The sequence below is a fragment of the Blennius ocellaris genome (genome assembly GCF_963422515.1).
Source record: "Blennius ocellaris genome assembly, chromosome: 24".
NCBI lineage: Eukaryota > Metazoa > Chordata > Actinopteri > Blenniiformes > Blenniidae > Blennius > Blennius ocellaris.
In genome coordinates, this window is record NC_137673.1 from 9,869,450 (window position 1) to 9,991,092 (window position 121,643).

A 121,643-nucleotide genomic window follows, 5' to 3' on the forward strand; every position below is an offset into this window, starting at 1 on the left:
GACGACTGCTATAAAATACTGAAAGGATCATGTTGCAATATCATTAAAGCAGTTGTAGTCTTGTCTTTCATTTGATTGATAACTAGGAAGAAAAAAAGAGCAGCACAAGTTACAATGACAGGTTTACATTTCTAGATTTTTCAGGAAAAACTGAAGAAAACTCAACAATTTCAGACATTAAAAACGCCATATAGGTTAAGAATCTCATAGTTTGTGAGGCTTTGAAGAGCTCAATGTTGTGGAAAAGCTCACAGGTATGAAAAAAGAAGGAGGGAGGGGGTGAGGAAAGAAAGAAAGAAAGAAAGAAAGAAAGAAAGAAAGAAAGAAAGAAAGTGATCTTGAGGTAGAACAACGCTGGAGAACAATCCTGTGAAACCTGGAGGCTGAGAGACTGGAGGGGGGGATTTAGAGCTTATCAGATGACCTTATTGGCAGGCCTAAGGAGGAAGAGGAGGAGGAGGAGGAGGAGGAAGAAGAGGAGGAACACTCGGAAGAAGAGTAGGAGGGACTCACAATGCTCTGCACTAATTGTCAACCTATCACATCCAGACGTTTCCATGTGCTGCTCAGCTTTCCTCTGCGATCTTTCTCCTGCCAGCAGCAACGGTTAAAGGAGCCATCAGCTGTTATTCTCACGTATCCAGTCTCACTTAAACTGTCGTCAAATCAACTCTTAACATTTAGTAGGAAAAAGAAAAACAATCAAACAAGGAGCTCGTTCTGACACCTTTTCATACCACTATTTCTTCAAACTCCAGATTTTCCCTTTCAACTGATGCCCAACACCAAGATACATGTTATAACAAGGGAACGTGGGATTTCCACGTCATGACTCCTTTAATGAAAAGAATATAAGAAATCTCAAACTTGCGAGAGAATTAAAACAGCAAAAAATGACATATGTAGCCCAACTCCTACTTTTAGAATGATATTTTTTTCAGACTTCTATAAAACTGAAGATGGTAAACTGTAAGCCTGTTTGTTCCAGAGATATTAGAGTAAGACAAATACTACAAACCACCTAAATAAAACAGCATCATTAAATAGTTACAAATATGTCAAAAACAAGCATACATACTTATATACATACATACATGTGAGAAAATGGCACAGAAAGCTGTGAAAATAGAGATAAACTAGTTAAACTGTAACCTTTAACAAATATTGTATAGCCTATATTATGGAGAATGCTGAGCTGACAGAAAATGAAGACTAAAAAAATCCTTCAAGTATATAATTGATAATATTAAGCCAACATGAGCATTAAACTATTAAAACTATTTCAGAAAATAAAATAATAATAAGCAAAGTAAACTGTTAAAGCAGGTATATTAGAGAATAATAAGCTAAAGCAGAAACAGTAGTTATCAGGTGCCGTAAATGTACCTGTAAAGTGTGGAGCTTCGCTCATAAATGTGTCTAAATATATATACATATATATATATATATTAAAAAAGCACTGATGTCTTTACTGAAGCCGAATTAAAGCCCACATGTTGAAGTTGAGGCTCTACCTCGGGGATGAATGTGTGTGTCTCCAGAGCGGAGCAGAGTGTGTGTGAATCTTAAATCGTGGGAAAAGTGAACCGACCTCCGGGCTGTGAGCCGACAGGAGCTGATGGAGACCCCCGCTGCACTTCTTCTTCTTCTCCTCTTGCTCCTCCGTTTAGCCCCCGTCATCTGACTGCCAGTCCGGGAGGGAGAAGAAGAAACAAACGTACAGAAAGACGAGAAAAGAAAAGAAAAAAAAAAAGCGCGTTACATTCGACAAGTTTTTTTTCTTAATGGTCAGAGCCGAGGCGACACGGGTGCTCCTCAGTCTCCGCTCGGGTCTGACTGAGGAGGAGGAGCACGAGGAGGAGGAGGAGGAACGTGACGACACGAAGGGGCGTGGCCAAACACACGTTCCAATCCCTTCATGCAATTTATTATTTAACCTTTAATCACCGGGTTCACACACAGAACGTGGACAAATTGGATAAATAAACGAACCGAATAGTCTATCAAAAGGGGAAATAATGACAAAAAAACATAAAGGTTGAAAAAGTAAAAATATCCTAAACAACATTGTAAAAAAATATTTTTGTGAATGATTGTAAAAACATTGCTAAAAAATGTCCAATTATTGTAAAAATAATTGTAAAATTATCTAAAAATCTTCAGTAGAAACATTGAAAAGGTAATATAAAATTATCATGACATTTACATAAAATTATCATAAAAACATCGTACAATTATAGTAATTATTTAGTATTCAGTGCTGTAAAAATGAATGCATTCATTTTGGCAATTAATTTAAAATATTTAACGCGTTAAAAATAATGTATGCCATTTTGTTTACTTTTAGTTTCTTTAGTCCCTTGCCTTTGGCAAAAATGAATTAATCACAATTAATTACAGAAAATTGTGTGATTAATTACTTAAATTTTTCTTGATTGACAGCATCTGTTATCTGGATGTTACTAGATAAATCAATGTTTAATTTTGATTAATAAAATATACATCTTTTACACAAAAGACACATTTAATTCATGAAACTTTATTTGTTTCATAATTAATACTTTTTATTTTTTTGGTCCCAAAACCTTAGTCACAAACATTAAATGCTTTTTGAGACCATAATAGGAGAAGGGAGATGCTCTATAATCTGGATGTTGATAGAGGAAGATGCTCTATAATTTGGATGTTGATGGAGGAACATGCTCTATAATATTGATGGAGGAAGATGCGCTATAATCTGAATGTCACAGGAGGAAAATGCTCTATAATTTGGATGTCAGAGCAGGAAGATGCTCTTTCTTCTGGATGTTGATGGAGGAACATGCTCTATAATGTTGATGGAGGAAGGTGCTCTATGATCTGGATGTTAATGGAGGAAGATGCTCCATAATATGATGTTAATGGAGGAAGACACTCTATAATCTAGATTTTAGATGTAGTTACGTCAGTTAGTGGAGGAAGATGCTCTATAATCTGGATGTTAATGGAGGAAGATTCTCTATAATCTAGATTTTAGATATAGTTACGTCAGTTAGTAGAGGAAGACGCTCTATAATATGGATGGTAATGGAGGAAGATGCTCTATAATCTAGATTTTAGATGTGGCTACGTCAGTTAGTGAAGGAAGATGCTCTATAATCTAGATTTTAGATGTAGTTACGTCAGTTAGTAGAGGAAGACGCTCTGTAATATGGATGGTAGTGGAGGAAGATGCTCTATAATCTAGATTTTAGATGTAGCTACGTCAGTTAGTGAAGGAAGATGCTCTATAATCTAGATTTTAGATGTAGTTACGTACGTTAGTAGAGGAAGACGCTCTATAATATGGATGGTAATGGAGGAAGATGCTCTATAATCTAGATTTTAGATGTAGCTACGTCAGTTAGTGAAGGAAGATGCTCTATAATCTAGATTTTAGATGTAGTTACGTCAGTTAGTAGAGGAAGACGCTCTGTAATATGGATGGTAGTGGAGGAAGATGCTCTATAATCTAGATTTTAGATGTAGTTACGTCAGTTAGTGGAGGAAGATGCTCTATATTCTAGATTTTAGATGTAGTTACGTCAGTTAGTAGAGGAAGACGCTCTGTAATATGGATGGTAATGGAGGAAGATGCTCTATAATCTAGATTTTAGATGTAGCTACGTCAGTTAGTAGAGGAAGACGCTCTATAATCTGGATTTTACAAGTTTGTCTCCTCGTGGGAACGTTGCCACTGACAGTTGCTGGTTGTAGAACGCAGTGAAAGCGGTGAGCGTCCGTTGCTGCCCAGAGTTCAGCCCTCATTAGAGGCTCAGACTGAATCCGACGCGTCCATTCATGTGCGTCTGAATGGGAGTGCCGCTTTAGAAAAAGAAGCCCCCCCCCCTCCGCCATTCAGCGCCTCATCAAGGAGCCTCGCTATCAACGCCGGACGCTTTGCATCAGAATGAGCCGGCGTCCGCGTGTCGACCAGGTTGGTTCTGGAGAAGGAACACTAGGAATTTGCTTTCATTTCAGATGCAGAGTGCAGACGCAGGAATACAGGAGAGAAATAAAGAAAAGGGCAGAGGAATTCTGCTGTTCATTAGTTTAAAGGAGTCGTGACGTGGAAGTACCATGTATCTTGGCGTTGGACCTCAATTGAACCTTTTCGTCTAAAAGCCCAAGAAAGAGTCCATTCAATTTTTGTAAGTGTTCAAGGTCAACTTTTGGGCGACGTCAGAAATCTCTCAGTGCTTTTTTATTCCTCGTGTTTCTTTCTTCTTGATGCGTCAATGATCCCAATTTTGACCCCCTTAACATGTTCAAAAATCCACTAAATGTGGAATGCTCGTCAAGACTGGCAAAATATTTAAGATAATGTAAAAATGAACCCTGAGAAATCAAAGTGTGCTCTCTAGCGCCACCTTGAAACACGTAAACAGCCACCATGGCCCGAAGGAATGTCACAAAGAGATCAAACCAAAACTCACTTGTTTGTCTCACCAAGACCTAAAAATCACGTGCCAAGATCCCTGCCCTAAATCCAACAGGAAGTCTGCAATTGGCCTTTCAAAATAAGATTCCTGCCCCAAATTGGCGCGACGTAGTCATCTGCATCTTGGTACAAGTGTTGGGTAATTCACACCAGTTTTGCAACACAATGTCAATCTAAATGTGACCAGTTAACCTGCATGTCCTGACTTTCAAAATAAAAGCCCCAAACACCTTCAAAATAAAGGTCCTTGTTTACCAAAAAAAATACAATATAAACCTTCAAAATGAATATTAAGTGGTAACTAAGGCTAAGGCTTAGCTGGCATTCAAAATAAAAGCCTCATAATCCTTCAGAAAAAAAGTCCTTGTTTATGAAAACCTTCAAAATGTATATTTTATCAATATTCAAATGGGCCAGAGTGCGAGGTCCCGACCCAGGATGCTTTGAGCTTTAATTTACTTTATTTTCCATGTGAGCAAAGGACTGCTATATGCTATCGCCATGCTATTGCTATGACCAGTCAAAGCCTCATGTTCTCTCAGAGAGGAAGTTGTTGTATGAAAAATATATTTTATTTTATTTTATTAAAAAAAAAAAAAAATGTAAGAATTGATTTAAAGAAAATCCAAGGGAAACTGGATACATGAAAACACCATGACAAGTCCTTTAAAGACGTTGCAGACGTGGCCAAAAACACAAATCTGGGTGTTTTTGCAGAGAGGACTTACCTCATGTTCCTCTCTCTCTCTCTCTCTCTCTCTCTCTCTCTCTCTCTCTCTCTCTCTCTCTCTCTCTCTCTCTCTCTCTCTCTCTCTCTCTGTCCTCGTCTCCATCTGTCTGTTTACTAGGACTCCACACTGGAGGGTGCTCAACCTGTTCAAGGGAAAAATGACTTATTCATCACTTCCTGCGTGGGTGTGTGTGTGTGTGTGTGTGGGGGGGGGGGGAGGGGGGGGGATTAGAGCACCGTATCTCCACAAAACACTCACCTGCACATTACGGCCACTCTCATCCTTAGGCAGCATTTTTTTTTTTTTTTTTAGGATTTAGTGCTAATTCCTGAAGTTGAATTTTGCATTAAAGGAAACCATAAATCATTTTAAGCCACGGCGCTCGGAGGTCTGGATATTGGCCAGAGAGCCAAACACTTTCGTTCCATAATTTCCATTTGACTCTTAACATGAAACAACGCTCTGTTATGAAAGATTACGAGACGATCACCATTTAACAGGGGTGGAGATCACTAGAGCTCATCTCCTGAAACCACCCCTAAAAAACTGAAGCAATTTAACTCTTTTCATTCCGATCCCTTTTTGTGAAGAATGCTGAAAAAGTTATAGTTTCCGTGCCAGGCCACTCGCTTCTTTCAACAGGTTCCACCTTGGGAGCCGTTTTCAAAAGTTGCATTTTCCTCATTTCCACAAAGACAGTTTTCAAAAGTTGCATTTCAACCCATGTTTCCATGGAGACAGAGTATTTTCTAAAAGTTCAGTTTTCCTCGTTTCCACAGAGACAACGTGTTTTGAAGTTGAATTTTCCCATTTACACGGGACACAGAGTGTTTTCGAAAGGTTGCGTTTTAATCCACAGAGATGGAGTGTTTCCCAAAAATCCCACCTTGGGAGCCATTTTCAAAAAGTTGCATTTTCAGTGACTCCGACCACCGTTGCCATGGAACGTGCAGAAGAACTGTTTTAATACGACTGTGTGCAGTTGCAGCATTTCTGCCATCCACCTGGAGACGGAGCCTGGGCGCTTTCAAAAATGTTGCGTTTTCCCACGTTGCCACGGAGATGGAGCTTTTTCAAAGAGTTCCACCTTGGCAGCCATTTTCAAAAATGTGGGTTTTCAGTTGCTCCGGGCATCATATTCGTGTAAGCGGACGACAAAAACATAATGAAAGTTTTACGTTTTCAGTTGAACACACACACACACACACACACACACACACACACACACACACACACACACACACACACACACACACACACACACACACACACACACACACACACACACACACACCCTTGAGCATCTGCTCGCCTCCCCTGTAAAATCATTATCTCTGAAACTCGCGGGCGCCCACTTCAGTTCAACACCAATTACCCACAACCCTCCCAGTGCCTGCTGCACGGTTGCCATGACAACATGAGCCGTCTGCCCGGATCGCCCGTCAGGAATTTAAAAAGGTCGAGGAGAGGTGGAAATAAATGAGTTTCTGACTGAGTCATTATTGCAATCTATAATCCACATTCATTACTGCGGAGTCGTTAAAGCGAGTTGCTGCGGCCGCGCAGGAAGTCACAACTGGGAACGCCACCGCTTTTTAAGTGACTTACAGTTTGCGACTTTTCCGGTTTGTAGCGCCCACAAAGACAAGCTTTTTTTAAAGGAGCCGTCAGCTGGCACTCTCACGTATCCAGTCTCCTTTAAATTGTCTTTTAAAACACACGATGTTTAACACAGTCACGTTAGCAGATAGCAGCTAACAGCTAGTTAGCAGGCTGAAGAAATGCTTTCCTTTGATAACCAGTGACGCTGTGGTCGTCCTTCATCGCAGCTCAGATCAATTCTTCCCATCGGATTGGGGTCGTGACCTTAAAACAAGGCGAACCGCTAAATTAACCAGAGTTTATGATATTTAATATCTTTAATAACTTTAATTATATTTAACTTAAAGTTAAAGGGCTGATTCACCTCGACAAGATGGAGGTGGTCTGGGAGGACTGAGTTAAACGTATTTAAAAAGTTGAAGAGACTGCTGGGTGGGGATCCTGCTCAGTGTTCATCCCTCAAATCTCACAAAAAGTTTAGGATTTTTGGTCATTCGGGGCTATGCGCCACCTGGTGTCACCAGGAAGTACTGCAGGCAAAGAGTTTTTATTAATTCTTTTAAGATTATCCGCAGTGTTTAGTCTGAGGATTTTACTTCCTGGTTGCTGCTTTTACCCGATCCACACTGGTGGTTGCCTGGACGGGCAATCGTCCAGATCTCTGCAACTTTTATGACCGGATGAGCGGTTCTCACCATTTTACCCCAAACAACATTTGTCTGGAGCCACAAAACATGTAAATTATCTGAAATTAAGCAAAAAAACATCTTTAGAGAATTGCTGTACACACAGATAAGAGTCACATTAACGAAGTGTCACATGGATTCTATTACATTTTCAGCTGTTGTGGACATTTTTGAAGGATTTTTTTTCTTAATTTCTTCTTTAATCAGTTATTTTGCATTCTCCTCCTAACCCTAACCCTTGTTCCGGCCTGAGACATTCTTTTCTCGCCCTTCCTTAAACAGGCTGTTTCCTCCTATATTAAAACACGCCATGTTTGTCGGCTGACGAAACCAAGTTTCGAAGCCGGTCCCGTTCAGTGCAGTTGCGATTGCTTTACGTCCTGTTGCAACGTGTGCGGTAAACACTGTGACCGATGGCTTCAGCACCACGGACAGCGCCGCGCTGACCCGTTAACTGATGTAACACATTTCCTGTTTTGTTTTCAGAGAATTTGACGCCGATGCGGGAGACGCAACACCAACCCAAATTGTTTTTACAGAGTTGACTTTGAAAAGTGCAAAATATTTCTCACGTGGCCTTTCGGGGGGGGGGGGGGGGGGGGGTAAGATGGCCACCCTTCAGTTTGCCGTTCCCAAGGGATGAAATGTGGCAGTGAGTGTTGAGGAGGGACCGAGACGTCACCCGGGTTTGAAGCCGCGGTGTTATGACCCGACGGCAGCTTAGCGCCCGCCATATGTTGTTGTGCTTGTCAGGAAGTGTTTTATCTTCTTCCTGTAGTGTGTGTGTGTGTGTGTGTGGGAAGAGGATGAGGTTTCAGTTGGGGGGGAGATTAGCTCTATGTGGTCACTGTCATGCTGTGCAGATCTTCACCGCCGCAGCAGAAATGACCAGAGTATCACCAGGCGGATTCACGCGTCGCCGCCACGCCGTGATGGACGTTTACATTTTGGATTTGGAGTCATTAAAGTGACTGCAGAGGGTCGTGTTTACATTACATACGCCATTAATCTTTTAAAGACGCGCCATGAGGTGTTTTATGTCTAGAGTTTCAGTTTTACACATAAAACTTTCATTTTAATTTTGGCTTTGGCCAAAGTTCTATTCAATATATTAAAATCTGGAAGAATTGCATAATATTTTTAATGTAATTAATTTCATTTAAATAACATTCCATTTGAATAATAATAATAATAATAACAAAATAAGAGAAAATGAAATAAAATAGAAGTAATAAGACAGATTCTATTTACTATTTAATTACATGATAAAAATTTTATGTGGAGAATTCCCATTGGGATTAATTCTGTGTTTTCTATTCAATTCTATTCTACTCTATCCATTCCGACACATCTCATTCTGATTTTCAGCAGTGTGATCCACAAACTCTTGTGTGACTGGTCAGATAAAACGAAAGTGGAACCTGACCTGGAGCTTTTCAGCCACACTTCTCCTTTCAAATGGAAAATTAGAAGAAATGTAACAGCGTATATAATCAGGGAGTCACTGGTCTTTATCTCTGTCTCGTAGAAACACGTGAGAACAAACCAGAACAGACTTTTAGAAGTGCTCGGACGTGAAATGAGGCTGATTGGTCAGTCACTTAAATGGCTGATCAGTTATTGGTGCAACCACAAATAAGTCCCGCCTCCGGTGGGCGACTTCTGCAGCGCCTTGGCAGCTTCACACTAAAGAGAAATCAAGAAATTCTCTTTTCATTGTAGATTTTTTTTCTTGAAATTATAAAATGAAGCACACATTTTTATTTTATATATATATAAAAGAAAATACAATTCAGATTCTTGGGCGGGGCGAGGGGGGGGGTTTGGCTCCTTGGCACCCTCTATTGGCCAGCTGCCACTGGCGACTCGTATAAACATTTACCGCCATTGTTCTTCAGTTTTATTTTTCATGTGAGCAAAGAAATGCTATGCTATCGCAATTGACCATTCCTGCAGCTAATCGACAAGCTGAGCAGACATACCGGTCAAAATTTCACTGATGTTCATCGCTGTGAGTTTGCAAGATGGTTTCAATGCAGAACTTGCATCTTCCTTTCCACGTCATCCTAAAATATATTGAAAAAAAACACAAAAAAAACATATTTAATATATTATTGATGATGCCGAAATGGACCTGAGGAAACCTGCTCCACCTACAATTTATTAAAGAGTCAATTCTACGTTAAAGCGATGGGTCGGTGGTTGAGAACGTCTCCACATGATTCCACACAAATGAAGCGGCACGAGTTTTCTAGTCTTCTAAGGAGAAGCATCTGAGTGGAGATTAACGTCCTGGTGTGTTGTCCTCTCTTGAAACGGCGTCCGGGCCGGCGACAGCTTAACGCGGCTCAGAGCGACGCTGTCTGCTGGCAGGGCGGGAGCTTCCCTCCAGACGGCGGCTCCACTTCCACCGCCAGACTGACCCGAGTCACTTGGTTGACCGGCTGACCGCCGACACGTCTTCGTCCCAAAGACAAACAGGAAGGAAGCAAGCAGCTTCTAGTGTCGGAGAATCACGGAGAAACACTATCAGTCACAAAACTAGGCAAAGGAAGAATCACACAATTTGAAAAAAAAACAAAACAAAACAAAACGAAGACTATGTTTGGAAAAATGACAGCCGAGAAATAATGAGATTGAGGCAAAATGGGATGAGAAGACGAGGTGAGATGAGACAATACAGGATGAGATCAAATAAGATGAGACGACAAGACTAAATAAAATGAGAAGACATGATGAGATGATGCGAGATAAGATGAGAAGACGAGACAAGATGAGACAACTCGACGAAATAAAATGAGAAGATGAGATGATGCGAGATAAGATGAGAAGACGAGACAAGATGAGACAACTCGACGAAATAAAATGAGAAGATGAGATGATACGAGATGAGATAAGATGAGAAGACGAGACAACTCGATGAAATAAAATGAGAAGATGAGATGATACGAGATGAGATAAGATGAGAAGACGAGACAAGATGAGAAGACGAGACAAGATGAGACAACTCGACGAAATAAAATGAGAAGATGAGATGCTGCGAGATGAGATGAGAAGACAAGACAAGATGAGACAACTCGACAAAATAAAATGAGAAGATGAGATGATGCGAGATGAGATGAGATGAGAAGACGAGACAAGATGAGACAACTCGACAAAATAAAATGAGAAGATGAGATGATACGAGATGAGATAAGATGAGAAGACGAGACAAGATGAGACAACTCGACGAAATAAAATGAGAAGATGGGATGCTGCGAGATGAGATGACGAGACAAGATGAGACAAATCGACAGAATAAAATAAGATGAGATGATGTGAGATGAGATGAGATGAGATGAGATGAGAAGACTAGACAAGATGAGGCAACTCGACAAAATAAAATGAGAAGATGAGACGATACGAGATGAGATAAGATGAGAAGACCAGACAAGATGAGACAACTCGACGAAATAAAATGAGAAGATGAGATGATGCGAGATGAGATGAGATGACGAGACAAGATGAGACAACTTGACAGAATAAAATGAGAAGATGAGATGATGTGAGATGAGATGAGATGAGAAGACGAGACAAGATGAGAAGACGAGACAAGATGAGACAACTCGACGAAATAAAATGAGAAGATGAGATGCTGCGAGATGAGATGAGATGAGAAGACAAGACAAGATGAGACAACTCGACAAAATAAAATGAGAAGATGAGATGATGCGAGATGAGATGAGATGAGAAGACGAGACAAGATGAGACAACTCGACAAAATAAAATGAGAAGATGAGATGATACGAGATGAGATAAGATGAGAAGACGAGACAAGATGAGACAACTCGACGAAATAAAATGAGAAGATGGGATGCTGCGAGATGAGATGACGAGACAAGATGAGACAACTCGACAGAATAAAATAAGATGAGATGATGTGAGATGAGATGAGATGAGATGAGAAGACTAGACAAGATGAGGCAACTCGACAAAATAAAATGAGAAGATGAGACGATACGAGATGAGATAAGATGAGAAGACCAGACAAGATGAGACAACTCGACGAAATAAAATGAGAAGATGAGATGATGCGAGATGAGATGAGATGACGAGACAAGATGAGACAACTTGACAGAATAAAATGAGAAGATGAGATGATGTGAGATGAGATGAGATGCGATGAGATGAGATGAGATGAGATGAGATGAGATGAGAAGACGAGATGAGATTAAATGAGACGATAAGACAAGATGAGATGATACGGGATGAGACAAGATGAGAAGACAAGATGAGATTAAATAAGAAGATAAGACAAGATGAGATGAGAAGACGAGATGAGATTAAATGAGACGATAAGACAAGATGAGATGATACGGGATGAGACAAGATGAGAAGACAAGATGAGATTAAATGAGAAGATAAGACAAGATGAGATGATATGGGATGAGCTAAGATGAGAAGATGAGATGAGACTAAATAGAATGAGAAGATAAGAGAAGATGAGATGATACGAGATGACGAGAAGATATTAAATGAGAAGATAAGACAAGATGAGATTATACGAGATGAGATAAGATGATAAGATGAGATGAGATGACTCGACTAAATAAAATGAGAAGATAAGAGAAGATGATATGAGATGAGACGAGATGAGATGAGATGAGAAGAAGAGACAACTTGACTCAACAAAATGAGAAGAGAAGATGAGATAAGATGAGAAGACGAGATCAGACAACTCGACTAAATAAAATGAGAAGAGAAGAGAAGATGAGATGATACGAGATGAGACAAGACAACAAGACGAGATTAAATTGAGAAGATAAGACAAGATGAGATGATACAAGATGAGATGACATGAGAAGACATGAGATCAGATAAGATGAGATGATGAGACAAGATTACTCCCCCTTGAACTGCAACCTTATCGTGGTGGGGGAGTTTGAGCACCCGAATGACCCTCGGAGCTATGTTGTCGGGGGGCTTGCCCCCCCAGTAGGGTCTCCCAAGGCAAACAGGTCCGAGGCGACGGGTCAGACTAAAAGCAGTTCACAAAACCCCCATGGATACACGCAAGAGGAGCAAGGTGACGTCGCCCGGTTTGGCGCAGCCGGGGCCACACCCTGGAGCCAGGCCCGGGGTGGAGGCTCGCACGCGAGCGCCTGGTGGCCGCGTTCTTGCCCGCGGGACTCGGCCGGGCTCAGCCCGAAGGGACGACGCGGGCCCCTCTTCCTCATCCTCCTGTGGACCCACCACCCACAGAGGCTGCCGTAGGGGTCGGGTGCAGTGTGGATTGGGTGGCAGTCGACGGCAGGTGCCTCGACGACCCGATCCCCGGACACGGACTCTGGCTTTTGGGACATGGAATGTGACCTCGCTGGGGGGGAAAGAGCCCGAGCTTGTGAGGGAGGTTGAGAGATACCGGCTAGATATAGTCGGGCTCACCTCCACTCACAGCTTGGACTCTGGAACCCAGCTCCTCGACAGGGGCTGGATACTCCACTTCTCTGGAGTTGCCCGCGGTGTAAGGCGGCGGGCTGGAGTGGGCTTGCTTATTGCCCCACAGCTCAGCCGCCACGTGTTGGAGTTCACCCCGGTGAACGAGAGGGTTGCGTCCCTACGCCTACAAGTAGGGGACAGGTCTCTGACTGTTGTCTCGGCCTATGCACCGAACAGCAGCTCAGAGTACCCAACCTTCTTGGAGTCCCTGGGAGGGGTGCTGGATAGTGCCCCAACTGGGGACTCCATTGTTCTCCTGGGGGACTTCAACGCCCACGTGGGTAATGACAGCGAGACTTGGAAGGGGGTGATTGGGAGGAACGGCCTCCCCGATCTGAACCCGAGCGGTGTTCTGTTATTGGACTTCTGTGCCAGTCACAGCTTGTCCATAACGAACACCATGTTCGAGCACAGGGGTGTCCATAAGTGCACATGGCACCAGGACACCCTAGGCCGGAGGTCAATGATAGACTTTGTGGTTGTGTCATCTGATCTCTGGCCGCGTGTCTTGGACACTCGGGTAAAGAGAGGGGCAGAGCTGTCAACTGATCACCACCTGGTGGTGAGTTGGATGCGCTGGACTGGGAGGAGGCCGGATAGACTCGGCAGGCCCAAACGTGTTGTGAGGGTCTGCTGGGAACATCTGGCCGAGCCCTCCGTCCGCGCAGCCTTCAACTCCCACCTCCGGGAGAGCTTCTCACAGATTCCGAGGGAGGTTGGAGACATTGAGTCCGAGTGGACCATGTTCTCCACTTCCATTGTCGAAGCTGCTGCTCGGAGCTGTGGCCGCAGGGTCTCTGGCGCCTGTCGTGGCGGCAATCCCCGAACCCGGTGGTGGACACCGGAAGTAAGGGATGCCGTCAAGCTGAAGAAGGAGTCCTACCGGGCACTGTTAGCTCATAGGACTCCCGAGGCAATCGACAGGTACCGGCAGGCCAAGCGAGCCGCAGCCCGGGCTGTGGTGGAGGCAAAAACTCGGGTCTGGGAGGAGTTCGGAGAGGCCATGGAGGAGGACTTTCGGTCGGCCTCGAGGAAATTCTGGCAAACCGTCCGGCGCCTCAGGCGGGGGAAGCAGTTCTCCACCAACACTGTTTACAGTGGAAGTGGGGAGCTGTTGACCTCAACTGGGGACATTGTTGGGCGGTGGAAGGAATACTTCGAGGACCTCCTCAATCCCACCACCACGTCTTCCATTGAGGAAGCAGAGACTGGGTTCTCAGAGGTGGACTCGTCCATCTCCCAAGCTGAAGTCACCGAGGTTGTTGTGAAGCTCCTCGGTGGCAAGGCACCGGGAGTGGATGAGATTCGCCCAGAGTTCCTTAAATCTCTGGATGTGCAGGGACTGTCGTGGCTGACTCGTCTCTGCAACATCGCGTGGCGGGCGGGGACAGTACCTCTGGACTGGCAGACCGGGGTGGTGGTCCCTCTCTTTAAGAAGGGGGATCGGAGGGTGTGTTCCAACTACAGAGGGATCACACTCCACAGCCTCCCCGGGAAAGTCTATTCCAGGGTACTGGAGAGGAGGGTCCGGCCGTTAGTCGAACCTCGGATCCAAGAGGAACAATGCGGTTTTCGTCCTGGTCGTGGAACACTGGACCAGCTCTATACCCTCCGCCAGGTGCTTGAGGGTTCGTGGGAGTTCGCCCAACCAGTCCACATGTGTTTTGTGGATCTGGAGAAGGCGTTCGACCGCGTCCCCCGAGATGTCCTGTGGGGGGTGCTCCGGGAGTACGGAGTCCGGGGTCCCTTGTTGAGGGCTGTTCGGTCCTTGTATTCCCGGAGCAGGAGTCTGGTTCGCATTGCCGGCAGTAAGTCGGACCTGTTCCCTGTGCACGTTGGCCTCCGGCAGGGGTGTCCTTTGTCACCGGTTCTGTTCATCATATATATGGACAGAATTTCTAGGCACAGCCGGGGGCCGGAGGGGGTCCGGCTTGGGGACCACAGAATCTCATCTCTGCTATTTGCGGATGATGTGGTTCTGTTGGCCCCATCAAGCCTGGATCTCCAGCGTGCACTGACACGGTTCGCAGCCGAGTGTGAAGCAGCTGGGATGAGGATCAGCACCTCTAAATCCGAGGCCATGGTTCTCGACCGGAAAAAGGTGGCTTGCCCCCTCCAGGTCGGTGGAGTGCCCTTGTCCCAAGTGGAGGAGTTTAAGTATCTTGGGGTCTTGTTCACGAGTGGGGGAAAGATGGAGCGTGAGATCGACAGGCGGATCGGTGCAGCGTCTGCAGTTATGCGGACGTTGTATCGGTCCGTCGTGGTGAAGAAGGAGCTGAGCCAAAAAGCGAAGCTCTCGATTTACCGGTCGATCTTCGTTCCTACCCTCACCTATGGTCATGAACTATGGGTCATGGCCGAAAGAACGAGATCCCGGATACAAGCGGCTGAAATGAGCTTCCTCCGTAGGGTGGCTGGGCGTACCCTTAGAGATAGGGTGAGGAGCTCAGTCACCAGGGAGGAGCTCGGAGTAGAGCCGCTGCTCCTCCACATCGAGAGGAGCCAGCTGAGGTGGCTCGGGCATCTATTTCGGATGCCCCCCGGACGCCTCCCGAGGGAGGTGTTTCGGGCATGTCCCTCCGGTAGGAGGCCTCGGGGCAGACCCAGGACACGCTGGAGGGACTATGTCTCTCGGCTGGCCTGGGAACGCCTTGGGGTGCCACCGGAGGAGCTGGAGGAAGTGTCTGGGGCGAGGGAAGTCTGGGCTACTCTGCTCAGACTGCTGCCTCCGCGACCCGGCCCCGGATAAAGCGGTAGCCAATGGATGGATGGATGGATGGATGGAGATATGAGATAGGATGAGAAGAGAAGAGGAGACAAGATGACGAGACGAGATTAAATGAGAAGAGAAGACGAGGCAGACAAGATGAGAAGTAGAGACGGGATGCTACGATACGAGATAATATAAGACAAGAAGACAAAGGCAATATGAGATGAAATATTAAAAGACGTGACGATACGAGACACGATATGACGACATGAGACGATATGAGAAGATGAGACACAAGACAAGGCAAGATATTCCTTAATTTGTCCAACAATGGACAATACATAAATAAAAAATGAGAATCAAAAACAATAACAACAGAAACAAAAATATGAAATCAGGACATAATTTTCCACCACCAGTAATGTTGGCAGTGATTGGTAATAAACCTGAGATTATGTTTCTCAGAATAAATGAATAATAGATTAATTTCACACCAGAGACATTAAAATCATCAGTTGAATAATTTCTTGTCATTTGTCGATTTTTTTCCCTTTTTTAAAATCAAAGGATGTCGCTTCAGAAAACATAATTAGACGAGTGTGTGCTTCAGTCAGATTGAGTGAAATGAGATCTGAAGGATCCGTGTGACAGTAACCAGCTTACACTGATTCATCTCTACAGTCTGTTCTCTTCTCCTGCTGATTGTTCTGATGGTGTGTGTGTGTGTGTGTGTGTGTGTGTGTGTGTGTGTGTGTGTGTGTGTGTGTGTGTGTGTGTGTGTGTGTGTGTGTGTGGCTGTTGGGCTGCAGAGTGGCCATCTCATGTCGCATCTCCTCCTTCATAATCCCATAATCCTCTGTTGCCTCTACTCTCACCCCCCCTCCGATCGGATTAGAGCTGCTGGATAGGATCAGAATGCACACACACACACACACACACACACACACACACACACACACACACACACACACACACACACACACACACACACACACACACACACACACACACACACACACACACACACACACACAGTCACTATGGAGACAGTGAGGCCCTGAGTTTGAAAACACAACCATAAAATACACAACAACAAAGATCAAAACATGACCAACAACAACAATTATACAAGTCAGAATTTCACAAAAATATTAAAATATTTACAAAACCACATAAAAATGCAAAAAATGCAACAGAATTGAAAAGATAAAACAAAATAATGCACCAAAACAATTCTAAAATAGACTTCATGTAGAAACTGATTGAAATAAACAAGATCACCACACACACACACACACACACACACACACACACACACACACACACACACACACACACACACACACACACACACACACACACACACACACACACACACACACACACACACAGAAAAAAACTGAAAGACAAAAACAGTCTAAAATAGAAAAAGAAATCCAAATATATCAATAACTCATATACTGTACTTATCAAACCCAAAAACGAAATGAACGGAAAACGCAAATTAGATTAAAGTGGTGACATTAATTAAAAAAAACCCCAAATAAAAACATCTAACACATTTGTGGGGGATCTCTGCAGCCACAGAGGTTCAACTTCATTATAACCTCATAAATGAGATTTTTTTTTAAAGAAACTGAAAAACATATAAAAGTGTTTCCTTTAATGTTTCTTTTCCTCTTTCAACTCGATAACCTATATATTTTTTTACTTTACCTTTCAAATTTTTTTGTTTTGTTTTGTTTTTTAGCATTTTGAGATTGTTTAAATGTAAAGTGTGGTTACAAATTTACAAATCATTAAAGGAGGTAAGAATTGGCAGAAAAAGATGCAAAGGAACAAAAAAAATAAAACAAAATATGCAACATGATCAGAAAAACAACAAAACTTGTTATGCAAAATTCACTTTCTAATAGTTGTCCAACTGTAAAAATCATCCCTATACCTGGAATGACGCCCCAGAAGTGAAGAAAGTCTGTCCTCGCTCTCCAGGAAGTACTTCCTCCTCTTCCCATAGATGGGCATGTGTGGGCGGAGCCAGTCCAGGTCACACAGACACAGCAGATTCTGAATGCAGCTCCTAGGATCCAATATTCAAATGTAGGTAAATCAAGGAAAAGCTGGATTTGAGAGCAATTAACTTTGAGTACAGTGTGTTTTGACCAACGAGACCATGTGGGAGTGTGAAAAGCTGGATCATATGACCCCTTTAAAATGATTAATTAGCAACTGAGCTACAAAGGTTTTAAAAGGAAGAAAAAAGGGTTTAAGAGAGGCCAAAAGCGAACAAACATGGCAGACAAAGATGGAAAGTGACACAAAATAATGCACAATGAGCACTTAGAAACAATAGGCGCCACGAAAAGAAGTTAAAATGATAAATTAAAGTGGCAATCTATGTCAAATGATCATACACTGCTGCCCTCTGCTGGTGAATCAGTAGAATGACATCTGTACGACTTGCGTGGTTCTTCGGTACAGTTCAAGGTCAAAGGTCACTGGAAGTCAAGGGAAACAGTTTGAGAGTGTAAGTGGAAACACCGGGGACCAAGAGGTGGTGTGATGATGCGGTTTGAGTTAATCCTCTGGCGTCGGCCTGCCAGGCGCTGACTCAGCGGCCCCGGGATCATTCTCTAGCCCCCGGCGACGGGTGGCCATTGGGTTGCCATGGAGACGGCTCAGCTCGGGCAGCGCCGAGGATGCCAAGGGGCTGTTTGAGGACGCCCGTCTCCCGGGAGGAGAGAAGACTGAAAGAGAGGCACGACACAAGGGGAGAGAGAGAGAAAGAGAGAAAGAGAGAGAGACTGTAATAACAATAATATCTCAGCATTTTATTAAATCTAGGTTCAATTATATCAAAAGTTCTAAAATAGATCCACATACTTTAGAACAGAATGAATGTGAAGTGAAAGGTTCTGTCAATGTTTTGGACGATTTTTTTTTTTCTTGGACGGCCTGAGACAAGCAGAAGTCACACAGACGGAGAAATGAAGAGGCTCGAACAGAGTTTCAGTGTTTGAGGAGAACAACGACGCGGTGGTGTGTGGACGGCCGCGTGAGCTCCGGATTTATCTCCGCACAAAGATACACTTTATCAGAGCCACAGTCGATTCTGTTGTCCAACACTCTCGGCGGGAGGGGCAGGAGGAGGGGGGGGGGGGGGGGGGGGGGGGGTCAGAGATCACAGAGGAGGAGGTGAACTATGATCTGACATATTGTATTTTTTTTAATTTTTTTATTGCTTAGTAAAAAATAACCTGTGACTGGTGTATGTTTCCCCCCCAAGGTGTTTGTTTGCCGGGTGGGGAATGGGGTGGGGGGGGTGATGTGGCATTGGCGATCTCTGTTTATGCCATGGTGGGCTCACGTCTAACCGGCTAGATCCATGAAAAGAGCGTCTTCATTAACATGCATGGCCACACGCTTCCTCCCAAACGGGCCTTTGTGAGGCAGCAGATACCCCAGGGGAGGGGGGCAGAGGAGAGATGGTAGGCTCCGGGCTATGGGTGATAAAACTACCAATATGAACTATAAAACTACCAATCTGAACTATTAAACTACCAATATGAATGATAAAACTACCAATCTGAACTATTAAACTACCAATATGGATGATAAAACTACCAATATGAACTATAAAACTACCAATATGGATGATAAAACTACCAATACGAACTATAAAACTACCAATAAAGATGATAGAACTACCAATATTGATGATAAAACTACCAATACGAACTATAAAACTACCAATAAAGATGATAAAACTACCAATATGGATGATAAAACTACCAATGTGAACTATAAAACTACCAATCTGAACTGTAAAACTACCAATCTGAACTATAAAACTACCAATCTGAACTATAAAACTACCAATATGGATGATAAAACTACCAATAAAGATGATAGAACTACCAATACGAACTATAAAACTACCAATATGGACAATAGAACTAGCAATATGGATTATAAAACTCTGAATATGGACAATAAAAATATAAATATGGACGATACAATTATCAATATGAACTATAAAACTACCAATATGGATGATAAAACTACAAATATGGACAATAAAACTATGGATGTGGATGATAAAACTACCAATACGGACAATAAAACTATGAAAACCAATATGGACCATAAAACTACCAATAGGGATGATAAAACTACCAATATAGACTGTAAAACTAAGAATATGGACAATAAAACTCCAAAAATGGACAATAAACCTATAAAAATTGACAACGGATAGTTTCGGGTTCACTGTCTTGCTCAAGGACACTTCAAACATGTGGAGATGGGGATCAAACCTGCAACCTTCTGATTGGGAGACGACCCTTCTGATGTGACTTGAACAATTATGTGTATTTATCAATTATGATCACTTTTTCTCATCAAAAATAATTAACAGGAAAATAATTGGTGAGAATTACAACTATAGTGGCCCCAGAATAGATGCTTGCAGAACACCACATCCTAAATCAATACGATTCCTTCTTATTGTATAATGTGAATTTTCATTAAAATTTGTTATTAAAATCTTATATCATTTTGACGATATTAAATGACATTTTGCAAAATGCAATGAAATATCTTTAGTTGTTACATTAAAACTCAACAAATCCTCTTAGATTTACAAATCATGTTTGCTTTTCTTCTTAAAAATGTGAACATGTTTTATCTATTGTGTGTCAAAAAAGGTTCTTCCAGCCTTCCCTGGAGGTTGATAGACAGTTCTATTGACCCAAAGTTTAAGATCGCGTTCATTCTGGTTCCCGATGAGGTTCACACCGATTTCTAACTGGTTTCTAGACGTTTTATATGTTTTTCCAGTGTTTTTCCAACCTGAATTTTAACCTCTCAGTGATCAAAAGACTGGCTTCTGATTTTTGTTATCATTCTTGGTTAAAATGTAGTTTTTGATTGTTGGGGTTTTGCGATGGCGTCGACAATTCGTGATGTTTTTCTGAGGGTCTGACCTCCTGACCGACTTCCACAGCGTCTAATCTCTAAAAACACAAATTGAAGACTTTCACAAAAAAAATCCCCCCCCCCAAAAAACACTTTCCTTTGAGACGTCTTGTTCAAATCCAGCAGAGATCTTTGAAGAGGTGATCCCCCCCCCTTCCCTTCAGTGGAGTGAGGGGAGGTGGACAGACCCGATTGGTCAGCAGTGAGTGTGACGGACCGGCTGACCTCCCTCACCCCGAGGCAGTATAAAGCCTCCGGTCCATCGCCTGCCTCCACTTTCTGGAAACACAACGTCCGGCTGCACTCACCCCCCCGGTAAGAGCTCTCCCACTTGATTTGTCGATATAATTAACAAAAAAACCCAAAAAACTTCTTTTAACTTTTTATGTCCACTCACCGAAGCTCGATAAGAATGACCGACCTGGAGACCTCGATGGCCGCCATCATCGCCGTGTTCCAGAAGTACGCGGAGCGAGATGGAGACAAGCACAAGCTGAAGAAGAGTGAGCTGAAGGACCTGCTCCACGACGAGCTCCCCGACCTGATGGCGGTGAGCCTGAGAAACTTGTGCTGCTCCACTTTATCGTCGGGTGTCCCGATCTGACCCCATCCCTCCCTCCCCCCCTCCCTCCCTCCCTCCCTCCCTCCGTCCCCTGCAGCACGTGAAGGACCAGGCCTCGCTGGACAGCCTGATGGAGAGCCTGGACACCGACGGCGACTCCGAGTGCGACTTCCAAGAGTTCATGACGTTTGTCTCCGTGGTTACCGTCTGCTGCCACGAATTCTTCGAGCACGAGGACGAGTGAGGCGTCCGGACAGGAGGACAAAAAGGACGGGGGGAAAAAAAAAAGAAAGAAAAAGCTGCGGTGACTTACGAGAACGCGAGAAAACTTAGCAACGCACAAACCGTGGACGCCTCCGAGGCAACAACAACTCCGGCCAACTCTGGTAACACAACCGCAGGCGTCTCGAATGTCAAAGAAAAGGGTCGCACCAACTTAATTGTTTCAATTGGAAACATCTAAAGTTCATGAATTCAATTAAGTTGGAAGAACTTGATTCATTTATTCCAGGTCTCTGTGAACCTTCATGACCAAAAGAGTCGGTTTCAGAATCCCCCCCCCCCAAAATTGAATTTGTCTGAAAACAATTAATTCTCTCAAATGAAGAAAAACAAAAATGCTACACAAACAAAAAAATCAGGTTGCATTCATAAAGTGTCCATTTAGATGGATTTTCTTATATTTTTAGCCGTTTTAGGCATTTTTCAAGCTTTTTCCTCTATTTTTCATGAATTGTCTCGCTTTTTTGTGCATTTTCCCGCTTTGTTGTGTGTACTTGGTTATTTTAGCCACTTGAGCTATTTCATTATTTATAGCCACTGTTTGAGCTCTAGCATCTTTTCTCCTTTTGCATTCAATTTTTTTTCTTTAACTATTTCATTTTTTTCTTTACCCGAAAAAACCCCCCCTCTGTACCACCAATTTTAACCAGTTGAGTTTCACCATTTTTACTGTATTTTTTAATATGATCATTTCAGTAGTTTTAGCTATGTTATACATTATGGGGGCAATTCCAGCTATTTCTGTATTTTTGCCGTTTTGAGCGTAGTTTAAGACAATTTTAGAAAATGTAAAGAGCTGCAGGTTGCCGAACTCTGATTTAGACATTACCAACTGAAGCAATCGGTCCAATTATTTTCTTTTTCTGGCTTAAGTGGTCATAATTTTCGCCGTTGAAATAGTCACCGACTCCTGAAAGTCGAACAAACGTGTGAATAGCTTCATTGCACATTTGTTTAGAGAAACTAGAACCTTTTTCTGCACTTCTCCTAATGTCACTTTCAATATCCTAATTATTATTATTATTATTATTATTATTTTTATATGGCGACAGACTTGCAGCTGGAAATGAAGTAATTTGTAAGGTTTTGTTCAAAATAACTGGATTTCATGTACGGCAATGAAAGAGCGAGAAAGAGAACGTTTCTGGTACGTCGGAAAGCTTTGGAATAATCAAAAGATTAAAAAAAAAACTTTTGACTACGAAACAAAATAAAAAAAAATGTGACTAATATAACCAACATCATTATCTGTGTTATTAACCCTTTCGATAAACGTCATCAAAATGATTTATACACTATGAAAATCTATGCGTCTGCCTCTCGCTTGGTCTCAGCATCTCCATGGCAACAGACGCTAACCTCCTCCATGATGTCCCCCTCACATCCGCTTTGTATGGGACATTTTTTTTGTGATTTCTTTTAGATTATATATTTGGAGTGCCAAAATAAAAAGCAGATAAATCATAAAATTACAGGCTAGTAATGGGGAAAATAAATAGTTGGAATCAAATTCTTCCAACTTAATATCATTTGTTAAGTTAATAGAACTTCCCTCATTTAGATGTTACTGAAACAATTACGTTACTCCAACTATTTTCTTTTTTCAGTGTTGGCGCTGATAAGAATAAGGAATCAGAAATTAATCTTTTTTTCCCCCCAAAAGACTTGGAAATAAGGAGTCACAATATTTGCATAGCGAGTAAAAACTCCCTGTATCTGTTAGGATTGTGTATAAAAATCAAGTTCAGTGGTTCATAATTAATATGTACAGTGTGTCGTTTGTTTTTCTCGCTGCCTGGCTCTGGACAAATCATTCCGACTGTAGCTAGAGAGAAATCAACCAACTGATTAAGGTTGAAAGTCTGATTTTTATTTCTAACTTGTCAGATTTAACTTTGGAATTTAAAGAAGAAAGATGATAAATGCTTCATGTTGCTGTGTGATCTTTTACGTTAAATGGGGAAAATGGCCCAAACAAACTACAGACTCTGATTAAATGTATAAGCACTTACACTGTAACCGAGTTTAAATCAATCCTTTCAACATTAAGACTCAAGGCGAGGATAAAAATAAAACAATCGAATTATGTAAAGATGTTGACCAAGGAGGTGTTTGATGATGTGTATTCTGAAACGTGTACTGCTGGCCTTGTTTGGATGTGACTGAAGAGAATTAAATTGTTCATTTATGACTCCGGGTGTGAGTTGAAATGTCCTTTTTTCACCGTCGCCAACAACAGTTGTTTATTTATCCCGCTGTTAGTGTGTCTGTACTTTAACAGCTTTTCACAAATCAACTATTGACTTGAATTGCAGGGAAGATTTGTCTTTATCCAATTTAGAGAGCGATAAGGTCAAAAGGTCACGGCCCCAAAAATGTCAAATACATTTTTTTCTTCATAACTCGGTCGGTTTTAATCCAATCGATGTCAAACCAACGCAAAAATGTTCAGTTTTCAATTCCCCATCCTCTGATATGTCACGTGACGCAGTGATGTCATTATCCTGGTCGGCAGTTGGGGATCAAATGTCAAAGTAGTGATGTTGTGGATCAAATAACCTTGTAATCCATTGGTTTCCATGGTGACAAGCGTGGCGTTGGCAACGTTGCAGTCGCTTATTGAAAACAGCAGGTGATGCAGGCGGCTGGTTTGCAGATTCTTTCGGTGAAAAAACCTCCAAGAAAGAAATTTAAAAAATGCATAAACAATTAGTAATCATGGCTTTTGCAAAAGTATGTTCTTAAAGATAAACTGGAAATGACTAATATTTTCACTTTAAACCGCATGGAGTCTTTAGGATGGATGAATACAGGAGAGAAACTGAAGCTAAGCATCGATCTCATGGCATCTGTATCGTTCCAAATCGATCCAAATGCCGATAATTGGATCGATCCGCCACGTGACAGTTTGACAGAACAGTGAGAAGAGAAACAGTTGAATGTAGGACTTTTGAAAACGTGTGACAATGATGCCCCCTAGTGGCTCAAACAGGTCACTTTACCATTCACTCCACTTATTTAACCTTTTTCTCTTCATCTGTTTGTGTAATCGGCAAATTACGAGCTTGTTTTTTCTTTTAACCGGAGGTAGAGTGTGTGTGTGTGTGTGTGTGTGTGTGTGTGTGTGTGTGTGTGTGTGTGTGTGTGTGTGTGTGTGTGTGCGTGTGTGTGTGTGCGCACGCGCAGCATACTCTTCTTGCTGAATACAGAGCTGCCTGCAGAACTGGTGAGTTTCTTGCCATTTGTTTTTTATATTTTCTATCATAAAGTGTCCATAAACACTGAGTTTCTCCTCTGTTGTGATAAATAATTACTAACCTCTTGAACAATCGTGTAATCTGTGCAGCTTGAAAACAATTAAACATCACAGAACATGAGGACGCCTGATGTTTACACTGAATTGCTTCTTTTTGAACCTTCATCGACTTCAGTTCAAAGAACTTCAAAGAAGTTCAAAGAACTTGATTCCTTCAGATGTTTCCATCTGAAGCCAGTCAATTCAGTCGACCCAACTGTTTTCTTTATTTTTTAAAAAGTGTCCCATCTTCATATTTGAGGCTGAGGTCTTTGTTGGGTGCAGGTTGGCCGTCAGCATGAACGCATACAGCTCGTCCAGCGCGGCGCCTGGCAGAGCAGGACACACGTCTCCTCCGTACTCCAACTCTGACCTGGTGACCAGGATCGGAGCGCCAGGTACTCACACTGGAAGCTTCTGCTTTGACACTGGGATCATCGCTGGTTGTTTGGACCAAACCTGGACATCCTGTGGCTCTTTAGCTCCTCTGTATCATGAAGCTTTCGCTAAATGATATCCTGGTTTCATTTGATTCGTGAACAAAAAGTCATGTTCAACAGGCTTTTCTTGGCTAAAAGGGGCTTTTAAAATGGGGAAAATAGCATAACAACAAGAAATGGGGGGGAGAACTGCAGCGGCAGCTGAAAAACCTAAAACGTTTGAAAAAAAACAAGAGTTTAAAAATGTTGAAATTTCTAAATTGTCTAGAAAACACTGAAAGAAAGTTGGAAACTTGAAATCAGGAAATAAAACAGCTAAAGTGTCAAAATTGTGTCAGAAAAAGCCGGAAAAGAAGGTTGAGACTTAAAATTGTGAACGAAAACAGTTAAAACAGTAGAAATATTCATAAAAATTGCACAATTCTGTGCTCAGGGGAGTGAAACTGTAGATTTACAACTAATTTGCATGTGTGGCGACTGTTTCTCTGAAGACGAGATGTGTAATGTTTTCATATCACTTCTCTTTAACAGTCAAGGTGTTGTCACATGAAACGTTGCCATGGAAACGGGGCCTTAATTGAATGTGTCTCTGCGTTTGCAGCGCCGCACTCCGACATCGCAGACCTGGCAGCTCTAATCGGAGGTGAGAGAAAAAGCTCCGTCCTCCCGCTGAGCGTCGCCGCCGCGCCGCTAACATTGTGGCGCCGTTGACTTGGTACAGGAATCATCAGCTTGGTGTTGCTGGTCCAGATCTGCGTCGTCGCCGTGCTGCTGTGGTGTCTGTCCAGACAGAAAGGCTCGTACGCCACCAACGAGACGGACGACGACGACGACGACGACGACGACGACGAGTGCGTCAGTTCCGACAGAGCTCTTCAGATGAAGGAGCCGCTGAAGCCCAAAGACGACGATTAGATGAGGTTTGACGGCCGTTTGTGTAAAAGAAAACAATACAGTTAACACTTTCTGATGCTTCTTGGTTCCTATTTTCTCTGTAAAAGTTGATTTTAGCATGCTTTGAATGCATTTGCACATCTTCAGGGCTATTATTAATTCAAAATGAGTTTGAAAGGTTGAACTTCAGAATATATTGTACTGGTTTAAGGCCGTCTCGTTTTGAGGTCGAAACACAAAGTAGAGCAGCGGTTTGCAACCTTTATGACCAAAAGAGCCATTTATCACTTTTCCACTGTTCTGTGTTTTCGCTATTTGTGGATAACGGTTCTCACTGCGGTTCTCTGGAGTCCCAAAGCTTAGAACATTTTCCACACTGATAGATTTGTTTTCTCTGTTTCTCTGTTTCTGTTTTCTATCTGCAGCTTTTCAGGATCTTTTGGTCGACTTTACTTTGAACTTGACTTCACTTTTTCTTCCTCGTCAATAAAACCCTTCAATTAAAAACTGCATTTTATGATTACTTGTGTTATCTTTGACTGATGTTTAACAAATTCTCTTTGTAAAGTGGGGGTCGCTGCTGTAAATGGCCTGAACGTGTGCTGTTCTGCCTGAAACTTTGCACGTTTTAGGGTTAGGGTTGGGGTGAGAGACTTTAATCAAGCATAGCTCGCTGAATACTGAACTGATCTTCACTTGGTTTTCTTTCCTGCAAACTTCATACATGCAGTTCTGATACTGGACACATGGTTTGGTGTATCTTGATATTCATAGTGGAATAAACAATAATAGAATGGTCTGATTTGCAATCATTAGGTGATTTATGAAACACAACTATATGAAGCAGATTGTGCACTACTCAGCCATTTTCATAAGAGTTCAACGCCCGTAAGTCGGTCAGCAGTCGTCTGCAGCGCCTGGTTTTTGAAAGCGGGTCACTGAGGCGGTTTTCTCCTCCTGCTGTCTCGTGCAGAGCTGCAGTCCAAAGGGGACAAGTCCCAGATCGACGGCCTGAAGTCTGAGATCAGCGGCCTGAAGGAGCAGGTCGTCCAGCAGCAGCAGGCGCTGGAGGCCAAGGCGGCTCGGGAGGAGCAGCAGCAGGCGCTGCACAAGGACCTGCTGAAGGAACTGGAACGCTTCAAGGCCGAAGAGATATCCCGCATGGACCGCAAGATCGACGAAAGCCGGGACGGCATGCGCAGGGAGAGGGAGTTCCTCTACAACCACAAAGTCCAGACTCTTACCGTACGGCCAGCAGCCTTTCCTCTGTACCTCTGTGACCTTGGCTTTTTGCCCCGCAGCTTCTAGCGACGTCACAAAACACATCAGGAACTTGGGACGGGGCAAATTAGAGTTGGTCCGAACCTGCTCAAACGTGTTAAAAACGGAAGAACAGCTTAGAAAACTGATAAAATGTCTCAAACTGCTAAAATATCTACATCTGAAATTACTTGAACTGCTAATAATGGCCAAATGTGGTAAAACCTGCTAAAACTGCCCAAATGGAGATATCGAGAGAAAAATAGGAAAAAGAAATCATGGAAATAGATTAAATGATCTGCACAATTAACTACAATGGCTAAAAAGGTTTAAAAAGATAATTCTGAAAAGAAAAACATCTAAAAAAGCATAAAAGACTTTGGTTCACGGTGTTGTTGCTTCGTCGAGAGGGAGTGAAGCAGAAACAGTTGGTGAGGCTGGAGAAGCTGACGTGTCCAGAGAGAGAAAATAATAAAATGCCACAGTTCAACCTGCTCTGATTGGAAGCGCACAGCGGTTGTAAACAGCAAAATGTTTACAACCGCTGTGCTAAGATGTTACTTATGAAGATGTTATCTTAGTAAGAAAAAAATTCTCAGAAAAGTCTTACATTTCGAGGAATTCTAAGCTTTTTCTTAAGAGCGACGTCACTACGAGGGGGGGAGGGGTCAGAGGGGTCTGAGGACAGATGGGAAGTAGCAGCTACGCTACCCAACTCATGACCCTGACTGTAATCACAGTGCATTTTTAATGTCACTGTCACTTTATATTTTATTTGGAGTTCTTATTCTTTTGCTATTTCTACTTGGTTAAGGTTAGTGAAGAGTCTACATAATATTGTACATAATTATTTATCTTATTTTATTTTATTTTTTTAGACTTACGGTATCCTATTTTATTTATTTTGTATTCTTTGCTCTGTGTGCTGTTCCTGTCCTGCGAAAGCTGCTGGAACTCGAATTTCCCTGAGGGAGTCATCCCAAGGGATTAATAAAGTGAATCTGAATCTGAATCTGAATCTGAATCTGAAAAAGTTGCTGTCAACTCCTTGCTATGAGTTACCTTGAGACACTTCCTGAGTCACTTTTATTGAGTCCAAAAATAAACATTACAATGAAGTACACATACCTTTTCATGTGGAGTTATATCACTTTGTGACAGCTAATTGTGAAACTGCCCGACTCGTCACTGGCGAGTTGTCTGTATTCTCAGCACTTGTATTAGAACGCGTAGACTTTTCAGATTCAGGTTCACGTTGACAAATTCTTTTACACATTGACAACTCTAACTTCGGACAACCAGATTTAGGTACAGATGGACAACTCTCCATACGCATAGTTTTGGATAAAGCCCAAGTTACATTCAGTTTAAAGATTGTTTGTCCACAGAAGTTCATGTTAATTGTAATTTAAAAAGAAGAAAGAGGTCTCTGTGCTCAGTTCAGGGCAGGAGTGCTGCCCCGAGAGGTTGATGTGGGTCATTACAGAGAACAGGCCACGTAATGTTTGTGACTTCTGTTTGGTGGAGGATGGATTTCATTTCATGTTCTATTGTCTACTGAATTTAAGAATTCCTTTTGTTGGAAAAAATGTTGGCATTTCTTGTTTGGCAAAATATGTGGAAAAAGTATGGACAATGAGACTGAAAGCTGTGCAGACAACAGACACCAGCAATACTTTGCAAAGGGAATTCACCTGAAGCCACAGTTTACCTCGACACTGAGCGTTACTAGTTTGTGTCAACTTTTGTACGTAACGTCACATTTTATATATCTGGAGCAGAGACTTTGTATAGGAAATATTTATACAAGCAATAAAAGACATTCAAATGTAATTCGGTCATTTGTTTGTTTGGTCATTCAGTCACATGCAGAGAAACAAGGAGATGGAAAATGTTTTGATGGAAACTTTATTTATAAAGCTATTAAATCAAACTTCTCAGCAGGTAACGTATATATGAGAAACATCGTTTTACTGGATGTTTGAAAAAAAGGGAGTCATGGAATTCTTGAAATGATTGTTTAAAAAAGCTGTTTTACATTGCAGGTGATTTGGATTTCACATGTTGAAAGTGTGTAAATGATAAAAGCGCAATATCTCGTGCAGCCTCCATTAACATTGAACCAAAATTTTATCGAGGTTAAAACATTTGTAAACGAATATTTACAAGTTATTTGGCTGGAAGAGCGCAATGCTGACTAGTTAGCTCTCGTTATCCAAACCAACAGATGTGTTAGAATCAAAGAGTACGAATTGAAAAAATTACAAAGGAAAATCTCTTCTGTTCTGGTAGTACCTTGGAGCCAGCATCATTTTTGAGTTGGACACTTCCCTCAGTACGTCAGACGAAACTGTCCCTGGGGAAGCTTTGCCCAGTTCTGGTTGTCGTTGCCGTTCTGGCTGTCGTTGCCGTTCTGGCTGTCGTTGCTGTTCTGGTCGCCCGGCTCCTCTTGCCTTCGTAGAACAGCGGCGGGACCAGGGTCACTCTGGAAGTCGTGGCCGGTCGCATGTAGGTCCGTCGGGTGCGGGCGGAGGCGTAAGTTGCTGGTCTGCGTGACTCATTGGAGGAACTGAAGGAGTTGGAACAGACGTTAGAGAGGTGAGAGTGTGCAGGAGCGTAGAGGAAGAAAGAGTCAGGTTGAAAGCCTTATTTGCGCCATGGTATCGTAAGGTATGGTAATGTATGACACGGTTTGATAAGGTAGAGTAACTACGGAATGATACAGGCACAGTAATGCAAGGTATGTTACAGATCAGTAAGGTGTCGTGAAGTACGACAGACAGTAGGGTGTGGTATGGTAAGGCAACGTACAGTACGGGTACATGTTGCCTTACCATACCATGCCATACTATGGTATGGCATGGTATGGTAAGGCAACATGTACCCAGGCCAAACTCTCAGCAGACGGCTGCTTTGTCGCTCCTCCTTATGGGACCGTACCGATGTTCTCAGTACCTCAACGTAGGGTGACCAAAAATGTTAAGGGTTGGGCATGGTACTTTCAGTACTATTGTGAGTAGAAACACATACTCCTGTATCATCCAGTACCGTACTGTGCCATATCTTACCTTACCTTGTATCATTGTATCTTGTATCTGTGCCATACTACGCAGCTTTAGTTTTACCTGGATGGGAGCCCTTCTTTTCCTGAGAAGTAGGTCAACACCGCCCCGCCACAGATGAGCAGAGTGGAGCCTCCCCAACCAACGAAAACCGCCGCTCCAATTTCAAACCTAAACAACAAAGAAGGTTCTCTTCAGTCATTTTGACTGTACTTGATCATCATTGTCATTGATTCCCACCTCATTACTTTGAAAGGACTCACTTCTGTGCCCTGAAATTTGGGTCCAAGAACTCTGTGATGACTTTGTTGGCCCACCAGGAGTACGTGATCAAAGCACAGAATCCTACCAGGAAGTTCCACACGGTCAACACCAACAGTCAAGTTTGAACAACATCAGAAGGTAGGAGGAGACTCACCTGAAGCCAGGTACGTCAAACCACCAGCAAACGTCACCCTGGCGTTGGCGATCTCTGAGCCGCCTATTTTGGTACATTTCATCCCGATCAGGGCGAGGACGCCTCCGAAGAAGCCTGTGATGACAGCACAGACCGCCAGCGCTCTGCAGGCATGCAAGAAAACTGCAAAGAGACAGGTACAGCAAAAGAAGCAAAACACTTCATTAGCAAAAGTACAACTCCAGGATATGGTTTGGTTCTTTAACTAACGGTCAAAGATGGAGGTTTTAGGATTTTGTTGGATCCCTTCACTTTTCACCATAACGTCATCTATTAAACCTCAATTTTAAACCGACACCCCCGTAAAACATTAGCACTGCTTTGCTATTCCTTTGTTGTGACTTTGTTACTCTTAACTCTGAGCTATAAGTGAATGTTTATTCATACAGGTGAATCAGAGATTTTCCCTTCATGACATCATGAGGGGAAATAACCAATCCCCATAGAAGTAGATACTCACTTTCAAACTTCTACACAGGTCTAACAGGAAGAATCGTAAGAGTGAGCAGGAGCTAGCATTAGCTACTTGCTAGTAACTGTAATAACGCATACAACCAAACTAAGTAACATATTAGACACGCAATATTTTTAACTCAACGCCTTCAGAAGCCTCTCCTTCTCGGTCACATTCTGGTCAAACTGGTTGAATGACAGCTTTTATAGCACTGAACCTATTGTAAACTTCAGCACATTGTACCGGTTTCCCTGTTAAATGGTGGCCAGCTTCCTTCAGTGTCCATCTTCAAGACAGCTGTGCATTTCCATCGGGTGTTTAACATCTGTTATTAGCAGCAATGTGGGACACTAAAGGGGCACCAGTTAACAGGGAAACCACTGAATTTGAAACACCGTGTAGCTCTTCTCCCCAAGACGAGCCCGGAGTAGACATGGACAGACACAGAAACAACCTGTTCTCTGTAGAGCTCACGAGACGGACTTTTAGACTGAAATTCAGCAGTAAGGCTGGTTTGTGAAAATACAATTTGAATACAATGGGGTTGGACTTCTGACACTGATGTCACATTGTTGAAAAACTGTATCATATGGGACTTTTTAACTACTTTATAAAACTCTTTTACCAACACCACCGTATCATTAAGAAACATTGCACTCTATCTTATTTATTCATTATATTTCTTGACTCTTTTTATTTATAGTCGTGGCATTTCTTTATTTATCTATCTATCTCGAAAGACTCAACGTCCTCCTCCACACTCAGATTCTAGATGCTCGAATCATCAAACCACTGACCTACTTCGTACGTGACAACAAACTCAGAGGGATGATCTCTTTAAACACTACCCGCTTCACAATCTCCAAACGTAATGGCTCAGAACCAGATCCAGCTTGTGGCAACAAAACAACAAGCACGACTCCCTTCAACCCAGACCCCAAAAGATGGGTTTATGTGTTTGTTTTGTGGGTTTCTTTCTGTTAAATCACCTACAAATGATGGTGTTGTATGTTGTTCTATATAAATATAGTTGAACCGACTCCTCACACCTTGCTGAACAACTTCATGACCCCTGAACCTAAACGTCTTGACAACCCCAAACAACTTCATGACCCCCTGAGTTACCTGCCCACTTCACAACGAGCAGACTTCACCTTCTGAATGAGCGTTTAGACGTGAACCAGCTGGAGGACCTTGTCCAGCGGCAGCAACAAGACAAATCGCCCTCCGGACGGCGTAATCGACAGTAAATTCTGTTCAAAATAGTCTTTAAAAGTTTTAAATTGAACTTGTGGGAACCCTGACTGTAGATCCTTCATTGTCTTACCGGGCAGCGCCAGCAGGGAGGGGTAGTCCTTACAGTCGGACACCCCTGTGGTGTCGGAGATGCAGTCCCTCCACAGGTTGGAGTAGTAGTTGGAGGTTGTGAGCACGATGCTGCCCACCTCGGAGAAGGTCCAGTACTCGGTGGGCAGCGTGGAGCACACCAGGATCCAGCCACAGAGGCAGGACACGAAGCAGCCGATCTCCACGTACATGACCACCGTGCGGTACTTCATGGTGAGCTCCGGTCCTCCGGTCCGCGAGCCGGGAGGGAAAACTGTGGGAATCAAGACTGAGCTGACAGTCAGAGCAGCGGTGTGGCGTTTCTTATCGGGGAGATGGTTTTGTCCAGTCAGCAGCCCTCATGTTGGTTTTCCTCACTGTTTTCATTCCCACAGACGAGAAACTCAATATGTTTACCCGAAACAAAAGTAATTTCTATTAAAGTGAAAAGAGTATTTGTGACTCGTGCTTTTTAATTACATTCTGAGCCTATTGAACACAGGGGTTTACTATTGTTATCCTCCCTACAAGACGAACACATTTTTTTAGGGCTTGAACAGTTTTGAAAAGTTACAGAACTTTGCACACACATCAGAGCTGGAGAAAAATTTGATTATCATGGAGAATCACACACGTGACTGGCAAAATGGCTCAACAGTGCCACCTGCAAAATGTAAAAAAATTCTGTGCATATCACATTTCGCCTACTCCAACACATATATTGAAAACGTATCAGGAAGTTGGCCATTTTGAAAAATATTGTAGATTTAGGCAAATATAAAAATGTAATAGTGTTTTGTTTTTTTCTTTGAACTTATTCCAAGCCATCATTCGTTCAAACATGAGCTCTGAATTTGCTTCAATCGAGATTACAGATTTGCGGATGGGGATTACATTTAAAAAGCTGAGTAGTTCCGTTTATGGCCAAAAAACAGAAAATGATCAAACATTTAGGCATTTATTAGGATTTGCCTTGAATTTATCACATCACTTCTTTCAAACTATGAAAATATAAATGTAATAATATATAACAACCTGGTCTGAAATTAATGATTGAACATATATATGTTGGGATCTCACAAGACCACAGAAAGTTTGTTCATTTCTAAGGAAAGACAATTTTCATTTGTCATGATACGCAGTCATGACATGAATTCTGACCCAGGAATGTGATTGACCATCACACCCAGTGTGGGGGACCTTTTACCTTTTGCAGGACCTTCCTCCCCCACTTTCTGCTCACAAGACGCTCCCCCATGCACTCAGCCAGTCACTGATTGGTTGAAGCTCTCAGGATTCGACACCTTCGAATCCACACGTGCAACAAAAGGCTGCGAAACCAGCAACTCTCTTGCAGCGAAGACTCCGAGTAGGTGGGTTGCTGGAGGTAACTCACTCAGTGTTAGCATACATCTAACACCAGAGGCCTGCAACCAGGGGCCTTCACTCCTCAACTCCTCTGCTGACCGACCATGAGGGTCAGACCTTCCCCGGACCCAGAAACCAGCACCCAGAGTCTGATCTCCCATCAACCAAGGAAAACCAACCAGTTTCTCCAGGACGGCACCAGGGAAACGACGCCTCACAGAACTTCTTTGTGTTTTCCTCAACCAGCAGGAAAACCATCACAGACCTGAGCGACCAGCTCCTCAGTCTGGACAAAAGGAACAACCAGGAGCTGCAAAGAAGGACTCCTGAAACATCAACTTCATCTTCTTCTCCTCAGCCTGCAGAACCAGCAAACCACAGTTAGCAGGAGGTGCTAACTACAGGAGAAGACACCAGCTTCCCTCCAGCAGGACAACAACTGAACTCCTTCAAGGAAGTGGGAACAACTGGGCTTTACCTGAGATTAGTTAAACCTGATGCTATGCATAGAACTGTTTAACTTTATGAAGATGTGTTGATTCTGTTACAGTGATTGCGTTCTTTTGATAATGATATTAGGCACCGTTATCAACTTGTAAACCACCGTTAGCTCTGCCACAGACACAGGGTCTGCATGCTAATCTTTGTTTTACTAACTTGTTAACTCACAATCCTACACATATCACATCAAAGACAACATCACACCGCAACCGAACACCATCAACAAGACAAATCGCATTCACATAAACTCATTTTCGAAATGGTTCTCTAGCAGAGACACACAGGATGTTCCATTGTTCCCCAGCACATGGTGGAGACCCAGGACAGACTTCCTGCTCTCTGATAACCTCCATTTGAATGTAGTTTCTTGTGATCCGCCATCTTGTTTTGTAGTTCCATCACACGTCTCACACATAGACTCCCTCCACCTCTCTCTCTCTCTTTTTCTCTTCACACACACACACACACACACACACACACACACACACACACACACACACACACACACACACACACACACACACACACACACACACACACACACACACACACACACACACACACACACACACACACACAGCTGTATATAAGTGGTTAGAATCTGTGTTTTACTTGTATTCACTGTAAATAAATATAATTTTTGGAACTCCAAAATACTTCAACCTTTACTGTTTATTCTGGTAATTGTAATTAATTTAACTATTAATTCAAATTCCTGATTAACTGTTTACTATATCTTATGAGACTGATATAACTGACTTGGCTATAATTTCCTGTTAAGACAGGTGGAGCTCCGAGGTATCTGATATAGATCAGATTAAATTTCAATAACATTATTAATAACTATCATTAATCATTATCGATAGCCAACAACAACACAAATAGTGATCCTTATGAGGTAAGAAATCCCTACATATATATACTGTATATATGGCGGATTCACCGAGAGTTTATAGAGACAGCTTTTGAAAAGGTGATATCATCCTCAGATTGCAGATATGCAGATTACACCCGCGTAACATTTTGCCATGCGGGTGTAATCTGATCTTGTTGACTGTTGCTTCCTTTAAGCGTTATGTCACTGCATGCATTTGTGGGATGAGCAGCAGAGCTCAGCATTTGTGTTGAGCGCAACAAAAACCAGCCAAAATGGCAAAGAAGTCATTTCTTTCATTTTTTATGTTGCATTTCAAGCAAACACTGAATTACACTGAAAGGAAACTACATTTAAACCTTTTATACTGAAATTATCATTGACTCTGTGGAAAAACTCTTAAACTCACCAAAGCGACAAATATATCATGATTTAAAGCTTAAAGAATTGGATGTATTTTAGCTACATTTCTTTTCGTTCGAAATTCAAAGAATTACACTATTCAACGATTATCTAAATGCGTTGTTAATTAAAATGGAATTAAATACACAGATTCTATATGACCGGGTGAGTCAAACAACCACAACTGAAGCCATCCTATACGCAGTGACTCTCCATCTGTTTGACTCGCCATCCACCTTCCTTGACTCTTCTTTGGTCGAGTCTCCTCTCCTGTAAGAACAACGTCCAGTCAGAAACACTTCAGCCTCGTTTCCACATCACAGTATTTGCTGGCACGGTACAGCACAGGATTGGGTAGTACAATATGGTACAGTACAGGACGGGGTAGTACAATACGTTACAGCACAGGACAGGGTAGTATAATACGGTAGAGCACAGGAGAGGAGATTCAGCAGGAGCCGAAAGCTACTGTTCAAAATGAGAGTTTTCCAAGCTGTGTGCCAGAGAACGGAGGCTCACAGCTTTACTCGGGTGCCTTACCTTACCGCACCGTACCGTACCTCACTGTACCTTATCATGCCTTATTGTACCGTACTGCGCAGTGGAAATAACTTTTTTTGTCCAGCCGACAGACTCTCGGCAGGGTTTTATTCAGAAACCTGTTTGGCTGCTTGACTCTGCAGGCAGTTGCACATTGAATTCCACATCCCAGTAAGACGAGGACGGCCCCCCCCAGGCCCACGTACAGGGGGGGTCCCAGCTGGTAGCTGAGGGGAGAACACATACAGAACCAAAGCTTCACTGGTTTAAAGAACGAGGGTTGCTTGGACTTGCGGGTTACCTCAGGTCAGTCGGATCTACTCTGCTGTGTAGAACAGCCGCGGCCACTGTATTTACGTACACAGAATAAGCCGCCACGGCCGAAACGCCTGCATGCGGGGAGATTGGACGACACGTGGGAGACGAGGCGTGAAGAGAGGAGCGGGGGTGTGGGGGGAAGGTGTAGAGAGAAACAGCCACGGTACACAGATCACACTCACAGCCGGTCGTCTGGAAAGCACACGCCGTTAATAACATCCTGTCCTTGGCTTTTACGTCCCCGCCGAGTCGCGTGCACTCCATACCGAAGAACGTCAGCGCGGTGCCCAGCGAGCCGAGGATGAGGCCGGCCAGTAGGAGACCCCGGACCGCCTGGACCGAGGCTGGCAACACGGAAACACACACAGTCACTATCGTAACTTGCATCATCAGGGATTATATCAGGGTCTCCCGCAAAGTCAGGTTACACCGGGGCAGTGTTGCCACAGTTGCCTTGAAAAAAAGTAAACTGATTACTGATGAGTTGCTTTACTGACCACTTGTTTTTAAAAGTACAAGTACAAGTTACTTTTTTAGGTCATGTCAGCAGCTTGCCGACAACTCTCCCCGCCGTCTCAACGTGAAAATGACAACCAGCTTTGATAAAACTCAGGAAGAGGGAGGGGATTCCCAGAGTCGACACGTCGCTGAGAGTGGAGAAGGGTGCGGGTCAGGTGCGAGAGCATGAGGAATGAGAAGACTGTGTATGTGTGTGTGTGTGTGTGTGTGTGGGGGGTTCCATCATAGCATGTGAGCTATTTGCTGAGACGCTGGTTTTAACAGTGGTCTCACCTTTCACCGTCCACAGAACCCCAAAATCCACACAGTTGACCACAGCAGTGGAGTCCTCGTAGCAGTCCTTCCACAGGTCGGACCAGTACCAGGCTGTTGCCACCACTGAGGAGCCCCCCCGACCTCCCACCTGGGCCACCCTAGGAGAAGAAGTGGTAGTCAGCACCCCCCACGACCACTATTCAGTCGTACCATATTGCCTACTTTTTTCCCCCTTAGACTGACGAAGCCACGACCCGTCCTATGCGGCCTCTGATTGGCGAGTACTCACTGCATTCACCGATTACGTTGGTCAAATTTCGGCATGAGGACTGATGGGCCAATCAGAGCAGAGTAGGGCGGGTCAGGCCGAGATATTGACTTGAGAGAGTATGTCACTTCTGATGGGTATTAAGTTCAGGTATTGTTTTTTATTGTTAACTAAACATTGTTTTGTTACATTGCTTTGTTGATTTATTTATAAACATGTTCAAAACAATACATTTATTCCAAAAAATTATTAGAATTTAATGATTAAAATTTGTTTTCCAGGAGTACGATTGCCTATCATGACTTCATGCTTCTCGTTACACTGCCCCCTACAGGCTTGGCATGCACATAGCAGCTCTGAACCCACCGGGTTGTTGATTGGTTTACTTGATCTTTAATCCTTGAAGGGTTAAAACTTCAAGTCTGTATAACTCCATGAGGGTTGATCTGGAATAATGAGCTTAATAATCATGGTCACACACACAATTACAGAAAGATTAATTTCTGGAACGCAGAACCACTCAATGCCGTCATGGCGATGAATTAATGTTCCTCCGCGTTTGTGATTGGTCAGACGCTGCAAACTCTGCTGGTTTCATGCGAACGCGCACTGATTCTGAAGGGTAAAACTCGCGAGTCGTCTTCTAAGTCACTGTTTCTAAAACAGGTCATTTAGTGTCATAGTAGGTACATTTCTGTGAAGAAGCGTTTTTTTCTTTTCAACTTCACTGCTTATTTCTCACTTCAGAAAAAACATTTCTCTGAACTATTTCAGTTAAAAAAGAACAAGTTTGTGGAAAAAATAAAACTACCAATAAGGACATTAAAACTATCAAACATACTCAGTCGTGCCACTATACGGGGGCCGCCATGTTTTTTACTGGCGCATGAACCAAAGGAACTCTTTCCCATGGCGGAGGTGTGCATGCACGGTAACAGCGCTCTGTAGCCTCTGACGGTCCCACCTTTTGAGAGCCAGTAAAATAAAACAAATTCAAAAACGGTCTTACCTCCAGCGGTCCATTGCGAGGGTGCAGCCCACCAGGACCCAGTACACTATGAAGAGCAGCAGAGCCACAATCTGAGCCCCCCTCCTCCACATCTTCTCCACCTGCACGATCCGCAGATGACAAGAAGGCTTCCACCGGTCATTCAAGACAACAGACGCCACAGTTTGGCTTCCAGGTTTCCTTCCTGCCGAGTTTGAGTTTGTGGCGAAACTCTGAAGAAGCACACAGACGCTTGTTTACAGTCAACAGGTGACTTTTATTTGCTGTGTTCAAAGCGACAGCATGCCGACACTTGGATCAGAAACTAGTTTGAACACATTGAATATGAGGAATTTTAAACCATAAAAAAAAAATCTTTCAAATCGACTTCCCATAAAAGGTCTCACTTCTGCACTGAGAATAAATCAAAACACCAAAACAAGACCATCACCACTCGTTTCCACTCATTTCCAACCCACATCGATCACATCAAAGTCAATGTGTTTGACAACAAACAGGGATTTGGAGCCATCAAACTGTGTTTATGTTTCGCCAACTGACGTCATCTTGGGAAACCTGCCACAAGGGTTTCTGGGATATCTAAGATGGCGTCGCGGCAACTGAAGCGAAAATGTAAACAACCGATTCAGCACCCCAAAAAGCCAGACTTTCTCAAAAAAAGAGTCTGAAAGGAGTCATGTCACACAACTTTTCAACACTTTCACATGGTTTTTATTTTTTCCAAAAACATTCTATACAAAGCTTTTTGCCACAAATCCAGCTTGTCCTTGATTTTCAGCCAGTTGAATATTTAAGCATTAGCTTCATTCAGAATCTGCTGATTTTCAAGGAGCTGGACTGGCTCTGCCCACATGCCCACCTTGGGAAGAGGAGGAAGTACTTCCTCTCCTTATGCCATGTGCCATTGTTTACATTATATCTGTCACAACATTATGGAGAAACTCAGTTCAACCAAATCAATGTAAACCAGAATGTGACCCAGAAGGAGAAGCACCTGAAGAAGGTGTGACTCTGCTGCTGCAGCAGGAAGCTTTAGAATGTTAGTGAAACATATTGTGTGTCTGAATATGTTCATCAGCTGCACTGAATAGTTTCTTTACAAAGAAATGTGCTGTTTTAACAGCAAATAAATGACTATTCAGACCAGCCTGAGTGACTCTGCACTTATCTATGTGCATGCCACACTGAGATCAGATAATTTAGTTATCCTCTACTAATGATCATAATTAGTAGCAGTCAGGAGAATATTCTGAACCTCCATTTAATCATATAAATAAATAAATTAAAAAAAATCAGCTCACAATTATCAAGCCCATATACAGACCTCAGACTCTGCAAAGCCAACCTCACAATTAACAAAAAAAAAAGTGGGATCAACTGTTGCATACTAACCAGCCTGGTGCTTCGAAAAGTAATATAATGGCATATAAATCAGTAGATTTTACTTACAGCTCCCACATTGGCTTTATTCAAGGTTTTGCAGCGAATCCAGCGTCATTTTGCTCGTATCTTCGCTGGTATCGTTCTACGCTGAAGGGAAACACCTGCAGCTATAGTAATGTGAAAAAAAGCAGCACTGACCATGCTGATTGTGGGCGGGCCAAATGGAGGGTCTATCTGGATTGGGTTTGGCTATTGACCTTATTCCGCCCCGCCCACTTTTACTTCTGTACCACACTTCTGTTTGAAACGCACTTCCTGTTCCAGCGAAATCGCGTTCGTTTCAACGGAGAACTACTGGGAAGACTTGCATCTAAAATATCACACAAGGTAGGTTATTTTGCGCCAAATGTGCTATGATCATGTACACCAACGAGTAAATGATGCATTGCTTGTGTTGATAGTTTGAAAACAACTTTGAGGTGTTTATAGAGCCCGTTTGCCGTCAGATGACCTCCCTTCTGTGTGCTCAGTACGGAGCTCCTCTTCACTGAGGAGAGCAAAGAGCAACAATCTGGAGGATTCTTCAGTGTGGAAACACAATATTCCATATAGAGCTGACTTTATTACAGACTACAGTCTAAATCACAGTGTGTCCAGTGCTAAATGATGTCATTATAGTGCCGCAGCGCGGAGTTGGCAGTGTTTACAAGACGACAGGCTAACGTTGCTAACTAGTTAGCTTCCAGCTGGTCTAGCGATTCTTAAGCCGCGTCTTGCTTAGGAAATTAAGGCATCTGTTAAACAAATCCAGCGACTAAAAACTACCCAAAACATGCTTTGTAAAGATATGCAGCGATTCCCATGTCGGGAAATATTTAGCTGCTGCAGGAACAGAAATAACCATAAAGCTATTTGCTATTAGCAGACACAACAAAATCAATATGAAATAGCAGATTAATACAAAAAGGCCAATGGAGTAGCAGGGTTAGATTTGAGTTAATGCTCACTACCATCACCTTAGGCCCAGACATTTGATGGTGATAATGTAGTCTAGTCTATTCTAAAACTGAGAACAGTAAAGCATGAATGTAAAAACTAAAGTACAGCTACTTTATCTCTTATTATACTTTCTCTTGCACCAATAGTCTGTTATATTATATTTCCATTTGTAAAACTTTGTTTTTCTGACTCTGCTAATGACTTGTCTTTCACTGCCTGTCACAGAAACATGGAGAGAACGACATGGGAAGAGACCACACATGCACTGAGGAGCTCAGGAGGAATTTTAATGTACAAATAAACAAATAAACAAAGCCTACATTGGCCTACTTCTCCTCCATGATGTCTTACCACAGCAATGTAATCTTGCTGACTTGTGACTGTGCTTTAAATTGGAAACAATTAAACAGACTCATATTGCAAATCAAGTAGTGCGGGGCTAAACCGGAAGTGTGATTACGCGCATGGCGCCGCCCACGCAAACTTCCGGAATAAGGTCAATAAACTTTGGTGATGACACCAATGGTTTGCTTTCTGATTCGCTCGTTGGAGCGCACACTTTAGAAACAATTAAACAAGCCAGAGAAAGAGATGGCAGACTTTCTTCACTTCTGGAGTGTCATTTCCTCATATGGGGACACAAATTACTGTCGGAAAACCATTAGAAAGTGAATTTTGCATATGGGACCTTTAAAGCTACGAGAATAGTCTGAAATGGGATGAAACTCATCGTTGATCGTTTCTCCAGTTGCAAATGGAGATCGAGGGTACAATGTGCATCTTGTGGTCACAATGCCTCTGGAACGTTCGGGAGTTTGAATGCTGGAAATGCATATTTGTATGAGTGTAAGGAGGAATTTCCTTCAGAAAGGTATTTACAACGTAGACAGGTCTATTGATGACCAGCCATTTTATTGGTGACTCATCATGAATGTGTCAAGGTCATCGTCACCACATCTGAACCTAATGTGGGCAACAGGCCAACAATAATACATCAATTTCTATTGGCTTTGGTCCTGTCATTGAGGTATTTTATAGCGAACCAGTTTGACAGGTTCCAGTCTGCAGGGAAGGAACTGATGTCAGCAAACACGTGCAATGCCAACACAGACTGAGAGGGAGTAAGCACAACAAGCCACGTGAGTCAGATGCGGGAAAAGCAATGACTTAACAAAACGTGAGTGCATGGTTTCAATGTGCTTGTTGATAACCTTGTGGCTAAGAATCTGAGGGGCCTTTCACATTTAAATAGTCCAGGACTCGATCCACTTACAATAACTGCGCATTTAGGGGGGGGCTGCCGCCCAAAAAAAAAAAAAAAAACAATCAGAGAGAAAGTAAAGAAGCACTGCTCAGTGATTGGTCCAGACCATATCAAAAACTTCACAAACGATCCAAGATGGCTGACTTCCTGTTGGGTTTGGAGGATGGGTGTCAGTCGCATTTTCATACAGCTCGACGTGCTGCATATTCCTATGAAAGGTCTCGAATGTACTTGAAATGTGTTAAATGGTTAGTTGATGTTATAAATGTAAAAAAACAACAAAAAAAACCCAACAATGTCGGGGGCGCTATGGAGGCATTTTGTCAGACACAGGCACAATTACCGTATTTTCCGCACTCTAAGGCACCTAAATACCTCAAATTTTCTCAAAAGCTGCCAGTGCGCCTTATAACCCGGTGCGCCTTATATATGGAAGAATTGCTCTACTCCTGACTGCTATTTGACAGCTGAACAACCAGAAGCTTTTATTTTGACAACTCTAACTTCTCAACCGGATCTTCAGAGCGGACGACACTCCACACAACACCTTCATCACTCATGGTTGCACACCAACATTCTAACAAACCAAAATAAACTAGATGAAATAATTACTCCCTAAACTGGGGAACAAAAACACATAAACACAATCAACACAACACCAAGCCCAACAACAACCCACAATAACCTCCAACAACACAAAACATGAATCCCCATCATGCCTTGCATCCTGAGCTCCTCAGTGCAGCCGATAGCTGCAATGAATTATGGGAGTTTCTGTTTGTGGTGTTTTAAATGCAATTATTGGGGGTTCTATTTGGTTTGTGGTGTCGGTAATAATTGTGTTGTGTTGTGTTTTTGTTGCTTAGTTCATGTAGTTTAGTTTATTACCGGTAGTTGTAAGTTGTCAACCAATAGTGAAGAAGGTTTTGTGTGTAGTGTCGTCCTGGCATAGGCTGCAGGTAGGACTATCAAAATAAAGCGTGTGCACCTCTCTGGGTGTTAGAATCAGTGGAAAATGTAACCTAGTAGCTTTGAGCTAAAATAGGTTGCTGACCTCTGGTCTATTCCGTGCGCCTTATAATGCGGTGCGCCTTATATATGAACAAAGTTGTAAATTATGTCAATCAATGTAGGTGCGCCTTATAATCCGGTGCACCTTATAGTGTGGAAAATACGGTAGCTTTCAATTTTTGATTATTGTTTAAGCCGTCAAAAATGCAGCAGCTTCAGCTTTGAAAGAAGTGAAAGTGAAACCATAATTCCCTTTATTCCACGGCCTTTTCAGAGCTCGGACCTTAATGAGGGCTGCTGACTGGACAAAGCCATCTTTACGATAAGAAGAGCTACGTCGTAGCTCCGTCTTATTTCCCCACAGTTTTCCCTCCCAGCCTGCAGACCGGACCGGAGCTCACCATGAAGCACCGCACCGTGGTCATGCACCTGGAGATCAGCTGCTTCGTGTCCTGTCTCTGTGGCTGGATCCTGGTGTGCTCCACGCTGCCCACCGAGTCCTGGACCGTGTCCACGATGAGCGAGACCGTGCAAACCACCGGCCTCTACTTCTCCAACCTGTGGAGGGACTGTGTCTCGGACAGCACCGGGGTGTCTGACTGTAAAGACTACCCTTCCCTGCTGGCGCTGCCCGGTAAGACAATGAAAGATACAAAGACTCGCATTCTGGCACATTTCCAACGGTCATGGAATGATGAAGGTCCTGGGGGGCGAGGTATTGGTGGGGCTATATTTCCAGGAAGTGGATAAGACAACTTATTTAGGGATGGGAGGTCAAGAAATCTTGTACTTGCAACTGATTGTTGTAGGTTGGTGGTTCTAGTGTTATGAATTTGTTGAGGTTGTCAAGATGTTCAGGTTCATGGGTCCTGACCCAGATTGGTGGTTCCGATGCAGTTCAGGGGGATGTAGTTTGGTGGTTCTGATGTGGTTCTGGTGAAGTAGTTTGGTGGTTCTGATGCAGTTGAAGTAACGTAGTTTGGTGGTTCTGATGCAGTTCAGGTGAAGTAGTTCAGTACTTCTGATGTGGTTCTATTGAAGTAGTTTGGTGGTTCTGATGCGATTCAGGTGAAATAGTTTGGTGGTTATGATGTGGTTCAGGTGAAGCAGTTGGTGGTTCTGATGTGGTTCTATTGAAGTAGTTTGGTGGTTCTGATGTGGTTCAGGTGAAGCAGTTGGTGGTTCGGATGCGGTTCATGTTGAAGGCTCATTAAGAAGGAGAAGTCTGGATATTGTGAAATGTGCAGGTCAATCCAGGGTCAGGAAAAGTTTGGGGTGGAGGAGCCTTTGATGTCATCAATGTTGGGTTGAAGAGGTTTGGAGATCATTACGTGGAAAATGTTGACGGGGTAAATGTGTCGCACGGTTATTGGGACGTGGGCGTGGTCTGAGGCATCAACCAGGGATCTGCATTGAGCGGAGTTGTTCTTGTTGCTGTTTTGTTGTCACAGGCTAGATCTGGTTCTGCGTCATTAAGTTTGGAGATTGTGAGGCAGTCTTCAGAAAGTTATGAAATGGCTCTGAATTAGTCATGGATTGTAGATTTGTTGGGGTTTGGGGAGACATGGTTGTGTCGGTTAAAGGGTTTTATGCAGGTATTTTGTTTTGAAATTTAGCGTTAGTTTTTTTAATACTCATTTTGTTGATTTGTCCGTACTAGAACAAACAATGGAGAAAAAATGAAAAGAAAAAAAAAAACAAGACAGTGTTGGATTTCTAGTAATAAATAACTGTAAGTAATTTATGAAAAATGTAAATTATCAGTGAAAGTAATTTACTCATGAACAATTTCAAAAGTAATTGATTATATACTTAAAATGAATAAATAAATTAAAAAATTATCAAATAGAAATTATTAATTTGAATAAAGTCGTTATTTATTCATAATAATTAAAGGGGGTAACCAATCTGGAAATAGCATCTCCTTTGAGTGCACTTGGACCACAAATTGAACAATCGACCACCCCATAAAATTGAGGTTTAACATATGGAGTTATGGTTTTTCCACAACGTTTCCAAAAAGTAAACGGATCCAACTAAATCCTAAAACCTCCATCTTTGACTGTTAGCTAAAGAAACAAACCATATCCTGGAGTTGTACTTTTGTTAATGAAGTGTTTTGCTTTTTTTGCTGTACCTGTTACTTTGCAGTTTTCCTGCACACCTGCAGAGCGCTGGCGGTCTGCGCTGTCATCACAGGCTTCTTTGGATGCGTCCTCGCCCTGATCGGGATGAAATGTACCAAAATAGGCGGCTCAGAGATCGCCAACGCCAGGGTGACGTTTGCTGGTGGTTTGACCTACCTGGCTTCAGGTGAGTCTCCTCCTACCTTCTGATGTTGTTCAAACTTGACGTTGTTGTTGACAGTGTGGAACTTCCTGGTAGGATTCTGTGCTTTGATCACGTACTCCTGGTGGGCCAGCAAAGCCATCACGGAGTTCTTGGACCCAAATTTCATTGAACTGAAGTGAGTCCTTTCAAAGTAGTGAAGTGGGGATCAATGAAAGCAACCCAGGAGACATTGTCTTTGTTGTTTAGATTTGAAATTGGCGTGGGGGTTTACGTTGGATGGGGAGGCTCCCTTCTGCTCATTGGTGGTGGGGCGGTGTTGACCTACATAACAGGAAAAGATGGGCTCCCATCCAGGTGAATTTAAAATTCTTTCTTCCTCCACGTTCCTGCAAAGTCTCACCTCTCTAACGTCTGTTCCAACTCCTTCAGTTCCTCCAACAGGTCACGTAGACCGGCGATTTACACCATCGCCCGCACCCGACGGACCTACATGCAACCAGCCACGACTTCCAGAGTGACCCTGATCCCGCCGCTGTTCTACGAAGGCAAGAGGAGCCGGGCGACCAGAACGGCAATGACAACCAGAACCGGGCGAAGCTTCCCCAGGGACAGTTTCGTCTGATGTACCACGGGAAGTGTCCGACTCAAAACTGATGCTGGCTCCAAGGCACTACCACAACGACCAAGAACCGCTTCAGTCTGTTAACGTTTCGATTCAATCGACCATGTTTGTTCTTTGTAACATTTCCTGTTCACTTTGATCCCCACACATCTGTTGATTCTGGTAAAGAGAGCTAACTCGTTAGCATCGTGTTCCACCAGCCAGACAACTTGTAAATATTTGCTTACGAATGTTTTAACATTGATAAACCTCACTGATACAATGTATCACAGTTTTATTGTTATTATGATAACAAAATGTGAAAAGACTGAGTGACATGATTTCATTAACATATGAAATGTTGATCACTTCCAATTCCAATTCACTTCAGGAGTTTCACTACACTTCATCTTATTTTAACATCCAGTAAATTGCCATCTCATAATCACACATTACCAGTTGCATACTTCAGGACACAAATTAGATGAAATACAAATAAAGTTTCTATCAAAACAGTTTTCCATCTCTTCCTTTTTTCTTTGCATGTGACTGAATGACAAAAGAAATGAATGAATGTACTCACGTATTATTTCACGTACAACCAGTCGCGGGCTGTGCATTTCAGACCCAGGCCTTCACTGCTGGTCTGAGTCAATCCACCCCTCAATAACTTTTTTTATGGCTACAAAAACCATGTTACCATGCAGAAATGCAGTATAAAAATCATTTGCATCACAGATAGATACTCGTGTAGCCAGAATAAATACCTTTACGGATGAAAAAACAAATCCAAGTTCCTGTATCTTTGGAATTATTTAATAAGTATTCAAGGACAAACTCTAATTAACATCCGTCTGTGATTCAGATCTTTTTCCAAGGCCTACAGAGAAGGCCTTGAAGGCCCTGACGGTCCGCCACTGCGTACAAAAGAGGCAACAACATGGCGCCATATTTTATTGTTTTTGTAGTTTTTGCAAATTTTTGTAAGCAATTTAAAAACTTTTTGGCTCAATTTTTGTAGTTGAATGTCTTTTTTTTCCGAAGAATTAAAAAAAAAATGTTTGTGGTATTTTTGTAGTTTTTTTGTTTTTATTAGCAATTTACAAAAACCTTTTTTTGCTGGTTTTCATATGCAATTATACTTTCTTATCTTCAGAGGTCATGAGGACAGATCGCAGGACCAGTTGACATTGAATGACCCAAACACCAAATAGGTTATGAAGAAAAATATGTCTTCAAAATTACATAACTGAACCAATACAGAGGTGTATACAAAATAAATACTCGATAAAATATGTACATAATTGATGCAATTTTTGAAAATATTTAAACAATGATATATACAAATATAAATACCTGAAAACAAGACAATATTATACAACAGTCAATCTGGAAATGTGACAGTCAAACAGTTGTCTGATTACATAATAGCTGAACTTACAAGCAGTATAGTGGCAGGTCCATTTCAGTGTAAAACGTCACTTACCAAAACAATGACCGAACAATAATCTTAATTTTTGTTTGCAAAAACCCCCCCAAAAAACAATCACTCCCTGTATGCACTTGCCATCGGCCAGGCTAAGAAATCCAAGATGGCTGACATAAGGAAGACGGAATTTGTAGTATTTCGGCCGTTTTGCTTGAAATTTGCCGGGATGACCTGTCCGTCCTCCGCATCTGACAGATTGTTTGCTCAATTAGGTGTGTTAAACAGATTAAAGCCTGTCCATTCATGCCAAGTCATCGATTCATCGATTAAATTTAATATAGCACGGGTCGGAGGTGGGGGTGGGGGTTGATGGAGCTCATGTGTCCAGATGTGGGATCCAGATAAGAAGTCATCAGTAACTTGAGTCTCATGGGAACCGCCGTGATTTGCTGACTCTTGCCCTCATGCCGAGGAAGCAGCTGAACTCTTTCGCGAGCAGGTAGAAGAGTAAAGACGTCCAGTCCTCCTCTTCCTCCGCTCAGGAGAGGTTCAGTTCTGGATTATTCTCCGACTCACTACCTTCCACGTCCCAGAGATGCGGATCCGCGTGGTCCAGATCTGGGGCTTCCTGATGACTGTGCTGGGCTGGATCTTCGTGGCGTGCACCATGGCCATGGAGGGCTGGAAGATCACCTCCATCGGGGGCATGGGGGGCTCGTCCATCATCAAGGTGGCCTGGTACTGGTCCAGCCTGTGGAGGTCCTGCTTCACCGACTCCACCGCCGTCAGCAACTGCTACGACTACCCCGTGCTCTGGTCCGTGGAGGGTAAGTTCTCACATCCTGGTCCTGTTCAGACCGAGTCCACGAGACCTGAACTGGGCCCGTAAGTTCTCACATCCTGGTCCTGTTCAGACCAAGTCCACTCAACCTAATCCCCTTGTTGCTTTATTTTGTAAGCAATTTAAGAAAGTTTTAAAAACTTTTTTGAAGCAGAAGTTTCAAGCTGAAGCTTTAAACTGATATTATAAGCTAAAAGTTTAAGATGAAGTTTTATCCTGAAGTTTTAATCAGATGTTTTAAGGTGGAGTTTCAACCTGTAGTTGTAAGATTAAGCTTTAAGCTTGAGTCTTAAGACTACACTTTAGGCTGAAGTCTTAAGCCTGACTCTTAAGATGAAGTTTTAAACTGAAGTTTTAAGATGAAATTTTAAGATGAAGTTTTAAGGTGAAATTTGAAGGTGACGTTTTCAGGCGAAATTTTAACTTTTTTTAAGATTAAGTTTTAACCTGAAGTTTTAATCTTTAACTTTAATCTTACATTTTAAGCTTAAGTTGCAAGCGGAAGTTTTAACCTGAAGTTTTAACCTAAAGTTTTAATCTGAAGTTTTAACCTGAAGTTTAACCTAAAGTTTTAAGATCTATTTTTAAGCTGAAGTTTTAATCAGAAGTTTTATCAGAAGTTTTGAGGTGAAGTTTTATTCTGAAGTTTTAAGATCCATTTTTAAGCTGAAGTTTTAAGTTTAAGTCTCAAGATCAAGTTTTAATCTGAAGTTTTAATCCAAAGTTTGAACCTGAAGCAACTGCTGTGGCGTCACCCTGCAGGACACATCCAGATCGTGCGAGGCCTGCTTATGGCGGCACTTTCCCTGGGCATGCTGGGATTCGTGCTCAGCCTGCTGGGGATGGAGTGCACCTTCATCGGGGGAAAAGACCCGTCCAAGTACAAGAAGATCTACACAGGGGGGTGGTGCCACATCGTCAGTGGTGAGTGTCCGCTCTCCTAACCAGGAAGTCTCACTATTCCGCTTGCAATAGCAGTCAACCCTTCAGAGTAACGTCGTTTTGTTGCAGGTTTGTTGTCTACGTGTGGCTACGCAGTTTATGCCCAGTACGTCTCAGTAGAATACTTCAGTCCCGACTTCGACGGGCTCAGGTGTGTAAACAAACACGCGTCACTCCTGCTACTTGCTGCAGGAATGAGTTCCAACCTGCGTCACTCACAGGTACGACCTGGGAACACCGCTCTTCCTGGGTTGGGTGGGCTCGGCCTTCCACTCCACCGGCGGTTTCTTCTATCTGTGGTCGGTGTGCAAGCCGCTCTGCGGGGGCGAAACTACGTGAGTCCATGATCATTCTCCAAGATACCTTACCGTAACGTACTGTCCCGTATTGGATATTGTACTTTACCGTACCATACATACCTTACTTTAACAGACCATACCATCCCGTATTTTACCTTAACATACCATACCATCCCATACCTCACCTTAACGTACCATACCATCCCGTACCTTACCTTAACGTACCGTACCATCCCATACCTTACCTTAACATACTGTACCATCCCGTACCTTACCTTAATGTACCATACGATCCCGTACCTTACCTTAACATACTTTACCATCCCGTACCTTACTTTAACATACCGTACATCCCATACCTTGCCTTAAGGTACCATCTTGTACCTTACCTTAATGTACCGTACCATCCTGTACCTTACTTTAGCATACCGTGCCAAACTGAACTTACCGTACAGCTCCCCCAAAACACTGAAGGAATATAGATAATATAGTGTCAAACGTTGGCCACACAGGTTCTTGAGTGTAAAGACTACCCCTTTGTTCTCAAGATAACTCCTAGAATGTCGCTGGACGAGGCTCCAACTTGCAAACGTTTGCTTCAAATAGTCTCCATTGATGGACGTTCCTCTGAATCCAAAAAATGAAACCGAAAACAAGTCTTCTGTCCTTCAGGGTCATCAACATTGGAGCGCTGCCAGACCCTGAACAGAACAAGTCCACCACAGCTCTTTCCACCGTGTCGGGGATCACCTCCAAGACAAAACTCTCCTCCGTCTCAGAGCTGTCGTCTCGCTCCCAACGCTCTGACGTAACGGCCCTCTCCTCAAAGTCGAGACGCTCGTCCAAGTCGGGGGGCTCATCCAAGAGTGCACGGACCAACAGGTCAGCACGGTCCGAAGGGTCGAGGTCTGTATCGGGATCTGAGTCTCAGTCCGGGCTCTCTTCAAGCGTTTCCACTCTGTTGGAGTCGAGGAGCAGCGGCGGCAGCAGTCGCACAGTGTCGTCACTGTCCGGCAGCTCTGGGAGTGAAACGACTCCATTCCTGAAAAACGCTTACATTTGAAGAAACAAGTCGTTATGTGAACGACTGACATAAGTCAATCAGACTCTTCCTCATCTTAAGTTCACTGTTTTCACTCTGATTTTTAAGATTTTTTAACTATTTTAACTCTTTGTTAATATCTCAATAAATAAATACCTAAACCAAGCTGAAATACCATAATACACCATGGTGTACGTCGTTTCATGACAAGCCACCATTTTCTTCATGACTCATCAGGAACGGGTCAAGATCTATGTCATGGGCAACGGGCTACCAATAATACATCAAAAAAGTAGAATTTCTTGCTGCCACAAGGCAGCACCTTGGCTGTGAAAGGACATTAGCATGAGTTACAAGCCACTTCCTGTTTCATGGTGAATCATTATATATTTATTGACGCGCCATGGCCAATGAGATTATGTCTACATTTTGTTGTTTTCATCAGGAAGGACTGTTTCACGTACTGGCCAGATTTCAGGCCTTGAGGACGTACCTCCTCGGAGGATTGTGTTTCACGTGTTTCATGCATAACACAAAATGACGGACTTCCTGTTGACTTTAAGAGCATGGTTGTCAATGGCATTTTTGTGCTGCTTGATGTGCTGCACATGTCCACCAAATTTCTTCAACATAATCGTGTTTAAAGTGTTTTAGATGTTAGAAATGTGAAAACAATGCAGAGGGCGCTATGGAGCCATTTTGCCAGACATGTGTAGTGACTATAGAATATATAATATTTTCACATTTCACATTCTGACACGTGTGAGTGAAGAGCAGGTAGAAGAGAGACGAGTGGAGGAGTTTCTAGCCGATTCTTCAACACAAGGGTGAGAGTCAGCAGCTCACTTTGGTTCCCATGAGACTCAAGTTACTGACACTTCAAATCTAGAACGGGTATCATTATTAAACAAGGAAATCCTTTGTAAAATCAGCAACAATATATTGTCAGAATTATGTGATGTATTGTGGCTATTAAAATTTCCATTTGTATTTCCACGTGATTTTTTTTTTTGATTTTTTTTAAACAACCGATATTTCTCCCTCTCCATTAAAAAAAATATCTTAATTTATGTGGACCCACATATACCCCTAGTTCAGAGCTGCTATGAGCATGCCAAACCTGTAGGGGGCAGTATAGGGAAAATGCCAAATCTTTTTAAATGCTGAAAAAATCTGCAAAAAAAAAGTGCAGGATGGCAAAAAAGTTTTAAAATTGCTTACAAAAAACAAAAAACTCCTACAAAAATTGCTAAAGATTTTAAATTGCGGATAAAAAAAGACTACAACATTGCAAAAAGTTTTAAAATTGCTCAAAAAACATAAAAAATGGATAAGGGGCAAAAATGTTTTCAAATTGTTTACCAGAAAGGTATTTACAACGTAGACAGGTCTATTGATGACAAGCCATTTTATTGGTGACTCATCATGAATGTGTCAAGGTCATCGTCACCACATCTGAACCTAACGTGGGCAACAGGCCAACAATAATACATCAATTTCTATAGGCTTTGGTCCTGTCATTGAGGTATTTTATAGCGAACCAGTTTGACAGGTTCCACTCTGCAGGGAAGGAACTGATGTCAGCAAACGCGTGCAACGCCAACACAGACTGAGAGGGAGTAAGCACAACAAGCCACGTGAGTCAGATGCGGGAAAAGCAATGACTTAACAAAACGTGAGTGCATGGTTTTAATGTGCTTGTTGATAACCTTGTGGCTAAGAATCTGAGGGGCCTTTCACATTTAAATAGTCCAGGACTCGATCCACTTACAATAACTGCGCATTTAGGGGGGGGGGCTGCCGCCCAAAAAAAAAAAAAAAAAACAATCAGAGAGAAAGTAAAGAAGAAGCACTGCTCAGTGATTGGTCCAGACCATTTCAAAAACTTCACAAACGATCCAAGATGGCTGACTTCCTGTTGGGTTTGGAGGATGGGTGTCAGTCGCATTTTCATACAGCTCGACGTGCTGCATATTCCTATGAAAGGTCTCGAATGTACTTGAAATGTGTTAAATGGTTAGTTGATGTTATAAATGTAAAAAAACAACAAAATAAAACCAACAATGTCGGGGGCGCTATGGAGGCATTTTGTCAGACACAGGCACAATTACCGTATTTTCCGCACTCTAAGGCACCTAAATACCTCAAATTTCCTCAAAAGCTGCCAGTGCACCTTATAACCCGGTGCGCCTTATATATGGAAGAATTGCTCTACTCAAGACTGCTATTTGGCAACTGAACAACCAGAAGCTTTTATTTTGACAACTCTAACTTTGCAACTGGATCTTCAGAGCGGACGAGACTCCACACAACACCTTCATCACTCATGGTTGCACACCAACATTCTAACAAACCAAAATAAACTAGATGAAAAAATGACTCCCTAAACTGGGGAACAAAAACACATAAACACAATCAACACAACACCAAGCCCAACAACAACCCACAATAACCTCCAACAACACAAAACATGAACTCCCATCATGCCTTGCATCCTGAGCTCCTCAGTGCAGCCGATAGCTGCAATGAATTATGGGAGTTTCTGTTTGTGGTGTTTTAAATGCAATTATTGGGGGTTCTATTTGGTTTGTGGTGTCGGTAATAATTGTGTTGTGTTGTGTTTTTGTTGCTTAGTTCATGTAGTTTAGTTTATTACCGGTAGTTGTAAGTTGTCAACCAGCAGTGAAGAAGGTTTTGTGTGTAGTGTCCTCCTGGCATAGGCTGCAGGTAGGACTATCAAAATAAAGTGTGTGCACTTCTCTGGGTGTTAGAATCAGTGGAAAATGTAACCTAATGTCTTTGAGCTATAAAGGTTGCTGACCATGGTCTATTCCATGCGCCTTATAATGCGGTGTGCCTTATATATGAACAAAGTTGTAAATTATGTCAATCAATGTAGGTGTGCCTTATAATCCAGTGCACCTTATAGTGTGGAAAATATGGTAGCTTTCAATTTTTGATTATTGATTAAGCCAACAAAGCCATCTTTACGATAAGAAGAGCTACGTCGTAGCTCCGTCTTATTTCCCCACAGTTTTCCCTCCCAGCCTGCAGACCGGACCGGAGCTCACCATGAAGCACCGCACCGTGGTCATGCACCTGGAGATCAGCTGCTTCGTGTCCTGTCTCTGTGGCTGGATCCTGGTGTGCTCCACGCTGCCCACCGAGTCCTGGACCGTGTCCACGATGAGCGAGACCGTGCAAACCACCGGCCTCTACTTCTCCAACCTGTGGAGGGACTGTGTCTCGGACAGCACCGGGGTGTCTGACTGTAAAGACTACCCTTCCCTGCTGGCGCTGCCCGGTAAGACAATGAAAGATACAAAGACTCGCATTCTGGCACATTTCCAACGGTCATGGAATGATGAAGCTCCTGGGGGGCGAGGTATTGGTGGGGCTATATTTCCAGGAAGTGGATAAGACAACTTATTTAGGGATGGGAGGTCAAGAAATCTTGTACTTGCAACTGATTGTTGTAGGTTGGTGGTTCTAGTGTTATGAATTTGTTGAGGTTGTCAAGATGTTCAGGTTCATGGGTCAGGAAATAGATTGGTGGTTCCGATGCAGTTCAGGGGATGTAGTTTGGTGGTTCTGATGTGGTTCTGGTGAAGTAGTTTGGTGGTTCTGATGCAGTTGAAGTAACGTAGTTTGGTGGTTCTGATGCAGTTCAGGTGAAGTAGTTCAGTACTTCTGATGTGGTTCTATTGAAGTAGTTTGGTGGTTCTGATGCGATTCAGGTGAAATAGTTTGGTGGTTATGATGTGGTTCAGGTGAAGCAGTTGGTGGTTCTGATGTGGTTCTATTGAAGTAGTTTGGTGGTTCTGATGTGGTTCAGGTGAAGCAGTTGGTGGTTCGGATGCGGTTCATGTTGAAGGCTCATTAAGAAGGAGAAGTCTGGATATTGTGAAATGTGCAGGTCAATCCAGGGTCAGGAAAAGTTTGGGGTGGAGGAGCCTTTGATGTCATCAATGTTGGGTTGAAGAGGTTTGGAGATCGTTACGTGGAAAATGTTGACGGGGTAAATGTGTCGCACGGTTATTGGGACGCGGGCGTGGTCTGAGGCATCAACCAGGGATCTGCATTGAGCGGAGTTGTTCTTGTTGCTGTTTTGTTGTCACAGGCTGGATCTGGTTCTGCGTCATTAAGTTTGGAGATTGTGAGGCAGTCTTCAGAAAGTTATGAAATGGCTCTGAATTAGTCATGGATTGTAGATTTGTTGGGGTTTGGGGAGACATGGTTGTGTCGGTTAAAGGGTTTTATGCAGGTATTTTGTTTTGAAATTTAGCGTTAGTTTTTTTAATACTCATTTTGTTGATTTGTCCGTTCTAGAACAAACAATGGAGAAAAAATGAAAAGAAAAAAAAACAACAAGACAGTGTTGGATTTCTGTTTACTGTAAGTAATAGATTACTGAAAGTAATAAATAACTGTAAGTAATTTATGAAAAATGTAAATTATCAGTGAAAGTAATTTACTCATGAACAATTTCAAAAGTAATTGATTAATTACTTAAAATGAATAAATTAATTTAAAAAAGTATCAAATAGAAATTATTAATTTTAATAAAGTCGTTATTTATTCATAATAATTAAAGGGGGTAACCAATCTGGAAATAGCATCTCCTTTGAGTGCACTTGGACCACAAATTGAACAATCGACCACCCCATAAAATTGAGGTTTAACAGATGGAGTTATGGTTTTTCCACAACGTTTCCAAAAAGTAAACGGATCCAACTAAATCCTAAAACCTCCATCTTTGACTGTTAGCTAAAGAAACAAACCATATCCTGGAGTTGTACTTTTGTTAATGAAGTGTTTTGCTTTTTTTGCTGTACCTGTTACTTTGCAGTTTTCCTGCACACCTGCAGAGCGCTGGCGGTCTGCGCTGTCATCACAGGCTTCTTTGGATGCGTCCTCGCCTTGATCGGGATGAAATGTACCAAAATAGGCGGCTCAGAGATCGCCAACGCCAGGGTGACGTTTGCTGGTGGTTTGACGTACCTGGCTTCAGGTGAGTCTCCTCCTACCTTCTGATGTTGTTCAAACTTGACGTTGTTGTTGACAGTGTGGAACTTCCTGGTAGGATTCTGTGCTTTGATCACGTACTCCTGGTGGGCCAGCAAAGCCATCACGGAGTTCTTGGACCCAAATTTCATTGAACTGAAGTGAGTCCTTTCAAAGTAGTGAAGTGGGGATCAATGAAAGCAACCCAGGAGACATTGTCTTTGTTGTTTAGATTTGAAATTGGCGTGGGGGTTTACGTTGGATGGGGAGGCTCCCTTCTGCTCATTGGTGGTGGGGCAGTGTTGACCTACATAACAGGAAAAGATGGGCTCCCATCCAGGTGAATTTAAAATTCTTTCTTCCTCCACGTTCCTGCAAAGTCTCACCTCTCTAACGTCTGTTCCAACTCCTTCAGTTCCTCCAACAGGTCACGTAGACCGGCGATTTACACCATCGCCCGCACCCGACGGACCTACATGCAACCAGCCACGACTTCCAGAGTGACCCTGATCCCGCCGCTGTTCTACGAAGGCAAGAGGAGCCGGGCGACCAGAACGGCAATGACAACCAGAACCGGGCGAAGCTTCCCCAGGGACAGTTTCGTCTGATGTACCACGGGAAGTGTCCGACTCAAAACTGATGCTGGCTCCAAGGCACTACCACAACGACCAAGAACCGCTTCAGTCTGTTAACGTTTCGATTCAATCGACCATGTTTGTTCTTTGTAACATTTCCTGTTCACTTTGATCCCCACACATCTGTTGATTCTGGTAAAGAGAGCTAACTCGTTAGCATCGTGTTCCACCAGCCAGACAACTTGTAAATATTTGCTTACGAATGTTTTAACATTGATAAACCTCACTGATACAATGTATCACAGTTTTATTGTTATTATGATAACAAAATGTGAAACATGTGAGTGACATGATTTCATTAACATATGAAATGTTGATCACTTCCAATTCCAATTCACTTCAGGAGTTTCACTACACTTCATCTTATTTTAACATCCAGTAAATTGCCATCTCATAATCACACATTACCAGTTGCATACTTCAGGACACAAATTAGATGAAATACAAATAAAGTTTCTATCAAAACAGTTTTCCATCTCTTCCTTTTTTCTTTGCATGTGACTGAATGACAAAAGAAATGAATGAATGTACTCACGTATTATTTCACGTACAACCAGTCGCGGGCTGTGCATTTCAGACCCAGGCCTTCACTGCTGGTCTGAGTCAATCCACCCCTCAATAACTTTTTTTATGGCTACAAAAACCATGTTACCATGCAGAAATGCAGTATAAAAATCATTTGCATCACAGATAGATACTCGTGTAGCCAGAATAAATACCTTTACGGATGAAAAAACAAATCCAAGTTCCTGTATCTTTGGAATTATTTAATAAGTATTCAAGGACAAACTCTAATTAACATCCGTCTGTGATTCAGATCTTTTTCCAAGGCCTACAGAGAAGGCCTTGAAGGCCCTGACGGTCCGCCACTGCGTACAAAAGAGGCAACAACATGGCGCCATATTTTATTGTTTTTGTAGTTTTTGCAAATTTTTGTAAGCAATTTAAAAACTTTTTGGCTCAATTTTTGTAGTTGAATGTCTTTTTTTTCCGAAGAATTAAAAAAAAAATGTTTGTGGTATTTTTGTAGTTTTTTTGTTTTTATTAGCAATTTACAAAAACCTTTTTTTGCTGGTTTTCATATGCAATTATACTTTCTTATCTTCAGAGGTCATGAGGACAGATCGCAGGACCAGTTGACATTGAATGACCCAAACACCAAATAGGTTATGAAGAAAAATATGTCTTCAAAATTACATAACTGAACCAATACAGAGGTGTATACAAAATAAATACTCGATAAAATATGTACATAATTGATGCAATTTTTGAAAATATTTAAACAATGATATATACAAATATAAATACCTGAAAACAAGACAATATTATACAACAGTCAATCTGGAAATGTGACAGTCAAACAGTTGTCTGATTACATAATAGCTGAACTTACAAGCAGTATAGTGGCAGGTCCATTTCAGTGTAAAACGTCACTTACCAAAACAATGACCGAACAATAATCTTAATTTTTGTTTGCAAAAACCCCCCCAAAAAACAATCACTCCCTGTATGCACTTGCCATCGGCCAGGCTAAGAAATCCAAGATGGCTGACATAAGGAAGACGGAATTTGTAGTATTTCGGCCGTTTTGCTTGAAATTTGCCGGGATGACCTGTCCGTCCTCCGCATCTGACAGATTGTTTGCTCAATTAGGTGTGTTAAACAGATTAAAGCCTGTCCATTCATGCCAAGTCATTGATTCATCGATTAAATTTAATATAGTACGGGTCGGAGGTGGGGGTGGGGGTTGATGGAGCTCATGTGTCCAGATGTGGGATCCAGATAAGAAGTCATCAGTAACTTGAGTCTCATGGGAACCGCCGTGATTTGCTGACTCTTGCCCTCATGCCGAGGAAGCAGCTGAACTCTTTCGCGAGCAGGTAGAAGAGTAAAGACGTCCAGTCCTCCTCTTCCTCCGCTCAGGAGAGGTTCAGTTCTGGATTATTCTCCGACTCACTACCTTCCACGTCCCAGAGATGCGGATCCGCGTGGTCCAGATCTGGGGCTTCCTGATGACTGTGCTGGGCTGGATCTTCGTGGCGTGCACCATGGCCATGGAGGGCTGGAAGATCACCTCCATCGGGGGCATGGGGGGCTCGTCCATCATCAAGGTGGCCTGGTACTGGTCCAGCCTGTGGAGGTCCTGCTTCACCGACTCCACCGCCGTCAGCAACTGCTACGACTATCCCGTGCTCTGGTCCGTGGAGGGTAAGTTCTCACATCCTGGTCCTGTTCAGACCGAGTCCACGAGACCTGAACTGGGCCCGTAAGTTCTCACATCCTGGTCCTGGTCAGACCAAGTCCACTCAACCTAATCCCCTTGTTGCTTTATTTTGTAAGCAATTTAAGAAAGTTTTAAAAACTTTTTTGAAGCAGAAGTTTCAAGCTGAAGCTTTAAACTGATATTATAAGCTAAAAGTTTAAGATGAAGTTTTATCCTGAAGTTTTAATCAGATGTTTTAAGGTGGAGTTTCAACCTGTAGTTGTAAGATTAAGCTTTAAGCTTGAGTCTTAAGACTACACTTTAGGCTGAAGTCTTAAGCCTGACTCTTAAGATGAAGTTTTAAACTGAAGTTTTAAGATGAAATTTTAAGATGAAGCTTTAAGGTGAAATTTGAAGGTGACGTTTTCAGGCGAAATTTTAACTTTTTTTAAGATTAAGTTTTAACCTGAAGTTTTAATCTTTAACTTTAATCTTACATTTTAAGCTTAAGTTGCAAGCGGAAGTTTTAACCTGAAGTTTTAACCTAAAGTTTTAATCTGAAGTTTTAACCTGAAGTTTAACCTAAAGTTTTAAGATCTATTTTTAAGCTGAAGTTTTAATCAGAAGTTTTATCAGAAGTTTTGAGGTGAAGTTTTATTCTGAAGTTTTAAGATCCATTTTTAAGCTGAAGTTTTAAGTTTAAGTCTCAAGATCAAGTTTTAATCTGAAGTTTTAATCCAAAGTTTGAACCTGAAGCAACTGCTGTGGCGTCACCCTGCAGGACACATCCAGATCGTGCGCGGCCTGCTTATGGCGGCACTTTCCCTGGGCATGCTGGGATTCGTGCTCAGCCTGCTGGGGATGGAGTGCACCTTCATCGGGGGAAAAGACCCGTCCAAGTACAAGAAGATCTACACAGGGGGGTGGTGCCACATCGTCAGTGGTGAGTGTCCGCTCTCCAAACCAGGAAGTCTCGCTATTCCGCTTGCAATAGCAGTCAACCCTTCAGAGTAACGTCGTTTTGTTGCAGGTTTGTTGTCTACGTGTGGCTACGCAGTTTATGCCCAGTACGTCTCAGTAGAATACTTCAGTCCCGACTTCGACGGGCTCAGGTGAGTAAACAAACACGCGTCACTCCTGCTACTTGCTGCAGGAATGAGTTCCAACCTGCGTCACTCACAGGTACGACCTGGGAACACCGCTCTTCCTGGGTTGGGTGGGCTCGGCCTTCCACTCCACCGGCGGTTTCTTCTATCTGTGGTCGGTGTGCAAGCCGCTCTGCGGGGGCGAAACTACGTGAGTCCATGATCATTCTCCAAGATACCTTACCGTAACGTACTGTCCCGTATTGGATATTGTACTTTACCGTACCATACATACCTTACTTTAACAGACCATACCATCCCGTATTTTACCTTAACATACCATACCATCCCATACCTCACCTTAACGTACCATACCATCCCGTACCTTACCTTAACGTACCGTACCATCCCATACCTTACCTTAACATACTGTACCATCCCGTACCTTACCTTAATGTACCATACGATCCCGTACCTTACCTTAACATACTTTACCATCCCGTACCTTACTTTAACATACCGTACATCCCATACCTTGCCTTAAGGTACCATCTTGTACCTTACCTTAATGTACCGTACCATCCTGTACCTTACTTTAGCATACCGTGCCAAACTGAACTTACCGTACAGCTCCCCCAAAACACTGAAGGAATATAGATAATATAGTGTCAAACGTTGGCCACACAGGTTCTTGAGTGTAAAGACTACCCCTTTGTTCTCAAGATAACTCCTAGAATGTCGCTGGACGAGGCTCCAACTTGCAAACGTTTGCTTCAAATAGTCTCCATTGATGGACGTTCCTCTGAATCCAAAAAATGAAACCGAAAACAAGTCTTCTGTCCTTCAGGGTCATCAACATTGGAGCGCTGCCAGACCCTGAACAGAACAAGTCCACCACAGCTCTTTCCACCGTGTCGGGGATCACCTCCAAGACAAAACTCTCCTCCGTCTCAGAGCTGTCGTCTCGCTCCCAACGCTCTGACGTAACGGCCCTCTCCTCAAAGTCGAGACGCTCGTCCAAGTCGGGGGGCTCATCCAAGAGTGCACGGACCAACAGGTCAGCACGGTCCGAAGGGTCGAGGTCTGTATCGGGATCTGAGTCTCAGTCCGGGCTCTCTTCAAGCGTTTCCACTCTGTTGGAGTCGAGGAGCAGCGGCGGCAGCAGTCGCACAGTGTCGTCACTGTCCGGCAGCTCTGGGAGTGAAACGACTCCATTCCTGAAAAACGCTTACATTTGAAGAAACAAGTCGTTATGTGAACGACTGACATAAGTCAATCAGACTCTTCCTCATCTTAAGTTCACTGTTTTCACTCTGATTTTTAAGATTTTTTAACTATTTTAACTCTTTGTTAATATCTCAATAAATAAATACCTAAACCAAGCTGAAATACCATAATACACCATGGTGTACGTCGTTTCATGACAAGCCACCATTTTCTTCATGACTCATCAGGAACGGGTCAAGATCTATGTCATGGGCAACGGGCTACCAATAATACATCAAAAAAGTAGAATTTCTTGCTGCCACAAGGCAGCACCTTGGCTGTGAAAGGACATTAGCATGAGTTACAAGCCACTTCCTGTTTCATGGTGAATCATTATATATTTATTGACGCGCCATGGCCAATGAGATTATGTCTACATTTTGTTGTTTTCATCAGGAAGGACTGTTTCACGTACTGGCCAGATTTCAGGCCTTGAGGACGTACCTCCTCGGAGGATTGTGTTTCACGTGTTTCATGCATAACACAAAATGACGGACTTCCTGTTGACTTTAAGAGCATGGTTGTCAATGGCATTTTTGTGCTGCTTGATGTGCTGCACATGTCCACCAAATTTCTTCAACATAATCGTGTTTAAAGTGTTTTAGATGTTAGAAATGTGAAAACAATGCAGAGGGCGCTATGGAGCCATTTTGCCAGACATGTGTAGTGACTATAGAATATATAATATTTTCACATTTCACATTCTGACACGTGTGAGTGAAGAGCAGGTAGAAGAGAGACGAGTGGAGGAGTTTCTAGCCGATTCTTCAACACAAGGGTGAGAGTCAGCAGCTCACTTTGGTTCCCATGAGACTCAAGTTACTGACACTTCAAATCTAGAACGGGTATCATTATTAAACAAGGAAATCCTTTGTAAAATCAGCAACAATATATTGTCAGAATTATGTGATGTATTGTGGCTATTAAAATTTCCATTTGTATTTCCACGTGATTTTTTTTGTGGTTTTTTTTAAACAACCGATATTTCTCCCTCTCCATTAAAAAAAATATCTTAATTTATGTGGACCCACATATACCCCTAGTTCAGAGCTGCTATGAGCATGCCAAACCTGTAGGGAATGTGACCTGTATAGGGAAAATGCCAAATATTTTTAAATGCTGAAAAAATCTGCAAAAAAAAAGTGCAGGATGGCAAAAAAGTTTTAAAATTGCTTACAAAAAACAAAAAACTCCTACAAAAATTGCTAAAGATTTTAAATTGCGGATAAAAAAAGACTACAACATTGCAAAAAGTTTTAAAATTGCTTAAAAAACATAAAAAATGGATAAGTGGCAAAAATGTTTTCAAATTGTTTACTGAAACGCAAAAAATAAAAACTACAAAAATGTTTAGTCTTTAAATTGCTTACAGAAAACAGCAAAAAAAAGACAACATGAAAAAAAAGTTTTTCAATTGCTTCCAAAAACCCCAAAAGATGGGAAAAAGATTTTAAGTTGCTCTAAAAACAAGAGGCAAAAGAAAAGTGTTTGAATTGTTTACTAAAACATAAAAGAAACTAAAAATATTGTTTAAAGTTTTTAAATTGCTATCAAAAATGAACAAAAATGAAACATCAAAATTGTCTGAATCACAAAAAATTATTAAATAAATCTATTTAAAAAAGTGTAATTAAAATAATAAACTCCAAAACCTAAAATGTCTAATCACATCATAAATTGTACATTTTTAATGGCGAACAGTTTGAATCCAACCTGGAGATGTTTCAGTTCATTTGACCTCCATCAGACCTCCACCTGCTAAGAAACACATAATATGGTCGCTGCCCTGGCCGTGAGGTTATTAAGTCGCCACTAAGCTGCGGCGGCCTTGATGATCGTCTCTGTGCTCGTCTCATTAGGTCTGAATCTCAGGTAATTAGAGGTGAAGGATTGATGGAGGCCGCTATGAAAGAGATACTCTTTGTTCCCGAGGGCCCATCGGATTAAGACAAAGTCACTGACTTGGGGGGAGGTGGGGAAGGTGGTGGTGGTGGTTGCTTTCAGGCACTGAGGGGTCAGAACTAAGGCAACCTTCCAGTTTACTCCCGATTGCCGGGATTCCCAATGTCTTGGACGTTGTTGTCAACTTTTTATCGCAAACTCACTGAAACTGTAGAAAAGCATTTTGATGCCTTTCTACAGTTTCAGTGAGTTTTCATGTGAGTGATGCACATGTCATGGTCATCCAACATGTGATGTGAGGACCTAAAAGAAGCCTGAGTCTAAACACAGACATAATACACAGAGGTCTTTCAGTGTGCGGCTCTTGGATCCTTTATAACAGATCAAAAATACAAAATTAAATAATAAAAGTGTCTCGGCTGGGAGCCGGCTGCATGAAACAATGATACCACTGTTTTGTTTGGGATCTATGTTTTGTAAAAAGGTTAACAAATGTAAATAACAAGATAACTGGAATACGAGAACACTACGACTGAACTGAAAGTGCGCCAGCAAAAACTTTCTTACAATGATTTCATGACCATGTCACTTGAGTTTAATTTAGTAAAAATTGATCAAAGTTGAGTACCGGCTCATTCTCTTTTCAATATGAGTGTGTGTGACCCCCTTTAAGAAATGTAACAAGTGGAAGTGGAGCAAGGGAGCGTGTGACAATGCTGTAGGGCAGGTGAGAGGACTGCGTGACAACACAAATAGCAGAGAGGAAAGGCTTGGTCATGTGAAAGAGTGTGTGTGTGTGTGTGTGTGTGTGTGTGTGTGTGTGTGTGTGTGTGTGTGTGTGTGTGTGTGTGTGTGTGTGTGTGTGTAGGGGGCAGTATAACACAGAGACATGTACAATAATACAGTCATTTTTGTGGCTCCTGGTCTCTGACTTCTTCCACATCTTTGAAAAAGGGGGGCGGTCTCTTCTATTAGGCGTTGCTCTTCTATTAGGAACTATATGGTATTCATAAAGCGTTTCACTTGATGTCATCTTTAGCTTAAATTTTACATTGTGGATTTTTTTCCCTTCAGTCAGTCGAATTCAGTAGAAACAGAGGTTGTTCTGTAGCAGCGTTCTGTTGTAAAAGACACCTAGTGATCACACATGGTATTACAGCTATATTTTGATATTGAGAGATATGTCTCTTGTTAATATATAAGCTGCATCAGCAAAGTAATAACAAGTGTGACTTATAGTCCTGAATATATGGTACTTATCGGGTTTAAAAAGTATATTTTCTAAATGTTAAGTAATCCTTCTTGTTATTTCTGTAATAGCATTCATTATGACTAAACCCTATCCTGAAAATCCACTTCATTTAAATTTAAAAACGTGTTGAGCTTTGTATAGAATACTATGGTACTATGTTAAATTGACTGGAGCTTTGTATAGAATACTACGGTACTATGTTAAATTGACTGGAGCTTTGTATAGATTACTGCGGTACCATGTAAAATTGACTGGAGCTTTGTATAGAATACTACAGTATATATCCATTTAAAGTTCTTTGGCATCCGTTTCTTTAACCAGGTTCAGGTTTCACGTGCTCACAGAACTTGTTTGTAATTTGGATTCATGTTTTTTCGTTAGCATTTTGCTCGTTACCATTGCATCTCTGTGGGAACTGCTGACCCCCGCTGTTCAGTTGTTGGTGTAAAAAGCTAATGTCCTAATACTTTTTAGAGAGGTTAGTATAAATGCAGACCTCATACACTGATGGGACACCTGACACTTGGTTTACGGATGTCACAGAGCATGCGGTGGTGAGCGCTCCCCGCCAGCTGGTTCAAGTATCCAACCTGTGGCCAAGACGTCCGGGGTTCCTGGTGAAGGTAATTTCCAGGTGGAGATGGATGGCTGATAGGAGGGGGAAACCTCAGTCCGGTCAGGCGTCCAGATCTACATGGCCATCTCCGGGGTCAGACACCACCCCACCAGTGAACGAGGTGACATTTTGAAAGGTTACACCGACTCAGACTATAACCAGAATAAATAATGCGAGGTGTCACTCATTAATGCCACGTCTGGTTTTTGGTTCTGCAGCCTTTAATAAGTCATGAAGAAACATTCAATCCTGAGACAAATCTGCTTTACAAGATTCAGGGAGAGACAATTACAAGGAAAAGAAAAAGAAAATCTGGTGGCTTGAAGGAGTGAGATATGAAAACAGACAGTTATGAAACAGATGCGGTGAGAGTCCAGCTTGCTGAAGGTGACCGGAGACTTCCAGCATGCGCCGTTGCCAAATCAAATTTCCTGCCTCGCTATGAAAAAAAAAAAAAAGCTCAATGTTTCTTTGCCTGTGGTGAATAAATGTCCGATAACATGTGGAAACTATCGCGCAGCGAATTTTTTTTCAGATGAGTTCATCAGGCGGTGTAACGTCCAGTTTCACACATAAGCGTTCCGTCCAAACTGTCTCTGCGGTTCTCGAGGTTCCTTCCACATGCCGTTGGTCGGTTTGCCCACCTTATTGCGTGTGGGCACAAACGATGCAGCACCACTGTAAGAGTAGCCCACTCTGCGGGCAGGAAACACAAGGCGTTAGCCTGGTTGCATCACAGCGAGATTATTGTGAGTTTGCGTACAAATTGATGATTCTAAAGGCCGATTCATCCCCCAGAAGCAAGACAAAGAAAGTTCTGACACAGGGGGGTCTTGCTAAACAAATTATATAATTCTCTTTAGCATGTAGTATGTAGCCCGGAAGGTCATTAGCATGGAGCCGGGAAGCTCATGAGCATTTAGCATGTCGCCTTCAACTGTGTGAACCCGGAAGCTCATTTGCATGTCACATGAAGCTTCGCTATTGTGTAAGCCCTGAAGTTCATTAGCATGTAGTATGTACCTTCCCTACTGTGTGAGACCTGAATCTCCTTAGCACGTAGCCTCGTGACTGTGTGTGCCCCTAAACAAATTAGCATGTAGCCTCACGACTGCGTGAGACCCCAATCTCCTAAGCATGTAGCATGTAGCCTTGCTACTGTGTGAGCCCGGAAGCTTGTTAGTATATGGCCTTGCTACTGTGTGAGCCCATAAGCTCGCTAGCATATAGCATGTAGCCTCACTACTGGGTGAGACCCCAATCTCCTTAGCATGTAGCATGTAGCCTCACTACTGCGTGAGCCCCTAAACTAAATAGCATGTAGCCTATGTGTAAGCCCAGAAGTTCAATAGCATGTAGCATGTAGCCTCGCTACTGTGTGAGCCCAGACGATCGTTAGCATGTAGCATGTAGCCTCGCTACTGTGTGAGCCCAGACGATCATTAGCATGTAGCATGTAGCCTCGCTACTGCGTGAGCCCCTAAACTAAATAGCATGTAGCCTATGTGTAAGCCCAAAATGTCAATAGCATGTAGCATGTAGCCTCGCTACTGTGTGAGCCCAGACGATCGTTAGCATGTAGCTTGTAGCCTTAGAGACTCTCGAATGTCAGAACTTTCTCTGTCTTCTTCTGACAAATGAATCAGCTATTAAGGCAATGATATTCACGATGCTCTTTCCTCAAACTCTATTGTCACTAAAAATGTCCACGTTAACATACTCTGAGAGTTCACATAACTTTCTGGAAAACCCCCATGGCCTATCTCTTAATTTTTAGTATATTTCTATGGCAGCGATAGAGCGCGCCACCTACAGGCCTGGAACATGTGTGGACGGGAGACTTTTTAGGACCGGTGGTGAGAAAGGAGATTGTTTAGTCTTGTTTTGTGGACGGGACCTCAGTGAGGTTGAAGTGTGTCTGCCTGTCCCTGGTGCGACACCTCCCTACCGCCGCCCCCAGTCAAGGTGACTTTCCCCTTCCGGAGGGTCGCTGGAACAAAGGAAACATTCAGCCCTGGCAGCTAATCAAAAAATAACTATCATACAATTTACCCGGTATGTTCCGCAATTACCCGACAAGATGCGGAGCGAGATTAGCGATGTCGGAGACTTCTCTCTGTGCGTCGCCATTTGAGTCATTGCTTCAACTGTCTAATCGATCGGCATTTTATCTGACTCGCCTGATGCCGGAGCCGCCGGACAGCGAGAGACAGAAGACGATTCCGCCCAGGATGCAGAGACCCGACCCGGCCCAGCCGATGAAGAGCGCTGCCCCCAACTCGAACCTGCAAAGGGCACTCAGAGATTATCTCGGGAACTCCGTCAACACCGTCCCTTTCTGCATGTTCACGTACTTCTGTGCCACGAAGAGTGGGTCGAAAAAGTCCGTGGTGATCCTGTGAGCGTAAATGGAGCATGCCGTCATGCAGCAGAGGCCTGCGGGAACAGACGTTCAGTTTAAAGGGACTCGATTCGGTCGACTTAAGACCAGACTTCGGTTTTACCGCTGAGGATGAAGTGGAAGCCCGACAGTGCCGTCACGCGCGCTTTGGCAGTCTCTGAGCCGCCGATCTTGGTGCACTTCATCCCCACCAGCGCCAGGGCCACGCCAAAGAAGCCCAGGCACACGGCGGCGATCATCAGGCCGCGGCACACCTGGATGTATGCTTCAGATGGGAAACGCAGTCAAGAGAAGTGGAAGAAAAAAACCCAACATCACTACAAGTTGTACGTTAACACATAAAACTTTTAGATTTTCAGACTCGTCTCAATCTGCAACAACAAACTCTTGAATGAAGAAAACACATATTACTAATATAGCAATTTGATCATTTTAGAAGTTTTTGCACATTGTATTGGTGTTTTTTCCATTTTAGCCACTTTTAACAGTTTACGCCATTTCATGTTCCACATTTTTTTACTAGTATTTTCCATCATTTTCAGCCATTTCAGTAGTAAAATATTATCAATTTTAGCAGTTTTACTTTTTTTTTGTTTTTAATCATTATTCGGTCACTTTAGTAATCATACTAGTGGCTAACCATTTTAGCATTTTTAGATATTTTTATGGGTTTCACAGTTTTAGAAATGTGACCTTTTTTAGCCACTTTTATTTATTGTTTATTTTTTTAGTATATATACATATATATATATATATATATTTTTTTTTAATATAGTTTTTGCCTTTTTATGTTTATTTTATTCAATTTTCTGTTGTTTAAGTAAGATTGACTTTAACCATTTTAGCTGGTTACTTTTTTAAAAACCATTTTATATGTATGTTTAATACATTCACATTAGTATCAATAGTATGGGTGGCTTTAGCAATATTAGATATTTCAATGTTTTTATCAGTTTTATAAATGTTAGCTTTTTGTTGATCAATTTGAACAATTTACACCTTTCAGATGTTTCAGCCAATTTAGCTATTTGTTTGTAGCTAAACTAGAATTTTATGACACTGAATTTGTATCAAATTTTAGAATACAGAGTATTTTGAGATATTTTTACACAGACATTACACAGACATTCAAATATTCAAATATTCAAATAAAATAAAATCAGGAGCAAAATCAAAAAGTCTGTGCTTAAAATTTGATGCCGTTTAAAATTCAAAGTCTGATTTCTTTCTATGGAAGCATATTGCAGTCACATGAAAGAATAAAAATGCACTTTATTTTTTTGACTTAATGACATAATTATCTCAGAATTATGAGAATTTTTTAAAATCTAAAAATAGTTTTTCTGGATTAATGGGACAGTGGTGCGTGTTATTCCAAGCAGAAGCTCTGCTAGACCGTTGTAAGAAACAGGCATGGCTCAGCTCTCAAGTTTAATCCATTTTTTTTTTTCAGAAAACATTCTCATGAATTCAGAAAAACAGAGCAAAATTTGTATATTTATTTTTTCTCATAATGATGAGATAATTATCTCATATATTCAGAAAAACAGAACCGATTTTTTTTTTTTTTTTTTTTTTTTTAGAAAAGTGTTGTCTCCAATTCAGGAAAACAGAGCCAAAATACATTTTTAATTAATATTTTCTCAGAATTATGAAATAATTATATCATTAATTCAGAAAAACAGTCGATTTAGAATTTTTTTCATGTGATTGCAATATGCTTCCATACTTTTCTTCCTTTTTTTCTTGTCTTTTTTCCCTTCTTTTCCTTCCAAAGTGTGATTTCAATGGTAAAAACAATTGAGAGTTAGAAATTCAAACTCTGGTGGCACAGATACACTTCCTCAATTCAAGTTCATTTGCAGGTCAATCTTGCTCCAGTTTTGGGTCTGGCTCTGGGTTTCTGAGGAGTCCCTAGTAGATCCTGGACTGATTCTGTCCACTGACCTCTGAACGACTGCTTGACTTTCTCACGTTGCCTCATTAGGACACATTAGCTCCGTCGCACGGCCTTTAAACGGCCTTTAGCAGGAGTCCGACGGGGAAATATCAAGTTCTCTTTTTGTTACAATGGTGCTCATTTATCCGCAGACAGCGCAGAGGGAATGGGAGTGAATTCATGGACTCACCGTCCAGGGCCAGCATCGACGGGAAGTCCTTGCAGTTGGAGACTCCAGTGGAGTCGGTCACGCACGTCTTCCACAGGTTGGACCAGAAGGTGGCGGTGGTGATGACTGTTCCGTCCACGGATGATACTTTCCAGTAGTCGGTGGGCAGCGTGGACGACACCAGGATCCAGCCGGACACGGTGAGCACGAAGGCCACGATCTCCGTCGCCATGCTGCCCATCCTGCACCCCGGCTGGGTCGGAGGTTCTGGACTGAGGAGGAGGAGGAGGAGGAGGAGGAGGAGGAGGAGGAGGAGGAGGGAGGTGCTGGACCTGCTACGTCTGTGGGGGTGGGAGGTGGTGGGGGGTCGTCACTCCACACAGGGTCTGCAAGGTGATCCGCAGGAAGTCTGGACCCCAGCGAGGGCAAGGGGAGGGGGGGTGATAAAAAGCAGAGATAAAGAGCGTGAATGAAGAGTTTTCATCGTTTCAGGAGGGTTTTGGATTTCGGACACTTTTTTAAAAAAAATCACTTTATATCCAGAACGACTGAAGCTCCTCTGGATCAAGACTCATTGAACCTCCGTCTGCAGGGTTGGAGCACCACCTTGTGGCACTAACGGATAAGTTGTTTTAAAACTGGTCTCTGATCTCACTGAGAATTAAATCAGAAATGTTTTCTGTCAGTATGACTTTTTATTTTATAATCAATAGTTCTGCTAAACTTTATTGATTTGTATGACACAGTCTGGATGCATTAGAAAGAAGTTATTCATATTGAAAAATGAATAACCAATAATATAATTGACAGAAAATTCAAATCTTTGAAATATGAGGTCTTCATTCGGCCCTTTAACAAACAGAAATAAATAAATACATAACTTACATATTTGCAGTTTTTTTCTTTTAATCATATTTTATACATCGGGCATTACACGCAATTAATTTTGCTCTTGAGCCATTTTGCCACTCACATGTGTATTCCTCCCTAATTATCAATTTTTTTTTCTGTAGAGTCTGATGTGTGCGCAAAATGTCACAGCTTTTTGAGCAAGTTCAACCCTAAAAAATTTGCTGGGAGAATAATAATAAGTGCAAATTCAAAAGGGATCATGGAGAAAATTGATCAAAACAACTAAAATTTTGTCTCGAAATGATTATGAATGACATAGAACTGAACTGAATAAAAAAAAATGCAGCACAAAAATAAAGCAGACAGTATTAAAGAGAAGCCGCGGAACAACCTCCAGAAACTGGAAATCTAAAACATGTGGGAACAAACAAGTGCGTCCAACCTATAAGGAGAGTTCGTCATTCCAGTTCACTTCAATTTAATCACTTTTAATTGTCTCCAGAGGGGTAATTAAAGGCAAATCACTGTGATGAACATGAAAACATGGTATTTAGAGGTATAAAAGACCATCTCGTACCATCATAGACCTGCTGTAGAATTGAACTTGGTGATCAAACCCGGGGTCTTTCTCCTGTGAGGGAAGAGAGCGGCCCACTACAGCCACCGTGTTGAATGGCAGACGGGGAATCTGTTGCTGAGCAGCGAGCTCATTAGTGTGATTAAGAGGATGGAGTAACTTTGAACAATGGGATTGAACTTTGAGCGAGGCCATGGATAAAACAGGGGGGAGGGGGGTGAAGAGAGTGTAAAAGAGAGAAGCGGTCATAGTGATGGATCCTGGCAGAGTTCTGTCTAACCTGCTCTTCCAGGGGTCACAACACGACCGATTTACCGACTCTGGATGGGTTTCCGAGCTCCTGACGAGAGCACAAGGGAGTCCCGGTGTGTTTGGCAAACCTCAGGACAGTTGGAGGTGCGTTTCGCTTGGCTGCTGTTGCCGGGCAACGCTGGCGACTAACCTGACGGTGTAAAGCTGCTAATGAAAGGGAAGCAGCTGCCGCCGGTTGTTATCTGAGCCCACCTGCTGACGACGCTCTTGCTGAGATCGTGGATGTGATAAAGCCTTCGACTGGAGGGAAAAAGACAACACAGACAGACGCCTCTCTTCTGTCCATTAAACCACGTCTGCAGACTCTGGAGAAACTATAGGAGCTTTTTACCATAGAGGAACCCAAAGCGGTGACGCTCTGCAGTCTGGAGAGTGTCAGTCCAAACACTTTACCAATTGATTCACAAGAAAGTGTTTTGATGAGCTCACACCACTATTGATTAGGACGTATAAGGAATCATCAGTCCATTATTGGGGAGTTTACCACTATTACATGTTAGTACCTGATACCACCTACTTTTCAAGCACCTACTCGGCCGCGGTTCCAAGTGACCGATTGGGATCAGTCGACCAACCGATGCTAGACGAGCACAGAGAGCGACTCCTTCATAAGAGCTAACTTAACTAGCTTTTTAAAACCCGATCACAACAAGAATGGTCACGAACAAAGAAATCAACCCCTTGCAGACATTTTTTTTTGTCTGGTGGCTGACCAGAGGATTCAGCGTGAACTCAACGGAATGACTCGCTATGAGAATCAGGAGTTCTCCGATCTGATGTCCACCTTTGGTATACCACCAGACAGTGGAACAGCGAAAAGCTAAAGAAAAGGTGTGACGACTGGACAATCGGAGAACATACGGTGTTGAACGGCCGCCACGATCTGATGACTCCGCCCACACCGAGGTGACAAATGAAGAGAACCAGAGAAATCTTCACCCCATTTTTTGTTTCATCAGTGGTAGTTTCTGAGTGCACCCCTATCTTCTACTGATAACTTCCCCAGACTGGCCAGAAACTAAAGATCTCGGAGGTACTTATGGGAATTGAATTTGCCAAAGTTGGTTTTATTTGGATCTCTGCGTCACCCATCCCACACATTCTGGTCACGCCCTTCGTCACACCAGAAGTGTTCACCTTGATCTCTGCATGCAACACTAGCCGGTCTCTTCGAGATCTTACCTCCTACTCCACCAACACAAAAACTAAACATCAAGAAGATTTTGTGGCTTTTGGTCACTGTATTAGCACAATGTTTAATTCTGCCGGAGTGGAAATGACCTCTCTACAAAGATGAAATAAAACCAGAGCGTCCCCTCCCACCGCGCTCCCGAAAACACAATGCTATTTGGGGGGAATGTTACGGTCTTTCCCCCTGCCGGCTCTTTCCTGCCTCCGCCCTCTTTCCAAGCACGAGCAGAGATAAACAACTTTAAAGCTCACGTGCGAGGTCCTCTGTTGCTGCCGCTGAGATGTGTTATCGTTGGACTCTCAGCGGCAACGTAAATAGTTTACCTTTGGCGGCATGTGACTGGATTTTATGCCAAGTCTCCTGGAGTCTAGAGTTTATTTACAGGAGATTCTCATTGTGTTTGTAAAGGATCAGAAAGTTTTTCACGACCGAGCCCTGTCCTCACACAGCCACTGGGACATTTCCAGCACAATCAGGACACTCTGAGGGGAGGAACTGTTCAATAACCGTTTTTCATGATAAGATTGGAGAAATGACACTTGTATTGTGATTAAATGTGAATGGATTCAGACAACACGGCCTACTTTGTACTGAATACATCTTACTTTTCGTCTTGCTTTGTGGTGTATTGAGATTGTTTTTGATATGTTTGTATCTATTTTAACCAGCGTTCTTATTCAAAAGCTCAATGATAACATTTAGTTTCTCATGGCTTTGTTATTTCTGAACTTTAGCATTTGTTTTTGTGTTTTTTTAAATTAATATGTTGCATTTCTTTGTGGAATTTGTGTTTTTATTATTATTTGAACTTGAATTTTACATTTTGGAAATTGATTTCAGCTGTTTTGGGTCCTTTTGTGTGTCTGCTCAGTTTATGTCTGTGTTTTTATAGTAAGATTGCATGTCGTTTGTGGTTATTTTGCATCTGCATAGAAGTTTTTGCATCTTTTGTACTTATTTGTTTAAGCAGTTTCATGCTTTTTCCACATCAAGGGCTTAGCTGAATACTAATGGCAAACAATCATTCATATTATTCATAATAATCTTTATTTATCAAGAAGATATATTCAGCTTTACACATACAAATAATTAAAAGCAGTTGTTTATTGTGTTTTTAAGTCTGATTTTTGTGTCTTTTTGGTAATTTTGTGAGAGTTTTGTGTGTCACTCATATTGTTATTTCTGATGTCAGAAAAACAACATTTAAAAAGAATATAAGTTCACCATGTTCATCCCGTTTATAATTAACCCATCATGATTATCCAGTAACTGCTACATTTCTTGCCACTGTCCAAAAACATGTTTGAGGTTAATATGTGACTATAAATTGCTCGTTCGTGTGAGTGATGAATTGTCCTGACAGATGAAGACGGACAATCTTTTATAGAGATCCACAGAGAAACGCACTACATTTATACACTTTTTAAGCGAAAGATGTTGAAAGATGTCACAATGCAGGGTGATGGCTTGAAATCGTCTTGTGTGTCAAGAGCGAGCAGAAACTGCAAATATGATAAAAACTTGTGTTACATACAAAAAACCCAATATAATGATATAGTTAATTACAATCAAATACAAGATCAGGCTGGAAGATATTGAACATTTGACATTTTTTGATAAAATAATAATGCCTGTATGAGTGTTCACAGGTGAATCAATATATATGCGTCACCGTGTATTTCTGCCTCATAAATCATGTCGTAATTTAATGGAATCCTTGGAAAAGAGCATTCTAAACCACGAAATCACAATGAAATATGACACTCGTTGAATTACACGACGTTACCCTCCTGTCATGCAATAGTGGAAAGGCTGTCGCATATCCAGCCAATCGGAAGCGGCGCTGCATCGTTCTGGCCAATCAGGTGGCTTCTCGTGCGGGTCCTCGTAAACTCTCCTCCTCTGACGCTTCCTGTGGTCCATGTGCCGGGCCGGATATGTAATACACCTTGGGGTTTGCGCACCTCCTCCCAGCATGTGTCTCTCCCAAAGTTACGCCACATAGCCGACAGAGGCGCTTACTGAGCGAGGCGGACCGGACGGAGCGCGTGAGAAAGCGGGACCACCATGGAGAAAGTGGGCAAAGATGCCAAGGCGAACCCGGCGGCCAGCGCGAACCTCGTCTCCCGGATCATGTTCTGGTACGTGAACGCACCACCGTTAGCTATTTTTTTTTTTTTTTTAGCTTCATCCCTAACTTCCTTCTTCACTTTAAGCACTCGCTTTAAGAGCCCGAATGCGGGGTGACAAACTCCCCACGAACCGGGGAGTGATCTCGAGGGTCGGCGCAGTGTAGTCTTTTTGCTATTTGAGGTTTTTCATGTTGGGGAAACGCGAGTTTAACCGCTGGATGTCAAAGTTTCCCAGGACATCGTGAGGCGCAATTAAACCTGGCGCGGTTATATTTAGTGTCACGTCGCGTGCGAGCAGACTGGGAACCGTGCACCCGCTTGAACAGACGAGGCTCACCCACAGAATGGGACGCGGCCATCGCCTGGATACTTTGTGTTATTAAGTTTTCAGCTTACCTTCCTGTGACGTCAACGATCGGACTCAAAATACATCATATCAATATGTATCAATGTACATATTGAAAAATACTGACACACTCAATTCCACTCCTGCAATCTGATAAAAATAAACAAAGATAAACTGTATCAAGTTATTGAAACAATTTCACAACTCTTTGTGTTTATACAGCGTTAGATTTACACGAAAGTCTATAATGGAAATTGAAATCCAGAGAAGTTCGAGATTAAAGTCTGAATTCAACAACAAAAGTAAAAAAAATCTGAGTGATATTGGAGTTAAAGTAACTGTAACTGAGATTAGAGCTTAAGTTTAAAAGTAAAGTCACGAGTATAATTGAAAAAAGGAAAAAGTTAGAAATATGTCTCAATTTGACTTTCAAATTAAAATTGGAGAATATATCAGAATGATGAGAAAATGATCAAAATGACATATCATCACTTAGAATTTAAAATTGGTGTCATCATTCTGTAAAAAAAAAGTGAGAAATCTGACTTAGAAAAAACTTAAAATGTTGAAATTAGTCAGAATTAGTATTAGTACTTCAGAAATATGACTGAAAAAAGTCCTAATTTTAAATTAAAGTCAGAGATTGAAGTATGAATTCAAAGTAAAAGTTAGACATTTCTTAATGTGAGTTAGAAAAAAAATCACACTTTTAGGTTAAAGTCAGAATTCAGAGATTGAAGTGTGAATTATGAGGAAATATAATAGAGAATGTTTTAATCTGACTTTAATCTGAAAAATCATTGAGATTAAAGACATAATCCTGATTAAAAAAAGTTGTATAAATATGTAAAAAATATGTTGTAGTCTGATTTTGAAATAGTAAAAATTACGAGATTTATGTAAATTCTGAGATTAAAGTCATCGTCCATGGCCTAAATGCAGAAATAAAGTCAGAAATATGACTTGAACTCATTCATAAAAATGTCCAGTTAAGAGACTACAGTCAGAAATCTAAATTTACAGACACATTTATTGAAAAAAAAAAAAAAAAAAGTCTAAAGATTTAATCCTGCTTTGAAAAGTGAGAAGAATAATCAGAAATATTAAGATTTCATTCCGAATATTAAAAATAAAAAAAATGTGGCTTATTTTTTGTGTGACAAATCGAGGAAAGGACGTTAAAATTCACAAAATAAATAAACGACTTCAAGCGACATTTTAATAGTTTTAAATCACTGCCTGGTGCACATGTGACTCAGCACTTCCAATAAGGTGAAATTATAACTGTCTCCTGGTTGTATTTTAATCCTTTATAACTGGAATGTTCACAATTGTAGCTTTTTATATTACAATGTAAATAGTTAAGTTGGCTCGGCTTGTTTTTCTGACAGTGTCACCACAAGGCCTCTTTATTTACCGTTTTATTTTTGGACACAAAGGTTTCACAGAAAGATCAGAGACGGAGGGAAAAAAAGTGGAACATCGACCGAGAGTAATCGAATTCAACGCGTCATGATAAGAATTCCCTGCTTGTCGATTTTGACAATACGCTGATGGAACGGTCTTCTCTCCGTCAGGTGGCTCAACCCTCTGTTCAAAACCGGATACAAACGCCGGCTGGAGGAGGATGACATGTTCCAGGTGCTCGCCGAGGACCGGTCGGAGAAGCTGGGCCAGGACCTGCAGAGGTAAATGTTGCTTTGAGCAAAAAAAAAAAAAAAAAAAACCCAAGTCAAAACAGCACCCTCGGTTTTCTCCATCCTTCTTCTCTGCTTTGTTAAAGAGAGGTTAACGGTCAGGTGGGACCTTTAAGAGACCTACTGCATCGTCTGTGTATAAAACCACAAGTCCTTTTGAAATTATCGCTCGCATTGTGTTTTCCTCCCGAATCTCCTGGCAGAGTATATTTTCTGAGAAAACTTCACACAATTTGAGCAAACCAAACTTCCTCTTTTTGTTCTCTGCTCATTTCAGAGTTCCTGGAAGAAGTTATTGAATAGCTTGGGTCTGCGTCAGATCAGCAGGTCATTTTAGATCAATTCCAATCATATGTTCAACATAAATGGTTCTATTGAAGATCACCAAAGATTTACTGATTCTGGTACCGATACAGGCGTATACTGGTACTGATACTAACTTTTACTGGCACCTTGACAAGTACCGATGCAGACCAGTACTGTTATATGTTGTGGTACTTCTCCACATGAATCTGTCGTTGTATCGGGAAACGTCTTGAATTTGTTCTTCAAACAACAGGACTTTGCGTCTCTGCTGGTATTTGTCTTGGCCCCTTTTCTTTTTTACACCCTTACTGCGTTTAAAGCCTCCTGTTCCATTCCGAGGTGCTGGTTTCAGTTTCTCAGCGTGTTACTCCTGGTGTGACTCAAGGCCTTGCTTTCTTAACTCCTGCTGACACGTAATCTCTGCGTCTCTGTCGACCGGGGGACTCTGAATCAGTGTGGGAATATTTTGGTTTGCTTGTCATTCCACCGTCTCGGAAACATTTTTTTTTCCAGAGCGGAGCTAGGAATGATAACGTGAGTTTATTTATTTATTTGCGTGTATATGAATTTTACCAACTTTTCGCAAAAACTATTGACCCAAATTGCATGTTTTGTATTTATCCAAGGATGGTTCCATTGACTTTGAAAGCCACTGGGTCAGCGGTCGAGAGGCAATGAACTCATGACCCTGGTTTACGGTTGGGGGGGGATGGGGGGGGTCAAAGGTCAAGGGGGCGTCACACGGAAATTGTAAAAACAACCATGACGACTGATGGAAGGAGTGGTGTGGTGGATCAAATAACTTCATAATGTATTGGTTTCCATGGTTTGTGTGTTTTTGATGTGTTTGGGGAGTCACAGCACCCCCTAAAGGCCTGGCATGTGTATTATATGCCCTGAAGTATCGTATTGAGCCGCATTCATAATGAAGTATGGACTGAATTTTATTTTAAGAAACCTGGGGACTAAAAAAATTGTTTTGGCTCGTGCGGATGTGGCCTCATTGTTCATGTTAACGGGCCAAGCTGATTATTTAATTGGGAAGAATTCAATCTGACAGAAAAGTGACCGTGTGAATGCAGCTACTGAAAGGCTAGCACTTTAGCTGTTTTAGCCACTGTAAAAAAAAAAGAAAAGAAATTGGCCATAATTTAAAACTTTAACCCAACTTTATCTTTCGTCATCTGTTTTAAAACTCGAGTGTGCAGTGTGTCAATCACAAAACGTTTCATTACCAAGTCGTCCACTGGTTATCGCCGTGTTCATTCTGAACATAGAGTATTCGTAGATATAAAGAACTCGAGAGATCTTTGTTTTGTTTTTTTCTGTCTTGTTGAACAATCACCAGATAGTAAAACAAACCGGTTCACACTTGTTCACAGTTACTGTCGGTCACAGGTTTTTGTTGAAGCGCTCAGCAACATACCTCAATAAACTGCCGTTACGTATCTGTCGGGTGGGGAGGGTAAAGCGCCGGGTTTATCTCAGTGTGTCAGAGGCCACAGTGGAGTCGCTCTGATTGGATGTCTTCAAAGATTTATAGAGACTCGAGTCGGGGGTGGAGTTCTACATAATGATGAGAAAATACAATAAAAGCAAGGTGTTTGAATTATGGCCAGTCGTTATTGTGATACTAAAGCAAAGGACACCATGTTTGTCGCAGCCTGAGAACAGAACCCAAACATGTTAAACCAGACCAAACAAAACCACTCCGTGAAGTCTCACTCTCATGAGAAGAAGAACATGCTTGGCTGTGAGGTCATAAAAATTGTTGTTCAGCAGGAGAGTTCATACTTCAAGAACTTGTCAAACTTGGAGGCCACGCCCCCCTCACACATGGCCACGCTCCCTCTCAACAGCCACGTGTATCTGAAGAGGTTTTTAATTTTTTTTAACTTTTCAACTGCGCCGCTTATTTCTTGCTTTAAATGTTTTCAGAAATACATTTCGCTGAACTGTTTCAGTAATGAAAGAACTTCGGGGCTCATGCAGTAGCGAGGCTACATGCTACATGCCAACAAGCTTCAGTGCTCACGCAGTAGCGAGGCACCGTGCTACAGGCTAATGAGCTTCAGTGCTCACATTAGCAAGGCTTCATGCTAAATGCTAACGAGCGTCGGGGCTCACACAGTAGCGATGCTACCTGCTTACAAGTTTAGGGGCTCACACAGTAGCAATGCTACATGCTAACAAGCTTCAGTTGTAAATTAATATTTAGCTCATCGAAGTCGGGTTGTTGAATTTTTGCCAGACTTTCCTCTCTTTGCTCTCATTGCCATTTCTATTTTACGTTTAACACGTGTTACACTTGCCTATTAATTCTTTGAACAAAGCCAATAAATCTGGGATTGATCTTTTTATGCGGCCATGATGGAGGAGCCACCTATTTCCAGTCCGACTGCGTTTATCCAACCTTTTTCCAAGTGCAGTATAATATATGACACAATATAATCTAATGAAACATCTTTTGTTCTTTTGCACCCGACGCCTTCGTCAGCAGCTATTTCTATTTTGAATTTAGGATGCCATTCAAGAGATAATTGAACTTGTACTATTTTGCAGCAGCTAAATAAAGAAAAAAGTCCCTCCCACCCCCCTGATGTTTATTGGACCCGTAGATAAGAAAAATGAAAAACGCCCACAGCCATGTTTGTTTTAAAGACATGTCTCAACACAGTGCTCACAGAGCACCAGTCTCATCAGTGATTGAAGACCTTTAAAAACCGTAAAGTTGTTTAATTTTAGTCTGGTGCCCCTGAAACTGAAAAAAAAATCCATCTTATTTCATCTCCTAAAAGTGGAAACTGTCAAAAAACAAATGCCCAGTTACAGCACAGATACTCCCAACCTCCTGGAGAAAACCTATTCTCGCATTTTATACCCACCGACTGTTGCCAACAAGCTGGCACTTTACATTTTATTGTAACACTGACAATAAAGATTCTGTTTGATCTATTTTGTTATGATGTCGATTACATAATGTTGCCTCCACAACTGTTTTGTCACGTGTTTGCTCAGTTTAAACCCAAAACACACGAGAATTCCAAATAAATAATTAAAACATACATTTTTTAACCATTTAAATGTTTGTTTTATTCTCCTCAAGGTACATGAAATTCTTCACACAACCCCCAACACACACACACACACGCATAAATGAAGAAAATTATGAATGTAACAAAACATCAAAATTAAAGTAAAAGTAACTAAAAATTAAGTAAAAATAATTAATAATATTACTAATATGTAAACCAAAGTATCAAAAAAGGACTGCAGTGTTTTACATGATGGTCTGTATAACCTTTTAACATCCTGCTCTATGAAACTTGAGTCTTATTGAAATTGTCAAGACAATCTGTAAGATTAAACTTCTTTTTAAATAAAATGAAATAGAGTAGCAACAGTAAAAAGATCGTTCTTTAAAAAAAATCTAATGTCAAAGCACAAGCTCATTAACGTCGTCGCACTTAAGTGAAGTCCACCTCCACCTGCCGGTCTTGAACATCTGGGTCGGGTTCGGGTAAGAAGGGTCGGTCGTAACCGGTGGCGTTCAGCAAAAGTGACGCCTCTGTTTGATGCTGCCGCCGGGTTTCTCTGTTCGCCAGGTTCTGGGACCTGGAAGTTCTCAAGTCCACCAAAGAGATGAAGAAACCTCGACTCTCCAGAGCGATCATTAAGTGCTACTGGAAACCGTACGCAGTGCTGGGCTTCTTCACGCTTGTGGAGGTCGGTTATCTACAAATTACTGTACAATGTCATACGCACCGTATTGCACGGATTGCATTATACATAGAGCATTGCACGTATCGTACCGTATTGTATCGTACGCATCATGTGGTCAGGAAGTCAAGGAGAACATCATAGATCACCATTTTTGCCTCTTTCAACTAAAATTGGCCCGGAGCTACAAAACACAAAATATAGAGACTTGTATGTGGAGTTCTGTTCTGTTTCTGACATTTAAATAACAATTAAAAGAGCTTACAATTCTTTGTTTTTCGAGGTTTAAGTTCTTTTTAGCCATTTTGGCAATTAAAGATCTTTTTTTTCCAAACATTTATTATTATTATTATTATTTATTTATAATTTGTATTTACATTTTCATCTCTATAAGCTATTCAGGCATTTTGTAAGCTTAACCCTCTTTCATCCGAAGCTGTTAATCTAATTCTAGTTTTAGGAATTCTAGCAATTTCAGACGTTTTAGGAATTTTAGCTCGTACTTAATCAAACCACTTTTTGTCACTCATACCGCTTGAGCCCATTTTTTGCAGTTCGTCCTTTTTGTATCTTTTTAAAAATCTGCGATGGGCTGCTTTTGCTAGTTTTAGACATGTAGAGGAATGAGCCATTTTAGAACTTTAGCCATATTGACTGTATTGGCTACTTTAGTTGTTTTCACTTGTTTTAGCTGTCGCCAGTTGACCTCTGCTGACCTCAACTGGTCGGTCTCTCTCTCTCTCTCTCTCTCTCGCTCTCGCTCTCGCTCTCGCTCTCTCCCTCTGCAGGAGGTGATCAAAGTGGTGCAGCCGGTGTTCATGGGTAAAATGATCACGTACTTTGAGACCTACAACCCGGAAGACACGGTGGCGCTGCACCAGACGCTGGGCTATGCCGCCGGCGTCTCGGCCTGCACCATTGGCCTGGCGCTCATCCACCACCTCTACTTCTACCACGTGCAGAGGATGGGCATGAAGATCCGCGTGGCCATGTGTCACATGATCTACAACAAGGTCAGGGTGGTGGTGGAAGTTGGGGGGGAGGGGGGGTGATCTGAAGTTCTGCCAACATGAGTCCTGTGATCCGCTAAGAGGTGCTTTACAGATAATCCACCAACGGAATTCTTTCACTCATTTTCCACCTTGAAACGGTTCTGTGGCTCTGTCTCGTCAGGCTCTGAGCCTCAGCAGCTCGGCGATGACCAAAACCACCACGGGACAGATCGTCAACCTGCTGTCCAACGACGTCAATAAGTTCGACGAAGTACGTGCTCGCACAAACGTCAGGGAAACGTCACAGGGAGTCAGATGCGCTGAAACTTACAAAAGAAATGACCAAAATCAATTATAAAAAAAAAAAATGTTTTTGTTTTTGCTTGATATATATTTTATCCTAGCAATTAGGATTAAAATGTCTAATTTTTTAAAAATGTGGACTTATTGTTTTTATTTGTAACTATCACTATCATTGTATTTATTCACATTGATATAACTATTAATATGATTTCTAGTTATATATTTTTAAAGATGTGTTAGTTGTATATTCATATTACATAATAATACATCACAATTATTATGAATATTCCTATTAATTTCATTTTAGAATTGTTAACATGATTTTTATACATTATATGGAAAATAAATATATTCTATTTTTAGTTTATTTGTGTATTTGTTTATTTTTCAAGGACCATGTACAAAAAACATTTAAAGCAAAGATGCTTTGTACCAGATTTAGCCGTTGCTCGTTTCCATCTGCAGTCCCAGTTATTATTGCATTATCACAATGACTTATTACTATATATTACTAATATTGTAAATATTCATGTTATTAATTATATTTTACAACTATTAATTTGGTATATATATATGTGCGTGTGTGTGTGTGTGTGTGTATATATATATAACTTTTTGTTATGATATAACATTTTAACAATTATTATAATTCTTCATCTTAATTTTGTTTTACAACTAATATGATTTATATAGTATTAATTTAGAATACATATTTCACAATTATTATTGTTATTATAACCATTGAAATGTGAAACTAAAAGTAGATATTCTAGAAGATGTAGTCATTCCATCTTTTTTTCTCCATCATTTCTCCTCCACCAGTTGATTCTTGGTTTGCTTTGTGATTTACGAGCTTTAATTAACTCTACTAATAAAAGGAGATTAAAGCAGCTGGAAGCTGCCAGAGTCGCTTTGAATCAGTCTGTTGCTGTGATGTTTGACGTCGGCACTGTGAGAAGTGCCTTCATCACCCCCTCCTCTTCCTCAGGTGACCATCTTCCTCCACTTCCTGTGGGTGGGCCCCCTGCAGGCGGCGGCCGTGGTGGGCCTCCTCTGGAACGAGATTGGAGCGTCCTGCCTGGCGGGGATGGTGGTCCTCATGATCCTAATGCCAACCCAGACCCTGTTTGGGCGACTCTTCTCTAAGTTCAGGTAGAAACCGCGATGGTCCTCGTGTTCCTGATAGTTCTCATAATCCTCATGCCAACACAGAACCTGTTCAGAAGACTCTTCTCCAAGTTCACGTCCAACACCAAGAAACTGTTTTAGAACTTAAGCTGTCAAACGATCGGTCAACAAAACAATCTTGTATCAATGTATATTCTCTCGGTCCCGCGCAGGAGCAAGACGGCGGTCCTGACCGACAGCCGGATCCGCACCATGAACGAGGTGGTTTCTGGGATGAGGATCATCAAGATGTACGCCTGGGAGAAGCCCTTTGCCGCGCTGGTGTCGGAAGTCAGAAGGTAGTGGTCTCAAACATTTTTAACGTGCGTTTAAAGTCTTCCTCATGCTAAAGACTGCGACGTCTCTTCCCAGGAAGGAGATCTCCAAGATTATGAAGAGCTCGTACCTGCGAGGTCTCAACATGGCGTCCTTCTTCTGCGCCAGCAAGATCATCGTCTTCGTGACCTTCACGATTTACGTGCTGCTGGGGAACCCCATCTCAGCCAGTCGTGTCTTTGTGACAGTGTCTCTGTACACCGCCGTGCGCCTCACCGTCACACTCTTCTTCCCCAGCGCCGTGGAGAAGCTGTTCGAGAGCCGCGTCAGCGTGAAGAGGATCCAGGTGTTTAATCACAGCACCGCCATGTCCATCCAGAACCGTTGGTAAAGGTCGCTAATGGGTCGCTTTGTTGTACACAGGAGTTCCTGCTGCTGGACGAGATCGCTAAAGGCAGCGCAGCGCTGCCGCAGGAGGACAAACTGGATCCGATGGTGGACGTCCAGGATCTGCTCTGCTACTGGGACCAGGTGACTGTCGTAATGCGTTGTGTGCTACCATCTCGGGAAAAGCTGCCGAACTGCTAAAAGAACTACTAAATGGCTCAAACTGCTTAGTATGACTAAAGTAGCAATGGCAGCGAAAATGACTAAAACCTGCAAAAGCAACTAAAGGGAGGTAGCTATAACGGCTAAAACAGTGAGCAGCTGAATGGTTAAAAATGGCTAAAATAGCAACAACAGCTAAAGCAACTAATTTGTAAAAGCAAATATAATGACATGGTTGTGACTGCTAATACAGGTAACAAACAGCTGCTAAAGTGGCGACTGAATGGCTACCAAATGGCAAAAATGTCTAATAAGCCACTTAAATGGCTACCAAATGGTCAAATGTTGCTAAAGTAGCTACGACAGTGAACATGATTAGAAACTGCTGAAATGGCAATCATACGGTTAAAACGGCTACCAGAATCCTAAACGGCAACCAAATTGCTTAAATGGCATTCACATGGTTAAATCGGATACTGAATCACTCACGTAGCCAAAATGGCTACCAAACAGTCAAAATGGCCACCAAACAGCCAAAACGGCAACCACAAAAAACCCCAACAACCAGACAATGCAAACGACTACCAAACAAATAAAATGGCAACCACAAGGCTATAACAACATCCTGAAGCGCTTGTAACGATGATAAAGCATCTTTAATTTTGACTTCTCGCTGTTCCATGTCCTGAAAGCGACACTTGCTTCAGTTTGTTGACTTCACCAAGTGACGGAGTGTTTAATTGTTTCCTGTGATGTTCCAGAGTCTAGATGCTCCGTCTCTCCAGAACATCTCCCTCACTCTGAGGTCCAATCAGCTGCTGGCGGTCATCGGACCGGTTGGTGCCGGCAAGGTCAGAACCTTTCTTCCCTTCTCCACACGGTTGTATTTATTTACTACTATTTATTTAAGTTAAAACCAGTTCTTCCTCCTGTATTCAGTCGTCCCTGCTCAGCTCCATCCTCGGCGAGCTCCCCGCCACCAAGGGCCGGCTGCAGGTCAGAGGGCAGCTGACGTACGCTGCCCAGCAACCCTGGGTCTTCCCCGGAACCATCCGCAACAACATCCTGTTCGGCAAGGAAATGCACCCGCACAAGTACGAGAGAGTGCTGCGTGCCTGCGCGCTCAAGAGGGTGAGACGCTACGCTAATCGCTAACTATTGGCTGAGCCTGTGTGCTCAAGAGGGTGAGATGCTATGCTATCTGTTAGCTATTAGTTGAGCCTGCGCGACGAGACAGAAAACGTTTATCGGCTTCGACATGGCATCACACAACGCACTGTGCCATAACCACACTAAGCTTAAAGCTGCAAAGCATCTCTCATCTAACATGGTGCAACGGAAACAATTCTCACTTTAGGCTGTAATGTTAGCTTTTGTTGGCGGAAATGCTACCATTTTATCAGTGCTTTTGGTATTTCTTCATCTTTAGCGCATTAAAGAGGCTACGTGGAAGAAAACTGTTGTGAAACACAGTCATTGATAAAAATGATTACGATACGAGTCCTACGTGCTTCAGCAGAATAATTTCAATGTTTGAGATGTGCTGAGTCAGCAGTCTTCAGCTGCCTCGTGTATTCAGTGCAACCTGTGTCGGATTGGGATTATCAAACGAGTTACCCAACAGCAACAAAAACCCAGTCATTATGATCGTGTAGTTGTATGCGATATGAAGGCGGGTTAATCAGTTACACTCTGACCAGGTTCAGTCAAAGGACGAGAAAGTGCCGAGTCACGCTGTCTGACTGGATTGTGATGTGTTCTGGTTGGGGTTCTGGTTGTGGGTCTTTTTCTGGTTTTGGTCTCCAGCTGTCACTGTCCTCTGCAGGACCTGGAGCTGCTGCCAGACGGAGACAGGACCCTGATTGGAGACCGGGGGGCAACGCTCAGCGGGGGGCAGAAGGCTCGGGTCAACCTGGCCAGGTAGCGTCAACTCCGTCATCACACGACTCAATACACTTTGCACACTTTGTTTAGTGGTCGAAGGATTCCAATGACTAATTTTGTTTTGAAATGGTTCAAATATCTGAAATTGCGAAGTCTGATTTAAAAAAATTAATTGAAATGACTAATGTAGGTAAAATCAAGCTAGAAAACAAACAAACAAAAAACTACCGAAATGGCAAAAATTTCTAACATGGTTAAAAAAGCTTAAACTACTGAAGCAAGCTAAAGAGTAAAACAAAATCTACTTAAGATGCAAAATTACCAAAATAGAGAAGGTAGCTAATAATTGGCAACTAAAAAGGATTTAACTGATTTTGTGGCAGGACGAAGGATGAGTCAGAGCTGAAGATATGAACACGTCTTTATTCAGCAACTGCCAAAACTCCACTGAACAATATGGCAACAACCCCAGGCGCGGGAGCCTAAAACCAGGCCCCTTTTCCCACCATCCTGCTGGGTGAGAGGCCTGAGCCCTAGAAGGCAATACTGGGAAACCAGTTAGTACCTCACTGGAGGCTTTAACGGTCGACCATAACAGCTGCGTTGTCCCTCATGCGAAACCGCAGGCGAAACTCGGCGAGCAGGGCGTCCATGAGGAGGAGAAAACACTGGGGGTCTTGAAGGAGGGCGACCACGACGGCGAACCTGGACCGGACACATGACCTCATCAGCCATCATATGGGGGTTGTAAGGGCGAGCGGTGAGCGTCATGTTGCACGACACAAGACGGGCCGAATTGATCTCCGCCGGAACAAGCGACCGTGGCAAACAGTGGCGAATGGAGCCAAAAAACTGCTGGAGGAAAATGGACCGACATCTGACCGGGGTCGCGGCGCAGAACTCACAGGCAAAAATTCCCCCAGATACACGGGACACACAAGCACACGAGACGGACAATCAGCGACACAATCCGCCTTATCAGCCACATGCCGAATATCGGTTGGAAACTCGGAGATGGATGTCAAATGGCGCTGCTGGCGAGCAGACCACAGCTCCGCCCTCTGAGACATTGCCAAGGGCAACGGTTTGTGATCCACATAAGCTGTGAACGACCGGCCCTCCAAAAGGAAACGGAAATGACGAGTTGCAAGATATAACGCCAGCAACTCACGGTCAAAAACACTATACTTGCGTTCGCTATCGCAACTTGCGGCTGAAAAATGCAAGAGGCTGCCAAACTCCAGCCACCTGCTGTTCCACCACAGCCCCCACCGCTATATCAGATGTGTCAGTTGTTAAAGAGATGGGTGCTGAAGGTGCTGGATGGGCTAAAAGAATTGCATCAGCAAGAGCAGTCTTGGCATTCTCAAAGGCCTGGACATGATCTGGTGTCCAGTCAACTGGATCGGAGCCTTTCTTCAAACGCAAAGCCCCATAAAGTGGCTGCAGAAGGTGGGCGGCACGCAGAAGAAAACGGTTGTAGAAATTAATCATACCCAAAAACTCCTGCAGGGCCTTAACCGAAGCTGGACAAGGGAAAACTGTCACCGCCTGCACCTTAGAAGGCAACGGAAGGTGATTGACTCAAAAAGTCAATCACAGGCAGACCAAACTGGCACTTAGCAGGATTGACAATAAGGCCGTGCTCCTCAAGGCGCTGAAAAACTTGCTTCAGATCTGACAAATGCTCCTCAACTGAAGAACTAGCCACCAAGATGTCGTCCAGGTAAACAAACACGAAAGCGAGGTCACGCAGCACCGAGTCCATCAACCTCTGAAAAGTCTGTGCTGCCCCTTTAAGGCCAAAAGGCATGCGCTGGAACTCAAAAAGCCCGAACGGGGTAATCACTGCAGTCTTGGGCACATCATCTGCACGCACAGGAACCTGGTGAGAACCGCGCACCAGGTCCACTTCAAAAAACACAGATGTGCCTGCCAAACGCACAGAAAAGTCTTGAATATGCAGAACGGGATAGCGATCATGCACAGTGATATTGTTAAGGCGGCGAAAATCTCCACCTGGCCGCCATAACCCATCTGCCTTCGGCACCATGTGAAGCGGCGAGGCCCACGGGCTATTAGAATGCCTCACGATGCCCAAACGCTCCATATTAGCAAACTCCTCTTTAGCTATAGCTAGCTTCTCCGACGTGCGCGCGCAAAAACCAACGGGCCCGTGGTAGCAATGAAATGCTTGACGCCGTGCTTTGTCACCATGGTGGAAAATACAGGCTTGGTCAAAGACGGATACTCCCCCAACAAACGCTGAAACACATTGTCTGATGCTAAAAAATTAGCGCGGGTTAACGGCCCAGTTCCCCGGTCTCACACGGAAAGGTATCAAATGACACTGCATCGATCAACCGGCGGTTCGCGACATCAACCAGCAAATCATGAGCAAAGAGAAAATCAGCACCGGTAATGGGAACAGTAATGGAGGCGATCACAAAGTCCCACTTAAACTCAGAGTCAGAGCTGAAGGTATGAACACGTCTTTATTCAGCAGCTGCCAAGACTCCACTGAACAATGTGGCAACAGACCCCAGGCTTGGGAGCGTTAAACCACGCCCCTTTTCCCATCATCCTGCTGGGTGAGAGGCCTGAGTCTTAACGGCCACCACAATATATATACATTTAAACCAATGGCTAAAATCATTAAAAAAAAAACAAAGTGGCTAAACCACTAAATGAGGTAAAAAAAAAAAAAAGTTAAACAGCTACAATCGCTAATGTGGCTAAGTACACTTAAAACTCCCTAAAACATGAAAAAGTGCTAAAAACGAGATGAAGAGTATAAATAGGATGAAACATCATCAATGCTCGCCAAGTCAAACATGTCTGAGCCGTGTGGACTTTATTTTGAAGTTGTAAGGTGTTGTACTTCCAGGGCGGTGTACCAGGACGCAGACATCTACCTACTGGACGACCCTCTGAGCGCGGTGGACGCCGAGGTGGGACGCCACCTGTTTGAACAGTGTATTTGCGGCCTACTCAGGAACAAACCTCGCATCCTGGTCACGCACCAGCTGCAGTACCTGAAGGCTGCAGACCACATCCTGGTGCTCAAGGAGGTGGGTGGCAGCCTGGCTGTGGCGCCCCCCAGAGGGCACAGCCTCAACGACAGCAAGTTAGACTGAATGTGATAAAGGAATATTCACATAAAGATGTGTTAAAATGCAAATTTTAATAAAGCAGGAGAAATGCTAAAATGCTGATTCAAATAAAGACAGTCTGGACATGCTACTTTATATGCCAAAATGCGAATTTACATAAGAGTAGAATGGACAATGCTAAAATGATCATTTACATACTGAAAGCGAATTTACATAAAGACTAGAAATGCTGACATTTTTTTAAGCACTAAAAAAATATTTTTTAGTTTGTTTTAAATTTAAAAAAAGTCTTTAATATTTTCATAAAGCTATATATGTGTGTGTGTGTGTGTGTGTGTGTGTGTGTGTGTGTCTATATATATATGTATATATATGCATATGCTAACATGTAATATAGTGATTTAATGCTTAGTTTTTTATTTATTAATTTTAAAATATCTTGAATTTTTTCCTTTAAGTTATCTTTTTTCATTTAGATTATTACATTTTTTTTGTCATTTTTTTTAATTAATGTTAAAATTGTGTCAGGGTCACATGGTGGCCAAGGGGACGTACACGGAGCTGCAGCGCTCCGGGGTGGACTTCACCTCGTTGCTGAAGAAGGAGGAAGACGAGGAGGAGCCGCCGTCGCAGCAGCAGGACATCCTCTCCAGGAGCCGCACGCTGTCCCAGAATTCTGTGGTGTCGCTGGCCTCGTCCATTCAGTCGGTCAAAGACGGGGACTGCGCTCCGGTTAGTCGGCGCCGTCGGCCATCCGGGACTCCCAACAACACGATTACGTGTTGTTTTACGATTACGTTTGTTTCCGCAGGCCGAGCTGCCGGTTCAGGCGCTGGCGGAGGAGAGTCGCGCTCAGGGAAACATCGGAGTGGGTCTGTACGTCACCTACCTGAAGGCTGGCGCCAGTGCCTTCCTCCTGCTATTCGTCATCCTCATCAACCTCCTGGCTCAGGTACTTGGGGTGTTCCTCTGGAGACTCTGGGCTCATACAGGAAGTCTGTTAATGTACTTCCTGTCCTCCTCCAGGTGTCGTACATCATGCAGGACTGGTGGCTGGCTCACTGGTAAACAGTCTCTCCAGATTCCTCGAGTACTTCCTGTTTGTAGCATCTCAACGTGTCCCTGTCCCCTCAGGGCCGACAAGCAGGAGAAGTTGGATGACAGCGTCAACGCCACCGCCGTCCACAACGCCACGCAGGAACTGGAGCTGGACTTCTACCTGGGAATCTACGGTGGCCTGACGCTGGCCACCATCGTGTTCGGCTTCGTGAGGAATATGGTGTTGTTCAACGTCATGGTCAAGTGTGCGGAGGTCCTCCATAACCGCATGTTCGACGCCATCTTGCGGACGCCCGTACGCTTCTTTGACGTCAACCCCATCGGTGAGCATCGGCAAACGGAACACTTCCTAGGTAACGTGTGACCCCCTGACCATGTGACTACGTGTCCACCCCCCCCCCCCCCCCCCCCCCCCCCCCAGGAAGAGTCTTGAACCGCTTCTCCAAGGACATCGGGACTCTGGACTCTCAGATGCCCTGGACCTTCGTGGACTTCATTCAGGTGAGGGCGGGAAACCAATTCTTCATTCCCAGTCCTTCTTTCCTGGGACTTGGTAGTTTTCTTGTTGACAGTCCGTTTCTATTGAGGAAAGAAGGATCAGAACTTGATGAACCGAACCTCCTTCCATGAGCTACAACATTTTGCAAAGTACAGGTGGCCATCTTGGATGAGGACCCTCTTCTATTGAAGAGAGAAGGATCAGAACCTGATAAACCTAAGCATTTTCTTCTGCTCCTCTCGTCAGGTGTTCCTGCAGATCATCGGGGTGATTGCCGTGGCCGCCTCGGTGATCCCCTGGGTCCTGCTCCCCGTGCTGCCGCTCCTCATCGCCTTCGTCTTCTTGCGCCGCTACTTCCTGCAGACATCCAGAAACATCAAGCGTCTGGAGTCCACCAGTGAGTCGACCTCTGGAGCTTCCGGCAGCAGCAGGGTGAAGACGAATCTAATGGTTTCCCTCGTTTCCCGCAGCTCGGAGTCCCGTCTTCTCCCACCTGTCCTCGTCTCTTCAGGGTCTGTGGACCATCCGGGCGTTTGGTGCCGAGGACCGCTTCCAGAAGATCTTTGATGCCCACCAGGACCTGCACTCTGGTTGCTCCTCTTCCTCCTCCTCCTCCTCCTCCTCCTCCTCCTCCTCTTCTCAGCCTGCAGCCTCTAAGCTTCCTGTCTGCTCTTCATCCTCCACAGAGGCCTGGTTCCTCTTCCTCACCACCTCCCGATGGTTCGCCTTGCGCCTCGATGCCATCTGCGCCATCTTCGTGACCATCACCACGTTCGGCTGCCTGCTGCTCCGAGACCGTACGGACCCTCCCCCCTATGTGTGTGTGTGTGTGTGTGTGTTGGCGCTGCTCCTGAACGCGTGTGTTCCTCCGACAGAGCTCGATGCCGGCTCGGTGGGCTTGGCCCTCAGCTACTCCGTCACGCTGATGGGGATGTTCCAGTGGGGCGTCCGGCAGAGCGCCGAGGTGGAGAACATGGTGAGAAACGCTCCCGGGCCGGAGACAAACCTCTTCTCTATAGCCTCGTTTCCACCGCATTGAGTAAGGTCCAGTACGGGGTGGTACGGCCAAAGGCAATCAGACTCAAACCTATTTCGTTATTTCCACCGCAGAGTGCGGTTAAAATGTTGGCAGGGTTGTGAACGAGTTGCAACGACGCAGGCATGCCACATCATTACAATTCGACAGTAAACGCAGAATCAAAGCGGAACACATTTCGTTACTCCTCCTTATGGTACCGTACCAATGTGCGAGGAACCTCAATGAAGGGGTTATGAAAGATGGTAATGGTTGGATATGGTACTTTCGGTACTATCCACAACTTTGGTTTGTTGAAACGCAAAAACCTGTAATGTCCTGTCCTGTGCCAGCACATCTGTGGAAACAAGGCTTATGACAATAGGAGAAAAAGAGAAAAACAAATCTCAAAAGTTGTGTGTTGTTTTGGTCAGATGACCTCGGTGGAGCGGGTGGTGGAGTACACTCATCTGGAGAGTGAAGCCCCCTGGGAGACGGACAAGCGTCCTCCCCCCAGCTGGCCCAGCAGAGGCCTGGTGACCATGGACCAGGTCTTTTTCTCCTACAGTCCGGACACGGCGCCGGTTCTCCACGGCCTCAAAGCCACCTTCAGCGCACAGGAGAAGGTTGGACACCCCCCCCCCCTCCCCCGGACTGCTTGGCGTGGATTCAAGTCCCAGCAGGAACTGACTCCATGTCTGTCCACCAGGTGGGGATCGTGGGCAGAACCGGAGCCGGGAAGAGCTCCCTGGTCTCGGCTCTGTTCCGCCTGGCAGAGCCCGAGGGGAAGATCCGGATTGACGGTGTCCTGACCTCGGAGATCGGCCTCCACGACCTGCGTCAGAAGATGTCCATCATCCCACAGGTAGACCTGCGGCGCTCGCCTGGTATTCAGGTCTCCGGATCTAGACTGGCCCCTGGACCCAGGTGAGACGTTGATTATTATGTTGCAGGACCCAGTACTGTTCACAGGCTCCATGAGGAAGAACCTGGACCCCTTCAATCAGCACTCGGACCAGGACCTGTGGACGGCTCTGGAAGAGGTGAGGACTGGTGGTCAAATGGCGCTTTCTCATGATACAGTTCTCGCGAGTCGAGGTGAAGGGAGGCGTAGTGGAAAAGCCTCACTATCGTTGGTGGTCTGTAGACCATCCTGGTTCAGAGTCCTGTGGTCCTTAGGTGCAGCTGAGGTCGGTGGTGGAGGAGCTGCCGGGCCGGCTGGAGACGGTTCTGGCCGAGTCCGGGTCCAACTTCAGCGTGGGCCAGAGGCAGCTGGTGTGTCTGGCCAGAGCCATCCTGAGGAAGAACCGTGTCCTGATCATCGACGAGGCAACGGCCAACGTGGACCCCAGGTGAGGATCCCGCCACCTTCCCCCCTCTGCCAGTGGGCCGGACCCGGTCTGGATCAGGTCTCTGAGCTGCTTCCTATCCGTGTGCAGGACGGACGAGCTGATCCAGAAAACCATCCGGGACAAGTTCAGGGACTGTACAGTGCTCACCATCGCTCACCGGCTCAACACCATCATCGACAGCGACCGCATCCTGGTGAGGCAACGCAACTTCTAACATTGGTCAACATTGTCAACGTTCCTTAAACATTAAAGATTCACTAACTACACACAGTGACTAGGACATGTCCAACATGCACCGTGGAGTGCACAAGGCTCTAGGTTAAAGCTGCAGATCCTGAAAATTTTGAGAAAATGCCTATTTGAAAACGCTCCGCCTCCATAGAAAGCGGGGTGGGGGGCAACTCTTTGAAAATGCTTCATCTCTATGGAAATGGGGAAGATAGATAGATAGATAGATAAATACTTTAATGATCTCCAAGAGAAATTCACAATGCAACTTTTTGAAAATACTCCCAACTCAGTCTCAATAGAAATGGGATTGTAACTTCTTGAAAACACTCCAAACGACTCCAAAATGGGCAAAATGGAACTTTTTGAAGATGCTTTGACTCCGTCTCCATGGAAACAGGAAAAACGCAATATTTTGAGAGCAGTCCAACTCTATCTTTATGAAAATGGGGAGGGGGGGGCACAACTCTTTGAAACTCCTCCGACTCCTTGGAAACAGGTAAAACATAACTTTTCGAAAATGCTTCATCTTCGTTTCCATAGAAATTTGGAAAATGTAACATATTGAAAAGACTCCAACTTTATCTCCATGGAAATGGGTAAAGCACTACTTTTTGAAATTGCTCAAGTCTCCATGGAAACAGGTGAAAACAACTTTTTCAAAATGCTTTGTCTCCATAGAAACAGGTAAAGTGTACATTTTTGAAAACGGTCCGAATTAGTTTCCATGGCAACGGGTAAAGCAGACATTTTTTTGGACATTGGAAGTGAATTGGCCATCAGAGGAGACGTGACGTACAGGAGACATGGTGTTTTGTGTGTCCAGGTTCTGGATGCGGGGCGGGTCTGCGCCTACGACGAGCCGCACGTCCTGCTCCAGGATCAGGAGGGGATCTTCTACAAGATGGTGCAGCAGACGGGGAAACACGAGGCGGCGACTCTGCTGGCGGCAGCTAAACAGGTGAAAAACCTCGCGGTGAGAATCGGAACGCCGCCGTTTGTCTCCTCTGGACCCGACGTGACGGGAGACGTTGTGGTTTCAGGCGTACAACAGCAGGACCCGACCCACGGTGGCAAACGGCCACGCCGAGCTGGAGGACGGCGCCGTGGTCATCTTTGAGACGGCTCTCTGAGCGCCGGAGCTGCGGTCTAAAACAAGAAGCACTGACGGAGGAACGGACGGCGTCCAGCTGACGGTGGGACGTTCCCCGAGCTGACCCGGACCGGGCAAAGAGGAATCCACGAGCCGGAGGCTCCCACCACGTGTTGCACTTTATCTTTTGTACGCTGCCTATTTATCACTCCGCTGATTTTGACGAGATTCACATAAGGGCGTCACCCGAAGTGCCTTAGTTAAGGTTTTTAAATTTATTTTTAATTGTCAAGTTTCTGCGTCACCAAAGTCGCCTTTGTATTTGTTAAAAAGTCCTGTTGAACGGAGACCAAATGTAACATTCAGTAAAAATCTATTGTTAACATGCGTGTCTGCAGCGTCTCTGTTCCCGTAACACACACACACACACACGAAATATTTCAGTTGCATTTAATGATTCAAAGAATGTGAGGCTGAACGTCGGCCCCCCGCTGCTATAAATAATCTACAATGAAGAGCAGATTTCTTTCTTGTCCGGAGGTCTGCAACTTTTGTGGCCAAAAGAGTCGTTTTCACAATTTTCCAACATATTGCAGGTCATTAACATGGGACATCTTTAAAAAAAAAAGAAAACTGAAAAAAAATAAAAATGGATCTATGTGTGGCTGCTGCCGATAAGCCATGGAATAATACAGTGCTATAAAATTGAAAATAAACTTTTTGTTTATAGGGTTATGGTCTAGGTTGGATTACGAATTCCAGGTGAAAAATCAGGTGAATCTCGCTCTGGAACAACTTGATCATCCAACGAGCTGAAAAACGATGTCTTTTCCATTCATGACCCGCGTTCAGGTTCGTTTTCTCCTTCTTAGTGTCGTGGAAGACAAAGTCTCCAGTTCTTGTGAAGCAGTGAAAAGTGTTACAAGTGACCACTTCCTGTTTCTGATGAGGGTCATGTGACCAACGTGGTTCTCGTCAGTGATCAGGGTGAGACCCTGAAACCACTTCCATCCCTGAACGGGCCCTGAGGGTACTTCAGCAGACCCTACAGGATTCTAGCAGAAAAAGTACCGGCCTAGACCGGTCTAAACCGGTTCGCGTGTCACGCCAGGAATGCGGTCTAAACCGCTCCAAAGGCGACCGCTTTTCCGCTACCCTTCCGTTGGGGTGCCGGGGACCATGGAACGGGTCTGAGTTTGAGCTGCTGTCTGCTGATTGGTCAGTGATTGGTCAATATTTTAATGTGTTGGCTGAATCCTCTGCTGTCAGTGTGGTCAGCTGTGCACTGGTTGTTTTTATTTTCATTTTATTTTCTTTGCTGCTCAACTTTAGTGTTTGTTGTGAGAGAGCGACTTGAGGCAGGGGGAGACCGGGGGGGAGGGACTTTGCATCGCGTTGGAGTTTTCTGTTTGCAGCATAGCGCTCGCCGTGGCGTGGATGCGCGTCCGGGACACGGGAGTCTGGAGGTTTTGTCTCCGGCGCTGACCGCGCTCCGGCAGCTCCGCTTTCCAGAGGCGGTCAGCGTTCTGTTCAGCCGCGGTCAGTGGCGCTCGGAGCTCGGCGCCTCCGTGTTCCGGCGCTGAGCTGCCGGACCGCGATCAGCGCCGGAGTGGAGTGCCTCCTGCGTTTGAGCAGAAAGCTCAGAGCTCGCTCTCTCACAACAAACACGGAAGTTGCGCTGCAGCTCTCCGCTGCAAAAAATGACTGCTGCAAAAAGTAACTTTGTTTTTTTCCGCTGCAAAAAATAACAGTGCAAAGTGGAGAATTTAAACAACAACAGAGGATTCATAAGATCTACATCTCACGACTTTCTTTTCTGTTATGTCACATTTCTGCGGAGCTCATAAGCCCTGCCCACTTTTAACGCTCCTCTCTGCAGTGGGGATGCGACCCAAAATTTCGGTCGGGGTCTCTATTCCGTACCGCTCCGTACCGCTCCGCTGCGTCCCGGCACTTGTGTGCGGTGGAACCGGGGCTTTATAGACCCTGCAGGCCTCTAGCAGAACTAACAGGACCCTACAGGACGAGCAGACCTTACAGGACTCTAACAGACCCTACAGGACTGTAGCAGGCCCTACAAGACCGTACAGGACTCTAGCAGACCGTACAGGACTCTAGCAGACCCTACAGGACTCTAGCAGAGCTTACAGGATCCGATAGTATGAGCAGACCCTACAGTACTAGCAGGCCCTACAGGACTAGCAGACACTGCTGGCTGTGTCAGAGTCCTTGGTGAGATGCAGAGTGCTGGGCAGGGTCTGGAGGTAGTCCCTAGGCAGGGTCTTGAGGTAGTCCCTGTGTCTGCGGGTGTCCTCCTGGTTTTGTCGTACATAGTGGACTATGTAGGCAGTCACCATGGAGAACCAGCAGAACATGGCCACAAACATGGCCAGGTCCATGGTCTTGTGGTGGAAGTTGCAGAAGTTGACTCCCGAGTCGAGGACCTGTATGACGGGCTGGCCCACGTACTGGTCCCGCACCGAGGAGAAGCAGGTGACCCGGTTGACGGTCTCAGGGTCCAGCCTGAGCTCCTTCAGGACCTCCTGCAGGGAGCACTCGCAGTGCCAGGGGTTCCCCGAGAGCCGGACCCGGGCCCGCAGTTTAGAGAAGGTATCCCGGGGTAGACTGCTCAGCTGGTTGTGGGATAGGTCCAGGGTTTGAAGGTCCTCCGAGACCCCCTGGAAGGCGCCAGCCTCCACACTGTCCAGGGCGTTGTGGGACAGGTCCAGCTCCCGGAGGAGGGCCAGGTCTGCCAGCACCCCCTTCTGGAGGCGGCGGATGTTGTTGGAGGAGAGCAGAAGCACGACGGTGTCCCTAGGGAGGTCCGGCGGGACATGGTCCAGGTCCCGGGAGGTGCACTGGACCACCAGGCCGTTCCTGTCGGAGCAGTGGCAGATCCTGGGGCAGGCGTGGCCCAGGGCCACAACCATCATCATCATCATGAGGAGGACTGGAGGTGTTGTGGACCTCATCAGCTGACACGGAGACCACATCTGCTGGGGGGACCAGGTCTCTTAATATACATGAATCCAGACTGGAAGACCACGTGAAGACTCAGATGTGGGTCTTCAGCGCCTGGACCAACTGACATGAAGTTCCTCAGCCATCAGAACCAAAAGAAGGCGCTGAGAGCCGCCAGACAGCAGGGGGCAGCAGCGTGGTATGAAACTCTGTGGAAGAGTCAAAAGTGAGTTATTTCCCCTAGTGATGTCATCAAGGGAAAATCTGTGATTGGCCTGTATGAGCACACATTTGCTAAAAGTGAGGGAGATAGACTTTTCTATTTAATCTAGAAATCCTGACCTTCAAAACACAGAAAAACTTTCACTTTGCTTCTCTCCACTTTTCGGACAGTAAATATGCATTATTATTTATTATTGTTGTGATCACTCATCATAGTTCTTGTCTAATGCTATTATTAGCACTAGTATTATTGTTTCATTGTATTTATTTTTGTAAAAAAAATACATGTTGGAAAAAGATGAACCAAGCTTCTTCCTCTCTGCTGTTCAACATTATCATAACAAAGGTGCGCGTCCCTGAACGCCTCAAGATGAGTGTCAGGGCAGTTTTTTTTTTTTTTTTTTTTTTCATTTATAAATAAAGAAATATGACAATAAGATCCTAATAACATGCGTCAATAATGATGACAACAGTGAGTTGATTAGTTAACTTAAATTGCGCTTCTAGAGTGAGATAAATGCGTAAAAAGTTGTGTTCGGCGGAGGGGGGAACTCACCTGATCGCATCACCAGAGGAGCGCGTGCAGGCTCAGCGCGGCGAGTGACGCGGTGCTCCGGTGACCGTTTCCCGGGAGAGGAGGAGGGCAGACCGGCTGCATGGCGCCCTCCGCCTCCGGTCTGCAGCAGCAGCGCGTGTACGCAGCGCGCGGCGCAGCAGCATCAGCAACAGCAACGGGCCAAGATGCGGGCAGTTTCGCTCCCCCCTTCTACGGTGCGCGCGCATCGGACTGCACGCGCTCTCCTCGAGGAGTTTAAACACCTGCTGTCAATCAACTGGAGAGGCAGTCAGGTAACGATACAAATGTATCAAATTAATAATATAATTTGTATTATTTATATAAATTAAATGTGTTCTCATTAAGTTGAATCATTTAACAGCAAAGCTGGACTGTTTGAGTTTTAGTCGAATTATTATATATAGTTATATATATATATATATATATAGTTTTTGACTTAGCAATTTACTGGTTTTGGCTAAATGATATAGAAATTGTGAATTTATTGTCCTTTCATGTCTTTTTAGGTACTAGTTTCAGACTACTTATGTACTAGATTCGGACTTATTTTGGATGAGCTGTGTATTAATTTTGCCACATATTGGTGGCCACTCTGTCTATCACCCCCCCCCCCCCCCCCCCCACCCCCAATGACTTTGTGAAGACTCTCGGGCTGCTGTGACATCAGTCCTCCGCTCTGCAGCGAAGGTTGTCTGTCAGTAAGTGAGAGCATGGAGCCACTCCAACCTGCAGCCCGAGCCAGCGGACGTCTCTCTCTGCTCTGGAGCCTCGCTGCCGGACAGACCTTCAAAGACGGAGGGACAAGAACTACCGTCAAATTTGATTTAGAGAGCAGGAGCTGAGAGGACGGTGGAGAGGATGACCTTTGACCCCTACATCGCTGGTGCGCCAGTTCCCCCCTGATACAGGATGAGTAAGTGACCTGACGAAAGAGGCCAGGTGACCTGATGACAGTGATGAAGAACTTCCTGATGTTTCTGATGAAGACTGCCCAGAATGCCGACCTAGGTCAACCACCAGGGAGCGCCAACATTGAGCATCAGAGCAGATGGAAGAATAGGAAGCAGGTGGTTGTCATATTTAAGGATTTGTGTTGTGTTTGGTTCACCTGGGGAACACCTATTGATGGACTAGTATTCATTTTAGTTTTGACTCGTTATCAAATAGGTTTTTCTATTTATGAATGAGTAGACCCTCGGTTATAGTTAAGCTTTTGTTTCCCTTCCATCATCCTTCAGTGTTTTCAGAAAGAAGATTTTTTTTTTTATGTTACCAGGCTATAAAATGACGAATGAATGACAGAAGTACATTTGAAGTCATCCTCCCTTCCTGTTTCACAATAACTTCTCATTTTGCTGAGCTGTTCTTTCCTTTTCCTTCTCACATTAAAGCCTGTGAGTAGTGATTCCTCCCTGCTGCTGTTGTTTTGACGGTGTGACGTGGCCGCGGTGCATCCAGCTGGACGCCGGCCAGCGACGGCACCCTTGCACGCCAATAAACTTCCCCCAACAGCTCCTTGGCTCTGCAAAAGAAACGTCTGAAAAAGTCTGCATCCACTCCCCCAAGACCAAACTCCAGGCTGTTAGAGATTTTATGTCCTTTATTTGTCTTCGTGCAGAGCACATAACATCTGTCCACCTGAAAATGTTGCTGTATCACCGAGGCCCTGGCCACGCTTGTATAAGCTAAATGAATTTGTCACAAAACTTTTATTTTATGTGAATATAAGACCTCGTTTGCTGAACCAGCAGTTTCCGAGTTCAGCCACAAGGGGGCCTCAACTCACCAAGAGTCCAAAGGTAAGCTCACACTTTAATAAAGGAGTCATCAGGTGGAAATTCCATTATTTCCTTCTACATTGGTGTTGGACCTCAGTTGAAACTGAAAATCTGGAGTTTGATTCATTTTGCTTGGGCTTTTTGTTCAAACCAGAATCGCCCAAAAGAGGGCACACTACCAAAACAGGAGGTTTTTGATCCACCATCACCAGCATCCACTTTGTGTTTGGAATTATTCCAAAGGTAAGTCTCGCCGCTTGTGTAACGCCACACTTTATTATGTAGGAGACCCATCACAGACTGGGAGAGAGGTAAATGTTAGTGACATGAAATAGTGTAGCTCCTCCAGCAGTCTAACGTCTGGCAGCTTATTACCTTGTGTCAGGTTTCTCAGCAGGGCACAGCATGGGCCCTTCCTGTTTCATGGGAACCATCAGATATTCAATGTCAATGAGTGTTTGAAATGGAGCGACACTTCTGACATGGTTATACATTTTCACAAAGGTTTGAGCACATTAAAGCTGTCAAAAATGTAGCAGTTCAAACAGTAGAAGAAAGTTTAATAATAAAAGTAATAATTATCTTTTGTATTTAATAGGGTCTTCGACCCTAAAAAGAAAAAAGGGAGAAAAATGCAAAAAGAAAAAGCCCATCATCTCTCATTATGTAATTAAAATCATCATGCTGCAGTCATTCTCTGTATTAATGGAACGGGAGTCATAGAAAGAAACAGAAGGACAAGTCACAGAAAGAAAAATGAAACTTTATTAGTTTTTATACTTACCAACACTTTAAAATTAAAGCCTATGTTAATTACTCACAACTAATATAGATCTGCACAGAGCAAATAAATCAATTCAAAATAGTTACAAACTTCTATCACATTTTTTTTTTACACAAACAAAAGCTGAAAAACAACAAAAAAGAAACATGTCTAGTCATTCTTTTTTTCCTGCTGTTGCTGCCACAAAGCTTCTTTCTGTTAGCTACGAAGCTACGCTAATAAAGAGAAAACTCGATAAATAATTGCACATTGCACCCTATTATTGCATTAGTTGCAGTTTGTTTCAGAGTCGCAGTATACTCATAAATGTAAATACACGGAGTAACACAAGAATATCCATGTTATTGAAATCACACGACTGCCAAGTTACCGCTCGGTATTCCTTCAGTCGCCCGCTAGCCGCCCAAACGTCTCCGAGCTACGCCGGCGACCGTCAGCTCGCCGTTCAACCTTGCCCGACAAAGTACGAGCTGTGACCCAAAAGAAAACACAAATCTGGCGTTTGCGTCAAGAGCGTGAAGAATTATTGCAGAAGAGTCGTCTCGTGTCGTGATCCAGCATTTCGTCAATTTACGTGACCGGATGTTTCAAAGTTCGGGGAACAAAAGCTTGATTTTTGTTTTCCACAGTTTGTTCCAATCAAAGTTCCTGAAGCCCCGCCCCCTTAATTTACATCTTACTTAAGCATGCTCAGCAACTGTAACTAAGAGGGGGCAGAACTTGATTCATCTGCCGTCGTTTCTTCATAAGTCGCTGGGAAATAACTGGGGAAGTGAGAAGTTTTGTTGATGTGAGTCAATGGGACTGTGTGAGTGTGTCGACATGAGCAGTTTGTGAATGTATTAAAAAAAATAACTATTTCTGTTAACTGCAAATTAGTGAGATTTCTGAGCCTAATTCGATAGCGGCCAATTAAAACTGGTTGAAACTTCAGGCTAACATCCTATAAAACGGTCAGAATACATACAATTGTGTAAAACTGATAAATCAGCCTCAAATAGTCTTAAAAAGTCAAATAATAACACAGGAAAAAGCTGTAAAACTATTAGTACAAGTACTACTATTTATTCATAAAATGAATAAAACTGTTGGTAGAGCTTCTTTTCAGGAAAAAGGGAAAGAAAAGAAAAAATACTCGTATAGCTTGTTTTCTAGGGAAAAAACAAGAAGGAAAGAAAGAAAAAAATGCATGTCTGGATTTTTTCAGGATGAAAATGAAAGAAAGAAATAAGAAGAAAAGAAAAGATAGCTAGTTTTGCTAAAACAGAGCTATAAAGAGTTAAATAGCTAAAGTGACTAAAACAGCTAGAAAAAGAAAATCTCTTAAAATGTACGGAGAAGCTAAAAATGTATTAAAATTTACAGAAATTATAGACGTGACGTGTCATGAAAGCAACCTCAGTTTATGCTGAATAGAAATTATTTTTAGACGTTTTATTTTCCTTCATTTCAGATCATTCTCGTTTTTGGAATTCTAAAGAAATTTTATTTGGTACAAAAATTCCGAAAACAATTATTTTGGTTGTAACGGAATGGAACGTCTTTTTGGTAATTTTACCAATTGATCATCTTTGACTCTCTTACTTCTTTAAGTGATGAAAGCAGCAGGAATTCCTGGCAAACTTGAACATTTGCTTGCGTTACAAATGACCCTGGCAGATTCTACGAGTTAAATATCAAGAAAAACCAAACTTTTGCTCCCCAGAAACACCGAAATCCACCTCGAAAGCATCTGGAGGTCAAACAGCAGCTGGACTCTCATTTCTGTGTGGGATGCTGTGATTGAACAATAACATTCAACAGCGGTGTGTTTGAGTCAGCGTAGCAGCGGGCATGGCCCTCCAACGCAGCGGGGCGCCGCCGGGTGGATGAATGATTGAATCACAGCAAACGTCGTGACTCCTCCCCCTCTCGTGAGCAAACGCAACAAAACCAACCGAGCCGAAGTTTCATGACCAACAAACAAAAAAGTGGTATGTGCATCACCACGCCGCGAATAAATAAGTAAATAGATGAATAAATACAAGCCATGTAGCAGGAGGTGTCGTCCAACGCGTAACACTGGACACCACCATAAAAAGACATTCAAACCTAAAGCATCGAATCGAGCGCATGACAACCTATAAAACAAACAACAAAAAAAAAGCATGACGAGATGAACAATCGTGGTCACGTCCGCCCAGACCCCGCGGGTTCCCCCTGACGAACCCCTGAACATTCCTCGGCCCCCAGAAAAAAAAACCGTGAGCCAGCCGAACGGTTTGGACACTGCGCTCGGCTTCTACGTCCAACCAACCCTCCCACGTCCGAGGCGGTACGGAGGAAAGTGTTGACAAGTCTATTGCATGAGCGCCGCGTAGTCGACTGATGTGCTAGCTCACAAAAGTCCTTGAAAAACTAAAACAACGACAGAGTAAACAATCATTTAAAGTTTCAGTCAGTGTCTGGGGTTTGTCTCTAATTTCTATTGGAGCTGGTGGGAGGAACGGGGGAGGGGTTGTCTGGGCTCAGAACGTTAGCGGAGATGACGAGGAGCTAGCGGTATCCCGTCAAAGTGTGAGGATTATTGCAGATTATTTGTCATAGGGATCACACATAGTGCTTTGAAGTTACAGGAAAAAAACCATTGAGGATAAAAAAGTTGGATTTGCTTTCTCGTTTGCGTTTGAATGGCGGATCGTCAGCGCCTAGACTGTTTGTTCTGTTAAAAAAGTTACGTTCCACAGGCCCCGGCCTCTTGGTTACTGTTGCTATGGCTGATGCTGCTCTAGAATGACTGCATAACGACTGTAGTAGCTGAGCCCGACGCTTAAAGCTACCGTGACGGATTACTGAAGTGACGCCAAGTGGCCATCCCAACAAACAAGCTACATTCCGACAAAAATAAACGTTGTACAATTATGTCTCAGTGTTGTGGAGTAACAGTCGTGTTGCGGTCAGAAAGCATTCTGAAGAAACATATGATGCCACAAAGGTTCCTACTGATAATCATTCCGTTGCAATTATTCCCCCTTGTGGATTAAATAGTCTACTGCACCCACATACAGATACCAAACAATGGCAGTCAGAGCAACAGTATCTAAGGGGGCAGGGCTAATAGAAGGACTCAGTTATCACGATGCATTTGAAAGTAGCTAAGAAATGGGAATGAGCCAACTCCTGAGTGGCAAAGAGAGTCACTAATGGAACATTACAGTGAATCTCGGCCCTGTCCACATGAGCCAAAACAATCTTTTACAAAATCACCATAAAAACTACTGAAAATGATTCCTGGCCTATAGGTGGTGCCATGACAGTGCCACAGAAAAACACCAAAAATGGATTAGATGACCAGAGCATGGACAAATTGAAAAATCAACAAATCCAAAGCCTTATTGAAACAACGAGCATCAATTGCTTCTGCAGCTCTAGCTGGACACACTGTCGTGTGGATGGGGTCTCAAGCTAAATGCACCTCACGTGAAAATAATCAGACGAAATTAGCCTAAGCTAAGCCTAAGTTAGCACAAAAACAGCACCCTTTTGACCATTTTAACCAAAGAGCACTGTTTTATCTGTGTCGACTTCCGTAGATTTACGTAATGACCGTGTTTGTCTGCCACGTCAACAAGTGGGAAATCCAACTTTCCCAACTGGTAGCTACGCGAATGTGGAGAAAAATCCATATGAATGTTGTCCAACTAGGAAAGTGTAATGACGTTGCTAACGGGGTGTGAGAACAACACGAAGTTATGTTAAGTTACAAAATTCCTTGTATGAAAGCAAACAAGAGTAAACAATCATTTAAAGTTCAGTCAGTGTCTTCGGTTTGTCTCTAATTCCCATTGGAGCTGGTAGGAGGCGGGGGAAAGTGTGGGGCGGGACGCGGCGGGAGCCCGAACGATCTGAGAACGCTATGGGAGAAGAGACGGAGCACAAAGATCTGAAGATAATAATAAGATGAGAAGGAGCACGAGTCTAGCGAACGTACCGAAACACAAGACAACACCAAAAACATGCAATATAAGCAAGAAAACCGTCCAGCCGGGAAATCAACGTGACGGGAGGCTCCAGGAGCGATACCATTGGCTTAAAAGGGTCATGTGATGCAGCAGAGTCACGGGTAGAGATTAGACAAAGATGCGAATCAGGACAAAAGCAGAAGAGTCCCTTTTTTTTGTGTGTGTGTTTTTTTGCGATATAATATGAAAGTTGTATAATTTAGGCTACATCCCACCACACTCTGCCGATAGCATCACTGAGCAGCTGCTCTATGTAAAGTCACTACGTTCTACCACAGTCTGCCAGCGGTTACGAGATTATACTTCAAAGAGATGTTCTATGACGCAGCACTGACAGAGAGAAAGCAATAGAGAGAGAGAGAGAGAAAGAGAGAGAGAGAAAAAGAAGAAAGAGCATAACACAAGTTGTTCCTAATAATAAACATTCAACATGCTTCCACAGTTCTCTAAAAAAAATCTAACCTACAGAAAAGTTCTTTTTAGGATTCTTTTGCATTTTTTTTTCCAAAGTTTTTTTCTTTTTTTCTTTTCAAAGATTTCGATTGGTTCTCTGAAAAAAAAAGAAGAAGAAAGTGAGCGCAGCCCTCCCCTCCCCTCCTTTGCTGGATGCAGAGCCAATGGTTGGAGGGGGTGGGGGGTGGGGCTGGTGGTCAGGTGCGTTCGGAGAGCCAGAGTCCGGAGTGGTCAGTCACTGGAGAGGGCCAATCGGAGGAGCCAGGCAGGGAGCTCAGGATGTGGTCATGGAGGATGGGTCGTTCCACATGGCCGCCACGTCTCTGAACCTGCAGGGGGAGGAAGATGAGGAAGAGGAAGATGAAGACAGGTAAGGAAGACATTTCTCTTGTTTTACCAAAAGCGGCCAACATAAAGTCCCCGACCACATGATCCCAAAACCATCTTTTTTCTCCCTGTCATTCTTAAAAAGTTCCACTTTGTACCAGCAGGTGGTACCTCTAAGTTGTCGCTACTCAAGGGTTCTATGAGAAGAAGTACCTTGCGTTGATGAGGTACTGGGCCAGACTGATGTTGGCGGGGGTCCCTGTGATGGTGATCTGGCGCTCCGATGACCCTTCCATGGCGTTAGCAATTTTGATCTGCGCCCCAGACATCTGGCGGATCTCGTTGATTTTGGTTCCCTGGCGTCCGATTATGCAGCCTATTAGCTGGGAAGAAAAAGGGGGTGGGACTTAGGATGGCTGGAGCACAGGATGGAGACAGGGGGATGAGGGATGGTGGCAGTGATGCGTGTGATTGGTCCGTCCCGTTAAGACGATCAGAGGCCGCGCTGTCGCTTCTTATCAGCAGGAAGTGAAGTTCACCCAGAACACCGTCGAGCTCGCCATCAGAGCTCGTCTTCCATTCTGTTTGAGTATTCCAACAAAGGTTCCACCTCCGAGATTTAATATGAGGGATTAATGTCTGTAATTTGTCTGGTAATGGATATTAAAGCTGACACAGCAGCGAGCAAGGGAGTGAGAGTGATAGCAGCGTGACTTTATGAGTGACTGGAAAGCTCCGACTCACTCTCAGTCACCGGCAGCAGCAGTGGGAGTGGAAACAATCAAAGTAATTAATTCTCAGGTTAGATGTTTCCCCAAAAGTCCAAAAAAGCTTAAAAATGGTTTAAACAATTTTTATATTAAGTAATATTAGAAACAAAAATAATAGATGAATAAATAAATATATAAATACATAAATACATAAAAAACTAACTTAAAGTAAGAGATTTAACTGTCAAATAAAGCTATTTATAGAATTCTGAAATAAAGGAATGCAATACATATTAAATGGCATAAAAATAAAAAATAATTAACTACAAAAGTTGATGAGTGATTAATAACGGTTACAATTTTCTTAAAATGAAACAAAGCAATCCAATAAATAATTCCATTAAAATATTAAATTCAAAAAGAATTATTAACATATTAAATATGAATACTTTTTTAATGTGTTGAATACAAATTTAAATGTTAATAATTAAGGATATAAGAGAGTATAATTGATCTTAAACCAGAATAAAGTATGAAAAATATCTTTAATGTAATTAAAAAAAAAGATTTGGCATAAAAACAATTACAAATAATATCTGAAAACCCAATAAAATTGCAAGAAATACATTTCAAATTCAAAGATTCTAATTTTAAATGGTGTTAAAAATGGTATATTAATAATACAAAACTATTTGTATAATTTTTTTGAAAATGTTTTTATGATGTTCCTCTATTTTATTATTATTATTATTATTATTATTATTATTATTATTATTATTATTATTATTTACAACTATTTTTTGTAGGTAAAAATGGAAGTATGACTCAACAATGGCTGGACACAGGAAGAGAAAGGTACTCACATCATTGGGAATGGTGAGTTCATGAGTACTGGCCTGGTTACTGGCATCCAGACCTGCTGCTGAACACAGGACAGGAGGAGGGGAGATGTTAGCATTGTTGTTTGACACCAGCACCAGGTGTGATCCTACAACCCTACCAGAAACAAACCAGCCTGAAGCTTTGAAAGACAAACAACACACACGCACATAAAACCAGGAAACCATGGAGGAGAGCAAAGAAAAAAACAAACAAAGAAACCTCAACGTGAACCAGAGCAGACCACCAGCAGGCCATCAGGAGCAGAGAAGACAGGACAGGACAGGACAGAAGAGTCAGAGAGAGGAAGAGGAGGAAGAGTGCGTGAAAATGAGAAGAGGATCTTCGGTGAAGAGGTGGGTACGTACCGGGGAAGGCAGGGGTGGTCTGTCCGAGGGGGGTAAAGGGGGTTTGCTGCATAGCCAACTGGTGGAGCTTGCTCAACTGCTGAGGGGGGGAGGAGGAGGACAGCAGAGCTATGAGGAGGTCATCGTTAAAAACACGCGCACACACACACACACACACACACGCTCACACACAGAGGTCTGTCCACAGTGCTACAAGATAAAGAGGATGTGAGGAGAAGATCTGACACACACAGGTAGAGGACGAAGAAGAAGAAAAAGCAGAAGAGGAAGAGGAAGAAGAAGAAGAAGAAGAAGAAGAAGAAGCTCATGGAGGACTTGGCCTGCAGTACGTACTGCTGTGATTCTCTGTGATTACGTGCTTGCAAGTACTTTCTTGGAAGGACAGACTTTCAGAATTTCTTGTGAAATGCATTATGGACAATTTGGCTTCCCGAGTCCACACAAGCCCAGTCTTTGTGCATTCTCAATAAAGTTGGCCAAGCAAGTACACATCCAGGTATTTCATGCGTACTATCGATTATGCACTTTCAATTGGATCAGGATTCAGTCTCAGATGACGTTTCACAAGTACACATATTGAGAAATAGCGACCATCTCTGTATTAGAGCTAAACATGGCAGCATTAGGACCTCAGGTTGCTGGTTGATTCTGCTCACAGATGCGAGATGCGAGATGTGTGTTTTCTTGAGGGTCATGGTTGATTATAGTCACATCACTTCCACTGCTTTGGAATTGATGCCAACTATCTGGCAACATACTGCGAGACTTGTTCAGCTCTTGGTTTTGCTGCTGCTCATCTTTGGGTCCTTTGCCCAAATTTTCTTTGGCCAATTCATACATTCCACATATCTGCAGGGCGCGCGCCGGACCTTGTTATGTAAATATCGTCATCCATTCCTGTGCGCGAGGATCCACGCAGACCCCTCTATGGACAACCGTGTGAAGCTCAATTTTTGTGCTTGTGCGGACTGGACATACCTGAGCAACTCACAACAATGGACACCAACTCACCCCTTGTGTGAGGAGGTTGGCCTTAATCTTTGTCTGTGCTATCACATTCAAGAGACTAGAATGTACACTCGGTAGAGCACATACCTTCACCAACGCAACATTTGTTTGCGGAACCAAGTTAGCATCACTAGCATGTTAGCCATTAGACCGCATTGATGCTAACTGGCCTGTCAGATAGACACGTCATTGTTCAAAACACTGAGCGAGGGCACAATGCTAAATCACTATCCGAGTCAATGCCAGCAGGCAGCTATCGGTAGCTTCCAGGGAACTGACAGCTCCACGCAGAGCTCCAGTGTCCAGAACAGAGGAATTATCTTACCTCTCCAGGAGCTGCTGTGCGATGACAAATCCTCCTTGAAGAGTTCATGCAATGCGGGTCAATAGTTTTTGTGAAAAGTTGGTCAAATATATACATACAAACCAATAAATAAATCAAAGCTGCAAGCAGATGGTTGTTATTGTTATATGCCTCTGATCAGATCTGGACTCTAATGCAACATGTAAAGTTTGACCCAGAGTGAACAATGTTTAGGGTATTTACAGTATACTTCCGGTTTGATGGTGAATATTAAAGCTATTCAAGTTTTTGGGATGGCCACAAGGACAAATTACAGACTCCATGTTGGATTTGGGTCAGGAGTGTCAGCGAGGGATTTTTAGGTGTTGATGAGATGAACAAGTGAGTTTATGGTTTGATTCCTCTACAACATTCCTACAGGCTGTGGTGTTTGGTTTTTTGATGTATTTGATATGTATGAGGTCATGCAGGCGACGGGATTCGGCTTTGGGAGCTTTGACGAAAAATGCTGCAATATAAATGTGGCCAAATGGGGGAGAATGCCGCCGCCAGAAGTGGAAATATCCTCTGGTTCATTACGTTCCGTTATGGAACATGTACTGACGTGAAGCCTGAAATGTAGCATGAATGGCATCACTGAATTGGTTGTCTGTATTTAAGTGAAAGAGGTTGGCTGATGCACAGTGCAGAAAGTATGAAGAGGCCTTGAACCATCTCTGAAGAGCCCAAATTCTCGGAATACACATCGAAGTACACGTACCCATGAAGGCTGTGATTAGTCCGCTTAACTGTGATCCGGATGATTTACACAATTAAATGTGCACTTTATTGGAGAAATTTGAATTCAAGAGTGAGCAGCACACTGAGTCCAAGGGCGGGGAAAACAAAATTCTGATATTGGTGTCGTACACTTCGCTTTGCACACTTTCGATAAATAAGGCCGACACCATGCAGGAAGTTTGTGTTCAACTCACCGATAGTCGACTGGCTAAAATTGGCCAAATTACTCAATATGTCGTGAGAATAAACACTACCAACAGGTTTTATGTGGTTTCTAGACTGATTCTTCTATGCCCCCTAGTGTTATGGTGGTGAATTACTACAGACTCAAGATGTGTCCTGTTTATCTCGGAAGTGGCCTTGTCCACATGACAACACCATTTCATGTAACATTGTTTTTGGCCAGTCATCCACACAACAGCACCATTTCATGTAATCTCTCCATGATGTCACATAACAACAACAATGGCGGACTACATCCTCCAGGTGGAGCTGCAAAAGCTACTGATGCTAATCGCTTTCATCAGGCCAGATGTTAGATTTGTTGATTTCTCAGTTTTTGCATGCCCTGTTAATCTTCTATGTTTTTGGTGTATTTCTGGGCAGCGTTACAGCGTCTCCTATCGGCAATGGCACAAACGTCACGGTTTTGTGTGGCCGCAGAATTTTTTTCTTGTGGACGGGAAGCTTTTTTTTTTTTTACAAACGACAAGGACACAATGATAATTTTGTCTCGTTCAGACAGGGACGGAGACTTCACCATTGTTTGTTATTGTACTTCAGCATATTATCTATGTGAAACCTCCGAGATGACCTGCTGGCTTGGCGCACCGGATTTAATTCCACTAATAACTGAAGCCTTCCGCTAAACATTGCTGCTTCAATTCCAAATCCCCCAGAAAGTCCCGCAGGCCAAGCCTCATGAGCTCCAATAGCCGACAGAGGGCAGAACATCCAGAAGAAACACGTCAGAACAGAAGCTGTATTAATATTAGCAGTTAATATTAATAATGGGGAAAGAGAGTGAGAGCCTGGCTTTGGGTGGGGGAGGGGGGTGGTGCAGCTGGGGGCTGCCTCGCGGAGTGAGCACTCACATCTGGATGAGGGATGGCGTACTGTCCTTGAATGGTGTAAGCCTGTGAACAGCAGAAAGACTCATTACCGTATGTTTAAAAGAGTCACAGTAATGTCTCACACACACACACACACACACACACACACACACACACACACACACACACACACACACACACACACACACACACACACACACACACACACACACACACACACACACACACATACACACACACACACACACACACACACACACACACACACACACACACACACACACGACATCATGCACGACACACACACTCACTCATCAATCAAATCCAGTTGAACTACGTCAGTACAGGAGGACTCAGACAGGAGGAAGTGGGGTTGGGGGAGGTAGGGGTGGGGGGTGAGTCGTCATATTGGATGTGTAGTGTGTGGACCCACCCGGGTCAGAACTGAACAAGACCTCATTGGGTCTGAGTCAAGACAGAGTCCTGCAGTGAGAGCAAGGATGGCTCCGGCGTTTGGATTCATGTTACTGAGACCAAGTCGCGATGTGGATCCAGATCAGACCACATGGAGGTACAAAGACATGGTGTTCTTAAGTCCGAGCAAGGTCAGGATCTTGTTCTTGACTTGGTCTCAACCACTTGAAGTCTTGCTGTTGTCTTGGACTTGTTTTGTCTTGGTCATGAAATTTTGTGGTCTTGGTCTCGACTTGGTTTTGTCTTGGTCTTGAACTGGGTCTAGATCATGTATTAGTCTTGGTGTTGTCTTGTCTTGTTTTGTCTTGGTCGTGAAATCCTCTGGTCTTGGTCTTGGGGTTGTCTTGTCTTGATCTTGGAAACTTCTGGTCTTGGTCTCGGCCCCTTAAAGTCTTAGTCTTAGATGCGATAGTCCTGGTCTTGGTTTCGTCTGGAGTTATGTGCTCTTGACTACAATACTAATAAGACAAAACTACCTGTGTTTGATTCTTTAGAAAAGTGTAATTTTTCTCTTTTCAGATTCACCACATGAGAAGAAATAGACAACCAGACTCTCAGGTAAATCTCTAAGTCTCTTTGAAACATCAGACTAGATTCTCTCAGTTCTGTTCCGGGGCTGGGTGGTACTGGGTGGTGCTGGATAGCGCTGGGTGGTGGCGTGAGTGTAACCAGCAGTACTGGCTGCATGCAAGTTGTTGGTGGTAGTAGTGGTGGGGTCAGGGGGTGACGGAGGGTCAGTGAGGGGGGAGGCAGAGTGAATAAAACCTGGTGCGACACTAACAGGCAGTGGCTGGTGCTGCAGTAAGAGGCTGAGGTTGGCTGTGGACGCCCCCAGAGGGTCTGCTCTTACCTGGCCACCTGAAAAAATGACAGGGGTGGAGGCAGGCTTGGGGCGGTAGGGGATGGTGGCACCTTTCGGTGGGGACTGAGGAGAGAGCGTGGGGGGAGGAGAAGAAGAAGGGGCGAGACGTGGAGAGAGTGTTAGCCAAGAGAGAGGTGCCGTACAAAGTGAGAGCAGAAAAGGGGGGTGGGGGGGGGTGGTGCCTGAGGAAAGACGACCCGTGACACAGGAAGTGCTCGTGCTCACATCCAAAGTCCAAACTGTGGCTCAGTGCACCACGACACTCCCATTGACCTGGAACACCACTTTCAACTGGATAATGATGACTCAACACTCCGCACCACGGTGAATGTGTGTCGGGGGGGGGGGGGGGGGGGGGTCCGCATGGCGGGGGAGTGGGAGGGGACTTACAGTCAGGTCACACATGTCCCAGCTTCCAGGGCTAGTGGCGTCGTGAGCGCCCAGCGGAGAACTGGCTGAGCAGACAGGTTGAATTAATGGAGGGAGACAGAGACAGACACGAAGACAGTGTGTCTGGAGCTTCATGCTAAAGAACATGGACATGGACTTGACTCTGACTAAGAGAAGAATCGGCAGACGGTTAGCTAGCAATACGTCAGAGAATCCAAATAACAAAATGTAAGTACATTTGAGCATGTAAGCCTTGGTTCCACTGCACAAACTATGTGCCAGTACGGTAAGGCAAAGCATACCGACCCAACTCTGTTGCGTGGTTCCACCACAGAGCAGCCGCGTAAAGGTATGTGACATCATTATGTGACCGTAATCGTGGAACCAACGCATTTCTATTGTCACTGCTCGGACTTGAAAACTTTCTCATTCTGAACAGCAGCATCCTGCTGAATGTCCTTCTCACCTTTCCTGTTAGTGGGAGGAGCATCTGCACCTCGTCAGAACATCAGGGGGCAGAGTGGCACAGAGATTTCAATAAACCAAGTTAACAAAACACCCAGTTTTGTTTGCATATGTGAACAACAACAGAAGGGTTCATATGGTCGATGAGCCAAGTAATTATGGTAGCTTGTCGAGAGTGACGATCGTCACTACCAATCAACAGACGGCTGCATTGTCACCCCTCCTTATAGAACCATACCGATGTGCTAAGTACCTCAGCAGAGGGTTATGTAAAGTTACAGTGGTTAGGTACAGTACAAGCACTACTGGTACTATTCTCAACTTTTATAAGTGGAAACACATGAAACCCTGTAGTGTACCATCCCGCACCGTACCATACCATACCGTATTGCACCGTCCTGTCGCGTACCAGCACATACTGTGCAGTGGAAACAACGCCAAAGTTTTCAGTATTGACTTTAAAACAGCCTAAATTTTACGTTTCTCATAGCTATCACTGTCACACAGGATGCTGGAACTCTTCATGTGACACACACTTATTGGGCTTTTCCACTAGCAGCCACTTGACTCAGCTTGACTTGGCTTTTAGTCTTTTCCATTATGATACCAAGTACTTTTCTACTCAACCACATTTCCAAATAAGCTGATTGGCCTGGGCGTGATGTCACTCGATGAGTACTGTGAGCTGATTGTTCATTTTTAAAACCAAATCACAACAAGGACACTCGGGAACAGAAATGTAAGCACAGAACTCAACCCCACAAGAAGGTACAGACATTTCTTTGCCTGGTGGCCAACCAGAGGATTCAACAGGAGCGAGACGGAGCGACACGATACTAGTATCAGGAGGTCCCTGAGCTGACGGATGCCACCAATGTTTTGGATGAACCGGATTCCTGTGATAACTGGTGACTGACGTCCTTGTCACAGCAGATGATACAAGTCCGACTGATCTGTAGCTGTCCTGGTAAATGCCATTTAACTGCATAACCAGGAAAAGCTCTGATGACTCCAGCGAAGCCAAGGTGGCACAATATTGTTACGGAAAACGAGCAAAGCTCAGTCGAGTGGAGCAGTACGAGAACTGTGTCATGGGAAAGCACCAATAGTTGTGATTGTATCACAAGGACACAAAAACTGTGGTTCAGTGTCAGACTCCTGATACATACGAACATTGCTCAGTGAAAGGAAGTTAATTTATGCCTTTTAGCAGGTTAGTTGATCATAAATGAGTACTCATGGCACCACTCCAGAACATCACATCATCAGCCAAAGCTGACAGGGTCAGGTAACAGACATATATTGCCGCATCAGTTTAGTCTTACTTAGTGTGCCAGTTTGTCAATTTGTGATGAACGTTAGCATAGCAGTGTTTTTTTCACGGTGTAATGTGTTGATGGACCCCGCGTGCCCCCCCTCACTGTACCTCCAGCATCACCACACATATCTGTTTGACACACTGGATGATGGCCTCCGGGGCTCCCGAGATGGTCACCGCCCGCTCTGTGGAGTTTGGCAGCATGTCTCCTGCGACCTGGACCTGAGCGCCAGTGGACTGCAGGGGGAAGTGGTGGACAAAGGTGGAGGGGTTAGTGGGCTGAGGGGGGGGGTGTCATAGAAACACACAGAGGCCTGGCACATGAGGTGCTAGGATGGTGTTTAGACCTTATTATTTATTGGACAAAAAAGAACGAGAATGAAAATGAGGACAAAAAATGACAAAAATTAGGGGGAAAGGGGAAAAATTAAAAAAGGATAAAATAGGAAAAAAGAAAAAATATACATATTCAGCCTTTCTTTGACCCCACCTCTCTCATCTCTTTGATCTTGGAGCCTCCTTTACCGATCAGTGAGCCGCACTGACTGGCTGGCACCACAAGGCGGAGCGTGACTGGGGGCTTACTGGTGGCCGGACTGTTGCTCATCGAGTTAATGATGTCCTGCACAGGGAGTAAAACCAGTCAGTATGTGTGTGTGTGTGTGTGTGTGTGTGTGTGTGTGTGTGTGTGTGTGTGTGTGTGTGCATCTTCATGTATTATTTATATCAGGAGTGGTGCAGTGGACCAATGGAGAGCGAGACACACACACACACACACACACACACACACACACACACACACACACACACACACACACACACACACACACACACACACACACACACACACACACACACACACACACACACACACACACACACACACACACACACACACACACACACACACACACACACACACACACACACACCACTGGCCCAGCTACAGAGGGTGCCGCAAGGTGAGATCAGCACATTTCTGTGGGACGTCCTGCTGCCAAGCCCCCAATTTGGAATCCACTTGGGGACACACACACACACACACACACACACACACACACACACACACACACACACACACACACACACACACACACACACACACACACACACACACACACACACACACACACACACACACACACACACGGGGACTTTGCATCAAAATGAACATTAACTGCAATTCTTCCAGTTATAGCGTTGCTGCAGTTCCAATTATGATCACTGGGGGTCGCACCTTCTCGGTAAAAAAAGAGGAAAAGAAACAATCCAGACTTTATTTTTTTTCTTGTCTTTTTTTCTTTCTCTTTAAAAAAATAATTAAGATGTATTTTTTCCTTATCTTTTTCTACATTCTACTTTGACTTAAAGGCCAGACTTTATTTTTACCTCCTCGAACTTGTACGCGATCATGGCGAAGGCCTTGAAGATGGCGTCCGTCGGCCCCGTGATGGTCACTATCCGCTCGGGGCAGTTTCCCTCTGAGATATTGATGCGCGCTCCGCTCTGCAAGGAACCAGACAACAAACCACAATCACTCAAAAGCATCAAAATGAGTGAAAATCACGACAGAAAGTAGAGTTTTTCTTACATCTTCACGCATTTTCTTCACCGTTTCTCCTTTCTGGAACACAAGAGAAGAAGAGGAACAGTAGTTAGACTTGGTTTTTTTCTGAAGACGCACCTTGCTGCTCACCTAGGAGTGGTCAGTCAGCACTGTGGTAGCTGTGGTTGACAAGCACATGGTTGAATAAGGGTCTCCTGGTGACAATGTGGTCCAGTTATTGCCATTGATGGGATCTCGGGTCCCTCCAGGGCACTTTGTTGTGGCTTGGTGGGGAAGAATTTGTTGGTGACACAAAGGTCATGGTAAGAGCAGTGCTCAAGTAGTTGCTGTCCATTCTGATTGAGTTTGTCTATTCCAAAGTGACCAAAGCAGTGTGGCCAGGAGTTGTAGTCTGCACAAATCCAGGCATTGAAGTCCCCCAGGGGAACAGGTGTTCATTTGTCGGCATCTCTCTGACCTTGGCCTCACGCTCCTCTTACAACAAATCCTTTGCCTCAAGATGTAGAGCAGAGTGTGGGGGCGTAAATGTTCAGGAAGTTTGTGGGTCCAGAAGAGGGTCAATGATTTTTGGCTGTTACCTGGGAGAGAGGCTCAACTGAGGACAGGAGGGTGCTCGTCTGGGTCCAGTCCATGCCAGAAGAACGTAGTCTCTCTGAGGCTTGGAGGGGAGGTGTGTCTCTTGAAGGGCAATGATGTCTACCTTGAGCCTTGACAGCTCATGGTCAGCAATGGCTGTTTTTCTTAACATCATCAACTTGCTGTAAGTTGTCAGAAAGACCAGGACACATCGTTGTGACATTCCAGGTAGTCAGAGGGCCGATATTATCGGCCGATATTGACTTAAAAATGTAATATTTGGAAATATCGGTATCGGATTTTTACAACCGATATTGGAATTTCCGAGTCTGCATGAACGCAGCATGGGACGTTTACGGGTGCACGCTTGATGACGTTTAACAACAACAAATACAACACGCTGGACTCGTGGCTAAGAAGGAGAAGCCCGGTGAATGAAATGTCCGTGGTTTGGAACTATTTCCAAGTGTCAACCACGGATAATAAATTTGCAATTTGCAATGACTGCAAAGCGTCGGTTATGCGAGGAGGAAACAAGGTGTCTTCCTTTAATACCTCAAATTTAATAACCCATCTCAAGAAGAACCATGCGGAGTTGCATGCTACATTTGCGCAGCAAAGTGATGAAAAGAAGCAACAGCCGAAACTGAAGAAAACCACACAGTTGTTGCTTAAAGAGTCAACTGAGAAAAAACAAAAATACGACAAGGACCACCCCAGGCGGAAAGCCATCAATCTGAAAATCATGGACTGCATCGCAATGGATAACCAGCCTTCTTCTATCGTTAAAGATGCCGGATTTACCAAACTTGTGGAGTTCCTCGAGCCACGTTATTCCATGCCCAGTTGCAAGTATTTCTCAGACCAGTGCTTACCTGAATTGTACAGTATTGTTTACAGCCACGTCGAGAAGCTAATTTCTGGTGCTGTGTCCATTAGCTTCACTACAGATATCTGGTCTTCAAGCGTTAACCAGGTTAGCATGTTGAGTTTGACTGCTCAATGGCTAGATGAGGACTTTGGTTTGAAAACGGCTGTACTTCATTCTCAAGAGTGCCGTGGGTCTCACACGGCAGACCGAATTGCGTCTACTTTTGAGGGGATGTTTGACAAATGGAATATCCCCAAGGCTAGTAGTGCACGTAGTGGTGAGAGACAATGCACGTAACATGGCTAAAGCTGCGATGGAGTTTGGTGTGTTAAGTCTGCCCTGCATGGCGCACACCTTGCAGCTTGCAGTGAACGGAGGTGCCCTTTCTCACCGAAGCATTTCAGATGCTCTGGCTGTGGGGAGGCGACTGGTAGGACACTTCAAGCACTCACCACTGGCTTACAGTAAACTTGAGGACGAGTATATGGACGAGTCAACTTCAGTCTTGGTTTTTGTTGCACTTTAAAGGAGGGCTGTTTTAATTTTGTGAGCATTTCTGTGCCTTTCTTGTTTATATTTGCACTATTTTGTTACTCTTAAAAGAGATTGAGCACAGTTTGAGTCTATTATTTGACAAGCTATGTCCAGTTATTCATTCATTGACTGTTTACAACTAATGGACTGAAGATATACCTCTTCCTTTTTTTTATATTGTCTGTGGTGTTGTTGAGTTTGTTGTTGAGGTTTCTCTCTAACACTAAATAAATATGGCACTTTTTTCCATAATTTAAGTTGTTGTTCTCTTATTTTTCTCAGTGTGTACATTTGGAAAGCCATGTTTGATTCACATATGCATCCAGTGGGGCGTCACATTAAAATTAGGCATAATGTGTTAATTCCACAGTAGGAGATATTTTATGTTGTTGTTACCGAACAGTTTTGATGTGAAAAGCCGGCATATATCGGTATCGGTGATATCGGTATCGGTGATATCGGTATCGGAAATTAAGAGTTGGACAATATCGGAATATCGGATATCGGTAGAAAAGCCAATATCGAGCATCCCTACTTATAACCCATAACTGCTGTATCCTGTGTTGTTTATGTCGCTGGACTGGGCGAAGGTTATGGGGATCCAGAATTCTGAATCCCCCTCTCGACCTTGCTGGCAGGATCCAATAGAAAGGACAAGCCAATGTAGTTGGTGTCAGCGTAGCTGCAGAAGTTGCTGGAAGGTGTCACAGTGTCCAACCAACTGCCTTAGGGGCTCCACTCCAGATTTTCTGTCAGGGTTTTACTCACTTAGCTGTTCCCAAACCAATGGCAGTGACACTCATATCCCTGGGTGGGTATGCAGAGTGGACGCTCTGAAATAGCAACACTGGACTGTGCACTGAGTTGAGTATGGCTCGCGAGTTTGTTTATTGAGTTATTATCAATAAATAATATTGATATTATTGTATAACAATATTGTTGATTGTTATTATCAATAAATAAAAATTACTGCAAAGTGGTGCAGTGGTTAGCGCACTTGCCCACAGCATAAAATACCTTAGTTTAAATACCAACTGGGTCCTTTCTGTGTTGGGTTTGCATGTTCTGTGTAACTGGGTGAATTCAGTGTTGAAATTTCCCCCAAATGGGATTAATGCAGTACGATAAAATTACAATTTTTAAAAAAAACAATTCTTACCTTTCCTATGATACTCCCCACTTCCTGTGGAAACACAAAACCCAGAGATCGTCAGGATTAAGGCATAATGGTGGTGAAGAAAGTCACCAGAATCCACTCATACTGTTGAATGCTCACCTTTCCGTGCATGAGCAGACGGATGGTGAGCGTCACATTCAGGCCGCCTTCTGATTGGACCTTGATGGGCTCCATGTCGGGAATGGCCGTGAAGGAGGGGGTGTGGTCCAGCGAGACAGGAAGTTGGAGGGCCAGCTTGGTGGGAAGCCTGAGACACGCCAAATAGATACAGATGACACAATACAAGCTTTATTTCTCTTTTCTAATTAATTTCTTTATGCATCATTCTGAAAGAAAATGTCTTGAAGCTTTAATTTTTTTTCTTTTTTAATCTTTTTTCATTTGGGTACACAGTGGTACACACAAACAATATACAATAGACATATTTCCCAGCCTTATTTGATATTTTTCAAACAACAAAAATATCAAACTAAATCGAAGCTTTAATTTACTTTGAATATTTGAATAGATATTCTTTTGCCATTAAAACCTGTGTGTGTTGTTTTTTTCAAACTAAAATCTGGAATTTTAAAAGCAAAAATTTAAAGATCAGTTTTTTCCTTTTTCTTTCTTTTTCTCCCAAAAAAGAGAAAGAAAATGCCAATCGAGATTTATTTTTACCTTTTGTCTTTTTCTTCAGAAAAGACAAAAAAAATTTATATTAGTTTTTATTTTCCCCTTTTTTCTTTTCCTATTTTTCTTCTTTTTTGTTTATTTTCCTTTCTTTTTCTTTAAAAGAATAATCCATATTTCTTTTCTTTTCCCTTCCTTTTCTACAAAAAACTATGAGTAGTTCTTTGTTATTTTTCACTCTGTTATTTAGTTTTTCTGGTCTTTTTTTTTTTTAAAGATAGAAAAAATATACTTTTTTTCTTAATTTTTCTTCAAAAAAGAAAAAGCCATAAAGATAAAAAAAAAAGACAAACAAACAAATGAACAATAGAGTTTTATTTTTGTTTCCAAATTATATTTTTTCTTGTCCAGACTTCTTTTTCTTTAGCAAATAAAAAAAGGCAAGAGAATTACTTTCTTTTTTCTTTTTCTATTTCCTATTTTGGTTTTTTCTTGCCTTTTTTTTTCTTTCTTTAAGAGAAAAAAAAATCAAGATTAGTTTTTCCCTTTCCTATATTTTTCAGAAAAATAAAAAGAAATGGAGAAAAACAGGAGATTTGTTTGGCTTAACATTTTTTTTTTTATATTTTAAATGTCCTGAGGTAAAAATCATCCATAAAGAAGATAAAAGCTTTTTATTTATTTCGTTCCTCAGGGGGTGAAAGTGCTCGCTGTGACGAAGAGAAAAGAGCTGAGTGAATGTAGGTCAGCATATGTCTCCTCCATATTTATTTTTATCTGCTCAGCCTCCCCTGCTCTGATCCAGCCTGACAGCTGCTGCAGTGTGTGGCCTTCACCACCGGGGGGCGATGCAGGTCAGGCTGGGAGCTGCTCACCTTCAGGCAAACAAGTGTCTCAAAACGTGGGGGGCTAAAAGACACGATATAAACACTAAATTTGAGAGGAAAATGACTTAAAACTAGTGGAATGATATGTCCATGCAGCAAATTTGACTTGGTAAGAAATCTTGAAATAAGATAATCCTGTAAAATCAAGGACTAAAAACAAATAAACAACTTTTAAAACAAGACAAATGATCGATTACGCATTTACAGTGTTTAATGGGTCATACAAATAATGATAATAATGAAAGAACATGTTTAAAAGTTAATAATGTAAAGTCATATTTTATATTGAAGGTGGAATAATGAATAGCTTCATATGGTTCTAAATAAACATTTGTTTTTATTTTTGTTTTGTTTGTATTATTCACTCATTTTCTAAACTGGTCAAATCCCCAGGTGAAAAACAGATAAATAAGGTAAAAGCTATGTCGGCTAGAACTTTGAGGAAAGAAGAAAAGATAAAAAAGAAAAATGGAAATTTAAGGAAAACAAAAAGGTGAAGAAGAAAAATAATGAAAAAGGACAAAAAAAAACAGGTTGGGAAAAAGATAGGGAAAAGAAAAAAAAAAACAGAAAAAGGAAAACTTGAAAAAGGTGGAAAAAAATAAAAATGGAAAGTTTTATAAAGAAAGTGAAAAGGGAAGAAAATAGGGAAAACAACAGAAAAGGGGAAAAAGAAGAAACAAGGAAAAAAGAAAAAATATCAAAACGGGGGTAGAAGGAAAAAACTAAAAATATAATGTGTAGTTTATCTTTAACTGCTTATATAGAAATGAACAGCAGCTATGAACAGATAAAGAGGCTAAACAAGCCAAGATGTATTAACTGTCTAAAGTGGGAAAAATCTATTAAAACACTTTATGGTGACACTTTATTTTTTGTATTTATAGCATCTTTTTTCAGAAGTTTTTTTTCTTCATTTCAGATAATTATGTTTTGCGGCTCCAGATAAATTGTATTTGGTGCAAAGTTTTAAAACAAGTCCTTGATGATATAAAAATAAACATTTCCATTATATTATCTGTGTTTGCCTCAAAATGTGAAGAACATTTTGAATATGCAGGGTTTTTTTTCCCCTGTGAATTACAAATTAAATGTTGTTTCCATGGACAGAGTGTGTGTTTGTTGTGGGTGTGTTTGTTTTGTGGTGGTGCCTCCAGGTTTCTATGTGCTGTTAATCTGCGCGTGCGCGCGTGTGTGTGTGTGTGTGTGGGGGGGTTTCTGGTGGGAGGCCAGAGGAGGATTCTGTTGCCAGCTGTCTCTCTGCAATCTCCCAGCGGAGCCCAGATTACATAAAGAGCCTTAATCCCGCTTTAAGAGCCACGAGCCAGTGGTGCGGGGGGGGGGGGGGCATGATGAAGTCTCATGTTGAATTTCTACCTGGAGCACTAAACCTTGAACCCTGGAACCTGAGAACCCACAAACCCTCCAACCGAGAACTACTGTACTGCTGTACTCAAAAGCTGTCTTGAGACCACATTTTCAAGATGTTCGTCTTGATTCAGTCTCAGACCCTTAAAGTATTGGTCTTGTTTGAGACTTGGTATGCTATTCTCTAGTCTTGGTCTTGTTTGGGACTAGGTATGGTATTCTCTAGTCTTGGTCTTGTTTGGGACTTGGTATGATATTCTCTAGTCTTGGTCTTGTTTGGGATTTGGTATGCTATTCTCTAGTCTTGGTCTTGGGATTCTCTGGTCTTAGTCGTCTCTTGATCTTGTCT

The 121,643-nt window shown here is 43.2% G+C and overlaps 12 protein-coding genes across 15 annotated transcripts; 7 read left to right on the plus strand and 5 right to left on the minus strand.

Annotated features, from left to right (window-relative positions):
• The first annotated feature begins 20,933 nt into the window (after window positions 1–20,933).
• Window positions 20,934–23,683, plus strand: s100b (S100 calcium binding protein, beta (neural)). The gene is made up of 3 exons (XM_080519520.1): window positions 20,934–20,958; window positions 21,046–21,193; window positions 21,303–23,683. Exons 2-3 carry the CDS (start codon window positions 21,056–21,058, stop codon window positions 21,447–21,449), a joined length of 285 nt encoding a protein of 94 aa, XP_080375646.1. The 5' UTR covers window positions 20,934–20,958; window positions 21,046–21,055; the 3' UTR covers window positions 21,450–23,683.
• Window positions 23,684–24,668: 985 nt separating this feature from the next.
• LOC308147536 (uncharacterized protein) lies at window positions 24,669–26,137 on the plus strand (the record flags this gene model as incomplete). The annotated part of the gene is made up of 4 exons (XM_080519749.1): window positions 24,669–24,713; window positions 25,068–25,180; window positions 25,824–25,865; window positions 25,944–26,137. Exons 2-4 carry the CDS (start codon window positions 25,081–25,083, stop codon window positions 26,135–26,137), a joined length of 336 nt encoding a protein of 111 aa, XP_080375875.1. The 5' UTR covers window positions 24,669–24,713; window positions 25,068–25,080.
• Window positions 26,138–29,396: 3,259 nt separating this feature from the next.
• LOC308147724 (claudin-10-like) lies at window positions 29,397–33,000 on the minus strand. Its single transcript, XM_080520039.1, has 5 exons — window positions 32,677–33,000; window positions 30,857–31,018; window positions 30,702–30,783; window positions 30,502–30,609; window positions 29,397–29,945 (listed from the first exon to the last, which is right to left on the minus strand). Exons 1-5 carry the CDS (start codon window positions 32,906–32,908, stop codon window positions 29,717–29,719), a joined length of 813 nt encoding a protein of 270 aa, XP_080376165.1. The 5' UTR covers window positions 32,909–33,000; the 3' UTR covers window positions 29,397–29,716.
• Window positions 33,001–36,292: 3,292 nt separating this feature from the next.
• On the minus strand, window positions 36,293–38,821 carry LOC308147537 (claudin-10-like; the record flags this gene model as incomplete). The annotated part of the gene is made up of 6 exons (XM_080519750.1): window positions 36,293–36,313; window positions 36,455–36,587; window positions 36,662–36,749; window positions 36,861–37,022; window positions 37,471–37,610; window positions 38,730–38,821. 6 exons carry the CDS (start codon window positions 38,819–38,821, stop codon window positions 36,293–36,295), a joined length of 636 nt encoding a protein of 211 aa, XP_080375876.1.
• Window positions 38,822–43,788: 4,967 nt separating this feature from the next.
• Window positions 43,789–46,496, plus strand: LOC308147643 (claudin-10-like; the record flags this gene model as incomplete). The annotated part of the gene is made up of 5 exons (XM_080519923.1): window positions 43,789–44,020; window positions 45,538–45,699; window positions 45,772–45,853; window positions 45,925–46,032; window positions 46,108–46,496. 5 exons carry the CDS (start codon window positions 43,789–43,791, stop codon window positions 46,298–46,300), a joined length of 777 nt encoding a protein of 258 aa, XP_080376049.1. The 3' UTR covers window positions 46,301–46,496.
• Window positions 46,497–48,303: 1,807 nt separating this feature from the next.
• Window positions 48,304–50,853, plus strand: LOC308147476 (claudin-10-like; the record flags this gene model as incomplete). Its single annotated transcript, XM_080519621.1, has 5 exons — window positions 48,304–48,535; window positions 49,312–49,473; window positions 49,561–49,642; window positions 49,713–49,826; window positions 50,463–50,853. The coding sequence occupies 5 exons, from the start codon at window positions 48,304–48,306 to the stop codon at window positions 50,851–50,853; spliced, it is 981 nt and encodes a 326-aa protein (XP_080375747.1).
• A 3,051-nt stretch (window positions 50,854–53,904) lies between these two features.
• Window positions 53,905–56,640, plus strand: LOC308147381 (claudin-10-like; the record flags this gene model as incomplete). Its single annotated transcript, XM_080519505.1, has 5 exons — window positions 53,905–54,136; window positions 55,682–55,843; window positions 55,916–55,997; window positions 56,069–56,176; window positions 56,252–56,640. The coding sequence occupies 5 exons, from the start codon at window positions 53,905–53,907 to the stop codon at window positions 56,442–56,444; spliced, it is 777 nt and encodes a 258-aa protein (XP_080375631.1). The 3' UTR covers window positions 56,445–56,640.
• Window positions 56,641–58,447: 1,807 nt separating this feature from the next.
• Window positions 58,448–60,997, plus strand: LOC308147477 (claudin-10-like; the record flags this gene model as incomplete). The annotated part of the gene is made up of 5 exons (XM_080519622.1): window positions 58,448–58,679; window positions 59,456–59,617; window positions 59,705–59,786; window positions 59,857–59,970; window positions 60,607–60,997. The coding sequence occupies 5 exons, from the start codon at window positions 58,448–58,450 to the stop codon at window positions 60,995–60,997; spliced, it is 981 nt and encodes a 326-aa protein (XP_080375748.1).
• Window positions 60,998–65,361: 4,364 nt separating this feature from the next.
• Window positions 65,362–69,545, minus strand: LOC308147681 (claudin-10-like; the record flags this gene model as incomplete). The annotated part of the gene is given in 6 exon segments (XM_080519974.1): window positions 65,362–65,487; window positions 65,489–65,491; window positions 66,972–67,080; window positions 67,150–67,231; window positions 67,300–67,461; window positions 69,326–69,545. Coding segments are annotated over 6 exon segments (702 nt in total).
• A 4,669-nt stretch (window positions 69,546–74,214) lies between these two features.
• Window positions 74,215–94,351, plus strand: abcc4 (ATP binding cassette subfamily C member 4 (PEL blood group)). 3 transcript variants are annotated; one of them, XM_080519536.1, is made up of 29 exons: window positions 74,215–74,378; window positions 76,293–76,403; window positions 80,324–80,444; window positions 81,227–81,451; window positions 81,612–81,701; window positions 82,722–82,885; window positions 83,074–83,199; window positions 83,273–83,522; window positions 83,600–83,707; window positions 84,487–84,576; window positions 84,665–84,856; window positions 85,551–85,645; window positions 88,497–88,680; window positions 89,251–89,454; window positions 89,534–89,674; window positions 89,749–89,786; window positions 89,857–90,104; window positions 90,203–90,282; window positions 90,527–90,677; window positions 90,751–90,870; window positions 90,967–91,077; window positions 91,156–91,256; window positions 91,730–91,921; window positions 92,005–92,160; window positions 92,249–92,338; window positions 92,475–92,647; window positions 92,735–92,840; window positions 93,702–93,836; window positions 93,919–94,351. In XM_080519536.1, the coding sequence occupies exons 1-29, from the start codon at window positions 74,305–74,307 to the stop codon at window positions 94,006–94,008; spliced, it is 3,966 nt and encodes a 1,321-aa protein (XP_080375662.1). In that variant the 5' UTR covers window positions 74,215–74,304; the 3' UTR covers window positions 94,009–94,351. The 3 variants fall into 3 exon arrangements, with proteins under 3 accessions (XP_080375662.1, XP_080375661.1, XP_080375663.1); XM_080519535.1 differs by having other exon boundaries at window positions 90,751–91,077; XM_080519537.1 differs by lacking the exon at window positions 74,215–74,378 and adding an exon at window positions 76,189–76,207 and having other exon boundaries at window positions 90,751–91,077.
• A 1,815-nt stretch (window positions 94,352–96,166) lies between these two features.
• On the minus strand, window positions 96,167–96,898 carry LOC308147538 (leucine-rich repeat-containing protein 3-like; the record flags this gene model as incomplete). Its single annotated transcript, XM_080519751.1, has 1 exon — window positions 96,167–96,898. The coding sequence occupies one exon, from the start codon at window positions 96,896–96,898 to the stop codon at window positions 96,167–96,169; it is 732 nt and encodes a 243-aa protein (XP_080375877.1).
• Window positions 96,899–105,018: 8,120 nt separating this feature from the next.
• On the minus strand, window positions 105,019–118,601 carry LOC308147685 (poly(rC)-binding protein 3-like; the record flags this gene model as incomplete). Of its 2 annotated transcripts, none has more annotated exons than XM_080519979.1 (12): window positions 105,019–105,073; window positions 105,285–105,454; window positions 106,645–106,697; window positions 107,029–107,107; window positions 110,215–110,256; window positions 111,518–111,592; window positions 113,811–113,939; window positions 114,193–114,324; window positions 115,092–115,208; window positions 115,294–115,326; window positions 118,410–118,433; window positions 118,527–118,601. In XM_080519979.1, the coding sequence occupies 12 exons, from the start codon at window positions 118,599–118,601 to the stop codon at window positions 105,019–105,021; spliced, it is 984 nt and encodes a 327-aa protein (XP_080376105.1). The 2 variants fall into 2 exon arrangements, with proteins under 2 accessions (XP_080376105.1, XP_080376104.1); XM_080519978.1 differs by having other exon boundaries at window positions 107,029–107,104; window positions 111,449–111,592.
• Between the last annotated feature and the right edge of the window lie 3,042 nt (window positions 118,602–121,643).

Excerpts from the sequence above, each read along its gene's own strand:
- s100b (XM_080519520.1), top strand. The coding sequence starts at position 21,056 with ATGACCGACCTGGAGACCTCGATGGCCGCCATCATCGCCGTGTTCCAG. Across the intron at positions 21,194-21,302 it reads AGCTCCCCGACCTGATGGCG|CACGTGAAGGACCAGGCCTC; the intron begins GTGAGCCTGAGA and ends CGTCCCCTGCAG.
- LOC308147724 (XM_080520039.1), bottom strand. The coding sequence starts at position 32,908 with ATGAAGTACCGCACGGTGGTCATGTACGTGGAGATCGGCTGCTTCGTG. Across the intron at positions 31,019-32,676 it reads CTCCCTGCTGGCGCTGCCCG|TTTTCTTGCATGCCTGCAGA; the intron begins GTAAGACAATGA and ends GTCTCTTTGCAG. Across the intron at positions 30,784-30,856 it reads TTTGACGTACCTGGCTTCAG|GATTCTGTGCTTTGATCACG; the intron begins GTGAGTCTCCTC and ends ACTTCCTGGTAG.
- abcc4 (XM_080519535.1), top strand. The coding sequence starts at position 74,305 with ATGGAGAAAGTGGGCAAAGATGCCAAGGCGAACCCGGCGGCCAGCGCG. Across the intron at positions 83,200-83,272 it reads CTGGTGTCGGAAGTCAGAAG|GAAGGAGATCTCCAAGATTA; the intron begins GTAGTGGTCTCA and ends GTCTCTTCCCAG. Across the intron at positions 93,837-93,918 it reads TGCTGGCGGCAGCTAAACAG|GCGTACAACAGCAGGACCCG; the intron begins GTGAAAAACCTC and ends TTGTGGTTTCAG.